At 38.9% G+C, this 144,179-nt stretch overlaps 1 protein-coding gene across 11 annotated transcripts; it reads left to right on the top strand.

Moving 5' to 3' along the window:
* The first annotated feature begins 29,561 nt into the window (after positions 1–29,561).
* MPDZ (multiple PDZ domain crumbs cell polarity complex component) lies at positions 29,562–136,763 on the top strand. 11 transcript variants are annotated; one of them, XM_048930970.1, is made up of 48 exons: positions 29,563–29,684; positions 32,789–32,905; positions 37,527–37,612; positions 38,239–38,405; positions 50,094–50,315; positions 51,177–51,316; positions 52,451–52,664; positions 54,702–54,830; positions 55,851–56,054; positions 61,694–61,808; positions 64,103–64,191; positions 65,563–65,758; positions 67,299–67,388; positions 69,399–69,478; positions 71,198–71,344; positions 72,086–72,253; positions 73,194–73,376; positions 77,708–77,917; positions 79,167–79,325; positions 82,407–82,586; positions 83,576–83,699; positions 92,006–92,204; positions 95,616–95,657; positions 98,523–98,624; positions 99,488–99,580; positions 100,043–100,220; positions 102,264–102,374; positions 102,904–102,987; positions 108,515–108,677; positions 109,261–109,457; positions 111,379–111,470; positions 111,732–111,822; positions 112,141–112,218; positions 113,461–113,553; positions 113,643–113,717; positions 115,110–115,287; positions 118,574–118,719; positions 119,110–119,193; positions 119,302–119,495; positions 119,727–119,874; positions 123,565–123,651; positions 125,195–125,291; positions 127,164–127,207; positions 128,095–128,217; positions 133,167–133,271; positions 133,406–133,518; positions 135,086–135,209; positions 136,011–136,763. In XM_048930970.1, the coding sequence occupies exons 3-48, from the start codon at positions 37,597–37,599 to the stop codon at positions 136,155–136,157; spliced, it is 6,021 nt and encodes a 2,006-aa protein (XP_048786927.1). In that variant the 5' UTR covers positions 29,563–29,684; positions 32,789–32,905; positions 37,527–37,596; the 3' UTR covers positions 136,158–136,763. The 11 variants fall into 11 exon arrangements, with proteins under 11 accessions (XP_048786933.1, XP_048786932.1, XP_048786929.1 ...); XM_048930976.1 differs by lacking the exon at positions 32,789–32,905 and having other exon boundaries at positions 29,562–29,684; positions 50,259–50,315; XM_048930975.1 differs by lacking the exon at positions 32,789–32,905 and having other exon boundaries at positions 29,562–29,684; positions 50,205–50,315.
* Positions 136,764–144,179: the final 7,416 nt, after the last annotated feature.

Genomic DNA, 144,179 nt, shown 5'->3' with positions numbered 1-144,179 from the left:
ATTAAATCCTTAATTTTCTCTTGGCCTTGACTGTTCCATTTCTATAGAACTACATCCAGTTCAGAGAAGAAATTATGCAGTTGTTTGTTGTCGTTGTTGCTGTTTATTCCCAAAAATTCATTGCTTTTATTGTCATTGTATAAAGTTTCTTCCTGTGCAATAAGCTTGTGCGGAACCCAGTCATACCTTACATGCCATGTAATATTCCTGGGTGGAGAGAGGAAATAGAACAAAATTTTTCAGCAATACTCTGAGAATTCTCAAATGGTCTTAAAGAGATCTTGCTGGAATCAGGAAGTGAAGTGACTCCAGTATTCATCTTCATTAGAGCTTTATCTCACAATTCTGAGATACTAAAACACACTTAAAGAACAAGTGCTGAATCATTCTGGTGCCAACATTTCTTTGTAATATCCATAGGCTTCTAATACTAATTTGTTTTTGATTCTTTTACCAGCTTTCAGTGTTTGCTCAATCTTCCACAGATTACTGCAGGAAGCTATAAGTTTTAAGCCAGTACTTTAAAAAAAAATAAAAATAGAAAAGACTGAACTTCCAAATGTGTGGTCAACAGTGACTGTGGGGTGAAACATGGGGGATCTGAATGCAACATAAAAATACACTGCCATTCCTTTAGCAATGTATAGGTCACTCTGAGGAGTGCTTTGCCATCTGTGCTGTTTGATGGCCACTAGCATGTGCACTGACAGTGAGGTGGGGTGCACCTTTCCATTACCTATTCAAAATCCAGCTAGAAATCAACACTCATGCAGCATGACTATTGAGGCAAGTGATAGTGAGCAACAAGGTATGCACCATGACACATAGGCTCAAGGCTATGAGCTAGATAACAAATCCTAGTTTTCAGTCCTAAAGTAATATATTTAAACGGGGAAGTTAGAGGATGGGTGGAGCTGACTTTAACTTTCCTTGGGGCAACACGCGTTTAACTGACAAAGGCTTAACAGTATGAGTTGAACTTCATATTGTTAAAAGTTAAAATTCAGTTGGGTGAGTGGGAAACAAGAATTTAGAAGAATTTAGAAGAATTGCAAAGGAAAAACTTTGCAAGGAAGACATATTTGCAGGATTTTTAGGAATGGACAAAAAAAAATCAAAAATTGCTGGTCAAGTATTCATCTATAAAGTACCTGCTTGTTCCTTTTTATGGTTATAAATCTGTTCAGTCCAAAAGCACTTGCCCTTCAAATTTGTATTGTGCTATGGATCTGCTAAGAGACTGCAAATTATCAGTTAGTTAGAGAGGCAGGTGGAGCACAGGACTTTTTTTTCTTTTTTCTATAAGAAGAAGGGTAAACGAAATTAAGTATTCAGATTTACAGAATCATAGAATTGTTTGAGTTGGAAAGGACACTTAAAGGTCATTTAGTCCAATTCCCCTGCGATGAACAGGGGCAGCTAAGGCTAGATTTGCTCAGAGCTCCATCCAGCCTGAATGTCTCCAGTGATGGGGCAACCACCATCTCTCTGGGCAACCTGTTCCAAGCTCCACTATCCTTATCATAAAAAACTTTTCCCTTATATCCAGTTACCATGTCCAACTTATGTAACTATTTGTATGATTTGCTCAGCCTTTCACATGTTTCAAGAAATGCTCATACCTTTTAAAACTGAGGCTGTAGTGTTCAAATGAAGTATCTACCCTTCAACTCAGTAGGTGCTTGATAGAGCAGAACAGCTGCATTGGCTTGAGAAGAGTTTCTATTGTGGATTGCTAATTATGGTCCTGAGAGCAAGGACCGACTGCTGCCAGCCAGCATGGCTCTCCATGTTCAGTGCTGGTAAGTACCTGCAAGTTAAGAAACTGATGCTGCTGAGGATTTTCCCCTGACTTTTTTTTCCCCCAGGGCTGTTATGTCTCTACGAAGAAACCTCTCCTGTGTTTATCAACCTGGATACAGGTGCACTGTAAGCAACGCTGTTATGAGTGATAGAGATGAAAAATGAAGCACTGACTTCTGTTACTACATCACTAGCTGTACCTTTTCCTTGACTGTAATCCCTTGATGACACTCCTGGCCAGACAGCATTAAGTAAATACTTGCTATTTTGTTCACACTGTGAACACTAATCAAGAAAGAGGATGTTGTTTTTCAAGTGCTGACTCATTCTGGGTGCTAAGTACAAAAGTGCTAACCACAAAAAAAAAAAAAAAAGAAAAAGAAAAAAAAGTTATATTCAAATGTACACTTCATTCTCGTGATGTGCTCTTTAAAGTGCTGTATTCCAGCTAAGCAGGAGGCTTGTGCCTGATGATGACCAGCCCTGGATTCTTGCTCAGCTGGCTGGCAGGTGTGAGTAGTCTTGCAGAGGCTGCACAATCAGCCCCTGTGGAGCAGAGTTCTTCACACCACTCAGTGGCAATCTCTCCTGCCAGTTAAGGAGATGCGTGGATGAAATCCAAGTGAAATTGCAACCCCTTCACCTTGGCTGGAAGAATGAAGGCTCTGGCTTATTCAAGTAAGACTGCAAGCAGGATGAAAAGGAAAGATCTCTTTGCAAACAGTGGGAGAGACATAAATGAACTGGAGGCTATTTTAAGATTAAAACAGAACCAGTATTTCAAAAGCAACAGGGAAAACTTTTAACTGTTCATCTCTTGCTCAGCTTGGACCTCAGTACAACATAGTATTTTTAAATGTTCATGCTCCCTTTGCAGTCTGTCAGTCACATCACCACCGAGAATTCACATGTTATTTATTCACCCTTGCCTGAAATGACATGGCTTTGATCAGAACAGAGTCTGGAACAAATGCAGCACCAAGAGGATCTGTCAAAAAGTGAAGTGGATGTCTTCTGTTGCAGTAGTTGAAGACCGAAGAAAACCCTGAAAGGCTGTAGGGCCTGCTCATTATGCTTTCCACTGCCAGCTGGGACCAAGCGTAATATTATTCAGTGATTTTACTTGTGTGGGGAACATCAGCTGGAAAAGCTGCTAAAATCTTGACTTTCTCACAATCCACAGTCCATGGCACAGATTTATTATGGTTTTGAGGATATTTGGAGGTAATTTTCTCAAATGAGGGTTGCTTTTTTTTTGTTTGTTTTTTGCTTTTTGAATTTTCTTTTTGTTTTGTTTTGCTTGTTTGTTTGTTTGCTGTTCAGAGAAAGCTGTACTGTACTGTGGTTATCTGGTCAGGTCTGGGCCTGAGCTAAGACTCATCAGAAATAGGAAGAGGCCTGTCCTTATCCAAAATCAGAATGTGCTGATGTACCCTGTCACATCAGGAAGGTCATTAATTTTCTCATATCTTCATTGACCCCAGGCACCAACAGAATTATCTTTTACTCATCTTTTCTGCAACAGCATCTCTTGGCTTCCAAGTTAAGTATCCCATGAGTTTCAGTATTTAAGAACCAAGATGTCCTCATGTATAACACCTAGAAATGCTGTGGGCTGCTTGCGGGTGTGCCTGTGCACAGAAATACTGCATTGTGAACAGTGTGGAGTCATTTCCTTGAGAACTGCTAACAGTGGCCTCTATGTTCTGCTTGTTGCCCTCTTCTTCTGCACCTACATCTCCAGGTATGAGATGACCAGCAGCACTTTTTCACCACTGTGATGAAAATTTTAATTACAGGATTATCCTCATCTCTCCATATGTAGCCAGCTGAGCTCACTTCACTGTATGGGTAATAAATACTATGCACATTTCCTGTTTCCTGAGCTCACACTGGGTATTTATATGTGCATAGATTTGATGGTTGATTTCAGCATTTATCACTGTTTCCCAGCTCATTTCCGTCTTTCCTTCTCCCAAAAGCACACTCTTTCCTGAATTATATCAAAGTAAAGTACATTTCTGGGTGGTGAACATTTGTTTCCGGACAGGTAACACCCAGCAGAAGCAGATAACTCAGATAACCAATGTCTCAGCATGGACTTATTTTTGTAGATCCACTAAATCCCAGCACAGCTCCGTGCTTGTCCTAGTAAAGGTGGCAAAACAAAACCAAACAAAACCTGCCAGCAGATGTAGATCTAAGTTTTTCTCACTATTCATTTTATATTCAACTATGTACCATATGGCAGCTGATGGTGTACCTGCATGCAAGTGAAGAACAGGGCTGAATTCAAACAATATTACATCCAGACCTTCATTTTTGTCCATGCACTGTATTTCCACCACTTCATACAACCATATTTCACCTCTACCACGTACATGATGTCCTGCCTCTCTCTTGAGAGAGTCTATCCTCATTATCTTGAAAAGTCATAACAGTCAGATGGATTTTCTGAGGACTGGAAGACAGCAAAAATCATTCCTTTATTCAAGACAGGCAAAAAAGAGGATATGAGGAAGTACAGGCCAGCAATCTTCACCTCAGTGCCTAGGAAGGTTACAGAGCAAACAATCCTGACAAATTTCCAAACAAACTGAGGACAAAAATGTGATTGGAAGTAGTCAGTGAGTTTATGAAGGGAAGATCATGCTGGAACACCCTCATGTTCTTCTTCAATTAGATGATGGGCTTGGTAGACAAAGAGGCAAGCAGTGGATGTTATTTATTTCAAATTCATCAAGGCTTTTGTCAGTGTCTTCCATAGCACCACAGACAAGCTGATGAGATAAGGGCTATGTAAGTGGAAAGTAAGATGAATTGGAAGTTGAGCAGCTGGGCTTGAGGAGTTGCATATAGAATCAAAAGGTCTAGCTGAAGGCCAGTCACTACTGATCTACTGCAGAAGTCAATACTGGATGCTGTTTTACTTATCATCTTCTTTAATGACCTTACTTGCGTGACGGTACATCCTTAACAAGCTGAAGAGGGTACCAAACCAGGAGGAGTAGTTATTACATTGCTTGACTATGTTGTTGTCCAGAGGGACCTCAGCTGTCTGGAGAATTGGGCTGACATGATTCTTGTGAAGCTCAGCAAAGGGAAATTCAAGTCTTTCACCCAGGCTGGAGCAACTTTGTGCATGAGCACAAGCTGGGGACCTCTGAATAGCTGCCGTGAAAACAGCTATTCAGAAAATTGCTGGTGAGGGTCCTGGTGGGCACCAAATTGGCCATGAGTCAGCAGTGCGTTTTTGTGGCAAAGAAGGCAAATGGTTTTCTGGTTTGCATTAGGCAAAGTGTTGCCAGCAAGCTGAATGTGGTGATCCTTTCCTTGAACTCAACACAGTTGAGGCCTCACCTGGAGTGCTAATTTTGCCCAGTTCTAGGCTTTTCTAGAACAAGAGAGGCATGAACATACTGGAGATAATCCACCAATGGACTGTACTGTGATTCAGTGACTGAGTCAGTCAAGCCCAATGAAAAAGGAGATCTGTTTATGTTTCAAGAAAATAAAAGGAAATTGAGCTAGAGATGTGTAGCAGATGAGCAAAAACAAAAGTTACACAGAGGATGACACTAATTTTTTTTTTGGCAGCTGTTCTATAAGAAGTTACTTTCACTGAGAGACAAGGAGGAGTGAATAAATTCTAAAATCACCCACAAAAGTTGATAGTCAGCCCTTTACTGCATTTGTGAAAAACTGTTTATTTCATGAAGGAATTCCTTCTTAAGGCTTTGAAGTTCTTCATTTGAGACCAAAAGATATAATAATACCTACATGACAGAAAAGATACTGCATGACTTTTCAGTGACTCTTCCCAACATTTTCAGTGAACATTTTTAGAAGCTTGATTATATGATTCTGTTAGATTACACCGGGGTTAATGCCAACGAGTTACACACTCCAAGAAAGGTAAAAATCTCCCCAAACTACGGTGAAATTAATGCTGCCAGAACTGGATTGGATACTCTCCAGAAGTATTTCCAAATAAAACTCCATTACTCAGCCGGGGTGCCAATATACAGGTCAACTTTAAACCCTGGAACTTTAAATGCAGAGAAAGCCAAGAGCTCATTTGCCACACTTTCATGACAAGCAGATATTTCCTTCCTTCCTTCCTTCCTTCCTTCCTTCCTTCCTTCCTTCCTTCCTTCCTTCCTTCCTTCCTTCCTTCCTTCCTTCCTTCCTTCCTTCCTTCCTTCCTTCCTTCCTTCCTTCCTTCCTTCCTTCCTTCCTTCCTTCCTTCCTTCCTTCCTTCCTTCCTTCCTTCCTTCCTTCCTTCCTTCCTTCCTTCCTTCCTTCCTTCCTTCCTTCCTTCCTTCCTTCCTTCCTTCCTTCCTTCCTTCCTTCCTTCCTTCCTTCCTTCCTTCCTTCCTTCCTTCCTTCCTTCCTTCCTTCCTTCCTTCCTTCCTTCCTTCCTTCCTTCCTTCCTTCCTTCCTTCCTTCCTTCCTTCCTTCCTTCCTTCCTTCCTTCCTTCCTTCCTTCCTTCCTTCCTTCCTTCCTTCCTTCCTTCCTTCCTTCCTTCCTTCCTTCCTTCCTTCCTTCCTTCCTTCCTTCCTTCCTTCCTTCCTTCCTTCCTTCCTTCCTTCCTTCCTTCCTTCCTTTTTTAACTTGAACTTTCTATATTAAAACAGTTTGCCTCTTTTGGCTCTACTTTAGTAAATATAAAAAAAGTACAGAAAGAAAAGTTCAAAATTAAATTGTTTCTTGATAACATTGTTGAAAGCAATGGGTTGTCATTTTGGTGTATGCAATTGTAACTGGGCAGCTGGTGCAGTTTGTTTTTTGGGTTTGGTTTTTTGTTTTTTTTGAGAAATTAGCTGAGAGTTCCTAGCAATCTACCAGTCCTCTTACACTTAAAAAAAAAGATAGATATATATATATATATATATATGAAAGTTGATCGACTGAAAATTTTTTAGTTAGCTAACTCATGATTCTGCCTGCATCCAATCCAGCTGCCAGGCAGTGCATGTATTATAGAAATGTAACTGAAGGATTCTGCTGAGTAAATGTAGAAATAAAATATAATAGCATAAATATACATTCAATTATTGCAAAAAAGTATCCAGCTATGCATGTGATTATTTTTGCGCTTTTAACATTCATTATAATCAATTTATAAATTGATTTTTTAATGGGTCTTTGATCTCTAACAGAATGTTAAGAGTCAAATTTAGCTTTTTTTGTTACTGTAGGGAGTGCCATGTAATACACCATCAGTGTATGTGGTCCCATCTGTTGTTTTGTCTTGTACTTTCCTTTCAAAGCCCTTCTGAGGTATGTCTTCTAGGAGTCATGCTAAGAACTGGATTTTGACCAGCTATCATCTATAGCCTGTTTGGGCTTTCAAAGAAATCCACATAACAGAGCACTCCCTCAGGATGAGTGATGAGAGCTGCACAGTGTGTAACTAAGTCACAGAGACTTTCTAATGCAATGTGATGTTAAAATTATCCTCAGAGGAAAACCAAGGAAAATGTCTTGCTGATTAGTGCCTACTGAAGAAAGAGAATACTCTCTATGTAATTCTGCAGAGCACCTTTCAGGGATGTGGGTACCTGAATTTATTTTCCCTTTACTATTGTGAGTATTTTGGAAGTGAGAAGAGTGATTGACTTCATAAAAGCATGCATATTTAGCAGTCAAATTTTCAGGTGTGCAACACTATGGCACATTATAAAATGGCACGTTTATGAGTACATGGTACCTATGGGTGTTTATGGTATCTGTTGCAGACCATTAGGCTCTTTACTGGCAGTTCTGCATGGAGGGACTGATTTTAACTTTTCGTTTTGCTTATGTGTATTGTTCTAGTAGTGTCTAGCAAAGTGTTTAATGGTAAGATTTTGAAGACGTAACAGAAGAGACAGAACTGATTTGATTTCAAAAAATGGAACAGAAATGGTAAAAAGCCTTTCACAGAAAAAAAAAAAAAAAAAAAAAAAAAAAAAAAAAAGCCCACAACAGTTCTGCTCTCAAAAGACTTCTGAGAAAATACTGATGAAAGACTGGGAAGAAAAATGATTCACCACTATTTGGGAAAGAGAAAAATGAACTAGACAACAAATATTTGGAACAGAAAAGTAAAATGAAGAAGAATATTATTAATAAAATTAATTGTAAATAGAAATTGGAGAAAAATTTCAAACAGATAGCTGGAGAAATGAAAATAAATTGAAAGAATTCGCTTATTATGGCATACATATTTGGTCTGTTATTTATTTACAAAATGACCACAGAGAAAAAGCTCCATTTTTTGTAATCCACAAGCACAGCCAATCTGCTGGAGAGATCCAAGAACTGTATCTCATCTATGATATTAAATACAGCAAGATTTTATACATTTTCACTTCTACCTATCGTTTCATTATTATACCTTTAGACAAAGTGGGCTCACAGATAATTTCAGTGCAAAGGAGAAAGAAGTCCTGAAGAGTTCCTTTGCTTTCTTGCCTCTTACCTGTAGAAAGTGCTGGTATAGAGCTTTGAAGGTCACTGATGATACCATGTGAGAGTGTGCACTGATTCTACATACGCCACATAAGAAAGCTCTCTGTTTGGTGAAGGGAGAAAAGAAAATGTGAATAAATGTACTTTGCAGTGCTGTGCAAAGAGAAGCTTTGAATGTCCCGAGCAGCATTTGTAGAGGCTATCTCCAGCAATATCAACCCACTGCACAGTCAACCATACAAACTGCTGCTTCCCTTCCTCTACACACATTTGGTTGGACATGCCACCACTCTCCTTTTGGTTTTCCAGGCTTGACCCAGTAAACCCCATCCTGAGAGTAGAAAAGGATCAGTCCTCGCAGTGTTAACACCCACCACTTGCCCTCCCTTGCAACATGTGGAAATCTGCTCCATGCAGCCCAAATAGGTAATACCAAATGAACAGCAAGTTCCCAACCTGCAGTGAAATGTCTGATGGCAGAAATGCTATTAAACACTCATGAATGCATCTGGAGTATTAAGGAGCATAGCTGTATGAAAATGTGATAAGAAGTTGCATAAACGTGGGGTAGGTGATGTGGTCAGCCATACAAGGTGGGCCAGGCACAGCATAACTCTGTACACCAAGTGTACCTTGTCTCACTATGTATACCAATTTCATTTGACAGATAAGTTTTTACATACATTTCCTGCAACAGTCATTTCTCATGTTTATAGGTATGTTTTTGTTTACAGTGAGTTAAACATACACCAGCATGGTAAGGGCCCTCTGGCCATGCCCATCAATGATTATAGCTGACTAAGATTCAGTAGTGTTTGAAATAAATTTTGTTCAATATCATAAAAGTCTTCTTAAAATAACTGATGCTATTACTTCAAAATATACTACTGGAGTAACTTACTATTCATGCAAATACAGTTCTGACTTTCCTTCCCGTGATATTCTCTGTATTGGGTATATCCAAATGTCCTACATAAATAGTGTTGTATACAACTCATGCCTGTGGAATACTGTGGGATATGGAGGTAGTTTTTCAGCTTTCTGTCTTCTTTGCCTTGAGAACTTTTATTCACAGCCCCAGCCCAAGAAAGGGGAAAAAATATCTTTGTTCATGCATTGTTCATGGAAAAAACTCTGAAGTAAAACAATTAATCTGAAAAAAATATATATATATATTATTAGTGCTCTCACAGACAAGTTATAACTATCACACAGCTTCAGTGGAAAGATTATCCAGTTATGCCATAAATTTTCACAAACAGACAAGCACTATAAATGGAAAGCCAAGATTAAAAAAAAAAAAAAAAAAAAAAAAAAAAGTAGAAGAAAAGAAGAGTTGTCCTTGCAACCCCTTTGTTTTGGTCTATCATCTGTCCTTGGTATATCAGCCAGCAGAGACCTCTAGAGGCTGCTCATGGCTTCAACCTCCTGAACATTGGCATCCATCATACAAGAGATGCGTCTAAGTACTCCACCATCTGTGGGACAGCCATTTGTTCCCATGGTGTGTACATGAAAGCCCCACAGCTTTCCCATTTCAGGACCATATGCCGCTCTCATTTATATCCCATGGATTTGGAACTGAAGCATAATGTAAATGGGAAAGCCTAGTTATCAGGATCTGCTGTTTAATTTATGCAAAACTGGGGCACTGTCATCCTGCAAATCATATGGTGCACATTTTAGGAATTCATCATTTACATAAAGATGGGGGTGTCCTAAATATGATTGGGAACGTATGGAGGCACACATCTGAATCACAGAAATCATACTCAGTTTTCTATTACTACCTCATCTACTGACTCTGTGATATTCTGATTCTAACATTTAGGTCAGATCTTTGCAGTCACAAAGATGAAATCTGCATCTGCCTAGGTTTCCAAATGCCTTCTATATTTAGTTGCATCTGCACTTTTCAGTCAACCACTCTTTATTAGAAAAAAAAAACAACAAACAACTTATTTTCCTCAAAGTTTTATGAAGAATCTTCTTTATGGTTTTAAGAAGTGCATTTATGATTGCTTGGTTAAGGAAACACATGGCTGCCCATTCCAACTTGAGGTTAGCAATGCTGCATATCTCATAAAGCTCCATTGTTGCTTCACTGTAGAAACTGGGAGTCCAATAGCATGTTGCTGTCTCATGACAGTGCAGAATTTAGTGTTAGGGCACAACTGGTTGTCATGGTTTTATGATTTTTAGTTTTCGGTATTCCACATCATAACATCATGTGGGGCACTGGGAGTTTAACTGTCAGTGCTCAAGTCCTGGGTACCTGCCCAGAAGAGAAGAGGAGCTAAGTTCCCCAGGGGACTTTGCAGTCACAGAGAGGAGATAGAACTCCTGACAAGGTCACCTGATGTGCTCTTTTTCGTCTGCTTTTCTTTGTCACTCTCCCCCATCTCCCTGCTGCTCAACTGGACTGCACATCTCACCTCAGCTTTACGGTGAGGCCCATCCACCTTTTGGACATTCTCTCTCTCATTATATTTGATTTATTAGTTTCAATTCTAATTATATTGCATTATGGTGTGTTATCTTGCATTCCGATACTATACTTAGTAAATTAATTTGTTTCTCCTCAGATTGTTGTCGCTGTTTTTAATTATTCTGAGGTCCACTGTTTCCCTTTTTTTCTGGAGGCGCGGATTTTGTGAAATCCCTCCGCCCCGCTGGTCACGGAACTGGGCCGAACAAGCCCGTAAACCATTGACACTGGTGCTTGCTGAGTTTCTGGAAAGAAGTAAACAGAATGAAGGATGATCTAGGCAGGTTTCATTTGTTGTTTAGTGATGCCACCATCTGGTGAGCTATCATTTTTCACAGCAGATTGTCATGAGATTCTCCAATAGCTAAGCAACCACTTCAGTGGCTATGTATGTCTGGAGCCCAGCTCAACCATGCCCCTCTGGTCAGGACAGATGTTGTAGGGTCTGCAAAGGTGTGTGAAGGAAAGGAGGTACCTCAGAGGCAAGCAGAAGAGCTGCATGCCAATTAGGCTCTGTCTAGGAGTGTTCAGTGCTTCTTTTCAGTTTTATCTTAACCTGATGGGGTCAATTTTGTGAGAGTGGATAGCCACCCAAGACTTAATACTGTATTGAAAGTTCTTGCATAGCATGAAGATCTTACTTATATGGAAAAAGGAATACAAAGGGAACACTCTGACAAATATTAGCCCAAATTATTATACAGCTATCTGAAGTACAAGTAAAATTCAGTGGCACTTAATGAAATATGACTCCCTCCCCCAGAAAGTCTGTACTTGCTCTGTTTGTACTTGTTTCACACTTGCTGTGTGAAATTAACCTTCTGTACTGTGGTTGTATCTCTTTATCTCTCCCTCTAATAAGAGCTTGAGACCAAATTTTCCCTTCTATTTTGTTAAAATATCAAGGACTAATTTTTAAGCAATTTGATCTTCAGAGAGGAACAAACAGAAAGATTATCTTTTTTTTAACAGACAAGACCAGTCTCATACAGTACCTATTGCTGTATGATAGATCAAAGAACTAGAGAAATGTTACAAAGCTTTTCCAGTGATACACATCATAGCCAATTTGCTTCTTGAGTCTTGTTGATTTTAAGAGGCTAGTACTTCCCTAATACCAAATATCTATTATTTTTTATTCTAATCACATTTCCCAGGCTGTATGTTATGCAGGACCTCCTAAATGCCTGATTTCTATTCTCTTCTTCTTCGTTCACATACTTGGTCAGAGAACTTAACGTCACTAGGCATATTCAAGCTCTGTAATCATCCACCTGCACTGTGTGTTACGAACTTTGCATATCTAAATGCCAGCTGTCAGGTAATGATCAACAATGTGGGACTGATCATTGACTTTCATGAGAACTGTGAAGATTGTAGATGATAAAATCTGTTAAATTTAATGATGAATGTTAGTCAAGAATAGACTTGATGCTGATTACAGTGGCCTTTTTGGAGTAATATGAAATGTTTAGAGTAAAATGAACCTCATTCTTTAAATATTTCAGGAGTGCACAGAAAAGATACAGGTAGCAGGAATAAGTAGAAGGAGGCAAGACCTTGTGCCATGGTGAAATTCTTCAGTATCTGTGTGCTCCAATCCGTATTCCACCATGAAAATTCTCACATGAGTTTCTAAATCCTAAGGGAGTAATTTGCTCATAATGGCTTAACTTGATAACAAAATACTTGAGTTTCTTAAAACGATGTTGCTTAATAGTCATCTTTTCTTCTATTTACTTTTGTTCTGTTGGTTTCAGTTGCCGATATCAACTGCTTTCATCCTGAATGATGGTTGTCGACTTTATTTCTGGGAGTGAGTTTTGTGGTTCTCTGTCAGTAGCTAGTGACATCACTAACATTTAAATCATCATGAACAATCTAACCTCATTCTCTGCTATAGATATTAGGACTAACACCAGCTACTGCAGGAAATAATAAAGAATCACAATCCTGGCATATGAAAATGTAAAATAAGGAAGAACAGCATCATGAGCTATTTAACTCTTTAATGTGATTACACTTGCTAATGTGATTATATATTATTTACCTGTTCAACATACTGGCTTCTGGCAATGTCACTGACTATATACACTTTTTGTTGTTGTTTTTGTTGTTGTTTTTGAGGTTGTGTGTGTGTAAAAGTGAGTGAGAGGTGCACAGAAGCATAACAGGAATGTGAAGTATGTGGGGGTCAAACTAAAGCAAATTCTTTCTGCTTAGCTTGGACCTCATCGTTAACATGAATTCCTCCCTGAGAGAAAAGAAGGGCTTAGCCAGGCCTCCTGCAGCATTTGTTGTTTTTACCTCCAGTTTGTAAAACACTGCTTTTCTCACATGACAAAGTATTGTGAGAGTAGATAGCTGGCAGAAACAGTTCAAATCCAGAGACAGAATTCAAATATTTTTATTTTCAATCTCACATTTTCAAATGGATCTTGTGGATCTGTTTGTCACCTGTATTAGGAGGGCTGAAAAGACAAAGTGTATTTGCAGGATTTGGAGGAATAGAGTGAGAAACCAGCCACTGCCGTACTTTAAGTGCTCTTTTCAACAGCTATTTCAAAATGTCACAAGGCAAACAGACATCTTAATAATCTAGAAGTCCCTTGGCAGGGAAGCTGCAAGCATGTAAATCCAAAAGTCCACACCAGCATGAGAAGCCTATCACAATGTTGCTTGATTAATATTTACCACTGGGAGAAAGAATGACACTATGTGAAAACAAGATCCTGTGCTCCCTCCTTGGCTTTCTTGCCCTTACTCTAGTCTATGGGCTGAGGCCTGACTCTGGGCTGGGTGCTGCCTGGGGATGCCCAGACACACACCATGCTCTCCTGTATTCCTCCCTGCCCCTCTGCTCCATGCCTTCCATAGAAGAAAAGCACAGACTGCAGCTGGAAGCCAGCTTAACCACAGCTTCCATTTCTTTGGAATTCCGTGTGTGTCTCTTTGGAATGCAGTGAGGATAAGTGCGTCAACTGTGATAGGGCAATGTAATGGACATGAATGTAAGCTGCAATATGATACTCCGTAAAATAATATCTGGCTGTTTCAGATCAGTAATTGATTTGTCTAGGTATCTCTTGAAGGTTCCAACAAACATAAGGAAGAACTTCCTTATGGTAAGGGTGACAGAATACTGGAACAGGCTGCCAGAGAGTTTGTGGAGACTCCTGTGGAGATATTCAAGACCCGTCTGGATGCCTTTCAGTTTGACCTATTGTAGGGAACCTGCCTTGACAGAGGCACTGGATTCAGTGATCTCCTGAGATCCATTCCGACACCTGCAACTCTGTGATTTTGTGATTAGCAAGGATTTCATCTCAAGGGCCAAGACATTAAAATGGGAATGAAGAGAGGTAAAATAATATGAGAATATGCAGAAAAACAACCTTCCTAGACCAAAGATGACTATGTCAAGTTTTATTCAAACATTCCCGTCCCCTTGAAAAGGAAAGTCTTGCAATACAAGCTTGATGAAACATGAGTTATCGTCCTCTCGAGTCTGGCCTTGTGCTGCAAAAATTATTTTTTGATGAGGTGTAGCCAAGCCTCTGACTGGATTTCTAGTATCAAGTTTTGTTTGGAAAAAGTCTACGCCCAAAACTTATTTATTTAAATGCTACAAACTTGGAATGAAAATGGGAAATTACAGTTGCTGTTGAGCAAGTAAGTAAGATGGCTGCAAAATGCCACTTAAATTCTGTATCATTGAAAATCTCTTCAAACACTTGCTACTATGAATCAATCTATTTTATAACACAGATTTTGTATGTTTTAAGAATGTAGAATTGTTTTATTATACAGTAAGTATCATCAGTATACCTTCACTTGGCTGCAGCAGTGAACATGAAGAATATCCTCTACTATCCTTGTAGAGTTTAATGATTGTACTGACATCTACTGGTATGACAGTATTTATAACTAATATCTGTCATACATGTGGTAAGAAATAACAAACCCGTTAGTTGAGGTATAATACTTTCAGTCTCTGCAAGTCCCAGCTCACCCCTCCATCCCCTGCCTCTCCCTCCCTCCACACACACACACACACACACACACACACACTTTTTTTGCACTAAAGAACTGTGCTAGTATGCAGGCTTCCTGCTAACAGTGAGGTGTGTTTTCAAGAGCTGCATTTTCACCGTAATGAAGTATACTACCATCAAGTTGCAGTTTGGGTATTTTCATTGTTATTTGGGTTGGTTGAAGAGACTGAGGATTTCGCAGGATAACTCATTACTAAACAGAAGTCACTGTAATGGCATAAAAAGGATAGACTACGAAATTAAAGACAGACAAAAGTTTTCTGTGTCAGGATTTAAATAACCCTACTATTATGTCAGAACTGCTGTGTTATCACTCTGACAGCACAGACATCCTGCAATACATCATTTGCATAAGCATAGAAAGACATCCATCTGTCATGCGTAGTCACCTCCCACTAAATCTATTTTGACAATTCTTGGAGGAATTTTTCATTTATAATGGGCCAAGAACATCATGAAATGAAGTAGAATCCTATCAGAAATTAATTTCTGTGTAAAATTGCTGATGGGCAGGGACTATACACATGAATTACTGCCCTTCACAAATCGTGTATTTAAAAAAGAAAAGAAAAGAACAAGCTGGAACTTTTAAATGTAATAAAAGTTCAACTTAAATGTATTCTTAGCAATTTAACACCCTGGGTGGAGACTACATCAGTCTTTTTTTGAAACTTTGGACTGAAAGTTTATAATAGATGTCTTTTATGTTTTTCCTTAAAACAGGAGGAAGAGAAAATAGGCAAAGTACTGCCTTAAAATATTGTTTCATCTTTACATAATGCTTTGTTGCTAGTTTTCAAGTCACATTTCACAAAAGATTCTATCCTAGAAATGTTCTCTCCAAATTTGACTAGGAGTGCACTGACTGCAGAATAAAGACATTTTTAATCTTGACAAACTAGAGAGATACAATGGGCAACGGGCATTATGCCAGGACTGGTGAAAAAAAGAAAAAAGAAAAAAGAAAAACAAAAAGACTGAGAAATTAGATTGTCTAAGATTTAATATGAAATTTGCATATTTTCTCTTTCAAAGGGTATTTGAAATGCTTTGTAGAACAGTCCATTTAAAAATTTTGTTGCAAGGTATGCATAGCAGCTGTTCCTTTATTCTGGGCTATGATCATCATTAAATCTACTTCATTAACTTGTTGTGCAAAACATCAACACTACACACTAATGTTAAGATTTAACTGTGCAAACCTTGAAGATGATTCATTTTTGTTTACCTGCAGTCAGACAGGAAACACAGTGTTATATACTTCTTAAATGCGATTGTATTTTTTATATCAGTTTTGGGACTTTTCAAAACAGTGAAAAAATATGAAATTTGTATTGGAGGAGCATCAGTCATGATAAGTGATTAGTAAGTTAATGTGGAGGGTGAGAATACTGATGTGTATCTTGATTAGCAGTAGCTTTAGACACAAAGATATCTTGCAGATCTCTGATTTTTGTAAATTCAACATAAAAATTACATTATGTTAATCACTGTATCTATAAGGCATTATACAGAACTCACTATAGTTTGCTAAGAAAAACTACTGAACAGTAGCTATGTTAAGTTCCTTTGCTTTACTGTTGTGATAAAAGCTTTCTAAAATACAAAATATCACAAGCATTTTGGCTCATGCTAACCACCTTGACGCGACATGTTCTCAGTGTGGCCTTACAGCAATTCATTTTAAATAAATGGTTTTTATTAAAAAATAATAAAGAGAATAATTAAAATAGTTTTTAAGGGCTATTTACTACAGAGAGTAACTATGAAAAGCAGATTTTAATTGAAGCCCTCCAACCACATACTCCACATAAGTTACTTACAAAATATGGCTAGTTTGCAGTATTAATATTTGAGAAATAAATTATTTTTGCAACACAAAATAATCTTTGCTTATCATCTAATAAACACTAAGGTTGCAGTAATGGAAAATCTAAAGTGACACTGCAAGTAATGACTTCGTTTAAGATAGTATGGAAATGCTGCTGTAACTTGTAAACCTAAATATTTGAAACAAGTACTTAAAAATATCCCTAAACAGGCTTAAAGCTTACCTTTTATTTTCAAACTGTCAGAACACTACAATAAACTTTTCTTTTTGTAAAATGAGACAAAAGTGAGTGTGGGAATACAAAAAAAACTGTTCAGAGCAGAAGCTGTGGAGCAAGATAAACAGCATGAGAACCAAGGACGCCTCTAGAAGAAGAAAGAACGTCTCACGGGTCTGATAGGATAAGTGCCCGTGTGAACGGTTGAAGAGTGTTTTGTAGAATGCTCTGTTGATATGTAAAGGTGGATGGGAAAGTTGTGGAGGTGGATGGGAAAGTTGTAGGGGTGGATGGGAAAGCTAGAAAAAGAAAACTTGTGAAGGTAGAGAAGTGATGTGAGAACTTGTAATAAACAATTTCTATCGTTCACATCCGAGCCCATGCACCAGACGCTGCAGATGAGGATACTGATAAAGTTGTTGCAGATGTTTTCAGAAACTTCTCATGTAATGTGACATTATACTTAAATATCTGTATGACTGAATTTTCAAGCTTCTGACTTACTGTAAAATTTTGCCACCTATGATATCTTGTTAAACTTGCTACATACTTCCTGGCAATAAACGTGGCATCTACCTCAGAATGACTTGCCTAAACTAAACAAGTATTCCAGAATGAACTTGTCAATTCACTGATGTTCTGATCATGAAGATAACCTCAGACAAGCCTGCTTACTTCCTCTGCAGTGTGGGTCATGAGGTTTTGCTTGCTTTTATCTTTAGCTAAGCTCATAGATATTGTAATGCTAGTCCACCTTCTACTTAGCTACTACACTTCTTCCAGGAAGGCATCCAAACTTTGACTGTTCCTAATGAAGATTATGAGAAAATTATGATTTTTTTATTTAATGAATAATAGATAATAATAAGACTCTCTGTACTAATAGATAATAATAAGACTCTCTGTCTTATTGTTTCTCATATCTTCATATTTAAGTCTTAATTAGATTTTCTATATATTTTTATAATATGATCATCTTTACATGATTCCATGTAAATTTCTATTATATAGATAAGAGTTCCACATGTTCTGAAAGATTTATCCCCTTCTGTTCTGATTAATACATTTTCATTTAATTTGGGGTCTCTTAATACTTATTTACTTAGGAGAAACTCTGAATATTTTTTTCCATTTTCCTTCCTCTTTATATTTTCTGCTCTATGGTGTGTCCCATGATCACTGCTGACCTACTGCAAGCAAACAATGGGGCAGGTATTACTTCATCTATTGAAAGATAATGTTTGGTGCTGCACAAGTGAACTAATTTCTGTCTTCTTGTCTAAAATGCTTGACTTCACTTTACCATATTGTAAGATAGTAGTGGCATATTAATTGTCTGCATGCAATATATTGGTTATTCATTACAAGGATATGGTTATTCCTTGTAATGCACTTTCAAAGTAATGTCTCCTATTACATTATGTTGACCCATGACATCACAAGCAGATGTTGGTGGTACAGCAGTAGAGGTTGAACCTTCCCATCACTACTCCGTTATATGTTGTTGCTGAGTGGCAGATGGCAACAGAGAGGCAGTCTGACAAAATGGCATCTGACACAGGAGTGTGTATTGCTCATTGTTGGTGAAAATGCACAGCTTGTAGAGGTGACTGTGTTGAAACATAGCATTTTCTGGCTGACAGTTTGCTCTTTCAGGTACTGTTATTGTGCTCTTTGCATCTGTTGTAGTTTCCATAGAAACTACACTTTTGGAGTGACCTATAATAATTCTGTGTGTCCACATGATGCAGTCACATGGGTTTCAAAAGCAGCATGGTCACACTAGCATAGTCCACCTGGGCTAATATGCTCTGCTTCCCATAACAAAAATCTGGATCATGCTATTTCACCAGTGCAGACTTTGTGTTTCTAGTATCCAAAATGTTTCTGATCACCTGCGAGGTATGTTGTCAATCTCTGCACAGCAGTGTATAATGCCACCGTGGCATACCTGAAGTAGCAATGACTGACAAGAAGTCAAGACTGGATCCACAGGCAGCTGCAGTCACCCTGGGGATCAGTTCTGCAGAGTAGCTACCAAAGACTAGCTGCCTTTCTTGATTTAAAAGCTAATAATAGGTTCAGCAAGTTGCAGTGATGAGGTACTGAGTTACACTATATGCTTCTCTTCATCTAGCATTTGATAAAAATAGTCCTTAAATTTTTTACTTTCTCTAGGGTCTTCACCTGACTTATTTACAATGCTGAAGAAAAATTAAGAAATTATTTTTAATCTATATACTAAATTAATTTGAATTATAAATCTCCTTAGTTGATTCTCTCCAAGCTTCTACACAGGGTGTCTACCAGATTTAGCATTTTAATCTTTGGAGAAACACTTCTCGAATTTTAGCATGTGTTCTAATTCTTTAATCTCTAGTTTGCAATTCCTCTTCGGCCTTAATGTTTCCAGTACCTCTAGGTTACAAAACATTTATGTTCTCAAAATATTTGATTTCTCAAATCTCACATCAGGGATGAACAATCATTTACCGCCTGCCAACTTTTAGGGAAAAGAACCTTGTAAGAAATGTGTGACTGTTACTGCTGTATCTGGTACATATTCTCTTCTCTGACTGCTGATCAATGCTTTTGGCCTATTGGAAGCATGAGACAGCTGAAAGTTTTCAAGGTGAAATCGGTGTGTATATAGATATTTATATTTGTTTTTTTTTTTCCCTCAAAATCTATTCATAGCTCAGTATAAACTTACTGTCCCTCAACCAGATTGCAGAGGCAAAGTAAGGCTTATTACACTGTTCTGAAAAGGAATTTGCCTGTTTTATGTATTTCAAGATTTTCTTATAATTCATACAAAAGGATTAAAATCAAGATGTTCCCAAATTCTAAGATTTAGGTTAATAAGAGACCTGTTTGGATCTTTTCTTGAGATAAAAACTAGAAGATAAGGAGTCTAAATCTCAGCTCAAAAACAGTGCGATTAGTCCAGCTTGGTACAGGCATGCAAACGTATTTTCATGCCCAATCCTTTTCATCGCTTTCAAGGCCTTGATGGAAGTACTGAGATAAGAGCAGAAAGTATTTGGAGTCTTACTGAAGGATGCTAGGCCAACAGCTGCCTTATCTATGAAGAATATAGACACGAGTATTTAAATTTTTCATCTTCTGGGATTGAGGTACTTTCTATCTTGTAAGATTTACAAATCATGAAGTACTCTGGATAGCTAACAGAAAAGCCTACTCAGTTTCATGTGTAACAGAGATGCCATTTATGCATAGGACAATTCAGTGGGCAGACATTATAACCATTGTATAGCAGGCTTTAATCCATTTTTCATTCCTCGAGTGTGTACTGAGCATTCTGGAGAAGAGAAAGCTCCAGGAAGACCTCACTGTGGCCTTTCAGTACTTGAAGGGAGCACATAAACAAGTGGAGGAATGGCTGTTTATGAGGGTGATAGTGATAGGACAAGGGAGAATGGTGTTAAACTGAGACAGGGGAGGTTTAGGTTAGGTATTAGGAGGAAGTTTTTCACTCAGAGGGTGGTGACACACTGGAACAGGTTGCCCAAGCAGGCTGTGGAAGCCCCTTCCCTGGATGCCTTCAATGCCAGTCTGCATGTGTCTCTGGGCAGCCTGGTCTAGTGGTTGGTAACCCTGCTTGTGGCAGGGGGGTTGAAACTAGATGATCATTATGCTCCTTTTCAACCCAGGACATTCTATGATTCTATGTTGATCTGCTTTCTTGATCAAAGACATTAGCGTGACATTGCTGGAGTGAGATAGATTAAAGACTACTGTTTCTAAATTTAAATAGTACTGTGTATGCAGACTGAAAATTGGAACAGTCTTAGTGTCAAAAGTCAGAATACACCTAACTCAGAATACTAATAGTTAGTACAGTCTAGGTTACTTCTCTTTTGCAAGAAATGTGAGTTTAAATGCTTTCCAAGAGGAAAGCATTGACTGTTTTGACTAAATGTCTGATTCTCACTTTAAAATAGCTAAGGAGAAGCAGGATAATCCTTCGTCCACTCATACATCTGGGAAAGAAGGTACATACTGATTGAAAGTTCAGGATACTGTCCTCAAAGTTGGATAAAAATATGTTTGGTCTATGAATCCTAGCATGCCTTCCCAAGAGTGTACTATGAAACAGAAATATGTCTGTAAATGCAATGTCAAAACATAATGATGATGGATCTCAAGGTGTGAATCTCAAGAAAGAGACTTTGGAGAGACTGAGAGTTGGTTGTAAAATACCAGTACTCTTCTTCAAGTATTTGCATGAGTCTAGAGAAGAACATTTTGAACTCTCCAACTCCAGTACATTCTTTCGGTACTGATTCTCTCTAGTTTTCCTAGGATAGTTTCAATATCTAGTTCATAACAAAAGAATGAACAGTGGCATTATCAGAAAAAGCATTATGTTGATAAGATTTCTGCAGTGAAGGGTGATTTTGTAAGAAAAGCTGTCTGAAGGCACCAGCAGGGCTTCTACAGTCTACAGTTTCAGGTCCCAGAGAGGAAGAAAAATGCAGTGACTTGGAGAGGGGAAGGAGAAAGACTTCTTGAAGCCACCTGAACTGGATGAAAGACTCTATATCTTTTGTTGGGAGGATTATATGACAGCTCATGGTCTAAGGAGAGACCCAGCTGATTTATGCAGAATGACACTTAAAACTACATGGGCTATTATGTTTCTATTGGTTTCCCTAAAGCTTTTCCTGTTGAAAAACATTCAAGGGGGAGAGGGAGAAATAGAAATGTCTCTCTTGTTATCTGCAATTGTTCCTTTCTGCTGTTAGAGTAGCTTTGTATAAGGTAGATATTTTGGACCTTCAAGAATGTCTGTGTATGTTAAAGTAATACAGAGCTATGAGATATAGCAGATTCAGTATTTTCATGCCCTTTGCCTCTCCGTGTTACTGGTGATACCTGGGCATTTATATTTGAAGCTTGAGCTCTCAAATGATGTGAGTATGAAAAGAAGGCGGGAGGGAAAGGGTGATTTTTGTTTGGTTGTATTTTGTTTATTTTTTGAAATGATATTGTTATTTTTCATTCTTCCTGCATATAAATTAGATTCAAAGTTCAAATATTAGTAACAGCAGCTTTAAAATTCATTATTTTACAGTTGTTAAATCCATTTCCTCTTGGTTTGTCCCCTTGGCAACAAAAATTAAAAGGCAGCCATGTGATGAAAAAAAAAAGGCAGTTCATCAGAGCCTGTCTTTGCATAACACACTGAGATTCTGACTGATTGCAGACTTGATGTTGGCTCATGCCAGAAGGGAGGAGGGAAGTTTATGAGTGCTTTGAGGTCTTACTCTGTGGTATGGACAATATATTAATTCTTAAATTTGGAGGAAATGGAGGTATAGCTAATGGCAGTGTCAACACCATCTAGTTAGAAAATAAACAATTTCCTGCATGCAAAATTGAGAGTACTGAACGGCATTTTACTGCTGGAAGTGACGGTTTCAGCTTGCTACAGTTGTGTATTTCCACACCGAACATTCATTCTTATTGTTAATTATGATGTAGGTTCCTGGCACTTACTGAACAGCTAAGGGCAAAATTTCACATGCTACATATCAAAGTCTTGAGATCTCCTCTTAGCCATACCACTATGAGAAGGAACCCTTACATATGAGAAGCAGATGACCAAACCAGAGAGGTGCACTTTAACGGAAGAAAAGGATTTATGGAGTCAGCTTCATACAGTAACACAGCTTTTTTAACGCTACTGAGAGCACAGTTGGGCTAAATTCATATCCGCTTCATTTGCTAAAATGATTTTCACTTAACACTAAATTCCTACTTAAGAATGATGTAAAATTTACCTTCCAGTTCTCAGATACTTATATAGATGAGGCTATTCCAGAAACACCAACCTTTTAAAGTCTTTTAGTCAGTTAAAGTATCTTTCCATGTGGTGTTCTTTTTCAGTTTTTCTTAGTACTTTTTTGGTAGTGTGCAGGAACCATGAACTTCCCTGCACTGAGTGTCCACGGGAAAGCAAGTCTGGTAAAAATCAAAGAAAACTCTACGAATTCTTACATCAACAAACCTGCCTCAGATCTTGAAAACTCACCCAGTAACAAACATGCTCTTTTATATGAGAGCAAAGTCTGCAACAATAGTTTCTTTTTCTCATCCTACTCACTGAATATGAGGTGCTTTCAACATGGGAAAGGTTCCCCACTCTGGTTGTCTTACAGGTGCTGATCTTGCTAGATAAATTAGCACAGGTATGTGATGACATGATAAGTGCTTTTGAACCCTTTGTCCAGGATATCCTCTTCAACAGATTATAACAATTTCCTTTGGAGATGTCAGCTGTCATCCTTAAACAATTGGGCTGATGTGAATGAGCAATATGCAGTTTTAAATTCCTAGGCAAGGGCATGTGAACTTAAAGTGTCTCAATTTTAAACTCTCCAAATCTCCATATCAACATCAACACTATTTTGGTATTTCCTGGTCTGTACTAGTCAGATATTCCATCCAACTAAGTATTAACAGCATTAGCTGCAGTTAATAATACCAGTAAAGATATTTTGGGTTAAACCAAAGTACAGCTACACTGAAAGCAAAATGAAAGAACATCAATGTATCTTTTGGCTTCTTCTCTGCATGTAACTTAAAATTGAGAAATTGTGCAGAACCATGTGGAAAAATCCCTTTTGGAAAAGCACCCTCTGGAAGGACAGTTGTTTGCCAAGTTCCTCTGGCTTGGCTAGATGCAGAACTACTTGGCAAGCCTATCCACAAGTTCTATGGTCATTCATTGCCCGCCCTCATGCAAAGACTACAACACCAATGTTGGTTCTTGTCTCAGACCAGAAGATCTCTTTTTGACAGTCCAGTAAGTAGAGAGCTCTTTATCCAAAATGAGTCATCATTGTTTCTGAGAACATAAGGCTCATGACTGAAAACGCAGACTTTCCTTGTGCCTTCAACTCTGAAAAATATTGAATTAAATCCAAACAGGAACACCTCCCCAGGTTCGCAGTTTGGATCAGAAGCAAAGAACTGCAGAAGACAAGTGCTAAAGTAGAATCTGAGACACTGATTATCTCAGCAGTCCATACAGAAGAGTATAGAAGCTGCTTGGGCAGTACCACATACAGGATGATCTTTCTGCATAGTAAACTGCAAGGGCATGTGATAAATCAATGTATTGCAATTGGTCTGCTTATATTAGTTCCACCTGTTCATCTTCAAGAGGATTTATTCCAAAAATAAACTAGCCACCAGGAGAAGTATTTTGTTATCTTCCTATAATAAGGATTTCCTCCCATCTAATATGCTGCAGTTTAGCTACCTGTAAAACTGGTTAATTTTGAAGCATTTTTTCAAAGAAATATACTTTGTTGTTCTGATGCCCCAATACTTAGTGAAGACAAACTACGATATTAGAGAATAATGTTAACATGATTAACTGAATACAAACTTATAAACTGGTTAGATCAGTTCTTCCCATTCTGATTTTAAAGCTCAAAGTATTCTCATATAATACATACCTATTTTTCTAATACATTTTTTTCAAAGATGTATCATCGTTTGTTTTCAAATACTGCATCAACTCTTGCATTAATGAGTACCGCTAGTGACAAGGTGCTCTGGAATTACAGAATCACAGAATTGTAGGGGTTGGAAGGGACCTCTAGAGATCATCAAGCCCAATCCCCTTGCCAAAGCAAGCTCCCTAGACCAGGTTGCACAGATGGTTGTCCAGATGAGCCCTGAACATCTCCAGAGAAGGAGACTACAAATTCTCTGGGCAGCCTGTTCCAGTGCTCTGTCACTTACTGTGCCCTTACTGTGAAGAAGTTCTCATGCACATTTGTGTGGAACTTCCTATGCTCCAGTTTGTAGCCATTTCCCCTGGTCCTATCACCACGTACCACTGAAAAGAGTCTGGCCTCATCCTTTTGCCCCCCACACTTAGATATTTATTGTATTTGATCAGATCCCCTCTGAGTCTTCAATTCCCAAGGCCGAACAGACCCAGGTTGCTCAGACTTTCCTCACATGAGAGGTGCTCCATGCCCTGGTAGCCATCTTTGTAGCTCTCCGCTGGACTCTTTCCAGCAGATCCTTGTCTTTTTTCTACCAGGGACCCCAGAACTGGACACAATACTCCAGGTGAGGTCTCACCAGAGCAGAGGAGGAGGATTACCTCCATAGACTTGCTGGCTATTCTTTTTAATGCACCCCAGGATACCATTGGCCCTCCAGGGCACACTGCTGGCTCATGGACAACCCATCATCCACCAGGACCCCCAGGTCCCTCTTCACAGAGCTCCTTTCCAGCAGTTCATCCCCCAACTTGTACTGGTGCATGCGGTTATTCTTCCCTAGAGGCAAGACTCTACACTTGCTCTTGTCAAAACTTATCTGGTTTCTCTCCACGCAACTGTCCAGTCTGTCCAGGTTTCACTGAATAGCAGGCAGCACAGCCTTCTGGTGTGTCAGCCATTCCTCCCAGCTTCATGCCATGAGCAAACCTGCAGAAGGTGGACACCATTCCCTCATTAAGATCATTGATGAAGATGTTGAACACAAGACCAGGCCCAGCACTGACCCCCAAGAAACACCATAAACCTCCAACTGGACTCTGTGTAGCTGATCACAGCCCTCTGAGCTCTGCTAGTCAGCCAGTACTCAATCCACCTCATCGACCACTCATTTATTCCACACTTTCTCAGCACTGTTATAAGGAGGCTGTGGGAGATAGTGCCAAATGCTTTGCTGAAATCAAGGTAGACTACATGCACTGCTCAAATTGTGCTCCTTCAAGCATTTCTGAAAAAAGAAACTTCTAAGAAGTTACATTTTCTGCAAGTGGGGTCTGTCAAATATACAGTTACCATCTGCAGAACACATTAAACGAAAAAAAAAACCCACAAAAAAAACCTTAATCTGAACAAACCAGACTCTCTTTATTGGTATTAAGTGTCTGAAAAATCTATGATAAGGCTAATATGCTTTGTCACTTACTTGGCTTAACTTCTCTGCTATGGGCAAGACCTGTGGTTTTAAACAATCCTGTTTGTGTGTAAATAAATGCTCTTTTAATTTGCCATAATTTCAAGTATTTTGTTTTGTAGTAATGAATAATTAGCATACCTTTTATGATTTTTTTTCACTCGGTGCTACCTTAAGGGGAATATTTTCTCTTCTATGCACATGTGTAACCTCCAATAGCAATAATAACAGTTATGAAGTATGGCCCCAAGGGAGACAATTTCCCTAAAACTTTTAAAATGTAAATCTATGCACCATTCTTGCCAGCATGCATGCTCCAGTAAGTGAAACTAATATTCTGTACTTGCCAGCATAATAATCCAAAAATTGAATAAATTCCAAGCACTAAACTTAAGAGAAAGTTCCTAATTTTAACTTTGCATAACAGCATGCTTGGTGTTACCTCCAACTGCTACTCACTTCTTGCTGTCTGGCTTCTGAAGTGGAAGTTTTATGTTGAGATGATGGAGGAGAAAAGTGTTAGGTTTAGTTCGATTGTGTACTTCTACCAATATAATTTCTGGAAAATGTATTGTATTCTAGTCACCTCCATGAAAAATAACATTTATTTGGACAGATAAAGTTAGAAAGCATAACCACACACTTAATACATTTAGACTAGAAATTACAGCAATTGGGAACACAGTTACCTTTGATCTCATGATGGTTTTCTGCAGTCTAATTCTGTTTAATGCTACTGACTACTCTTGGTGTGCACATTTGGAAATAAGATTTGATCTATAATAATCCTTAACATTTTCTGACAAGAATGATTTTGAGTGGTGTTTAACCTAAATTTCGTGTAAGTGCTGTGTTCAGAAGTGTAATATTGTGCCTGTGAATGAGTAAGTACATGTGCATAACCATTAACAAAAATATGCTGTAAGTACTGAAGACTAAGCATAAAAGCAGAATGCATTCAACTCTTAATTAGGTTAGTGCTTATGAGAAAGATTTATCAGACTCTTGTCTATGTTTTAAGTTCAGAGTTGGAATTTTTCAAGCATAAGCAATTATAAATACATATAGGCCCCTAAAATACGTGTTCTATGAATTCTGTAGGTAGGACATCCAATTGAAACTTCCATACAAAAATGCTGTGCAGTAAAAAAAAATACCCACATAGTATTCATACACAATTCAGTGTGATAAAACTATACAGTTGCTTTCATGAATACATCTTTTTTTTTTTTTTTTTTTTTTGTGCTAGGAAATACATGAGTTGTGCCAAAAATGTTGTCAAAGAGGTTTTGTAGGAAATACCATTTTGCAGTGAAGTCAGTGTTTATGACTGAGGTACAACAGGATCAGGAGCTTACTCTCATTTCATTTTTTAAATCCTCTATCCATTGCAGATTGGATTCTCAACAGTCCCCTAATGAGTGATTTAATGGACACAAAAAATGTCTTAGTTTTCTGTGAGGACTTTTCTTCTGAGTTTACTTCTCCTTTGTGTCTTCTAATAAATCTAAGCAGAGTCCTCTTAATTGTGCTAAAAGAATTCAGAGAGTAGACATCTCATGGAGTATTCACAATTCTACCAGCAGTATATTTTAGATTATCCTGAGAAATGAAGCACAGAATCGTAGGGGTTGTGTAGAACTGGAGGGAGCTCGAGATCACCAAGTCCAACCTCCTCCCTGATACAGCTGGTTCCCCACAGCAGGTCACAGGAAAGTGTCCAGAAAGGTTTTGAGTATCTCCAAAGAAGGAGACTCCACAACCTCCTTGGGCTGCCTGTTCCAGTACTCTTTCATTCTCATAATAAATAAGTTAATATTACTGGAGACAATAATAGCAAGTGCTTGGCTGTGTTGTCACTGTTTTAAGGTCCCCTAAATCGTCTTTTTAGTAAGTCTTCCTAACGGAATACAACATAATGGATTTTGTAGTAATGGTCTCTTGAGGAAGGCTTGCATTTTAAAAAGCTGTTTGCACTTTTATTTTAAAATCACGTGACAAATGTATGTAGATGTATGTAGATGTATGCATTCATTCAATAGCTCGCAAACTCATTTAAGCTTAAAATACGAGAGAGATTCTCTTCCTCCAGATTCTGAGGACAGCATCCTTCAAAACTGCAAATATTAATGTTCTACTTATACTAACACAGCTACAACGCAATTTTAATGTTGTGCACTAGTCGCACAACATCAAGCCCATCCTGGGTACTTGTTAATAGCATAAGACCTCCTGTTTGCAGAAAAGTTCCAGAGAGGTAACATGGTTTCCTTACTGTGGAACCAGTAAAATTTATTTCTGGTAAAAACAGGAAACAAGTGAGTAATTCTTGTTGCAATCTATCTAAACCTGTTAGCATGAATACGCTCCAGATCAGTAGTGTACTCCAAACCCAAACCCAGTTTTCTATGCTATTTGCTTGATCTGTTACTGGACAACTTGACTTCAATCATCAGCTATTGTAAGTGAAAACATTATTTTGCTGCAATGTATGTTTAAGGTATAGATGTGTTGTATGTTTACTGAGAAATCCACCTTTGCAAGTACAAGTATGTGAATACAACTAAGCCCACACTAATACTTTCAGTACTGCCTATGGTAACGGTCTGGAAGGTATATCCCACACAAACACAGGTTGTCCTGGGAGGGACTGTTACACAAGGGATATTGAGCATTAGGTGTAAAACACTATTACACCCAATTTTGACTTTTTAAACTCCAAATAAACTTCCTGACATCACCACATTTTATTTCAGTAAGCAATAGTTTAGAAAACAATTATATATTTATATTGTTTCATAAACAACAATTGTTTTATATATATACATATATGAATAAACAAAAAGAATAGCTGTCTGACTTTGCATTTAGTGAATTCACTGTTGAATAATGACACACGCTGACAAATTTCTATTGAAGACTTTATTCTAGAGTCACTGAAGTCTGATGTAACACGGAATGCAGGTGACACAATTCATACAGTGTTCACAGCTCCAGATAAATCAAACACAACCTTAGTATTTGATCTGATGGGCCAGTGCTCATCAAAAGACATTGGATGGAATAGTGCAAACTGTGAGTTAAATGCTGAAAATTATTAATTTTTTCAAAGTCATGAACTGGAAGAATGACTTTTAAACACTTGATTACACACAGGTTTTAAAATGCAGCACTTGGAGTTCTGCTGGCTGTAATGAGAAATACTGCCTGGAGAGCCAGCTTTCTGCAAAGGGCGATCTATCAGATGGAATAACAAAAACACTAAATGTACAAAGAGGGGCGTTCCTTTAAATTTGCATGAAAAGTACTCGGCTTGTGAACGTGCAAGTACCCGGATCATTTTCACTGCAGGACAGCATTTCACCTCCAGCAGACATAGAATGGATCGGAAGAGGAAGACCGCAACCGCCCCCTCCCCGGGAGCCCCCCCACCGTCGCCTTGGGCAGGGCTCCCGCCCCCCAGCTCAGCTGCCAGCCGGGGCCCAGTCCAACACGGACCTGAGCGCCTGCAGGGATGGGGCACCCAGAGATTCTCTGGGCACAGAGAAACACATCAAACCTAAATCTCCCCTTCCTCAGTTTAAAACCGCTCCCTCTTGTCCTATCGCTGACTCTTTAACCGTGCTGTTGTTTTCGTCTGAGGAACAGCTCTTTCCGAACGCATCCGCGCAAAGGGCGAGCAAAGCAGAACAGCTCAGCCCACCCCGCCCCCCGAGATGCGCCGGGTGGTGCTGCAGGGCCGGCCCGGGGGGGCGGCGGGCAGGATTAGATTTCAGGCCGTCGGGGCGTGCCCGAGCGTGCTTCCCCGCGGCGCGGCGCCGTTACTCGGGGACGGGGAGGGCGACGGCGGAGAGCGGGGCCCGCGGAGCCGCCGGGTAAGCGGGACGTAAGGGGCTGCGGGGAGAAGAGCTTAGAAAAGCGGCGCGCCGGCCGTGCGGAGTTGCGAGTCAGCTCTTTAAGTGTATTTATTCGCGAAGTTTTGTCGTCATGTTGTGGCTCGGCGGGCGGGGCGTTCTGGAGGAGGAGGAGAAAGGCCGCGGGGGGGCGAGCCTGTTGCTCCCCGCTCCGGGGCCGCGGCACGGCCTGCGGCGGGCGGGCGGCTGCGGGCCTGGTCGAGGCAGCCGTCCGCGCGTCACCGGCGGCCGCGGGAGGAAAAGTCCCTGAGCGCCTCCTTCTCTCGCTCTCCTTCCCCCCTTCCGGCGGGCAGTTCCCATCCCTGGAGGATGTCTCCTCCCCGCGGCCGCTCGCAGCCGCTGTGTTTCCCTTGAGTGGCCTCGTTCGAGGGGCTCGGTAGGCGCTGATGGGCTTCTCGGGGTCCTGCGCTTCCACTGCGGATACCGCTATCCGCGGGTGCCAGGCGCTTCTTGCAGCGCCGGATCCCGCTGCTGTTGGTCCCTGAGTGTGCGTTCGGGCACGGTCCTTTCAGCAGAGTGAGTGCGAGGCCTTAGTCTTGCCTTCTGATGTGTGAGGCTGTGTGAAGAAAAGGGTTTGCTGTATGGGATGCTTTCTGTCTAGGGTGGTTTTCCCTTCCGCTTCCAGTACGTTCCTGTGTTACTGGAAGGAATAATAGGCAAGAAAAGCTCTCGCAGAGCTGACCCTGTGAACTCTGTGTACTGCGTTTCATAAGATTGATTTGCAGCCTGGCTGAGCAGAGCTGCATTCTTTTTTCCCTTTCAGCTTCTAAAAACAGAATCTCATCATCCCTTTTGCTTCTTAGTACACGCAAGAGATTTTGTTAGCATAAGTTGCTGAAAAGAAAACGTTATTCCTAGCCATGGTACTGGAGGGGATAGGCGGAGTTCTTTGCCCAGCAGAGCAGCGGATGGGCCAAGTGAAAGGGCCTGGTTTCAGCTATTGTGACAGCCTGTTGTGTAATGCCTTGTGGTTTCCATATCAGCAGGGCATTTTCCAAGGTAACAACTTTTAAGGAGCGAAGAGTCTAAACAAATACACGGAAAAGTAGTAAAATGTGTCTGGGAAACGTCATTTCCCTACAAAAGTGGAAAGTAACAGAGCATTAAGAGAACAAGAATGCAGAACAAAAACGCCTCAGGGCATATTAATGTAGGTGTTCAGTAGCAGTGCTTTAATGGCAGAGAACATCAGAGAAGCATTGTAGTTTTCAGTGTTCTACCCCAACAATGGGTAACAATTATTTCGTATCTCCATATTGCACTAGCAGAGCACGCGTGTAACATTTACTGATTACAGCCAATGTTTCTGATACAGCAGTGTTTCTGCTGGCTTCCTTTATGCTCTCAAGAAGCTTTTCTCTGGGAACTGGATACATCCTCTCTTCACGTAACAGTGCACTGGGAAAGCTAGATCAATTTCAGCAGGGGAGAAAAAAAGAGCTGCGCTACTTACATACTAATTGATGTTCTTTATTTTCAGTATGGCAGTGTCTGTGAATTCTGTGAAGCAATGAGTGCATTGAAAACCAAAATTAAAAATGTTTGAAATTATATGGTCTATATCTCATGCAAGAAAATTTTAAATTCTAAAGATGATATGCATTACACTCTGTAATTGGCTTTCCTGTGAACCACCCTACTGAAGCAGTTTCAGCAAATACGATTCCAAGCTGATAATGTAGTCTCTCATCATTGGTAAGGACATTTGTTTTGCCGTAGGCATTCTCAACGAGTCAGTGCATAAATATGTCATTTTGTTTTCAGTGCCCTCTTTTCACACAGAAATTGGTTTGGAGTATGGTTGGTTGGTGCTTGTGGAATAATTGGCCTATATGGTTGCAGAGTGTTTCTTCAACTTTCTTTAACTGAGGCTTTTCAGACTCAGTTCTGGTATCCAAGCCACCTTGTATCATATTCTGGTTATGTGCTGTAATGACTTCCCGTGTGATTCTTCCATTATTTTCACACTATATGATAGGAGTTCTTGCAGCATTTTTGGTTTGTAAGAAAAATGATGACTCCTCATTGGCTTTACAGTGAGGCTTTTTTTCTTTCTTTCTTTTCTTTTCTTTTCTTTTCTTTTCTTTTTTTTTTTTTTTTCTTTTTTACCATTTACATATCCTGTTTTTACCTCTATGAGGAATCCAATATGTGTTAAGAGATGCAACTTCTGTGATGTAGAAGCTGTGTTTAATTAAGTTCGTCTAAATTTAATGAATTTGGTAATCAACTCTTTATATTGGAAAACTGAGTAGGCAATATGAACCATGCCTAAGTTATTTAGTATGGCTTGGGATGTATAGTGTCACATATATTTTGTGTATGCTGAAAAGCTGCTTTTCAGTTTCTGAAGCTAATCCTGCATTTCTAATGTTTGAAGAAAATTATTTCAATTAATCTCAATTTATTTACTGCAATATTTTTTTTTTTGTGAACGGATCATCTGTTTATTATTTTCCCTAGTACACCAAAAAAAAATTCCTCTGCCTTGTTGGCTTGTTTGTTTGTTTTTGTTTTGTTATGTTTGCAAAACTCTTTACCAGTCACTTGTAAATACTTTGCATCGTGTATGTTTATCTGCAAATGAAAGTAATAGGTGTTGTTTAGGCCCACTTCTGGGTTACAGTTGTAACCTGCACATCAGCTAGCATAAAACATTCATGTAGAACTCTTGACTATTACAGAATATTATTAATTAAAGAGAAACAAAGAGATTGTACATTTATCTGAAAGCTTTGCAAGTTTTCTTAAAATGTTAGTGTGATGTGTGCAGAAGATAAAATAGTTGAATGTTCACAATCTGGTTTTCATAGTTGGTTAGCTTTACTGCTATACTTTCCTCTAAGATACAGAGCTGCTGCTGTCACCTTTTACAAGTTTTTTATACATTCAGTGTTTTTCTGAGTTTCAGGAGGCTAGCATTGTCAGTTTACAAACTGCTTATAGTCTCCATACAGCCTTTGTGTCAGTTTTGTGAACTGGCTTTTTGTTTCTGCCTTGAATGTTTCGGAACAGTTTTCCTTTAATACAGCTTTTACTAATCCTGTATTTCTAATGTTTTTCAGTGTATTTCAGACTTCTCATGCTTTCCTGTTACATTCCTGACAGTCAGTGGAGATCTTCTTTGCTCTTTGTGGCACTTAATTTTGTTTATACGAAGCCCTCTCCAATTGATTTTACAGGTATTGTGTCAGTTAGTTCTCTTCTGTCATAGACAAGTGTGCAGTCCTTCTGCTGATGAAACAGGTGGTTGATGTTAATTCTGCTATTCGTGTCTTGTGGAAACAGGCTAGCCTTTTTTTGTTATCTTAATTCTTTTCCACTGCTTGCTTCTTATTCCTCTTATTTTTCCCTTTTTTGTTTTCCTCCTCTATGCTCAAGTATGTTTATCACTGTCACTGTGAGTAGTGAAGGCTGTACTTGTCAGAATACAGTTGTTGAGCCTGTCTAATACTTCTGGGAGTCCTTGGAAGTGCTGTATGAACAGCAGAATTGCCTTTTGTAGCAGTGGAAAAATAGGAAGCATGAGATCTTTCAGATGAGCTTGAATGGTTTCAGATGTCTTTGTATTGCCAAGACGTTTTCCAGAAGTCCGAGGATCACTGTAATTTTCTTCAGGGATGTTATCCAGGGTGAGAGAGGTAGCTGGGTGAAACAGAAAAGCAGTGAAATTGAAAGCAATACAGAAGGTCTCCTGGTAATCAGTGTCTTCTGTTTCCTATGTGGTTTGGTTTTCATTCTTCTGCCACGCAGAGCTAACACAGTATGCTGTTTGAGTGACAGCCAGAAAGCAGGGGAATAGAAAAGCATGGGATAAAAATAAAGTAAGAAAGGATACCTCTTTCCCAGCCAAATTCAGTCCTGGGTGCTGAAATTTAATTAGAATTTTTCAAATACTCTTCTTAGCATCTGCAGAGTATAAGCTTTGATTACCATGTTGCTATACTGAGTCAGATTTGATTTTAATCTCATGCAGCTCCTTGCCAAGGTTTGGACCTGGAGATTGCTTTTAGGATAGGCATTTCCTTTGTATTTTGAGCGCATATAAAGTAGTGCAAGAGCTACAAGGCAAAGCCTATTACTCTGTTTTCTATCTTTGGAATCACATGTTTGCTAATCCAGTGCTGTGAGCATGAGTTTCCAAGGTATTATCTGAAATGGATTTGTGAAATTGTACATGGAGCATGTGTAAATACAAAGGAGGAAGTTTCCTTGTGTAGGAATTACATGATCAGGTGTGAAAGAGCCATAACTAGAAGGAACTCATCTTTTCCTTTTTCACGAGTCTTCTGGGTGTTCCGTTTAATAAGGTTTGCATGATTGCCATGAAAAGGAGGTATTGAGCATACATTTTGTGTCTATTTTTTAAATTCTTAAACCTATGGATTTGAGTGCTTTAGGCATGGGCACTACGAATCCAGGGCTGCAGCATTTATCTGGCAGCTGTTCTATGAGAAGAGCAGCTGCAGTTGGGGAGAGATGCATATGAAACACATTTTTGTGTGTTAGCACAGGAAGAGTCAAATTTTAGAAGTGCAAATGTATTAATGATTATATGATGAAGGGGATTATCTTTAGCTTTTGTGCAAGCTTAGCGGAAGATTAAGTTTCTCGTTGTGTATTTAGCTAAAACTACTTGTGTGTTTATTTTACTTTTTTTTACTGTAAAACAGGAGTAAAGGGGTAAGATGCCTATTTTTAAAAGTCACACCTGTGTCTTTGGAAACACTGAATTAACTTGCTGTTCATTTAGCAGTGCTTCTTCCAGTAGCGGATAAAAAAGTCTGTCAGTCAATGTTTTTATTACTGTGATGAGATTAGTGAACTTTAGCTCTAGAACACATAAATAGTTAAATCTGCTTTGAGCTCTTTGGATCAAGACTGGTGTTTGTGTCATGTATAGAAGGGCAGGTTTTGGCTTTGGACTCCTGTGATACAGGCAGCCAGGAGTATAGAAAACGACGTGATCAGAAACCGCCTCTCATTCATTCATGCGTCTAGAATTTGTGATGGTATTATAATAATATTCACTATAGCAAATGAAAGATTTACTTATTCCAACGCAGAGTTGTCTCCATATTTCTCTCTTGCTCGGTGCATTATTACTGAAATTCCTAGAAGTGTGCTGTGTTAAAGACCAGGAGTTGTTGCTGTGGTGGGTGGGAGTGGTGACTATGGACACAGCTTGGGCAGCTGCATGCTTGCTTCCCTTGTACTGTGGCTAGGTTGACGTGCCACTAAACTGGTGCTGACAGATCCCAATTGTTAGCATGGATGTGGTGCAGCAGAAACAGAGTTGAGTGGATTTTCACCATGCCAGAGTGTGCACAGAGCAAAGGGTATCATTTTGAACTATGATATATGAATACTGGTGTGCCTCAAGGCACTGCTGCTTCAGTGGAAGTGTCCTGAAGGAAAGCATTCTGACAGCAGTTCCTCTCTTGATCCTTCCTTGAGCTGTGGTCGACAAAAGCATTAGATGGATCAGCTAAGGAGTCAATCCCTTCCAGTACAAAAACGAAACAAGGAGAGTTAAGGAGAAGTAAAATAAAGTGAGAGTTAAAAACTGAGTTACTGGCACTAAGATGGCTCTGGGGCAGTTTTCCTGCCTCTAATGCACGAGGTAAGTGAAAAGTGTATCGTGAGAGTCTTAGCAGTGCTCAGCAATTTTTTCATTGCAGATTAAGTAGGATCATCTCTATCTCTAGAATTATATACTTAGTGACTTCTGTTAATAAGTGTCTGTGTTGAGAATGCTTCAATTTCAGATCATGAGTGATGATTATTCTGGGGTTGCACCAACACAGTGGTGACCATGTCCATTTTATTGCTTGTAAACATGCCTTTCACAGCACATTAGAAATAGGCAAGTTGAATCATGATGTAACGTAATATCCACCAGCTCTAAAAGATATCTCTTCTTCTTGAGATTCTTAGAGGTCTGAAGCAGAAGGCCTGAGGTACAAATAACTTTGTTTTTGCTAGTTAGTTCCTCAGCATTTGAGAGTTGAAGATATGATGGCTGTGTGCATGTACATGTGCAGGGTGATGGGACTGAAATGACTGAGTAGTAGTCTCTGTATTTGTATCATGCATTTTTCTGATTGGATCTAAAATGCAGCTGTATAAACATTTGTACAGATAGAAGTAGAAGGGTGAAACAGGAAAGAACTTCTTTAATTGGCACTGCCACTGAGAAAAAGACCTGTGAATACTACTTGTAAATGTCTCTACTTGTAAATAGGGGCTGTGAACTTACTGTGTGATAATAGTTTTTTCATTTGAGAGTAAAAGCTATTGGTGTTTAAGGTTAGGGGAAAACCACCTTATTTCATTAATTTTTTAGTAACTTCATACAGCCCTTCCTGTTAAATAGACAGTCTTACTTTGAAGGGTGAACAGGTGAAAACGCAAGATATTCTTTGGTTTTGTTTTCAGATCTGGTAGTTGTGTGCTGGGATTTACCTTGTTAAGTAAGAAAACAAACTCGTGAAGTATTATTTTATTAATTATTGATGTGCGTGTTTGTGTAACTTGTATAATGGAAAAGGATTGAAAGGATTCGAATTTTATGCCTACTTCTAAGTGATATGTTGTCCTGAAAGTGATAATCAGTGTTTCTGTAGCACTGTATTCGTAAATCCATATGCCATAAATGTAAACTGATATGGAGCTTAAGGCATACTGAAACTAGGGAAATCTGGCAGTAGAACTTGAAAGCATTTAAAAACCACTTGATTTGTTTTTTCTTTTCAGACTGCAAGCAAGTTTATGTTGACAACTTTTTTTCTTACTTTTCTTGTGGGGATTGATTATGCTTATCATGCTCAGCTTCTATGGCTAATGGCCCTTTTGAATTTTAGTTACTCTCTCGTACCCAGAGATCTGTCAACAGATCTGTCAACCTTTCTTTATTGTCCTCTTCAAGGAAGAAAGTAATTTTTCCTGGGTGCTTAGCTCTTTCTGAGTGCTGTTTTCTTTACCAGATTCAAGTTGATTTACTATCTTAAACTACTTTCCTGTTACCAAGAAAACAAAAGTACTGTTGGGAAGGGTAAATAAATAAAAAGCACATGTTGGTTCATGCACCTACAATGGTATTTGGATTTCTCACTTCATTTACCTCCATCACAGTCTCCATCACAGCTGTGGATGGGCAGACTCTCCCGCTCATACAAAATCACAAATTTCTGAGCAACATTACAAAAACACCAAACAAGCAAAAGAAAACCACTCAAATTCCCCAAACTCACAAAATACTAATCAGTTTCAAATTCTTTGTAAGGTAGAGTTTCCTGCCTGTAAATTTGTGTTGGCAAAGATCATTCATCAACCATATCTGACTCTTAATACTGGCATATGTAAGTAGTGGAGGTTGTAGCATGAGTTCTGGACGTAGTAGTGTGACAGTTCTGCAAATCTGATAGCAGTAATGCTTTGTGACTCATGGATTTCTACTTAGGTTCATGCACCTGATATTGTCAACACAGAGCTTGAAAACTGAACCTGCAGGGAATGTTTTTATGAATCGCTGAAAGGGAAAGCAATAAAATGCTGTGAAGTCTCAGTGGCAGCTGTGATTCATACCTTCTGATTAAAGAATTGCAGGGCATGTTGTGCAACATTATGCAGACAGGATCTTTGATATGGAAATGCAGAAATAAATTACCTGAAGGAGATGTAGTTTTAGTGGGCTGTTGTTTTGAGGGCATGGCAGTTGGTTTCAGAAGTTAATTTTTTTTCATTCTGAGCTCTCTACTTTGTATTCTACATCTGACAGTTTCCCTGTGTTTCCTTTTTCAGGAAAAACCAGGACAATATTTGTATGTGCTTTCTGTGTTGGAATAGGAACTGAGAAGCAGAAATAGAGAACATGTTGGAAACAATTGGTAATTTTTTTATTTTTTTTTTCTTAATTATAATTTCTCACTGTATTTGTCAGATGTATTGTGTGTAATAGTTACAGGTTATTGGTGTATACAAATGAGGTGGGTTTTATGATAAATGCTTGGCAATTGTTTGTTTGTTTGTTTTAGAATTAGGAAACAAAAAGCTGTCATTTATTTAATTTATTTATTTTTTTTCCCAGTTGTCTTTTTTTTTTTTTTTTTTTTTTTTTCTAGTCTTTCTTAAAAGACTAGAAAAAAAGACCTTTTAAAAGGTCTGTGTGGAAGAAGACATCTTTTTAGGGGTATTTTTGTTTGATTTTATTTGCAGTTGCCTATAGCCACAATTCCTGTACTGAATTTTAATGCAAAATTTTTACTTTCTTGCAACCTAGTAATTAATGGAAGAAAGAAAAAAGCCAACAAAAGTAACAGCCATCTTATTATTTGCCTTCTGCTTTGTGCTCTTCTCTGACTTCGTAATTCATTAAGACATGTTTGGTTCAGTTCTGAACAAAAACCCTTATAGACCTCTGTGTTTTGAAAAAAAAGAGGTATTTAATAAAATTTATGTGCTTTCAGTATGGCTGTTTCTAAACTGCCACTGACTTGAGTGAATGTTGCTACAGATACACATCGGGCCCTCCAGGCTGTGGAACGCTTACAGGCAAAGCTTCGGGATCGAGGTGACATCGCAAATGAGGAAAAACTGAACTTACTGAAATCAGTGCTGCAGAGTCCGCTTTTTAATCAAATTCTCAGCCTTCAAACTTCCGTTCAACAGCTGAGAGATCAGGTAGGAAAATTAGCCTCCCAGACACAAGAGAAAAGTATAAAAACTGTATGTCCTTTTGCATGGTGAATATTGAAGTCAAGTAGCCTTAATTAAAGATCTGATTCAAAGCTTTGGAGAACAAAGGAGAACACAACCAGTTACATTTCTGGGCTTTTGTTATGTCCCATCAAACATAGAGTATGCATACGTTTTTTTACGTACATGCTTGTAAGTTACTTTGTGTACTGGGGGGAAATGATGATATTGGGTAATAAGTTAATGTATTGCCTACTGTCACTGTCTTTGAAAAGGAAGTAATGTGTTTTGTTTGTCCTTTCATTCATTCTTATGGAATACTGGCTTCAGAAGATGAATATATATTTTTCTTTCTATAAGAGATTGAAAAGAAACAAGATGTCCTACCTCCTTTCCAATTGCTCAAGAATTTAAGTATCACTTTTCTGCCTTTCTTCAGAGGGGACATCTTATTTTTATTGGCATAATTATGTATTGTAGAATCAGTAAGATTGGAAAAGACCTCTAGAATCATGAAATCCAACCATAAGCTGATGATTATTTGTTATTGTTATAACCCTATAACTTGCTAACCTGATTTTCACATACAGCCAATTCCCACGGAGCTATTCCTTATTCTTTAAGTATAGCCAGAAATGCTTCTTACAGGCTTCAGGTCAGTTTAGATGCTTTCAACAGCGTGAGGCAGGTGGAAAAAGAAATCTGTTTTTCTTTGCATATTGTATATTCTCATCACTCACTGGTCTGAAGTGCCGTGTTCTGTAACAGTGGAATGTGCAACATTCGAGCTCCTAAAACATACCTCATGAAGGCACACGTAGCACATGTGGCTAGTAGGGAGAAATGGTGAAGCAGAAGGAGGGATACTCTGCATGTTGACCTTATTGAATAGTGGAGCTGCATCTTGTCTCTTGCTAGTGTATCTGGTGAGAGGAGCCTTTGTGCTCCTGAGGTTGCGACAGGTGCATGGCACTTTACTGTTCCCTGTAGATTATCTTGAATATCTATTTTACACTAACAAATATGGTATTTGTTATATAAATGGTAGAGTGGTGTCTGCAGTGCCATACATGACTATGTGTAGGGTTGGTTGTTTTTATTTTTTTAATTTTGCAGGTTTTTTTGTATGTGATGGCATTAAATTTGGAGTGATTAAAAGGTCTTGGTGAAAAGCTCTTCTAAGAGGTTCTTTGAGGCTCTGTAGTTTGGGAACTGACATCCAAAAACACACAGTTAATTCTGTGGTAATGTTTGTGGGTTTGTACAGTCCAAAAACAAGATGTCCCTGAAGCGCTAGCATGTGTTTGCTGAAAAGGCAGATCACTTACCGACACTGTTTTTGTTGTTAAAAAATACTTGTTTTTCTAAATTCAACCACCTAAATGAGCCACTACCAATATTCCATAGTTAATTTCAGAAATGTATTTAAAAAAAAAAAAAAAAAAAATCAACTGCAGCTCTAAACCCACAGGTTTTTTATCTGTGCAGTAAACTCAGTGGACTGCACACATACCCAGTCTAGCTGATAGAACTAGTTGTATGTGAATTTCTTTATGCTTGTATAAACATCTGAATATGCAATTACAAGTTTCCATTCTCAAATTTTTGTTATCTCTTTAGAAAGTGCCCTTTTTTTTTCCTGTTTTTTTTTTTTTTTCCCTACTGTATAACATGAAATTGTCTGTTTCTTCTCTGCTTTATATAAATGCCTACAAATAATCTTGAAACAAGACAAAGAATAGAATAATGAAATAGTTATTGTAGAAGACCAACTTTGTTAGTGTTTTCAAAGTTGCAATTTGCTAAAGTTCAGGGCCACTCTTCAGTTTTCTTTTCATGGCTATAAAGGCATTGTGCTCTTGGAACTCTTAAGTTAGTGAAAACAGCAAGGCTTGTGAAATGGTGCTGAGTAGTGCAGTGGATGGTTGTTACAGTCTCTATCTGCTGCAGACTGAGGTCACTAAATTTCTTGCATGTGCAACAGGCTATTCTAAAAGTTGAGCCAGGGTCTGTCTGTTAAGGTATATTGTAAGTGACAGTCTGTTAAATTGTTAATGTGCTTTTAATAATTGTATGAGTTCTTAAAGAGCTGCAAGACTACTGCAAAATTCTCAGGAGAAAACCCTCTGTCAAGAAAGTATAGGTGTGAAAAAGAAGATGGGAGCAGAGAAGAAATGATGGCAATTAATTTTCTTAATTGAACTGATTAATTGTGAGTGTTCCAGCAGAGATTTGTGGGCTGATGGTGGTTTCATAAAATTGAGGGAAAGACATATTTCTGTCTTGAGGCACAGCATCTGGAATCAGAATCATTATGGTAAAAGACCACTAAGATGATGTAGTCCAACCATCGACCCATCACCACCAAGGTCACTAAGCCATATCTCTAGGTGCCACATGTAAATTTTTCTTAAACACCTCCAGACATGTCCACTTCTCTGGACAACCTATTTCAATGCCTTACAACACTTTCTAAGAAGAAATTTTTCCTAATATCCAGCCTGGAAGGCATAAAGATAACTGTGAGATCATCTTCTGTTTGTTCAGATCTGTAAAATGACCTGGCAATTTTGTAAACATCTGTTATATTTTCCTAAGATGTAAGTACAGAGTTCTAGCATTCAGATACAATGGTTTCTACTGCCATTTTTATAGTCTAAAGTGCTCAGTTTCCTCCTTGTTTGTTTTTTTTTTTTTCCCCTAGATAAGGGATCTTTTAAACATCTAGAGGGTATCTGAGAAATGACTATCTCTGTACAGACACTTCTTCAGATTTGCTCTCTTGTTTTTCCTTAAAGCTTCTGTGTGTTAATTGGGAACTGATTCCCTTAAGTATTGATGTGTGCTTAACAACAGCCTTTTGAGTTTGCGTTTTTGTTCAGTGGGGGAGTGTAGGCTGAGTGGTATGTTGCTTCATCTGTATGTTGCTGAGGCAGAATGCAGAAGTCAGCAAATCTGATGCTTTGCTGCCTATTGGCAGGTGTTTTAACAATATGGTGTTTTTTTTTTCCTTAGATGAGCAAACAGGATTTGTTTACTCTGCAGATTTATCTCTGCAGATTTAGAAACTTGAGTGGGAAAAATCTAGGAATGTTTAAAGAATATTTGATAGAGAATTGCTCTCCTGACTTCACCTGTCACTTGAGTTGAAGAGCACTGAAGCAGGGAGATTTTTTTCCTCTTTCTTAGTAACCATACTCTTCTGTGAATGTTTTCAGCTTTTGAAGAGCAGTCTTGCTGTTGGGAGTTGAGAGACTGACAAAGAGTAGCAGAAATGGTGTTATTTTGAATTTTCTAGGTCTTTCAACAGTATTTTCTATATAAAAGATACTAAAGAAAACAGTGCTGGCAAACGTTGTCTACCACCTCTTTTCCTTTCTGTCTCTTGCTCATCCACTGCCTCCTTTTCTCCTTCTCTCTCTACCAGAACAAAAAATCCTTTGGCTTGGCTACACTCCTCACATGCTTATTTTTTTAAAAAATTTATTGTTGTTGTTTGCTTTATACCCCTGTGAGGACAGAGCTCTGGGGGGTGAAGACACAGTTACCAGGAGTGCTTCGAAGCGCTGCTGAGGTGTAGGGTTCTGCATGTATTACTGCTGCTTGTTTTGCAGGAAACTTAAAGGAGGTTTTGGTGCTGCTTTCACAGTGTTTTTGTGCATACTGCCCTCTCCTTTGGAGAAGAATTTGGGGCACTTCAGGAGCCTCATTCAAGGAGCCTGCCAGCAGGTCCTCACCCGCCACTTCCCACACAGGGTTGCTGCGGGGCTAACTTGTGCTCTGATGCTTCTGATATTGCTTTTGCTCTCACTGACTTTCATGATGCTCAGCACACAGATGTATTCAGTGAAATGTATCCTCATCGTGTATATAGTGACGCTAAAATGCAGATAAAGGAAGAATTTGTTCTTTTTTTTTTTTAGCAATGATGATTACATAGCTTTGAATGCTGATAAGGTAACAGGCATGACTGGAATAGTTTCATTTTTATTAAAAGCGTTTTGAACGGCCAAATGTAAGTGCTGTTTGATTACATTCAGCATTTATCTGCAGGATTATGATATGGACTTCATCGTGCTTAAAAATTTTATCCTTGTCATCTTTTTGCTTATGCCAAATTATGCCCATATATTGCAGATGTTATGCACAGCAAGGAGGAAACCAATCAGACAATTATCATTGGCCAAATTATAAAACAAAGCAATGTTCTTTCATACAGTACTTACATGATTGCATTTCCATAAAGCTATTTCTCCAGGGTAATATGGTGACTTTATTATTGCAAAGCAGTGCAGCTTACATTTTTTGAAAATTCTTTCTTGAAACTACAATAGCATCATCCTGAGATTTCAATGTGTGGCTTATTGCTCCTCTAGAAATGACCTATGCTTCAATGATTAGCAATAATATACACCAGTTCTTCCTAGCTGCTACAAGCTATAAGCCTATATCTGAAGGGAGAGGAGGGAGGAAAGTTTTTAATTTGTCTGAGGATTCTAATATTTTACCTCTTGAAGTCATTATAAATGTCATTTTATAATGGTAGTGATTTTAGAGCTTGTGTATGTATATTTTAGAAGAGAAGATGAATCTGAAGTTTTTTTTCATGCATGCATACATGCACAAAACTTCACTCTGTTAATGGCTTGGTAATTTTCTTAAAGTTTTCATCACAGTTCAGAAGCTTCCCTTGTTAACCCATCCTCCACTGACTGCATACTTCTTTAAAGGAAAAACAAGGTGAAAAAATGAAATGTTACTGATAATTATTATAGAACAGGTGGGGTTTGATACTACATTGAAGTTTGCTATAGTCATAGTTTTACTTGAATGTTTGAGATTAACTTTTTTGAATTTGTATTGAAATTGGTATTAAAGGTGTTCAGTATGTCAGCTGTCATGCAAATAGAAGCTATCCAGTGTCTTCAGAATCATCGAGTTAATAATTACTAATGGAAAAACGTCTGAAAAAAAAACATGAACAACTTCCATCTCAGCACTTGTTGGAAGGCAGAAGGAATACAGAAGTTCATTTAGTTCTCACACCTTTGCAGTAGTTTACTAGCTGGCTCATAAAAGTGTACAGAAGAGACTGTGTGTCAGGCTGACAAAGTGAGCACTGTTTTGGTGATTTGAATGGGATTTTGTCTATGGAAACAAATGATGTGGCTCTAAAATATGAATATTTGATCTGTTGCTACTTCTGTTCTAGCAACAGGATGTGAAAGTTTTCTACCAGAGAGAAAAAAAATTAATATATATCTGTGGAAAATGATGTGTTTTAATGAACACTGCACATGTAAGAACTCTTCAAAATTACTTAAAGTAGAAAACGGTGATACTAGTCATGTGTTTTAATGTAAGATAACATGGTCATCTTGACTGTTCTGCTGTTTGAACATTAGAAACAGAGAAGCTATCTACCTAAAGTGATACCCTGCTAAGCAGTTCTAGCAAAACCTTCAAGCAAGAACTTTGTGTGGGATGCACATGGAGTTCCTCTCTGTACTGAAGACTGTGTAGTACTGGATGCTGAATGGATGAGAAGGATTTCAGATTGAAAGAGAATACGTATTACAAATGGTAGTGAGGGGTACATATTTTACTTAATTTTTGAGGTGCAGCTCTATTTTTCTTTGCTGTTTATGCATGTAAGCAGGTAAGTGCTGTATTCTATATCTGAGCAAGCAAATACCATAGTATCTTTTCATCATTCATATCTTGTTAAACTGTTTTATTTTAGGGTTGGGATAGAATTACTGAAGCTTTCTTGATTTATATGTTTATTTTGTACATGACATGATTTTTCCAGAATTGTGTATTTCTCACTACACTTGTATGTGTAAAGGAGCCTTCCAGAAACACAAAGGACATTACCATTCTATCCAGAGAGGGCTTTAACAGATTGGGATTGCTTTTATGCTAGTAGTGTGCAAATCATGGTAAAATGGAAAAGTTCTGAGAGAAATTAATGGAAAAATCTGGACTTACAGACAGTAAGGTTGGCATGGAATCACAGAATTGAAGGGTTGGAAGTTACCTCAAGAGGTTGTGTCCAACCCCTCTGCTAAAGCAGGCACCTTACAATAGGTCACAAAGATAGGCATCCAGACAGATCTTGAGTATCTTTGGAGCAGGAGACTCCATGACCTTTCTGGCAACCTGTTCCAGTGCTCTGTCACCCTTACTTTAAAGGTGTTCTTCCATGTGTTTGTATGGAACTTTCTGTGTTCAGTTTTTAGGCCACTATTGTGTCCTATTGCTGGACACCACCAAGAAGAGCCTCCCACCTCCCTATAGATATTTATAAAGATTAATCAGATCTGCCCACAGTCTGCTTTTCCTCAAGCTAAAGAGACCTGGACCTTTTCTGGCCTTTTCTTATACAAGAGATGCTCCAGGACCTTTATCATCTTTATAGCCCTCCATTGGATTCCTTCTAGGAAATGCCTGTCTTTTTTTGAACTGGGGAGTCCAAAGCTGAACCTAAATGAGTCCTAAATGGGGCAGAGTAGAGAAGGAGGATCACCTCCCTTGACTTGTTGGCCGTGCTCTCTTTAATGCACTCCAGGATACCATTTTCCTACTTGGCCACAAGGACACACTGCTGGCTCATGGTGTCTCGTTTCGATTATCAATGAGAGAAGGTTCTATGATATATGTATACCCAATGTGAGATTAAGAAACAACAGGTCAAATCGTAGCCCAATCAGTTTATTACAAGTCCTAGTCATTAAGGGAGATGGGGAAGGGAAAGCAATAGGAGGCAATGGGGCAATAGGAGAGATGGGCAATAAAAGCAAAGTCTACTGTCTCTGTAGGAAGCAAGGGGGAGATAGTTACCGTGATAGTCATTCTCTTCCAAATGCAAACAGCCCCAAAGAAATGCTTTGTCCACAAATGATGTTGACTGCCACGAAGCAACATCCACCTCTCATCTCCTAGATAAGTCAGGGTCTTGTCGCAAGAAATGCCTCAGATGGCAAACTTTGAGCCAAAAACAAAGAAGGATTCTCACATGTGGTCAACCTGTTGTCCCCCAGAACCTGAATCACAGAATCACAGAACTGTAGGGGTTGGAAGGGACCTCCAGAGATCATTGAGTCCAACCCTTAAATATCTTAATCTTAAAAATCTTAAATATCTCCAGAGAAGGAAATTCCACAACCTCCCTGGGCAGCCTGTTCCAGTGCTGCAGGCTCTTCTTCACAGAGCTCCTTTCCAATAGGTTGTCCTCTAGCTTGTCCAAGTGTGTGTGATTATTCTTGTTTATTCTTCCCCAAGTGCATGACTTTATACTTCCCAGAGCTGTGCATCCCTAAACCTCTAGGTGGGGACCGGGGTGGTCTGCCCCCCCCACTGCGAGGACAGAGCAGGTCCAAGACCGCCTCATGAGACTGAATGTGCACAAGTCTGTGGGGCCAGATGGCGTGCATCCCAGGGTCCTGAAGGAGCTGGCTGAGGTGGTTGCTGAGCCTCTCTCCATTGTATTTGAAAAGTCGTGGCTGTCAGGTGAGGTTCCAGAAAACTGGAGGAAGGGTCACGTCACTCCCATTTACAAGAAAGGGAGCAAGGAGCATCCGGTGAACTACAAGCCAGTGAGCCTCACCTCTGTGCCTGGGAAGATCGTGGAACAGATCCTCCTGGACGACATCCTTGATCACATGAGGAATGAGCGTGTGATCCGAGACAGCCAGCATGGCTTCACCAGGGGAAGTCACGCTTGACCAATCTGGTGGCCTTGTATTATGGAGTGACAGCATTGGTGGACAAGGGAAAGGCGACCGATGTCATTTACCTGGACTTGAGCAAGGCCTTTGACATGGTCCCCCACCACATCCTTATCTCCAAATTGGAGGGATGTGGATTTGATGGGTGGACCACTTGATGGATAAGAAATTGGTTGAAAGGCTGCAGACAGAAGGTGGTCATCAATGGCTCTGTGTCCAGCTGGAGACCAGTAACAAGTGGTATTCCCAGGGGTCTGTCTTGGGACCGGTGCTCTTTAACATCTTTATCGATGACATTGATGATGGAATTGAGTGCACCTTCAGCAAGTTTGCTGATGACACCAAGCTGAGTGGTGCGGTTGACACGGTGGAAGGAAGGGATGCCATTCAGAGGGATCTCAACAGGCTGGAAAGGTGGGCCTGGGTGAACCTGGTGAGGTTTGACACGGCAAAGTGCAGAGTTTTGCATTTGGGCTGGAGGAATCCCAGGCATTTATACAGACTGGAAGGAGCAGTCCTTGAGAGCAGCCCTGCAGAGAAGAACATGGGGGTCCTGGTGGATAAAAAACTTAACGTGAGCCAGCAGTGTGCTCATGTAGCTCGAAAAGCAAATAGTATCCTGGGCTATATCATTAGAGGGGTGGCCACTGCTGGCTCACGTTCAGCTGAGTGTTGACCAACGCTCCCAAGTCTGTTTCCTCTACATGGTCTTCCAGCCACCCTGCCCCAAGCCAGTAGTGTTGCCTGGGGTTGTTGTGGCCAAAATGCAGGAGCCAGCATTTGGTCTAGTTGAACTTTGTCCCATTGGTCTACCGCAGCTATCCAGCCTGTCCAGATCACTCTGCTGGGCCTTCCTTCCCCCGGGCAGATCGACACTTTGTGCAAATTTGGTGCTATCTGCAAACTTGCTGAGGGTGCATCCAGGTTATCAGAGAAATTGAAGAAGACAGGCCTTAGGCGCACCATTTGTGACTGTTTGCCAGCTGCATTTAATTTTCTTCACCACCCTTCTAGCCAGTTCTTTACCCATCAGAGTGTATCTGTCCAGGCCATGGGCTGCCAGCTGGAGAATACTGTGGGAGACGGTGTGAAAGACTTTGCTGAAATCAGGCAGATTCATCCACCAGGCAGGTCACTCACAGTGGAGATCAGGTTGGCCAGGTAAGACCTGTCTTTTATGAACCCATGCTGGCTAGGCCTGATCCTCTGGTTGTCCTGCACTTGCCATGTGATCTCCCTAAAGATGGTCTGTTCCATAACCTTACCTGGTACTGAGGTCAGGCTGACAGGCCTGTAGTTCCCTGAATCCTTCTGGTAGATTGAAGTCACTTTGGCAAGCATCTAATCCTCTGGGACTTTTCCAGATGACCAGGAATGCTGATACATGATGGAAAGATGATAGGTGATTGTCATATTTAACTTTTTATTTATTTGTTTGTTTGTTTGTTTGTTTACTTCTGGAGTCTATTTACTTCTAGAGTCAAATTTTGCTCTTAGAAGTCATTAAAAAAAAAATCTTTCTTCTGCCTCTTTTGTCTGGGAAGATGACTATGCGCTCTGTTCAAAGCTGGTTTTCATGCACACATGGGTTTCACAGAACTGATGGCAATATCAGTGACCCTTCTTGCTGTTCTGGCAGGTGAAACTTCAAGTTTCTGCCACATTAAATGGGTGTCAAGACAGACTACTGTTGTGTTTAGAATTGTACTAAATGAAATCTATGTATTTAATGTATTTTTCTGAAGGTTTAAACATGCCTACTGAAGCATGCATAATACGAAATCACCACTCCAAAGTCTTCAAAGGGTTCATGGAGAGGTTTTATGAGCTGTCGCCTCTTCATGGAGAAGAATCATTTTGTTCGCACAGTGCTGTTGCCTTGTTTAGACTAATGTTGCTTGCTTTCCTGATGAAGATGATGATTTCTCTTCTTACTCTTTCCACCAAGCAAAATTTGATATTTGAGATTTGAAAATTTGATAATTTTCAGCAGGATTGGTAGTTAAGTGCTTTTTTTTTTTTTTTTTTTTTTTTTTTTTTTTCCTGCAATGAGCACAGAAATTTGGAAAATAAACACATACCTGACTGATCAAAAATGATACCATATCTCTGGGGTGTGGCCCTTGAGTTTACAGGAAGCGGTTTGAATTTGTATCTCATTCACTCTAATTGCTGTGACAATTTGAAAATGTTTTTAAACAGAAATAGTATGAGGCATGCTAATTACAATGGTATAAAATGTTTTTATAAGTAATGATTGTACCCATGACAACTGTATAGGAAGGAATATGGCAGGAGAATGTGTTAGCAGATTTGAAGGTGGAGGAGAGCAAAAACTAAGCATGTTAATTGGCCAAGTTCAGTGCAAACCTTTATACATGGAAGTCACTGACACTGGGAATATGAAAGTGAATTAATGGAGCGTGGGCTCCAGCTGATGAGAAAACACAGTAAAGCACGGGCTTTCTTAGTTTTATATCCACACGTACAACCTAAGGGAGATCAGACTGTTCTTGAATGCACTTACTGTGGAACAAAATTTACCAGTCTGTTCTTTACAGGTTTGCAAAAATGACTGTATGCTTTTAAAGAAAGTTTATGTGTTTTAAGTATTCTGATTTGTCTGAAATGTAACAAGTAGTTCTTCCTGAACTTGGCCAACAGAACATAGTCACTGCAGTGAAAGTCACTTGAGTTCAAAAGTACACTATTTTTCCATTTTGTTATGGCCAAGAAGGCTTGATGCTGTTGAGAGCTTTTCTTTCCAATGTTACCTTTTATTATTCTGTATCTTGATACTTATATCCAGACAGATAGGATATTGAACAAATGATCTTTGTTCTGATACATTTTCCTGAATCGCCTAGGTGAGAGGGAGTTTTGTGGTGAAGAGTTATACTGATAGCTTCTGACCAGGCCTTTAGGAGAATAGTGTGATAAATTTAAAGGCAGTAGCCTAAACAGTTGAAACTGGTTTAGTGGCTATCTTAGATTACGTTCTCAAATTGAGATTATTTTTCTTGATCTTTGAAATTTAGAAAGAAGGCTTTGAGGACAGAGAATCAATTTTCTCTCTGTTGTACAGATTGCTAGTGTTTTTGCACTGTGAGTCTGTTAAAAGTACTTGAGGCCAAAGTAAAGTGGCCCTGAAGTGAGGTTAGTATGTCACGCATGCATGAAACTGATGTAAAGTAAAACAGTCCCTGTTGATAGTAAACAAGAAAGTGAAACAATGGGTAACTGAGGGTTTCTTCTCCTGAGCTTTATGTATTTGTATAAAGTAGTATCTCTGTTCCCTCATTCCCAGACATGCATTGGATTGGCCATTTGAGAGCTGCATGAAATTAGGTTATTTACTAGGTCTGTGCAAGGTAGGTACTTCTCTTATTTTCTGCTGTAACAGAAAGGTATTGTCAGATCTGTGTGTATATGACTGGTTTTCAGATCAGCCTGGTGACACTGGAGTTGCATGGTAATTTTGTTTGTAATTCTAAAGTGTGGAATGTCACGGAGACCGCCTTAGTATGTAATGGTGGAGAAACCCAGACTGGTGAAATCTCATTCAGATCATTGTTTCCTACATCATAGATTAGGTTTCTTTTCATTCATCAAAATGTGCGTGCTTTTTTTTTTTCTTGTAATGTAATTGAACAATTTGCTTTCCAAAAGCTTTGCAGCATAGAAAAAGCTTGTTCAGTTGTTTACCACCAGTGCAGCGTTAGTGTACTTCAGGCTGCTATTTTCACCTTCTGTCATGTTTTAGCTAATGATTTACAACAGTCATCAACTACAAATACATATTTTTTTAATTTTGAAATAATATTTCTAAAGTCAGAAAATGGGATTTATAATATTTTTTAAAAGCTATTAACCAATGATGCTTTATGGTAAGTAGGAAGAACTCTGGTGTATCCTTAAATGTGTTGTTATTAATCTTTTTCAGGTAAATATTACTCCTTCTGTACATTCCACTAGTGAATTCCCTCAGCTTCTCCACCATGGTGTGAATGCAGGGTCCTTACCGCATAATGAGTCATATTTGTTGGCTCAGCAGAATGGCAGCCCAGCTAATGTGTTAGAAGCATCAATCAGATCCATTACTCCACAGATTAATGGGAAATCCACTAGTGATGACTTTGAGCAACTGATCAGAAGTATGTCCCAGGTAACCATATTTTCTGCTAATCCTGAAATGTGGCAAAAGAGTAACATACTTCCTATAAAAAACAAAACAAAGGTAACCTTTTAATGTGAAAAGCAGTTGGTACATGAGAAAACATTATTGGAAAAGTAGCCTTGATGTTGTTTCTGCTGATACTGTCTTTAACTGGGCAGTATGATACTCATAGATCTGAATGCTGTTGTCTTTCTGTGGTCACTGATGCACATATGTAGGATATGCTTTGATATAGCATGCTCTTGTGTACATAACTAATTAAAGCTAATTATGTCATTGAAAATAAGATGAGAAATTTCTTTTTCCTTTCTGACCTTGCTGTGTGGTGTTCTGTAATCTTACTATGATTCTGTGGTAGGCAGAAGTTGTATGTGAATCAGGTTGTGGCTGAGAATGGCCATGCATCTGTTGTGGAATTTTTCTAATTAACCTTTGAAAGAGCTGGATATGGGAAGTCTTCTGATGTTCTAGAAAGCCTTTTGCACACTTATACTTTTTCCTTGCATTCCATCCTTTTCTTTCTTGTCCTGCATCAAATTTGTTCTATACCCTCTGAGATTGTACAGATCTGAATATCCTAGTTTTGTCACTCTTGAACCTGAGCTCTATACTGAACTGATTTTTCCTGTTTTTTTCTCTTCTCTCTCAAATCCTTAGTAATAATTACCACGCTGATATGATAGTTACATTTCAGAACTGAATAACTGTTTCAGTTACTAACTTTATGTAACCTTGCCCAGTTGTAGAGGTCAGATTGAAAATTTGTTTAACAAATTGTTTACCACATTCAGTAATTCTGCTCTTTGACACTTTTAATATCTGTACCCTTTTATTTCTTCTGCTTAACAGGGTCGTCCTGTTGAGACAATTGAGCTTATTAAGCCTTTGAGTGGTGGCCTGGGGTTCAGTGTTGTGGGGCTCAAGAGTGAAAACAGAGGAGAATTAGGAATATTTGTGCAAGAAATCCAGGAGGGAAGTGTGGCACATAGGTAAGATGACAACTGAAATATTGTACTGTGCCAGGTGTTAATGTCACACTACAATTGAGTTTATATATTTGTGGTATGAGCATGTGCTTCACTTGGCACCCTGAGCCATGCAGCCTAGCATTACTCACTATTACAGTTCTTGCAGTCATGATCAGAAAGATCAGAAAGGTCCCGGTAGTAATAAATATTTCAGAGCCCTCTGGCAAATAGTTCAAGTTCACAAGTAAAATATTATATGTTAAAGCCAAATAGCGTTTTTTTGTGAATGTTGTTGACTACTTGTAATATAGAAGCTGGTGTAATATGGATTCTTATGCGCAGTACTGCCCTTTGTTTTGTAAAGCACTGCCACTTTGGGATGCTGAAGACGTGGCCAGTGTCCCTGCTTGGGACACTGTGTTGTGAAACAGATAGAAGCAGTGAAGGAGGCAGAGGACAACTTGTCTGTGTAGGCTTTATAAAGTTAATTTGAAGTGGGTCTAGGGAAGGGCTTGGTATGTAGTTTTACAGTAGTGCTTCCTTTGTCAGAAAGTGAAGAATTATTGTATAATTTATTCATGCCTTTTTTTCTCACTTAAAAGGGATCTATTTTATGATTTTTTTTTTTCTGTTTTTTCTCGGTGCACCTCCTTCCCCCTTTTTTTTTTTTTTTTTTTTTTTGTTTGTATGAAACAAAACTAGGTACCATAACATCTTGATGGAAATGTGTTCCAGTCAATGGTTTGATGAATATTCAGAATGGGTGCACTGAACAAAGTAGAGCAGTTGGTCTGTTAGGCAGGAGGCTCAAAGTTGGGAATATACATAAGTTCCCAGGCAATGGTTGGGAGTGACTTGAGATCTAATATGCTTAGTCTCGGATGGAGGTACAAGGAGAAGAAAGGTAGCTAGGGGGTAGGAGCCAGGGGAGAGTGGCAGAAGGATTAGCTTCAAAGGAAGCAATCACCAGGGTGCTGCATCAGCTCCTTTCAGCAGAACTGCAGGGAAAGATTAAAAAGTAGTTGAAATAGAGAAGAGGATATTGAAAGTACTGGAAAACTGTCAAAATATTATAATTGCTGTGGCAACACTTTTTTGATTTTTCTTGTTTGGTTGGTTTGTCACCCCCCTTCCCTGTTGATGCATATGTGACAGAGATGGAAAGCTGAAGGAAGCAGATCAAATCCTTGCTATTAATGGACAAGCCCTTGATCAGACAATTACACATCAACAGGCTATCAGCATCCTACAGAAAGCAAAAGATAATGTCCAGCTAGTTGTGGCCAGAGGCAATTTTCCTCAGCTCATCAGTCCTGTAGTTTCTCGGTCTCCATCTGCTGCTAGCACAGTTTCAGCCCATTCCAACCCGGTGAGTATAACCCAGGTGTCTGTGTATTCACTTCTGGGTGTGTATTGCTTAGATCATCTAATATTTGGGGATTTTTTATTGTAACTTGCATGTATATTTTTTTCATCTGCAGATTTTTCTTCCAGGTATCTTTGTTGCGCTTTGTCCCATGCAAAGAGTAGAAAATGCTTAGTCTTGCTGTGGGGATCTCAGTGTTGGCCATACTCCTTCCATCTGCCAAACTGTATCTTCAACATTGCAAATACAGCAGATTTACATTCCTGTATGAAGTTCTGTTTTAACGTAGCAGTGAACAAGAGCTCTTTTTTCCTTTTGTGGGCAAAAAGAAATTTCTGTGGAACTGCATACTAATCCGCACAACCAGCTCAGTGGATATTTCTCTGCTCCTTTGTTCTGTTATAAGAGTAGGTCTCAAATAAAGCAATAGAGGAAGCTATCAAAATGCTGTAGGTAGGGGCACACTTTAGGACGCACAGAAGTCAGCTCTTCTGCTTTTGAAAGCTTTTACACATCTAGATGAAGAGAAGATAAATCAGAAGAACAGTAATGCTATGCTTCTCTCTTCCTAGTATCTTCCTCATGTAATGGCTGATACATTTTTGCTTCCCCCCAGGGTTGTATCTTTGGATCTTACTGTTCATTTATCTGTGAGTCTTCTTCAGGGTAGTCTGTAACTAGAGGTATATGGAACGTTCTATCAACTATTTTAGTGTATTTTAGCTACTAGCATAAAACATTTGGTAACAGAATTTCAGAAGCCTTGCCTTATTGTTTCCTTATGTGTGCAGAAATATTGCAGATCAGATAACCCTTTCCTGTCAATGCACAGGATAGGCCTGCTTTCTTGCAGTGTTTGTGTTGTGTACTTCTTTCTTTTTGTGATTACCTCTGTATTTTCCAAACATCTTTTTGAAAAATGTTCCTTTAAAACATGCCATAGCTCATTCATTTTTTTTCTTATGCATGTTTTTTCTAGTCATTTCTAGTCATTTCCCTTAGTTTTCAGTTGCTTCTGAAAAGTGGTTTTTTCTTGAAGCCCTCCTTTTTTGTTTGGGATTTGTTTTGTTGTCTTTGGCTTATGTTAAGGCTGTGGATACCAAGAAGTATCATGTGGCTTATATTTGCAGTATCTTGATTTATTCCAAAATAACACTTTATTTTTGAGGTCCTTCCTGATCAAACACCAGCTCTGGTTTTAAATTTTAGATGGGTTAATGATGTGATTTTTTTCTTGAACAAAACAATACCATGAACGTTACAGTCATCTGTTCAGTACTGTACTGTGTGAACTACTGTTTGTCTTTCAGAGCAGTTACACTTCTGCTGCAAAATGAAGCCTACAGTCAGAGTCATTTCCGTGCAATGCTGCAGACAACTCCGAAAGCTTTGTTCACTGCACAGGGAGAAATTCTGTTAATATATAACTTGCAATTTCTACTGCTGCATTTAGTCTTAGTCTTTGAATGGGGTTTATACTTTCTGATGTGTTTCGTGTGCCAGTGTGAATGTTCACATATTTGAAGGTTTTGTTTTCCAATTCTGTGAGGTTTCCTAGAAGCAGCAGTATTATTTTCTCACCGACAAGGAGGTGGACAGTCATAGATAGTTGCATAAACTCTTCCAGCAATCATTTTCAGGAGTGGCTAGACCTTCTTAACTGATGACAGCCCACTTAACTGATGACAGGATATGTGGCCAAGGCACAAAGCTATGCTGTGGGATGTTCACATTGGACATTAGAAACAATTCTTTACTGTGGAAGTGGTCAAACACTGGGGCAAACTTCTTAGCAAGATACTTGATTCCTTGTGATCATTAGTGTTTATGACACGGTGGATGATGCCCACATTAACATGTTTTAACTTTTGCTTCGTAGGTCCCTTCCAACTGAACTGAACTTTTGGTTCTGTTGACTACCCTTCCTCCTACCTTCCTTCGTTTGAAACCATACTTGAGGAATAAGAGAAAATATTTATAAGTGTTAATATATAAATCCTTATTTTTATCGTTTGCAAATTTAATGTTTTTTCCTTTGAGGTGCACTGGCAGCATGTGGAGACCATAGAGCTGGTGAATGATGGCTCAGGTTTGGGATTTGGGATAGTTGGTGGAAAGTCAACAGGAGTGATTGTTAAGACCATCCTCCCAGGAGGGGTAGCTGATCAGGTAAATTCAACCAACCTTTCTATTTATCATTCAGTACAGTGTGAAGTTTCTCTTTACTTTTATACTCATGCTAACTAGTGCTAGCTTTTTACTTTGAAGTGTAGGAAAGAGAGTATATGGTGAATCTTTTCCTTAGTAAAGGTTTATTTGGTGCTGGGAATCTTGTGTATTTGAATATAAAAGTTGAAGTAGTTTCCACATCGCTTTTTTACATCTACTGTAGGTTTGGTACTGATGCATTTAGACCTCTAATTCTTTCATGAATATACGAGTTGTAATTCAAGAAGGCAGTAATCATTTTGCCCCCTCTGCCCATGCAGGTAAAAAGAATGGTGATTATACATCTCTCCGTTAGGCTTTCTTAAAGTTAGTGCAAGCGTCAGCCTTCATAGGTCTGCTTTAGAACACAGGCTGTGTAGCTACCTATGTGAAAGTGGTCATCAGAACCCATTTTGAGCTCGACCCTGAGCAAACAGACAAATTCATTTAGAGACACTTTAATACTTTCCTATGGGCTAAATTCTTATGAACACTGTTATTATTTAAACAGGAGAATAAACCTAAATAAATAGAAGTGTGAAACAGTATAACTAACTGAATCACACTAAGAGAGAAGTGTATTTTAAGTTTTGCTTAATTCTGAGAGCTGTTTTTTAAATAGAATCATAATGCTGAGTATACCTTTTTATGCTGTGTTTGGAAATGAAATCTGGAATTCTCTAAACAACTGTAACATATTAGCAGGTGGTAGTCATAACTATGTGCATTTTTTTCGTGCTTAGGTGACTGTGTAAATAAAGAATGTCCAAGATATTTTTTGAGAAATATCTAGCAAAATTAGTGTGCTGTTAGGTAACACACTTGTCTTCTACCATGCTATGAGGATGTTGATTTGGTATTCAAATAGTCTCTAGTTCATATGCGTTACAGGTTACTAAAGTTGTGTAGTCATTCCCTAATTTTATTATTTATGGGAGAAATTGCAGGGTGGTTACTTCACTGTTTATTTTTCCCATCCAGCATGGGAGATTATGTAGTGGAGACCACATTTTGAAGATTGGTGATACTGACTTGACTGGAATGAGCAGTGAACAGGTGGCACAAGTTCTGAGGCAGTGTGGAAATCGAGTGAAACTGGTAATTGCAAGAGGTCCTGTTGAGGAACCACCTCCACCAGCAGTCCCACCAGGTACTCCAGTACCCATCCCGACACCAGAGAAACAAGTAAGCAACAGTAAATATACTTGTAGCATACCTATACTTCAAACATAATTTTATTTTAACTTCTATTTGAATGTCTCTCATGCTTATGTTCTCAAAAGTCAGCATTTTTATTCTCAGTAGCAGTGTTTTTATCTTACTCTCTGGGAGATTTTAAATGTCATCAGTCCACGTTGCAAGGAACTGCATGCTTAAATCTTTCCAAGATGCAGGGTTGGAAATAAAGATATAACCTGGATAACTTCTGGATTAATAAACCCTTGGACTTGCTTGTGATTTTGCAGTAATACTTTGGAAAGTATCCATGTAATTTTTTCTTCAGAGCATGCTGTTTCTGTAACATTTCACAGTTCACTTATAATTTTTCTCTTCATAATCATTTTTATTTCCATATCATCAGTTGACAGGCTGGAGAAGTGGGCACATGAGAACCTGATGAGGTTCAACAAGGCCAAGTAGAAGGTGCTGCACTTGGGTTGGGGCAATTCCAGGTATTTATGCAAACCAGGAGAAGAAACCAGGAGATCTTGAGAGCAGCGCTGTGGAGAAGGACTTGGTGTCCTGGTAGACGAGAAGCTGGACATGAGCCAGCAGTGTGCGCTTGCAGCACGGAAGGCCAACTGTGTTTTGGGCTGCGTTAAGCCTGGGGACCCCAGTGCAGGAAGGATGTGTAACTCTTGAAATGGGTCCAGAGGAGGGCCAGTAATATGATCAGAGGGCTGGAGCACCTCTCCCATGAAGAAAGGTTGAGGGAAATGGGTTTGTTTCACTTGGAGCAGAGAAGGCTCTGGAGTGACCTCTATGTGGCCGCTTGATATTTGAAAGGACCATATAAATAGAAAGGAGAATGACTGTTTATTTTACAAGAGTGGATAGTGATAGAGAGGACAAGGAGGAATGGTTTTAAACCAAGTCAGGGGAGGTTTAGGTTAGATATTAGGAGGAATTTTTTCCACTCAGAGAGTGGTGACACACTGGAACAGGTTGCTCAAGGAGGTTGTGGATGCTTAAGCCATTCCTCGTAAGTCTTCCCCTCTAGACCATTTGCCATCTTTGTAGCCCTCCTTTGGACTCTAATAGTTTTATGTGTTTTTTGTACAGTGGTGCCCAAAACTGCACATAGTTGCCAATGTGAGGTTGCACCAGTGCAGTGTAGAGCAGAACAGTCACTTCCTTTGACTGGCTAGAAATCCCATGCTTGGTGCACCTCAGGGTACAGTTGACCTCCCTGACTGCTTGAGCACACTGTGGACTCAGATTCAATTTGCTGTCAACCAGGACCCCTGAGCCTCTTTCAGCAGGGCGGCTTTCCATTGTCTTATTCCCCAGTCTTTGTGTGTAGCCAGGGTTGCCCTTTCTGAGGTTCTCTTGTCAAACTTCAACCAGTTGGTGATTGCCCAGCTCTCTGATTCATCTAGGTCTCTCTGCAAGGCCTCTCCACCCTTGATGGAGTCAGTGGTTCCTCTTAGTTTAGTATCATCAGCAAACTTGATAAAAGCGCCTTTTAGTCCTACCTCAAAGTCATTTATGAAGATGTTAAAGAGAATTGGCCTTTAAATGGAGCACTGGGGAACCCTGCTAGAGAGTGGATGCCAGCCTGATGTAACTCTCTTTACTATAATTCTTTGGGCCCAACCTCTCAGCCAGTTGCTCACGCACCACATTAGGTTTTTGGCTAGCTATGTGCGGGGCATTTTGTTCAGTAGAATACTGTGAGAAACAGTATCAAAAGCTTTACTGAAATCCAAAAAGATACCAACTGGCTTCCCTTGGTCAGCTTGTCATAAAAGGAAATTAAGTTAGTTAAACAGAGCCTTCCCCTCATGAAACTGTGTTGGTTGTGACCAATGACCACGTTGTCATTTGGGTGTTCTTCAATAACTCCCAGCATACTTTTCTCCATAATTTCACCAGGCACTGAAGTGACAGGCTTGTAGTTACTGGGGTCTTCTTTCTTGCCGTTCTTGAAAACTGGAACAGCGTTTGCCACTTCCACTCAACCTCTTCCGTTTCCCAAGACCAGTGAAAAATAATTGAGAGAGGTCTTGTGATGACATTTGGCCTGCTCTCTGGGAATCCTGGTATGAATCCCATTGGGCTCTGTGGATTTATATGCATCCGATTCAAAATGGTCTGGGAGTATTGTTACCACAGTCACAGTCCTCCAAAATGGGGCATCTGCGGTCCCAGAGCCCACTATCGGTGTTACAGAGGCAGAGAAGGCATCAAATATCTGTGCTTCATCTTCATCTCTCCCTTTTTTAAGGTGACAATTCTCATCAAGAAATGAACCAATGTTCTCTCTGCTCCTCCTTTTGTTGTTAACATATTTTAAAAACCCCTTTGTATTGTCCACTACAGTATTGGCCAGCTTCAATTCAAACTGAGCTTTAGCTGCACAAATTTTCTCCCTGCAAAGGCAAACAGCATCTCTGTAGTCTTCTCATGTGGCCATACACTTTCTGCCTAAGCTCTAGAAGAAGCCCCCTGTTTCAGGCCTTCTGCCCTGCCTCCTTAACTTCTGATGTTTTGAAATTGCCTATTTCTTAGCTCTCAGGAGGTGGTACTTAAAAAGTGACCAGCACTGATGGGCTCCAGTGCCTTCAAAATGAATATCCCAGGGTAGCTTCCTAACTAGTTCCCAGAGCAGTCTGGAATCTGCTCTCCACAAGTCTGGGGTTGAGGTTTTTGTGGCAGTTTTCCTCCTATCACCAAAAAATTTAAATTTGACTACATCATGGTCACTTGGTCAAGATAGCCAGCAGTGAGGTCTTCTGTGTTCACAAGCAACAAATCTAGGAGGGCACCTTTCTTCACTGGCTCCCTTAGTACCTGTACTAGAAAGGTGTTTTAGAAATCTCCTGGACTTGCTTGTATGAGATGTGTGGTGTCCCAGTTAATGTCTATCAAATTGAAGCCCTCCATAAGGACAAGGGCAGAGGGCTCTCTTAGTTTCTTAGAAGAAATTCATCAGTATTACCTTCCTGCCTGGGTGGTCTATAGAGGATTCTCACAGAAATATCGTCTTTATTTGCTTATCTCTTAGTCCTTACCAGGTACTTTAATTATTTGTGAAAAGATAACTATGAAATTAATATTTGACTTGAAAAAGTCATTACCAAAGGCTCTCGACTGTATGTAATCACTAGCTGACAGCTCTATACAGTCCAGCCTCTGCATTACATACGCAGCACCACTCTGCTTCTCCTCCTCTGCCTGTCTCTTCTGAGAAGCCTGTAATTGTTCAGAGCACACCGGTCACAGGACTTTTCCCACTAGATTTCACTTACAGCAGTGACATCATAGCTCTGGACTGACCCAAGGCTTCTCTCTCTTCTTAACTGTTCCATAGGTTGCATTCACTGGTGTAGAAGCATTTCGAACGTGCTTCATTGTATCCAGTGCCCTGTGTATTAGACTGAAGCATCTCACTAGAATGCAGCCCTTCTGATTGTGGCGTGCCATCTGATAGGTTATCACCAACATTGTAGGTGGACTTCAGCTGCTCTACTGGTCTCACACACAACTCCAGCCTGTAGGCTCATCTCTCAACAGCTGGGTTTTATCCTCTTCCTACTTCAAATCTAGTTTAAAGCCCTTATTGTTTTGTCACATAATTATATGTAATTATAATCAGATACAATTAAATGTGAATATGTGGAATATATGAGACAAAAAGGTGCTTCTGAGCCTACATATAGATAAAATTTATGCTTTGAAAAGAATTTTCCATTTTACTTTTTCCTGTTGTTCTTTAGATATATTCTCGCTAGCTACAAATTGCTTTTCAGATACATCAAAATTAAAAAGCCTTCTTTAATAAATCCTTACATAACTGCCATTGTTTTACATTCTGTTTGTTGTAATGGGATCTGTGGAAAAAAACAGATATAACCACAACAGTCTGGATGAGTATAAGGTTAACTAAGATAGTTAATCTTAACATGCACACTTTCAGTCATTCTGGAGTCTCTTAAGAGGAGAGAGTGATGTCTCTGCTGCTGTCTCTGAAGCACTGAGGCATTAGACCATGGCTTTCCTGTAGATAAAATGAATAATATATGACCTATTAGTGATCTGTAAAGTGACAATTTGAGAAAGGAAGCTGAATTCTATAATTCATCTGTATATATTTTTGAGCATTTGCTTTTCTGTGGTTACAGAATGAGGCCATTTGCAGGATATGTAGAATTTGATACACTGAAAAAAAAGCTGTGAGCCTCCAAGAGGCCTCATTTGTTTGCTTCCTTCGTTTCCTTTGCTTTTAATACCTAGTACACCATTCCTGTCAGGAGCAGACTGTTTTAAAACTGCTTTTGCCTGCACAGAGGCTTCTTGGAGGAGGGAACACTCAATGATGCTGCAATCCTCAGCAAATTGAATCTGGGTATTAAACGTCAGTGAAGTGAAGGTGATGATGAGACACCTTTTCTTGGTTTGTCTGCTTCCTTACAAAAACATAGTGGCCTAAGTCTGTGTGATGCTCTTGTGAGAGCATATTGTTCTTCCAAAACTGTAAAGGGTAGTTAAAGCACTAGAATGTTATTTTTCCTCTGATTGTGTTTTTAGATGGCGTTTTTCAGATAAATAGCTGAAATCAGAAGTCAGATTCTCTTTTAGCAAATAGTATCATAGCTCTCCTGAAGTGTCTTTTTCTTTTTAGAGAGGTGAGGGGTGGGAAGGAAGAGAGAAGCAGGACAGCCTGTCTTACCATGCAAGAGGCAACATGAAATAGGAGTACAGCGGGTTCATTATAGATTTTTACTGTACTTACACATATATTTGAAATAGCTATTCGTAAGTACTGATGTCTGTATAAACACGTAGCCATGCACTGACACTTGTCAGCTATGGAAGTGGATAGTAAATACACACTTCAGACAGCTGAAAGACTGAAGTTTCTGAAAAAAAGTGTTTTTTAATGTTGACATTAAGATTTTTAAATGGTATTTTTTTTCTGTTAATACTAAAGCATTACTACTGAAATGTGAATTTAATATACATTCTCCTGTAATGGATACTGTTATTAACAAAAAGTAAATGAATTATTTGCCATGATATTCTTTGTTGTGGACGTCTGGAAGGATGCAGTAGGTCTTAGTGGAGGTTGTCATTATTTAGCTAAGTGGAACTTCAATTGCTACTGTCTAAAAAAAAATTTTTTAAGTCTTCCAAAGAACAAGAAAAATAATTGCCTCAGTTAAATAGCTTTAATTCTGTTTTAAACTTGTATGCATAGGAAAAAATAGTTGTAGCTATTGAACAGGAATTTATACAAATAGAAGAAGAATGTATTTTTAAGATAAGAGTCTAAGATTGATTTTTAGGAAGTTCCAGAAAATCTGTAAGCTACATCATATGGTATTTAAAAACAGTTTCTGTAACTTAGTGTAGAAGAGGTTTGTTGTTCAGTTTTTAAAATTCTAGTCATTTTTACTCATCAAATGATTTTATAGCCTGAAGAGTAATATCCTAGAGGCAAGAGTTGGAGAAGGCATGATTTGTGTTGCTTTATGGTTAAACATGTTACCTATGCTGCACTTCTCTGTTTTTATGAGCAAAAATAAAGTTTGTACCTTTTCTTTTTTTCTCTTCATGTCTATGTTTAATATTGCATGCTTTCTTAATATTTTTCTTATTAGACAGACGCTTCTGTTGATAGTTGTGAAGAAGGAGAGAAGTTTAATGTGGAACTCACTAAAAATATCCAAGGATTAGGAATAACTATTGCTGGTTACATTGGAGACAAAACATCAGGTAATTATAGATTCCTACAGTCTTACAACTTACCATGTAGTAAGATGTAGCTGCATTAAATTTTGATGCATCTATCTTTACTCTGTGGATAACATTTCTTAAAAATCCTTAATCATCTAATACCTTTTTAAAGAAAATGGAATTATTTTCCTTTTGTAAGAGATTCAGTTTAGAAGTAATCAGTTTTTGTTATAAAAACCCAAATTGTTTTTTGTATTTTTATAGTTAGGTTTTAAATTCACTCTCAGCTTAAGCTTGTGCTGATTGTGTTGTCAAAAAATATTACTGAGATGGATCGAGTCACTTTTACAAGTGCTGGTTGGACTTTTAAAATCAGATTTTCAGTTTTAAAGACAAGCTAACACATTAACATTCTGATGAGTTTCAGGAAGTGTTACTATATATATATATATTTTTTTTAAGCAGCATGTATAATATTAACTAGCAGATCCAAAATTCCTTTCAGTGACCTCTGACTATACTCAGAGTTTGTTGATCCCTTGGATTGTTACAGATTTAGGTTAACTTACTCATTGGCTCCCAAATTCACACTGTGAATAAGTAAGTGCATCAGTGTTCGTGTACAGTTGTGTATTTTTTCTATGTAATTTCAATTACAATTTTCAGAGTAATGATTCAGAACTCTCTGGTGCCTCCCTAGAAGGATATGGCAAATAAAACACAGTTAAGAAGGCACAGTTTTCAAATATTCCTTAAACCTTCTCAAAATACTGTGCTTATGACTCTTACTCGTATACATGTTAGGAAACCTTATGGGTAGATATATTGCATATTATTGGCATAATTAACTGTCTTTGAGAAGCTGAAGCAATTTAAGCAAACTGTTCTGTAAGTTAGAATAGTCATGGTTGATTTAAGTGTGCTCTTTAGTATCTTCCAGTAAAACCTTCAAAAGGCAAATAAAATCATAGAACGTGTGATAGATGTCACAGCATGTTTTCGCTGAATGGATTTCAAATTATTATGCTATGTGTGACTGCATTACAGTATCTTCATGCCTTAGGTGCTAATTGAGCATCCTTAATTTTATGACATAACAATTAGGTAAAGAACAATTTCATCTGACAAATAAATCAGCAATAAAACTGTTGGACAATGAGGACTCTACTTAAATCTTTCTTTAACCTGACAAATAACATCTTACTATGCAGTTGTTACAGGATATAAAAATACTTGGAAACTAGGAAGATGAGCCATTTAAATATTCTCAAAACCTAGGAAAAAAAAACTAATAAAAACCAGAAAACAGTTGTCATTCTCATAATTTAAATATACTTGTCTTTTCGTAAGTTGAGTGTAGTAATTAGAGCAAACCAGAAATCTGACCATCCTCTTTGCTAAATTTTGTCATACTGAGGTTAAATAAGACAAGTCTTTTGCTCTTTGAAGGCACTGGTATATCTTGACAGCTGTTAAAACCCTTTTACAGGGCTGTGACCATGATTTCGTACCCGTTCATGCTAATGTTATTTTGTATATAATACTGCAGTCATCCATGTAGGACTTCTAGATATTCTCTCTTCACTGAGATGAAGTTGTTTTGCATTTTTCTGAGTTTTTTTTTTCTGAAACTGATTCTTTTTTCAAAATTGCTGTTGGGATTTCTTTTTTTTATTAGACTTTCCATAGTTTGTGTATCTTACTTTTTCTTCTGATTCAAAGTGATTAATTGTCTAAGCTGGATTTATTTTGAGGTTTGGATTTTTTTCTGCTTTTCTCTCATCTTTTTTTTTTTTTTTTTTTTAATTGGATCAAATAGTGCTTTACTGGAAAGCTGGTTCGAGCAAACATTTTAGTCCTTGTTTGTAACATTCTGCATTTGTTTACCCAAGCACACAGTTTTTTAAGCATACTGAGCATACAGAAAATACAGATTTCACCAGATTAGTGTACCCAAACCAAATTTTCTGCTTTTCAATTCTAAATCTAACCAAGAAAAATAGAAAAATAGATGCTTTTTAAAATTTATTTATTTATTTTTTTGGCCAGTGTTGATTTTTTGTTGAAACCAGTGGGAATTTGGAGTTGCAAAATCTTGAGTAAAATCGCGTCCAATGCAAGCATATGAGACTCATCTTTTAGAAAAATAATATTATATATGTTTTATTTAAAACATATACGTTCTTGATTTTTTTTTTTGCTTATCTTACTTGTAGATTGTAATTTCTTTCTTGTCTCTCTTCGCTGATGATATTAGTGGTAATTATTTACATTATTTAAACTGTTTCGTTAATTTATTAGTTAATGTAAATTGCTCTGTTTTTTCATACCAGAGCCTTCTGGCATCTTTGTGAAAAGCATTACAAAAGGCAGCGCTGTTGAACAAGATGGCAGAATCCATGTGGGAGATCAAATTATAGTTGTAAGTAAGCAAAGAGATGAAAATGCTTGCAAAGCTTTATTCTTATATGAGTTGTTAAAACACGCTTGTAAAATACTTGCTTAAAACATTTAAGATTGTCACTGAAGTGGTCAATCCTTTTTAACTGAGCCTTTAATTACATTAGCTTTCTGATTATGCTACATGTAACTCACGTGTAACTTAATTTCTTAAGGAAATCTGCTCCTGTGCACTTATCAGTAGGACCGTTGAAACTGGTTCATAAAGGCAGAGTTTCAAAGTTTGATACAAATTATGGAACTATTTTCAAAATGATTTTTAACGTATGTTATTAAAATTTTATTAGGAATTTTGACTTTCTGAAAAAATATTTTCATACCTTACATCTGGACTTGCAGATAGAGAAGGGGAAAAATGTGGTTTACTTAGATGTAGGGAACATTAAATAGTCACAGGTTATTTTTCATTACCTAACATCTAGAAGGATGCCAGAGTTGGAAGTAGTTCAGAAAAGCAAGAAAATGATTAAAGGTGAAAGTGGAACTGTTCTTTTTTCAGGAGCAGTTACAATAATGGAGTGTATATGTCAGATAGTCCCAAACAGTTACTGGAGTAAGGAGTTGTTATGCTCCTGGAAGGTAGTTCAGAAATTACTGGTTTGGAAGTGTGAGATTTGAGTTTACAGTAAGAAGAACAAAAAATTGTGTATGCTGGGGACAGTGGGATGAAATTGAGCAACTCCGGAGTATTCAGAAAACAAAACTGAATTAATGAGGTAAAATATCTAAAACTGTAGTCATTAAAATACTGGACTATAAATAACAACTGGGCAGCTGGTACAGTGCTTGATAGGGAAATTAAACTTCATTGTGTTCAGTAGCAGACTTCCCTGTGTCTGAGATTATTTGAGCCTAGAGCTGTGCTCTGTACTTCTTCCTGTTACAGTGAATGACTGCGTTCCTCCTCACCCCACTCTAGCTAGTTGTCCTGACCATGGCTCTATTTGTTTTGTTTATGTATTACTTATTTGTTCATAAAACTTTTTTTTTTTTTTTCCCCCAAGTAGTTCCTACTTGAAGGTGGGGGTGTTGGAGTAATCAGGCAGGCTGTATGGGGCACCTTGAACAGTGCTTCCTGACTCTTTTCAGCTCTTCATGGCCTTGTTGTGACGGGCACCCAGAATACTCCCCACTTTGCTATAGTGTTGACTCGTAGCTAGCTAATGTAGCTACCTAATGAGTGTTCAAGTGAAAGTGGTTAGTGTATTTAACCTTTGTTATGTCTTGCAGGTTTTTGTTCTGCTTGCTTTGTATTCTGATGCTGAGCGCTGGAAGTATTGCTTTACTCTGGACACTTTATATCTTTCTGCTAATAAGCTATTTCATTCTGCAGGTGGATGGAACAAATCTTCAGGGTTTTACTAACCAACAAGCAGTAGATGTTTTGCGACACACCGGACAAACAGTTCAGCTCACTTTGGTCAGAAGAGGGCTTAAGCAGGAGAATTGTATTCAACCCCAGGAGGACTTCAATTCTGCTGTTGAAAGGGACTTAATGTTACAAACAGTGGACAGTAGCACAGCCAAAGGTAATTAAAATTGGCTTTACTTTAAATTTGGCTTGGAATATTTTTCTTCTTAATTACAGACTGGGAATAAAGTTGACTAAATTAATTCTTGGTTGTGGGAAGACAAGAAAGACTGTCCAGAGCAGAAGCTGTGGAGCAAGATAAACAGCATGAGAACCAAGGACACCTCTAGGAGAAGAAAGAACGTCTCACGGGTCTGATAGGATAAGCGCCTGTGTGAAGTTGAAGAGCTGTGTCGAGGTTGAAAAGTGTTTTGTAGAATGTCCTGTTGATATGTAAAGATGGATGGGAAAGTTGTAGGGGTGGATGGGAAAGCTAGAAAAGGAAAACTTGTGAAGGTAGAGAAGTGATATGAGAACTTGTAATAAACAATTTCGATCGTTCACATCCGAGTCTGTGCATGAGACGCTGCACTCGGTTGCTGTTCCTGGTGCTCTAAATGAGTGAAAATTTGATCTGTTGCAGATTCATTAATCCTTTAGAAACAGTGATATTATTTGTTACATTTTCAAAGTAAATATTGAAAGCTCTGCACTTCGCTATGAGCTGAAGTTCTTTAAGGCTTAGATCCTGTAAATCTTCGAATAGTAAGTAGGAAGGTAGTGTTTTATTCATGTGAAAAGGTGGTAGCAGTGTTGGAAAGAAAGCAGATATACTCTCCACATTGGGAAAAATGAGTCTTGTTTCCTTTTACTCTTCCATGTCTGTGTAAGAATCTTAGTTATGACAGGAGTGGCTTAAAAGTTATTAGTAATCTGATAGGTCATTAATTATGTTTGTGTACAAAGTTCAGAAGACATGGCAAATACTATTTTTGCTCATGATGAGATGTAATTTGTGAAGCTTAATCTTACACTGTGTGTATCTTGAAGTACAGGTGCCAGATCATGAAAGTCCATGTGTTTGAATAGAGTATCTACATGGAGGCTGGATAATAAATGGATTCTTTTCAGCTACTTACGCTGTGGGATGATATCAGTAGATATATACTACAACTCATAATCTGAAGCACAATACACAACTTGCATAAGGTTTTGAAAGATCTATTAATGTATTCTCTGTATGGCATCTGCTCATTCCTACCTTTAGCAGAATTTAGAGAGGAAATGCTTAGAAAGTGCTGTTTCTCCAGTCCAGAAGTTGTTCAAGACAGCTGACAGACAGCAGCATACCTAACAGAATTCTATAGCAGGAGAGATTTTTTAAAAGTGAGAACATTGTCAGCTGTGAAGTATTACATTCCTCAAGTCTATACCATTTTAATTTTTCAGTATCAGCTTCCTGTGCTTCATGAGAGAAAGGAGAGAAACAAACAAAAAACAACATAAGGTGGTAGGGGTGGTAGAAAGGGACACAAAGAGAAGGCAAAAGATGAACAAAAGATAAAATACCTTTAAAATACAGTGTTCCTTCTGGGCCCTTCATGCCATGTACTATTTGCAGACAGTGGATTCTCTGGTCCGGAGTCACTGCCCTGGGCATATCCATGAAAGTGATGAATGCATAAAATAGCTCAAAATTCCTTCTCTTCTTTTTCCAGATAACAGTGAAACAGAGCAGGGATCTCCATCGCAGCCGTGCAGTGGCAGTGCAGTAAACATCAAAGAGGACATAAAAGAGCAAGAAACAGGTTCCCAGTGTTTGGTATTTTGTTCTGTAAAAATGCACTTGACTATACTTATATTAAGACCCAGTGTTTTGTGTGCATGCATGCTATGAAACTGAGCGTGTACATCTAGAAATTAACCACACATGAAAGTGTGTACTGCTTGTGTGCTCTTGAGTGTCGTAAGTCAAATGCTTTGACAACTGCTACTACATATGTCTGAAAACAATGACATTTATCAAAAATTGTCACCTGAAACATTCTGCTTTTGCTACATATTTATCTCTTGTTTTAGTCTATTTGTACATTTCTACTTGAACTTCTTCATTCATCTTTTTCACTTATTCCCTAAAATGCCTTTTGGAGACTTTATCCTCTTCTGTTAAGTTTGCATCTCACAGAGTCCCAAGCTTGTATTCATTTCAATCTATGTTCAGTGATAGCATTTAAATTCAGTCAGTTCTGAAGTACTGATAAGCTTTTTCCCATACCTTTTGTGGAAGTTCTTATTTTGTAGTGCTACTTTCTTTTCACAGTTAAGGCACTTTGCTGCATTTCACTTGGGGGCATATGTTTTTCAGATTGAGACAGCTGTGATGTACCTTCTAACATTTTCTTATATCCAGAACTTTGAGAGAAGCTGAAAAACATCCACCCATATGCTTTTTTTAGTAGATATTTTTTGTGTATCTTCCCACAACTTCTGCTTTCCGTTTTTCTAGGTAGCTGAAGAATTTGTTTTTAAGGCCTTTTCTTAGATACTTCAAGGTCTCTGCTTTGGAGGAAGCACTGTCATACGTAGCACCTATGCAGCTGGCTTTATTTTTATTAATATTCCTGAGTTCTGTTTAGATTTATGACACTGAGGCTGTTAATCACTTCAAATTCCTACTGAAAAGTCACTGTGACTTCAGACCTTAATCTTTTAATGAAGATTCTAGTCTTTGTTTCCAGTGAGCATTCAGCCCTAAAGAGTTTGACTGCTTGACTGTATGCACAGCATGGGCTGAGGACCATGAGTGTGTAGAGTTCCATTGAATCTGCTGTACTGCTTAATCTAAATACTGGCTCTTGTTTGTCTGTTTCTTTGCTTATTTCCTGCCGTAGAATATAAGCAGTTTGAATGAGGAAAAAATAAGCAGGAGAAAATAATTTCCCTGTTTTTTCAGCTTGCAGATAAACTTTCATTCAGTTTAAGAGCTGCTGCATTGTTCTGTTTAGCCTGTCACTGTATTTTTGGTAGCATGGTGATTCTTCTCTCCTCCTTCCATTCCAGTAGTGATTTCATTGTTGCTCTTTAGTGAATACTTAGCTAGTTACTTATTTTCACATGGGTGGTCCTAAGTGAATGTAATGAAAAAGATAATAATAAAAGCTGCCACATCTTCTTTCACTGCACTCTAAGGCCTACATGTTTAAAAGATCTTTAAGAGTCATGCTTACACTTCTGAAAATAACAGATTTTGTTTGAAAACTTCTTCCTTGGTTACTCTGTATAAAACATAGGGTCTGTCCGAAAGGAACAGGATTTAGTATCACATGTAAATATTGTATTGTACATGTGTAGTATCACATCTGTAAATATTTCAGCCATCCCACTGAATCGGTCTGATCAGCCCACATAAAGTCTGACTGAACAAATGTTTGAGGCATGTGTGTAACTTTCATTTACTTTGTGTCTGCTTGTCTTTCTGAACACTGGGGTTAATTTCAATGTTTCCTTTCTTCCCAGCCATTTAAGACAAATGTTTTGGTTGAATTTCCTCTTTCAAATTACATTCAGTTTTGGGGGCTGGGATGTTGCAAGTTGTGCATGTTGCAAATTATTTGCCACAGTTCTGCAAGTTTTCCCACTGGCAAGCCTAAACTCGATGAGACAAAGCATGTCAAGATTTTAGTGATATTTAGGAGAGTGCTGGCATCATGGATTGATTGTGCAGTCTTGCATGGTGCTTTATCTGTCTGCCTTAGCAGTGATTGAAATAAACAGAACATTTTAGTTTTTGTCTTAGTAATCTGAAATATAACTTACAGATTTCCAGCTGAGTGCTACAGAAGAAGCAGCTATGAAGGCAAAATGGCAGAGGATAATGGGGTCAAATTATGAAATAGTGGTAAGTAAACTGTAATTGTTATTAACTGTCCTTGTTAATATGTGTATAATGTATTCCTTTTAAAAAAATTATACACATGTCCCTTAATCTGTAAAGATGCTTTTATTTTCCATATATATATATTTTTTTTCTATGGTGATGTTAGTAATGTTTTGGTTTAACAGGTGACTGAGCACCACACAGTTGTTTACTTGTACCCCTCTACCCCCTTTCCAGTATAATGTGGGAGATAACTGAAAAAGCAAAGTAGAACTCATGGATTGAGAAAAATAAACTATTTGCTAAGATAGAGAAAAGGAAAAGGATAATAATTGTGACAATTATATAAATGTATATAACAAGTGATACGCAAGCAATTGCTCACACTCCCTGACCAATGCCCAGCTAGCCCCAAAGCAGCAGAAGAGAGATGAATTCCCACTCCCTTCAAAACTTCTTCTGCATGAAATCATGTGGTACAGAATACCCCTTTGACCAGATTAAGTCAGCAGTCCTAATTCTGTTCCCTTCCAGCTCCTTTGGCTGTTTCCTCAGGATGGCCTTGGCTCTGTACAGTGCTGCTTAGCAAATTATAAGCATTGGTGTGTTATCAACATTGTTTTTCTCCTAGAACCAAAAGATAGCATCGTATCAGACACTGAAGAAAACAATTCTGCCCCAGCTGAAACTAAGACAAATAATCACAAGTATCTTAGGTTACAATGGATATTGTTTCACACACTTCCTGCCTTCGTGAGGGTAATGTGTATTAGACAAAAAACAGTATTGGAGGTAAATTTCAATGCTTCCTTGATCAGCCAAAATTCAAACTAGATCTTGAAATCTCCTAGCCAGTTCTTCATCGTGAATGAGTTGTTCAGTATAATGATATAAATAATGCCTAGGATATTTGTTGCACGTACAGCTGGAACACAGTATCTGAGTTTAGAACTTAATCACGTCAGCGTATAATTTTGAAGTAGTCTCTGCAAAAATATGTACAATTAGATACTTTGTTGTTGCATACACTTGCATGTGCTGAAGTAATGTATGTGATTAAAGCTGCAGTTTTTACTGCAGGACTCTCATTTGATCCAAGCGTTTTTCCTATTATTATATAAATGCAAATTTGAGTATGCAGAGCCTCTTCCTGTTTTTCATGAATCACATTGAATTGGACTCTCTTTCAATTTGTATTCTTTTGTTTTTTTCTTGTAATTTTTGCCTCAGAATCTAAATCACCACCTAAAGGCAGGTTAAAGAATGGGTCTGTGGTGCTCACTTCTTATCCACACATTAGGCAATATAGTTATTTTATGCCAAATAGGTTTTTATTTGTCATGATTCCTGGATTACACTCTGTGAATGTATAATGATAGTTTGCTTACCACAGTAGTCTAGTAGCTTGTGACTGCATAAACATTCACTGAATGTGGCCTATAGATTTTAATTTTAATCTTGTGGATTTTTTTTGCCCTCTCAGTGCTTTTATTGTATTGGAAAGTATAATTTGGATTCTTTCTTTTAATCTGTTTCTGCTGTTTTTCAACAGTGTTGTTGAAAGACCTAAGCTAAGAAGCATACATGTTCTTGCAGTCTAAAAGTCTGCATTAAAAATTGCAATATTTCTAGTTTCTCTTTTCTGAAGTAATGATTTCCCTGTATGTAAACGGCATCTGAAAGTTATGGATATAGCTGCAAATTTGTCCAAAGCAACCTTTTCTTTTTTTTTAATCTTAGGTTGCTGTGGTTAGCAAATTCAGTGAAAGCAGTGGACTAGGAATAAGCCTTGAAGCTACAGTGGGACATCATTTCATTAGATCAATCTTACCAGAGGGGCCAGTTGGACGAAGTGGCAAACTGTTCAGTGGTGATGAGCTTCTGGAAGTAAGAAAAAATTCTACTTTTTCTTGGTCTGCTTTTAGTAGGATTTTTGAGAAATTATTTGCTTCTCACTGGTTACAAGTTTGGGAATGTAGCACATTTACACTTCATACCAGCCATAACCAGAGTTGTTTCAGCAGTTACTTCACATGTTCTTATGCATTTTATTTTACATGTGCTTAGTTGCATATCTCAGCTCACAGCTGATTTTTTTCAGATTAAATTGAAGGCCAAGAAAGGAGAATATCTAGCAAAAACATTTAAGCTTACTAGAAATATCCCTTTACAGTGAAGAGAGTAAAACAGTGGTTTGTTTCCTTTTCTAAATTATTTTCTTAGAATGAAGATGTGAGTTTGCGTTGCGTGACTGGGAGAAATCAACATGATCCGTATGTTTTCGTGGTTAATATACCTGTTTTCATGCAAGTCAGCTAGTGTTGTTTGTTTTCATGTGTGTATGTTACATGCTTTACTCAGGTTCTATGAAGTGACAGAGTATGTGGTGTTTGTAAGATGGCATCCCACAATTTATAAGCCTCTCCAGCTCAAAACGTGTCTTGGTGGCTTGTTCTGAACTCCAAACTGAGTAGACGCTGAGGGTTGAAAATGTCCATTTGAGCTTTTTGTAAAAAATGTGTATGAATAATTTTAAAATAATCAGGTCATTGGTTTATGTTTTTCTGTTTTTTTTCATGTTTGTTCTCTGTACTTCTACTAAACACTGTGCATTCTTCATTTCTTGAGGTGAATGAGATCTCTTTGCTTGGAGAAAACCACAAGGATGTAGTCAATATCTTGAAAGAACTGCCAATTAAGGTGACAATGGTGTGCTGCCGGCCAGTGGCTCCCTCTGTCAGTCCCACAGAAGTACTGGAGAGTCTAAGTCTATCTGAGGTTCAGCTTGCAGAAAAGGTATTTAAAAAAAAAAAAAAAAAAAAAAAAAAAATCCTAAGAGAAAGACTGCTTCCTTGAAGAAAAGCATGAGGAGGTCTTTTATAAGATTAGAAATACCTCTTTAATATTTTAGGTCTTGGAACCAAATAAATAGAAAAAAGCAAACTGTATGTTTGGTCAGCCAGAATATGTACATACTGGTAGGCCATGTGCAGAAGCCATTAAGGACACAGAGCTATCTACCCAGGTTACTTGGATTTCTTTCTATAGATGGGCTTTTTTAGAGTCTGATTATATTTCATCTGGTTTTGAACTCAACACAAGTTCTGAGTTGTGTTGAGTAGAAATGAATGTGCACTTCATGGCTGGCAAGCTTCTGTCACTCGTAAGTTAAAAGCTCTACACAATTTGATGTGATAAACATGTAGAAACAGCTTTCAGTATAACAAAACAACAAAACTGATGTGAAGGAAAGGCAGAAATTCTGACTTCTGGACAAGTCAAAACATTCAGTTGGTTTTTGCAGAGCTTTGTTATGAAATCAAAGGAAGATGTATATACATATGTGTATGTATATACATGTGTTTCCGTGTATGTCCTTTTTTTTTGCAAATGTTCTCACTCAGTGCTACTGCGTTTTGGTTGAAGCCTGTTTATAGGCATATCATTTAATAACAGATATTTTCTTTGTATTTGAGCCCGTATATACTAACAAGATTTTCTGAATTTATTTGACAGAAATTCCATTTTGTAAATAATTTTACTGGGGAGTCCTTTCATATATTTGCAGCATCGATAATTTGTTTCAGAAGTATTAATTCTGTACTAGACATAATCAGGCTTGTTTTCTTACTCTTCAGAATGTTTGTACTTTCTCATTGTTTTGAGAAAAGTTATCTTTCTCTGTGAATGTTTTCAGCAAGTTCACAGTTGTGTAACGTTCACTGTACTTTAACAGGCTCATATAAATCTTGAATTCACTGGCTCTTCGAACACAGAAGAAACAGCTTTGGAAACTTCTACAGCTCAGAGTATAGAAGAAATGCAGAACTCTTCTTTCACAATGTGGGAAGCAGAAGTACAGCATACTGAGCTGGAGAAAGGAAGCACGGGACTTGGATTTAGCATATTGGACTACCAGGTAACTTTTATACCTTTTTCTTTGAGTATGAAACAAAATTATTACTTGCATCTCACAGTATGATGTAAACAAGTGTTTTAGTGGTAAATGTTAATGGAAATCAATACAGTAAAGCTAAATTGCTGTCCCTACTGGCAAGCATCTTACTAGCTACATTGCTTATTTCTTTTATTGTATTACAACTAATGATGGAGTTCATCTGACTAAGTCTGGAAAAACTTTTCCAACAAGCTGGCCAAAGTTATAAGGAGAGCTTTGAATTTGAAAAATAGTGAGAGTTTTGAGTAACAGGGAGTTGCCAGGGGCTGCTGAGGAATTAGGAATCAGCAGAGTAATGTGTAAAGTGACTCAAATGAGTTAGGAAAAAAAAGGAAACAGTCAGTAGTGCAGATGAAGTGCCTCCATACCAATGCATGTAGTATAGGTGAAGAGCAGGAGGAATTTGAAGCTGCTGTGCAGTTAGAAAGCTATCATCTAATCGTGATCACTGGAAGTTGGTGGAGTGGGTCACACGATGGCAGCATTGTTTTCAATGTCTATAAACTGTTCAGGATAGGCAAGGAAAGAAGGAGAGGTGGGGGTTTTGCCCTCTGCGTTAAAAATGGATTGACTGCACAGAGTTGTCTTTGAAGAACAGATATGAGCTGCTTGAGAAGCTGTGAATAAATATTACGGGCAAATCCAAACAAGGAGACTGCATAGTTGGAGTTTGCTACACACTGCCTGATCAAGTGGAGTCTGCTGGTGAAGCTTAGTTAATCAGCTGCAGGAGGCATTGTGCTTGCAGGCTCTGATCCTGCGATAGTACCTCGGTCACTCTGATATCTGCTGGAAAAGCAGTACAGCCAGCTGTTGAGCAGTCTAGGAGACTCTCGGATAGCTTCTTAAGCCAAGTGATATATGGCCCCATCAGGGGAGCAGCTCTACTAGACCTGAAGCTTACCAGATGAAATAAAGTGGTGAGGATAGGTGGCTGCTTAGGCTGCAGTGATCATGCCCTTGTGGAATTCATGATCCTGAGAGATACGGGCCAGGTGAAGAGTAAAATGAAGACCTTGAATTTTAGGAGTGAATTTCCATCTGTCTAAAAAATCAGTTTATAGGAGTCCCTGGGAAATGAATTGCCCTCAGGGATAAAGGAGAGCAGGACAGGCAGCTCCCTAAGAAAAAGAGGTCTTAATCCCCATGTGTAGGAAATGCACAGAACACCAACATAGCTAAGTCTTCCTGGCTTCTTCACAGTCTCTGGCGAATCTTTATTGTGGCTTCACCACAATACAGAGACTTTTTAGCAGGATATACACTGAAAGTGTCTACTGTTTCAGTGTGAAAGAAGGTGGAACTAGATTGACTGTAAGGGAAGAAATTTTTCATGAGAGTGCTATGACTCTGGAACAGGTTGACTAAAGAAGTTGTGGATACTTCATCATTGCAAGTGTAAAAAATCAGATTTGATGAGTCTTTGGGCAACTGAAGTGTCCATTTTTCCAGTGGAAAAAGTCCCTGCTGGGGAATAGAACTAGGTGGTTTTTAAGAGTTCCTTCCAACCCAAACCAGTGTATGACTTCATGATTTTACAGGTTCAAATGGTAATGATTTATCCTGAAAAATAAATGAGTAAAATACTAGTATCTTGAGCAAGTTGACCCTCTGATGTGCTTCAGTTGTGATGATGTCTTAGAATATTCAGGCATCTTGCCATGAATTTTGCATCTGCAGTGAGGGTGCCCTTGCTTAGAGTAAGATCCAATAAAGGACTTAAATGCTTAAAGCAGGATTTACTAAAATATAGGACTGTAATTCTGAAATCCCACGCTTAGCTGCTGTCTATCTAGGATGTGCCTAGGTGTCCTCATTAATTTTGTGTTTGACTTCAAAATTCCTAGTCATCTCAAGCTGTGATTCTTATATCCCTGTATCAGAACAGCTGCATGTCTGTCTCCTGTTTGCATTTGGTCAGGTTCCAACAAATGTCTCACCTCTGTTTCCGTTGTCACTGTGAATATTTTTTAATTTCTCAGCAGAGTTAAGTAACTTTTCTTCTGGCCAGGGTAGGCTTTTGCCAGGGTGTTTTATGTTCTAACAGGTCTCTGCTGGGTCTTGTAATTGATGAAAAGCACAATGTGAGATCACTAGTAGGTAGAAGTTATCCCTATGCTGCACTCCTTAGAAAACTATAGTTTAAACATAGCTTAAACTATGCCTCATCAATATTTTGCATTTGCATGCAGGTAAATGTGAAGAACGGGAGTTTTCTTAATTTGAAATATGTAGGAATTGTCACGTATCTAAGTATATGGAGGTTATGGTTTAGTGTGTTATTCTTAATGCTCTGCAGCGAGTCTCCATAGCTGAGCTTGAGTATTTGGAATGTGTATCAGCACAAAGCAAAACATGCTTTTGCTTCAGACTCTTCTGAAGTATAGGCACAAACTGTCATTGCCTATGTGGTTATTATAAAGGTTGTTGGATATACCTTAAGTTGTACCTATTTTGCATGTTTGAGTTTCATTATATCATACAGGACTCCATGGCTTTCTGAAACATACTTACCTTCATTTTTTGTCTATTTATAATAGCTGTGATTTATCCTGTGTTCTCACCTGTGAGATGTAGTTTCATCTTTCATTTCAGTTTGTCAGTGAAAGTTCTGTTTCCATCTAATAGTGTGAACAATAAGCTAAATTAGCAGTAAGGTTTCTGTTTATTTTTTGCTTTATCCATCACATATTTTTAATAAATTTTCAATGAATGTTGACTTTAATCAGGGCTATATTTATGCTCATATATTTATCATGTCTTATACAACGACAGGCCTTTGGGAAAGTTTACATTCTTTATACCAGGAAGAACTTGAGGGGTGTAAGAATCAGAAAAGAAACAATGGAAATTTTTCTTGTTTGGTTTTTTCAAAAAATATGATGTGCAATGTCATCTCAAATTGCATTAGAGGTAGTCTTTAAAGTGTAGATGAATCTATCAGTGTTCAAGTCCAAACATAATATCTACTTGTATATCAACTTATAAAGCATTTCATTACGCCATGGTATTTTCCTTACTGCATTAATTGCCCCACATTATCAGGGGTGGTCTTAGCTTCCTTCCCTCCAGGCCAACCTTGCTTCCATCCTTCACTTTCTCTTTCACTTTTGCTTTCAGCAGTTTCTAAATTCTGCAGTTTGGGATGCTGCTTTTATGGTGTGTGTCCTTTTTGGAATTGGCATTTTGGCGTGGAAAATTACTGCAGTTGCTTCCCAGTTTGTGGGTGTTTGCTTTTCTCTTTCCTTTGCTATCAGTAAAGCTTGTACAGTATTACATTTCTCATGGCTTTTCTGTGCCTGCAACTGAATTGTTTGAAGCAGTGGATGTTATCTGCATACCAGTGGATGTTGCCTGCTTTGACTTCAGCAAGGCTTTGGATACTGTTCTACAACATTCTGGTGTCAAAGCTGAGAAAGTGTGGGATAGATGAGTGGGCAGTGAGATGGGCTGAGAACTGGATTCTATGATCTCTAGAGGTCCCTTCCAACCCCTACAATTCTGTGGTTCTGTGAAGTTTTAACAGCTACTGGTTTTCCTTGTCAATGTAATTCTATAAGAATTACACACGTTTCTGCACCTGTTATAATTGTTATATCAGAATCATACCTTCACGTTATTAGAGCTCAGTGTTAGTTTGTTTGTAAAAAAAACGTGCATTGGAGGATGGGAATTTTAATAAAGTTTGTGGGTTTTTGTTTTGGTTTGGTTTTTGCTATGTTTTTTGGATAGAGAGCTTCACTTTGTTTTAGGCGTGCACAAGCACTTTAGTCTTTAGAAGTGCTTTTCCAGCAGATTGAGATCTGGTGCAGTGAAATACAAGGTGATTTTTTAAATGAGCCCTTTGTTCCACTAAAGAGCATATGTGAACATTTCCCCAGTTTGCACTGTATTGCTGTATTTACAGACAGCTGAGTATAAGAGAGGATGAAATCTGCAGTGTCATTGCAATAGGAATTATTTGCATTTTTAGGTTTGATTACTCGTTGCAGTGCAGGCTGCACTCTGTGATGAAACAGCACCTAGGAAAAAGTAATAGCTTTCATAATTACATAATTTCATAATTAAGAATTTGATTATAAAATAATCAAATAATTTCATAATTAAGAATGGTAAGTAAGAGGAGGCATGAATGTATAGGTAGCATGGACTGAGGTCTGTACTTCTGCAGAGGGTTAATCTAGAGCAGAGATGTGCTGGCAGTCATTAAGAATACATGCATAGGAATTGTCTTACCAAGACAAAAAGGATTAAATAAAATGAAATGTCTTTCTTCCTTTTTACTTCATTAGGATCCTGCTGACCCTTCAAAAACTGTAATTCTAATTCGCTCATTAGTTCCTGGTGGTGTGGCTGAGCAAGATGGCAGACTTTCTCCTGGTGATCGACTTATGTTTGTCAATGATGTCAGCTTGGAAAATGGCAGCCTAGAAGAAGCAGTACAAGCGCTGAAAGGAGCCCCAGCAGGAACAGTTAAAATAGGAGTTGCCAAACCTCTGCCTGTAAGAATTTGGGAATTTTATGGGTACTTTTCCTGTCATTTAAGCTGGTATATAATGATCCTGTTTCCTGTATACACTTGGTGTGCTTTGGAATACAGCTGGGTGACGCAGAAAAATGCAGATTCTTTTTTTTTTCCTGCAGTTAGGACTGGCCTGTGTAGTTTATGGATGGTATGGTGAAGCAGGACCTAGTATGTGGGGTCTTCTAGCTAATAAAACTGTGAAGCATCTTATGATCAGTCTTTTAGGGCTGCTATTTGCTAGGCATAATTTTGTGTTCTTTACTGGGTTTTCTAAATGTGTGATGATACAAAGTCACTTCTGTTGTTTTCCGGAATTTGGTTCCTGTACTACATCACAAGTTTTGGCCTGCTACAGACATACAGGCTGTACACTTTGTATACAAAGAAAGATGAATACTTTTCAGATGCTTCAGAGCCTACTGGATAGCTTGGTACAGGTATAAATAATTCTGGTATGGGCTTTGAAAAGTTGTCTCTAGCAGTTTGAAGAGTGAGATTGAGTAACTGCTTTCCTTCAGCCATTCTGAGGCAAAAATACCTAATGAGTTTTAAGAGGAGATGATTAACCTTAAGATTTGGATTGTGTGTTGTTTTTTCAGTGGTAAAAAGGATTATATCTAGAGACCTATGCTTACTAAGGCAGCATGTCAGTAAGAATGCTGTGCAATTATACATCCAGGCATTTTGATAATTCAGCTTTTAGTTTCTGTCCAGCCTAGAGACCTCATTTTTCCTCCATACATAAGTCTTCATATCCTTTCAGATCTGGAGGTGTCACATTTTATAAATGAACAAATGAACAAATTTATAAATGAAGGAGAATGTGGAGGATTGCTGGGATAGTAAACATCTAGTTCTAGATTATATAGGGACGCCTGGTACTTACTAAACTCTGTAACAGTGAAATCTCAGGTCATTAAATTAAAAATCTACTGTGCTACCATCTTATCTTCCTGAATTATCTATAGTAAACTCAACTGAAGTTGACTAGCGTCTCTGCTGTACTGAATTCAAATCAGTAGAATGGCATTGATTATAACTGATTATTACCAGAAGCAAAAATTTTTCTTACTGTGATGTGCAAATGTAACTTCATTGTAAAAGCAGAGAGGGAAAAAAAGGGCTAACAGTGAGTCAATAGGTAGTTACTGAGGTGCATGTGTTTGGGGCTTACGTGGTGTGAAGGTTACAGATAGCCTGGCTGATTAAATTGCTTCTGTTGTTAGGTGGACTCCAGCGGAGCTGGTCTGGCTGTTGAACCCATCTTTGAATCTCAGTTTGCTGCGGAGAATTTAATGTTTCTGCCTTCATCACCAGTTACGTCTGGCAGCTTCTGTAGTGAGGATTTCAACTTCAGGTTCCCCTTTTCAACGTCAACTCCCAAGGTAAAAAGGAATATGGTTTTATCTTGCTTACAAATGTAGAAAGGCTCAGTGTTCCTCTGTGCCAATGTATTACTAAACATTAATGCTTCGTGTTGTTCCACTTCCATCTGCACCAACATTTGTTATAAGTTTAAAGTCTAGCTTTCTTCAAAATAGTATTTGAGTCTTTTGGTGTTGTCTGTATGGGAGAGAAGCAGTGGAAGGTTGAAAACTGGGGCTGAGCTTTGTATAACCAGATAAAGTACTGTGAGATATTTGTAATGTTAAAGCTGCAGTGATCAGTCTTCTGCGGAAACATAATTGGTATTTTTTCAAAGCATATTAAAGAATGATAAAATAAAACACTTGCATAATTCTGCAGTATTTTAGATATAAAAAGATTAAATTTTTGTCCTAAACTTTGCTTTTTTACTGCCCAATAATTAGATATTTACTAATTAATTTACCGTGTTCTTGAATGAATTATTATTTTACTGTATTTAAATAAAATTAAAGCCATATCAAAATTCTGACTGCTGATCATTTATATTTCAACTTAATAAATGAAGTTAAAGTTCTTAAGACTATTACTATCTTTATTCCTGTTGGTCACATACCCATGTGATTGTTTGTATCAGAATTGGCTTTATTTCTCTTAGTAGCTTTTCATTCTCCTTTCTCTTTTCAATCTGTAGATTTACTTCTGTAATCCAGAGTCTTCTGAGTCATTTTTCTTAGCACTGATGGTCTTTGAAAGCAACGCTGTAGGAATTTCTTCTAGGTTTTGCAGTCAGTGGTCTTGAACAGAGTGGTTTCTGCTTTTACCTTCATGCCTCTGCTACAGTATCTTCCTTTATCCCTTACCCTGAGTATATTCATCCCTTGCAACGCTCTGATTGAAAAGCTAAATTCATCTTCTAATAGCTTCTTCCAATCTACAGAAGAGCACATCTCTGCTGTGCCAGTGAGGCAGATTGTGCTGTTAACCCTGTAATTGTTACTTAAATGGATTATGCATTTTTCATGCTGAGAAGCATTTAATAACGTAGGCGCTCAGTTTACATAATATATCGTGTTGAGACTCTACCAAGTCTGAATTAATTTTTGATATTGACTTAAAGAAGGATTTGGTTTCCATTTCTTTCTTCTTCTTCTTTTTTTTTTTTTTTTTTTTTTTTTTTTTTAAGATTAGAGTCCTGAATTTCCACAGTTCTTCTCTTTGCACCAGTAAGAAGAGTTTGTTCTCTTCAAGTAAGATTTAATAGTGTGCAATTATGAAGTGCTTCAGAAAGTGAACACAGTAAGGAAATCAATTTGTAAAAGAACAGTTTGGAAGCAGTAAAATGTAGTTTAAAAAAAAAAAAAAAAAAAAGGTGCCATTGGATGCTATGATGAATACTGAGATTTACTGAGATTTTGAGCTATTTCTAACTTGAGAGGCAGTTGAAGTACGGATTATGAATGCCTTTACCATCAATTTAAAGATAGCTGACAAGAAACAATTTTAGGTCAAAGTAATGCTCTTATGGGGTCATGTGCAGCTGTTGCTACAAATTCTTGACATTTTGTTTGTCTTCAAAATTAAAAGCACTGGCTTTTCTTTAAATAAAATAAATTTTAAAAGGTTATATGTTGCTACTTTAATATGCACGTATGACATAAGGAAAAAATGTTGAAAACTGTCTGAGTCTTTGCAGTGAATATACTCTCAGTGATCTAAAAACAGATCTGAAACAGAGTTAAAGGTGTATGTCCTTGGCTGTCTTTGAAGCCTTATGAGTTCATTTAAATAGATATAGTTCTGATGTTCTGATTATCAAAAAGTAGGAAACTTCATTGATTACATCGTGCAGATTAGTAGTATTTAGGCCTTGCTCAGTTATTTTTTCAGATGTTACTTAAACCAGTTGTGTTATTTACAAATGGTCCATTTTTGGTCTGGTCTAGGGACAGTATAAGCATGTAGGTATTCTGTCAAAGAAAAAAATTCCAGGGCTGTGGGAGAAAAACAATACAAAATATCCCCAAATCCTGTGAATTTTGATTTAATGTATTCTGGAAAACAAACTGGAGAACCATGTTTTTCTCACTTTATGGAAATGTAATAAAGGACTTAAATGGATCAGTGGATAAAATAGTTAGATAAAGGTAGAGATTCTTGTGACTACATTTGCTGTATTTCTGAGAAGAATATGTAACAGTAACGTAGAGCCTTTGCATATAACCTCCTTAATGCATCTTCTTAATATGTAATGGCCTATGTGTTTTTAAAATTAATTACTTTGGAAACTAAGGAGGATTTGAGTATTTTTTCAGAAGCTTGTGATTATTGAAATCCTTTAAAAATACTTGAAATGGGAGATCAAGTAATCTTGAAAGTCTAAGCAAGTTTGATGTAGAGAACTTAGTCTTGGTATGACTGTTTTGGATAATGACACTAGCAATATGTACTGACTGCTAAACTTCTGTAACTATGTCATTTCATTTCAGAGCTGTCATACTTCAAAACTTCAAAACTTCAAAACTTAAGTGTTCGTTCATTTGCTGAGATTTAACTGAGTTTTTACTATTCCCTCCTTGTACAGAAGGGATATTAAAAAAAAACAAACAAACAAACATAAAAACATTTCTTCTCAGTTACATGGATAATCAGACTGTATGATTGTTCTATAAATTGTTTGAAGTTACTTTTAATTGGAAAGTGATTTGAGAATAAAAACTTTGGTCTTGCAAATTTTTTCTACCTGAGAAAAGACAGCTGTACTCTAATTTTAGATTGCTGAAGCTTGTTAAGTCTCATTTGAGAGTAAGTTGACATTTCTTTGCTGAGTTAGTGAAGATTTACTGACTGATACATCAATAGAATTTCAGCAGTAACTTCGTCTTCATTGATTCGTGGTATTATAAAATGGAATAATTTGTCTCAGAAATCAGATAAATTCTGTAGTAAACTGTGTTTAGAAATCTGCTGAGAGTACTCATGTTAGAACTAATGTGTTTAAATTGTGAGATTAGGTTCTGTGAGATTAGTTTCTATTTAAGATTCACATTTTAGTTTACTCAAAATAATGTTGATCATTTATTGCCTCCTGTTTTCAACAGATTAGTGGAGAGGAATATTTGAGTTCTGCAGATGATAGTCATATGTCTACCGAGAGTACGTACAATATGGATGTGACTGAGAGAGAACAAAATACTACAGGGACAGACAGAAGCACGGAAACTACAGCTACTTTTGCTGATGAGACTTTTCCGGCTGGGTGTACTTTTGAGGTCAAACGTGTGAGTGTTCATTTTCAAAATATAAGTGAGAACATAACAGTTTGAACCGAATCTCTGACAACAGAAGAATTTGCGAAAATACTAACACACAGCTTGATGCCACTGGAAAAGTAAAGATTTCTTTTTTTTTTTTTTTAAACCCAGAAAAACTGGGTTTTGGAAAGGCATTATGAAACCATTGAATGTCCTTCTGAAATTGACACTGATCAGCAACAACTTGTGGCTCTTTGACTGTAAATGTGGAAGCTCGCATCCAAAACTTAGGAATTTAGTAGGCTTAGCCAAAGAGATAATTTATAGTTTCAAAAAAGTAATCTCCCAGAGACTGGAGATAATGCGTGTATTTAAGTCTGCTCATACCTTGCAGCACTAGTCAGTGCTGAAGCATAGTGTACTTGTTGGGCAGACTGGGGATCCAGGGCAGGGCTTTCTGTTAAGTTCCACAAAGAAATGGGCATATAGAGGAGGTTCATAGCTGAAAACCAGGTGTGGAAAACCAGTGGGAAGTGGTGTGAAAGTCTTACATCCAGGTGCTCATGCAGAGTTGCGCAGTTCATCTCATACACGGTCTAAGGCTGTGCAAGTAGTGTTCCCTTATAAGACAGTCACTATTCAATTCTATTTCAATTCTTTCCCTTCAGTGTTTAAAGCAGTCTTAAAAGAGTTATAGTTTTGTATTAACTTCATTACTTTAGTATTAGCGAATTCTCAGGCATCTCAAGTGTATGAGTCAGAAAGCCACTGAATTCATCCCACTAATTTTAAGAGAGTAAATTGTGTCCCTAAATGAGCAATGTACTTTGCAATAGATTTGCTTTATCCCACAGTGAAAACACATACGTCAGTTTGATCTTTAATGGAGTGACCATATAGGAAATCTGTATTAATTATATTCATAGCTTTGGTAAAAGGTAAGATGAACTGAAGTCTGTGTCCATGCATACTCTTATGTCTGTATTACGAACTGACGTTATTTTCCTTTGTGTTAGGATGAAAGAACGTTCGAGGAATCTAGCCTTTTACTGCCTGTGGAAAAAGTTTTCAGAATGGTAAATCCAGTGAAAAACATGTATGAGGAGACCATCACTATTGCAAAAGGCAATTCAAGTCTAGGTAAAATAACTGTCATGTTTTTTAACCTTTTAAGAAACATGGGATCCTTCCTTTCTCTTTCCTTCTCTTATATTTCCCATTCTAGTAGTAAAGACTAAACATTTTCATTTTAAACGGAAAGCATAACATAGTATTTCTCTTTGCTGCTTTTGTTCTCTTTGGCTATGATGGCAGTGAATCCACTTGCTGTCATCTTTAACAGAAAATAGAGTGCTGTTCTCACTGATAATTTTCTTTTTTCCATGAAGGAATTTGGTTGATCCTAAATATTAATAATACAGTTTTAATACATTGTTTTTGTGTCTGTATATGATACGCTGATATGACTCCCATCTACAAGAATGGCAAGGAGGATCTGGAGAACTACAGGCTTGTCAGCCTGACAAATCATCTTGGGTGAAGTCACACGGCACGTGCGCGGTGTCCAGGGGATCAGGCCCAGCCAGCAGATTCACGAAAGGCAGGTCGTGCTTGACCAACCTCATCTCCTTCTATGACTGAGTGACCAGACTGGTAGATGAGGGGAAGGCTGTTGATGTAGTCTACCTGGACTTCAGCAAAGCCTTTGACACGGTCTCTCACAGTATTCCCCATTATTCTCCTGGGGAAACTGGCTGCCCATGGTCTGGGCAGGTATACCCTTCTTTACATAAGGAACTGGCTAGAGGGCTGTGCCCAGCGGGTAGTGGTGAATGGAGCTAAGTCCAGCTGGTGTCCTGTTATGAGTGGTGTCCACCAGGGTTTGGTAGTGGGGCCCATCTTGTTTAATATCTTTACTGATGACCTAGATGAAAGGGATTGAGTGTACCTTCAGTGTGTTTGCAGATGACACCAAGTTGGGTGGTGGTGCCTGAGGGTACGAAAGCCCTTCAGAGGGATCTAGATAAGCTGGACTGCTGGGCTGAAGTGAATGGGATGAGGTTCAGCAAAGCCAAGTGCCAGTCCTGCACTTTGGCCACAACAACCCTATGCAGTGCTATAGGCTTATATATATATATATATAGTGCTAGGGCTGAGTGGCTGGATGACTGTGAAGAGGAAAGGGACCTGGGGGTGTTGGTTGATGCTCGGCTGAACATGAGCCGACAGTGTGCCCAGGTGGCCAAGAGGGCCAACGGCATCCTGGCCTGCATTAGAAATTTTGTGGCCAGCAGGAGCAGGGAGGTGATCATTCCTCTGTACTCAGCACTGGTGAGGCTGCACCTCAAGTACTGTGTTCAGTTTTGGGCTCCTCACTACAAGAAAGACATTGAGGCCTTGGTATGTGTTCAGAGAAGGGCAATAAAACTGGTGAGGGGTCTGGAACATAAATCTTAGAAGGAGCGGCTGAGGGAGCTGGGATTGTTCAGTCTGGAGAAGAGGAGGCTCACAGGTGACCTCACTGTACTCTACAACTGCCTGAAGGGAGGTTCTGATGAGGAGAGTGTCATGGTTTTATGATTTTTGGTTTTCAGTATTCCACATCATAACATCATGTAGGGCACTGGGAGTTTAACTGTCAATGCTCAAGTCCTGGGTACCTGCCCAGAAGAAAAGAAGAACTACATCCCCTGGGGGACTTTGCGGTCACAGAGAGGAGACAGAACTCCTGTCAAGGTCACTTGATGCGCTCTTTTTCGCCTGCCCTTCGTCGTGGGCGCTGCTCCCATCTCCCTGCTGCTCAACTGCACTGATAGGCCAGGCAAAACAGACAACTGCTTAACACCTTCTGTGTCTACAGCAGCTATTCCGAAAGCCCATCGATATGCTTTGGGATCCTTAAAGTATCCCTGTCTGAGGTAATCAATACCAAGTATACTTGGAGCCCCCGGGCCAGTCGCAATAGGGTGCTTTTGCCAGTCTTTACCAGTGAGGCTGATTTCAGCCTCCAACATAGTCAGCTCTTGGGAACCCCCAGTCACTCCATGAATATACATTGATTCTGTCCCTGGGTGACTCGAGGGCATTGGAGTGCACTGTGCACCAGTGTCCACTCTGTTACCACCATGGATCCATCAGCATCAGGCACGGTAGACAGTTTGTCTATCATTATATCTTCTTGTTTGCTCTCCATTCTGTTCAGCTTTTCAGCTACCTTTGCAATGACTGAAACACAAGCTCATAGAGGGCTTAAATGTAACTCAAAGTCTTGAAGTTTATTAATCAGTTCAATTATAAGGGGTCTTCTTTCCCCTCTGCCATACATTGCTGCAAATGTACCGGTGCACCTTTCTGGTGCAGTCTTGTGAATGTATGCCACATGTTTGGTGTATACCTGACTCTCTCAGGATCATGCTCTTGGTCTGGCTCATCAGGAATGAAATCGGGGCTATGCAGTGTTTCCACCACAGCATGTTCTCTCAAATAACAGACGCCTTTTTCTATATCAGCCCATTTCTTTTTCTCAGGCATCAGATCGTCTTTCAAGGGGTAACTTTCTTTTACAGCTAACAACATCCTCTTCCAGAGGGTGAAGGCCTGGTTCTGGCATGTACCAATGCCTCTGTCAATGGCTGAGTCCCTAGCAATGCCACCCAGTTGGCGAGCTTCTCTACTATCTAGCCACACACTGTTGGCCCCATTGTCCCAACATCGAAGTAACCAAGTGGCAATAGGCTCATTTGGGTGACGTGAGAAGTCTTTTCTCAGACTTCAGATTTCATTCATTTTCAGAGATCGATCAGCAATGATAACGATATCTTGTTCACCTCTTACTCTTTCAGGACTTCTTGTTACCCTTGTAGGCATTGGTGACCATGGTCTTACTGAGGTCCCTTCCCCTGGACTCCGGGGTGCTTCTCCTGGATCTCGGAGCCACTCCTCTGGACCTATTTCCTCCTTTTTCTTCTGTTCTGAGTTGAGATTCATTTCATTTTCCGTCCTCTTACAGGAGCAACTGACATCACTTGTGGTGCCTCCTGTGGTTGGTCAGGTTGGTCAGTTCTGATGCTCTCACCCTCTAGCTCCGCTTGGAGTCTGTGTTCAATTATGAGAGTATTAAGTTCAGATTGGAGGGTGTCTTGCTCAGTTTGGAGGGTGTCGAGTTTGGATTGGAGAGAGTCTCACTCGGATTTGAAGGCACCTCATCGAGATTGCAGATTCCTTCTCTCAGCTTGGAGATTCTCTCCTTCTGCTTGGAGTCTTTCTTTCTCAGCTCAGAGACACTCTTGCCAGGTTTTGAGATTCTCTCTCCTGGCTAGGAGACTCTCTTTCTTAACCCGGATATTTTCTGTCGCCTTGGAGACTCTTTCTTTGGATTTGGAGACTGTTTCTCAACTAGGAGACTCTCTGGACGTGGAGATTCTTCCTCTCGGCTTGGAGTCTCTGCTGGAAACTCTCCTTTTCAGCCTGGACACTCTCTCTTTGGGATTGCAGGGAGTCTGTCTCGATTTGGAGGGCATCTCTCTCAGATTGAGGATATCCCTCTCAGATTGGAGGTCTTTTCTCTCAACCAGGAGACTCCCTCTCTCAGCCTGGAGATTCTCCCTCTCAGCTCTCAGACATTCTTTTTCAGTTTCACAAACTCTCTCCCTCTCTGGGATACTATTGAATAAGGCCCAACAAGCATTAGCCAAGCCCCAAATCATTGTGCCTCCTCAGATCTGCTTGAGCCGCAACATCCCTGTCTCAAATAAATGTTTAAGCTCTCAGGGTCTTTCAGGTGTTCAGGAGTAAAATTCCATGACACCAAAGATGTCCATCTCTCTAAAGTCTCTCCCAAGCCTTTCCACACTCCCTGCCACTCAATATCCTCTGGTTTTGGGAAAGACTTCCTCAGAATACAATAAATGCAAATACTGACTGAAATGATGTAGATTCAGGGAGATTAACAAGGCGATCAGGTGAGCATTCAGAACCTGCATAAAGGATTTAAAGGAGAGACTGGGAGCCCACTTAAAAATCCCAAGTTCTGTGAAATTAGCAGCTCCCTCTGCAAACAGGTTTAAAAGAGAAAGCGGAATCTTTTTTTCTCTCTTTATAGAAGCAAGATAGCAGTGCTCAAAGTTTACAAATATCCCAGAATATTGGCAGTCCACCTGGACTTTCATGGTCAAGCTTCCAGTGAGCACCGGTGAAAAAGATAAACTTTCCCAACGAAGCTCTCTGAGAGCAGACAGAGATTCTAAAAAGCTAAAGCAGCTGTTGCCTGCATTCTCCACCAAGAATGTAAAAGGTTTACGGGCTGGTTCAGCCCAGTTCCACGATCAGCGAGGCAGAGGGATCCGCAGATCCGTGCCTCTGGAAAAATGGAAACAGTGGACCCCAAAATAATTAAAAAAACAGCAGCAACAATCACAGAATCACAGAATCACCCGGGTTGGAAGGGACCTCAAGGATCATGTAGTTCCAACCCCCCTGCCTAGCAGGGCCACCAAACATACACATTCAGATCAGGTTGCCCAGGACCCCGTCCAACCTGGCCTTAAACACGTCCAAGGACGGGGCATCCACAACCTCCCTGGGCAGCCCATTCCAGGGCCTAACCACTCTCCTAGTAAAGAACTTCCCCCTAACATCCAACCTAAATCTTCCCTCCTTCAACTTGGATCCATTTCCCCTAGTCCTGCTGTTGTCAGCCCTTTTGAAGAGTTTACTCCCCTCCTGGGTGCAGGTTCCCTTCAGGTATTGATAGGCTGCAATGAGGTCACCCCGCAGCCTTCACTTCTCCAGGCTGAACAAGCCCAACTCCCTCAGCCTGTCCTGATAGGGGAGGTGCTCCAGCCCCCTGATCATCTTAGTCGCCCTCCTCTGGACCCTTTCCAAAATCTCAATGTCTTTCTTGTACTGAGGGCTCCACACCTGGACACAGTACTCCAGATGGGGCCTCACAAGAGCCGAGTAGAGAGGGACAATCACCTCCCTGTCCCTGCTGGCCACCCCTCTCCTGATGGAGCCCAGGATCCCATTTGCCTTTCGAGCTGCCAGAGCGCACTGCTGGCTCATGTTCAGTCTCTCGTCCATCAGGACCCCCAGGTCCTTCTGTGCCGAGCTGCTCTCAAGGACCGCTCCTCCCAGCCTGTACAGGTGCCTGAGGTTCTTCCGGCCCAAATGCAAAACCTTGCACTTTGCCGTGTTGAACCTCATTAGGTTCACTCAAGCGGCAGAACATTTAAGCATTGGGAGAAGCATTTGGCAGAAGCCACCTGATTGGTCAGTACTAGAGGGTCGATCAATTGAGGTGGTCCTGGTAGCTCTCTACATACTGTCAGGGGAGATAAAGTCCCTGTAGTACATGTAAAGAACATGTTGGGAAAAGCGGTTTGGGTCTTTCCAGCTTGTGGGAAGGGCAAACCTCTTTGTGGAACTGTTTTTGCCCAGGGACCTGGGTCCACTTGGTGAGTGATGCAGAGAGACAGGGATCTTCAATGTGTACCCCAAGGGAATTTGACGTTGGGGGAGTGCAGTCAGGCTCTGCAGATCCCTCCACCCCCCTGGTCGTGGAACCGGGCTGAACCAGCCTGTAAACCTTTAATATTCTCCGGAGTTGTATACCACGTTGTATGCAGGTACCAAGTACATATTTCTATCAGTGTTTTCAATCGATTGTATATATCTATTGGTCCAGAGAGGTTTGGCCTCTTCTCCCAGGCAACAAACAGGACCCAAGGAAATGGCCACAAGTTGTGCCACAGGAGGTTTAGATTAGACATAAGGAAAAGCTTTTTCTCTCAGTGAGTGGTCAGGCACTGGAATGGCTGCCCAGGGAAGTGGTGGAGTCGCTGTCCCTGGCAGTGTTCAAGAGGTGCCTGGATGAGGAGCTACAAGATATGGTTCAGTTTGTGGTAGCGATGGTGATGGGAGGACAGTTGGACTAGATGACCTTGTAGGTCCTTTCCAACCTTGTGATTCTGTGGTTCTGTGATTCTGTGATCTACAGTGGAAAGGCACAAGATGGGGCCAGTAAATGCTGTATTTTGAGATGAAAAAGCTTTGATCAAAGAGCTTTATATTCATACGTAAACATGAAATCATCTTGTTTTCTGAGTATGGTCAAAACTAAGCAAGCTGTTCAATTTCTTTCCACTGATTTTCACTTTATCTTAAGTTTCAGTATTTCTGAAGAGATCCAATAATGAATATATTTATCTATAGTGTTTTTAATTCAAAAATACCATTTTGTGGAGAATCTGCCATTTTTAAAGATTTGCAATCTGCATCTCCCTGAACATACTGATCAAAGGTGTATTGTGGTATTGATAGGTTCAGTAGGTTGAAGCAGTTTTTGCTGTCCTCTTCAGGTTCCTGTAGTGGCTGTGGAGGCAGCGAGGGTTGGGTGGGCATAAGCACAGGAATCTCATAGCCAGTCAGTGGAAGGTTTGAGGCAGGAGACAATGCTTCTCCCCTCCTGACTTAGGCCAGAGTGTTTGTTTTGTTTCAGAGTACAGGTGCTTTTCCTTCTCGGAAGACTTTCTGGCATTGTCAGAGTGAAACATAGTTTAAGTGTTGGCTATTTGCAGTGGCTTTAAATATACTCAGAGATGTACTGTCTGCAGAAAGCACCCTGACAGAAGCCCTTGAGCCCTTTTCCATAAATTGCCATGGCTCTGAATTTCCTTACCATGCTGAGGTGGATGACATGTCATGGTACTGTAACACTGCGAGCACTTTTGCATAGAACTTGTCACAGTTGACAGTCCCTGGCAAATCATAAATTTTAAACTCCAGTCATTTGAAACACCATGTTCTTGCATCTGTTTAATAAAGTCCCATAATGAAAGTGGTTTTGTAGTTTTTCAGTTTTTCCAAAAGATAAAATGTGATTCTACATACCGAAATAGAGAGACATGTATATTCCTTTGTCTAAGAAGCTTTTGGGGTAGTTTTTTGATAGCGGGGCCACCTTCTTCTAGCTTGGATAACAATGTTGATCTCAACTGTAAGTGAACATAAGGAACCAGCACTATTCAGAGAGTTTATATTTATGGAAATCCAAAAAGCATAAGTGAAAATCTTGTTTAGTTTCGTTCTTTAAAAGCTAGCAGTACTTTTATTATTTTTTTTTTTTTTTCCTCTGAGACAGTTGTGTAGGCAGATGTTTACTTGGTTTGCTGAGACTGGATAGCCTATAGGTTGCAGTTGTTTTCTAAACTTTTCAGCCAGTTCCTGTTCTGCAGTCTGTCTCCTAAGATCTACATTCCTGGAGTCAAGTGGTCAGTCTTCTGTAGCCATGTTTGTATATAAATGATCAAAATTTTCTCATATCAGTATCTTTGGAAGGTTTGCTGTGGTTAACTGTTGCTTTGGAGATGATCTTCCTTCCAGTCAATCTGGACAAGATGGTAAGGAATTGCAAAAATAGAATTGCCCTCCCATTACTTACTAACTTGTGGTTTACATCAAAAGCCAGGAGAACCCAAGAGGAGTGCTCACTGCATCTTCCTTCAGCAAATTCTGCTCTAAAAGGCACTTTTCCTGCGGTATCTTTTTCTCGTAAGGAAAGGCTTTCAACATTCATCAATGCACACGAAAGAATAAGAAAAGCTTCTTAGTGTTAAGAGTGGTAAGCCCACAGTAATATAAAGGGAGAGAAATCTGTTTTGGGTCTTAAGGTGCCTTTTGCCTTTGTGAAGAGCAGTTGTTTGGTTTTGTTTTTTTTTTTTAGAAGTGTCATCATGAGTACCAGCTGCCCTGTAGGCAGTTTTTGTCTTACTTCCCCTTAGTGAAAAGAATGCAGAGTTCAATGATGCATGTAAATCAAGAGACATAACATCTTGCTGCACCACAGGCAGGGTTGTCATGTATACAGAATAAAGGACTGTATCTATTAATAGTAAACAGGCTATTGCAGAAGTTAGGATGCTCTTCTGGGCCTAAGCAACTGGCTGCTTAAATTTTTGAAGAAAATTAAGAATTGTATTGCCCCATGCTTATAATTAAGTTTTTTTTCCTTTTTTTTCTTTCTTTTTTTTCTGAAAAGAGCCATCAGAAAACTGAGATGTGGCAAATGAACTTGAGGAACCACCCAGAGGGGTTACAAGCTTAACTGTTTTAGGAGCGATTTTATTGCTTGAATGAGATCTATTTGAATTTTTGTTTATTTTCTGCTTAAATATTCCACTGCTTTTTACTTTTTTATATTCAACTTGATATATGAAATTACATAAGGTAAAGTGAAGATATTGTGAATGTGATTTTTAACTCATCTCCCTTTGGAAAGATGGGAACACAAGGAGAATAAGGACAGTGTTGGGCTTGTTGAGGTTGGCAGGTCATGTGGCTGTCTTATGCCTTCCCAGTCTGCTATCACTTCACTTTCCCTTGTCACCCAGAGTTAGGGCTGGAAGAAGATACTAACGCTCACCTGTCTCACGCCTTTCTCACTCTAGGGATGACAGTAAGCTCTGACAAAGATGGCACAGGAATGATAGTTCGTAGTGTCATCCATGGAGGATCAATAAGTCGTGATGGACGGATTAACGTGGGAGACTGCATCTTATCCATTAATGAAGAATCAAGCACTAACTTAACCAATGCAGAAGCCCGAGCTATGCTAAGGAGACATTCACTCGTTGGACATGAAATGAAGTAGGTACAGCCAGAATATTGAGTCTAGTAGGAAAAGGCTAATAATCAAAATTTGTCTAGATTCATGCATATTTTCTAAATCCTTTTTTTTGTTGTTGTTTTTACAGTGTGCATTTAAGTTACCATTTCAGCAAATTATTTGCTATGAAATTACAGCTTCATGAATTTGAAAGTTAAAATCACTTGTATAGGAGATTTTGGGTGTTCTTTAAAAAATTAATTCTGTAATTAATTAACCATCTTCATTACTACCTTTGCGTGGCTTTATTGAAGTAGTAGGATTTGTTAGAGTTTTGCATTTACAATATGGCACTGCTAAACAAATCAAGCATTTCCTCAGATATATTTTTGCTTCTGAAATGTCAGCTATCTTGGCCATTGCACAGATGTCTCCATCTGATGGAAATGATGTTTGTAGTCGATTTTGGTTTTGGCTGCCAAACAGAAACTATAAAACCCAATCTTAATGTGGAAAAGCAATATTAAAAAAAACATTAGTACATCTGTGATTAAAAAGTGTGTTTTGTGAAGTCTCTTCCAAGTTCTCATTAGTACATATGAAGGAACTGTTTCTTGAATGCTTCAATTTTTTTCTCTGGAGTGCTGCTGCTTAAAATTTGAAATATTTAATAGGCTTAAAAATCCACTTGCTTAATATGAAAGAACTACACTTAACTTTCCAGTAAAAAAATGAACTTTGCAAGAAAGTTTTTTTACTGGAAAGTTAAGTGTAGTTCTTCGTAGATGTCACAACTGCCCAACATCTAAATATGAAGTGTTCCTGGGCTTATGGGTGGTACTCCAGACCAATGAGTGCTGAGTTTACAGCTCAAATAAACAAACTAACAGTTGTTTTTCTGAAATCCATGATAACGTGGGCTGGGTCAGATCTGCTAATAAAATTCTTTGAGCTTTTGTTAATAGAAGTCTCTAATTATTTAAGGAGGCAGCTCTGAAAGTGGTCGGTACAATCCCAGTCTGGTGGCAGGTAACTAGTTTCTACCCATTCAGAAAGGGCTGCACACTAAAAGATAGGGCTTTTCTTTCTTCTTGGGAAGTATGTGCTGGCTTTAAATAGTGGTGTCATTCCGAGAGCAAGTACATAAAGCATGGAGTGGTACGTTCAATTGTCTGCATGTAGTACTAGGGTTTTATACTAGCTTGCTTAAATACTAAGTCCTGCTTATATAATTCATTACCTTTACTGACAGTGCTGTTGCGAAGATGAGGGAATCAGCATTGATAGAACATGATATTGCTTATTTTTATAAGATTTCAACCATTATAATTCCAACTTCCATGACCAAAATCAGTTAGCATGTGTGTGTCTGTATGTCTGCTTGAATATCCAAGTTCTACAGCATGATTTTTTCTGTGGAGTCTTTTGTTAATGCCATAGTTATGTGAGGAAACAAAGATATGTTCATGTTTTGTGTTTATCCTTTTAAAATTGCTCCATTTTTGCTGTGTGATTTTAATTTTTCCTTTATAGTCTTAGTCATTTTCCAGATACATTTGTAATATCAAGTCTCATACTAGATGTGAACATTCAGATGTCACAGAGAAAAGTGCTTCACCTCCTTCTGTAGGAACTCCTGAGCCATTCATGTTCTGACTTGACATTTTTGGCTTTCATTTTATGTTTGTGTTCTTCCTATGACAAGAGTTTAAAGTGAAGCCAATGTTTGCACTTCAAGCAAGTAAAAGACCAAGTGCTTTCACAGCTTCCAAAGAGCTCTTGCAGGAGGAAGGACAGGGCTACATAATTATGATACAAATCTACTCTGTAAGCATAATTAAGCTTTTCAGTAATTTACTCTTAAGGGAGAAGATCTTGGAAAAACATTATGATACAAATGGGTGAAAATGCCCTGAAACAGGAATTTAGACATAGGAGAGCACTGTATCATGGTAATTCTTCCTGTTTTCTTAGAGAAGTTCAAAGCTAAACAAACTTCAGGGCTTTTCAGGGCTTTTTTTTCAGGGATTTTCAGGGCTTTTCATTATTTCAGGGCTGATGTGGTACACCGTCATGCAGGTTTTGTGATCTGTGCCAGCCTTTCAATTAAGCAAGCGCTGAATCTTTTTTATCAGCCTTGGAAAAAAAAGATGTACAGCCCCTCAGTTGTGCTTGTATGATTGTTTTTTCTACACAGGACTGCAAAGTGAATACCTAAATTATTAGGCAGAACTATTTTTGAGTACCAGAGTGGCCCCTAAAAGTGATTTGTGCAGGAATGTTTTCATTTCAAAGCTATCTTTCAAAGACAAAAAGTATTTCTCCTTCTACCCTGTGGTGGTGAAACCTTTCGTGGTGGAATACTGCATCTGGATATGGAGTCCTCAATACAGGAGAGACATGGATTAGAGCACATCCAGAGGAGGGCCACACAAATGATGCAAGGGATGAAACACCTCCCCTGTGAGGACAGGCTGAGAGAGCTGGGGTTGTTTTGTCTGGAGAAGGCTCCAGGGAGAGGGGAGAGATAGCGGCCTTTCCATAGCTAAGGAAGGGCTATAAGAAAGTATGGGACAGAATCTTCAGCAGGGTCTGTTGTGATAGGACAAGAGGAAATGGCTTCACACTAGAAGATAGGAGGTTCAAACTGGATATAAGGAATGAGTTTTTTACAATAAGGGTAGTGAAACACTGGTGCAGGTTGCCCAGAGATGTGGTGGGTGCACCATCCCTGGAGGCATTCACGGTCAGGCTTGACCAGGCTCTGAGCAACCTGATCTAGCTGTGCATATCCCTGTTCATTACCAGGAGCTTGGACTGGATAATCTTTATGGGTCCTTTCCAACTCAAACAGTTCTGAGCTTTCTGTGATAATACATGAAACCATTCTTATGTGCTATGTTTTGTTTCATTCAAGAATGTTCGGGAATAAGCAATCTGAGTTCCATATTAAGATATTCTTTTTCCTTTTATTTGTGAAAAAACAGATGTGTGGCCTTACCATGATACATTCCTTTTCACTTCTCACTCCACCTTGCTAGGAGCTCTTATATTTCTGGAATAATAATGGTTTTTTTTCCAGCAGCAGCTGCTTGTAACATCTGTCAGATGATTCAAATGATTACGAATCTGAATCAGAGTTTGCCTGTCTTAACCTAAAGCATGGGGATGAATTCCTGGTCAAGGAATAGAAGATAATTACAATTCCACTTTCCATGTTTGTTAGTAATCACTGCTATAGACTCCAATAAAGATGAAATGATTTCTGAAGCAGGTATAAATGATGTGGAGGTCTAATAATACAAAAGAAAATGGGAGAGACAAAAAAGAAAGAAAAAATAAGCAGCTCATACTTTTAACTACTTAAGTATACATCTCACATTCAGCATGAGACATTGACATTTGTTAACACCGTTGTAAAACAATGCTGCATCATATGCTTCGCATTCTAGATCTTCTCCAGCACCTTCTGATGATCAGGCCCTCTTTTATGTGTGAGTATTGGTGATTCAGAAACTCATCATGATTCTGTGTTGCACCTTGTCTCTAAAATCATTCCATGCTTTTATTACATCCATAGTAATGTCAGGGATATATCAGTGCATATTCTGTCTCTCTTTGTGTGTGCATGTGCACTTGTGCCTGCATGTGTGGGTGTATATATATATATATATATGAAAGTGTATGTGTGTCCTTCAATTTTTATACGTATTTTTATCCTGTAGCTTGAAGATTGGAGCATACTTCCTAAGACTAGAATGAAAACACCTGTATTCTAAAAGATGACTGCTAATGCAGCCACGTGTGTGGTTTGTGTACTTGTGTGTTTGTACAGGGTCCACTGCTAGATACAGTGTACAGATATCTGGATTAATCTCCGTGTCATATTTTCTGTGGCACTTCTTTCTCCATGTGTAAAAAGATTCAAATTAGACCTTAATTCTTAATGCCAATAATTTGTTGTGACTATTGTTCGTACATTGTTATTTGGTTTGTTGGTGTTTCAAGGTTTTGTGAGGTTGTTCAGTCAAGCATGTGATAAATGGTCCTCTGTTCTGCATGCATTGTTGTGTTTACACGTTTTCATTTGTACACCATTTGGTGTTTCCATTGTCACTGCTGTCATTGCTAGTGCATATCTTGGTGTTGGGGGTGGTATCTCAAGAAGGGAAGCCAGAACGTGTTCTCCTAAAAGCTGTACAGCTATGAAAGCAAGGAAATTATTAATCCCCACATATACTTTTTCTTGAAATTGTTGAACCTCAACTTGTCTTGCAGATAGTAATGCATTTAATCATTTCCCATCTTCTATATCTTCATACCTGTTTCATAGCACTTGTGAAGCTATGAAGAAATAGAAGCTTACCTACCTAAGAGATTTTTTTACGAGATGTTTGTAAGTAGCATGTAAGGATGTTTGAGAGCATCCTTTAAGCTGCACCTTCAGAATGACCCAGGATAAGTTAGTTAGTTATTCAAGTAATTAAAATCTACAAGGTATCCTGGAAGTTGTAGCACATCTGGTTTGCTGACCTGTAATGCTGATGTTGCATCAAAATAGAAAGTAACAACCTTTACTACCTTTTGACTTTAGGAACTTGCACAGTTTTGCTTTGTGCTCCCTGTGGACAAGAGATGTAAAATTTCAGACTGTGTGTAATTGATGATCACTCCCTGCTGTCTGCATTGCACTTAATCTGGACATTTATATTTCCTTTTTAGGAACTCTCCATTCTCCTGTTTGTACAGTGAACAACAGCTTCTTACTGCGTTTTAGTGTCAAAAAGATTGCACAGATGTTCTAAATAGTACAAACACTGCTTGCAATTCTAGTTTCTTTAATGCAGCTGCCTTTCAAGGCAAAGTACATTATTTCCTACTTATTTTTGTAGAGTAAAATTCGTTGAATTTGATTGGGTTGAAATTGATGAATGTAACTGGATTAGTGACGCATTTTCTTTCACTGAAACACATCTTCCATATGTTTTGGCTTTTATAGTGGCAGAGGATTCTTACGGGCTTACTAAGATAGAGCTTCCACAGCAGCATTTGCCCTGTGGGAGTTTTGTGACTATAGTATTTGTATGTTGCTGTAACTTATCACATCTAGAGTTGGAGATGGCTGAGAAGTAGTTGTGATTATTTGCAGAAATCAAAGAACTTCTGAAATAGTAATTCCTATTCTTTTCCCCCTTTCCTCTCCATTTCACTGCTAGACTTCACGGAATAACTGTTCTATGTCTTGCTTCTTTCTTTCTGCTCAGGGAGCTCAGATAATCAGTAATCTTCCACTGAATGCTTGTTTTCCACTGAATGTACGCTCCTCAGCATTTCAGAATGAAAACACACTTTCTGTCAAGTGCATATCACTTGGAAAAAAAAAAAGCCAAGGCAGATAAATTAATCAATTAATAGAAGGAGAAAAGGAGCAAGTGATAGTACAGACAATTTAGAAATTTCATTCAGAAGAACTAGAGAGTTGTTCCTTTTAAGCGTCCATATTGTGGACGGTAGGACATCCTTTTGTGAATGTATTCTTTTTCCATCAGACTTAGGTCTTGTCATACTTTGATCTGATAGCTAAGCTGCTTATGGGACAGCAGCTTAGTGGGACATGACAAAACCTGGTTATAGCAGGGCTATGTCCTTTGTTTGAATAGGCCTGTTTAGATCATAGTGTCCTGTTTCTCTTTCTGGCATTCAAACCTGGCTGAGTTATAGCAGGGCTTCAGAAGTCTGCATGTCATTTGGCTGATAGAACACGACTGACTGTCAAGCTGACTGGATGTGCATGGTGATGTGGAGGAAGGAGTTAGGCAGAGGATTACACCCTGCAGGTTACCTGATGTATTATAGCACATTTATATGTCCAAACCCATGCAGTATTTTTAACTAAAAGTATGGAAACCTAAAACACCTAGAGAACCTCTTTTGAAAGCAAAAAACCTTCTGCAAACTAGCTTCCAGAAGCATATTCAAACAGCATATTCAAATAATGGCAATGATACTTCATTCTTCACAAATCTTTTATTATTTATCTTTGCACGAGGCATCTGTTTCGACTGAAACAGAATTATCTCTGTTACATACCTATTGCTCTTAAAACACCATTTACTTAAATGTAGTAACTCTCGATAGAATCAAGAGAGTTCAGCTGTCTAATTTGATCACATATGCTTATTTTTCACAAGGCACAAAAACTAGTAATTCTTTATTTTCAACATAGCAGTTTTGGTGATTTTGAAATCAATGCATACATTGAGTCATCTTTAGTAATTTCCTCATATCCATTCTTCACACCCAGAAAAGATTTGACTGGAAGTCCTCATACTACTTTAATCATGTCTGTTTTATTGCAGTATTACATATGTGGTAGCAGAAAACTTATCGAAGTACAGAGCCTATTTGGAGCAAGAGTCAGAGGAAGATCTGACAGTATTTTCTTCCTCACAGTCTGCTTCGTGAGTTCAAAAGACCTTTTGTTTTCTCCTGTAGAAATCTCAGATCTAACTCTTTGTATACACTTTGCTTAATTCCAGATGCTAAATTTTATTTCATAATTTATATTTTATTTTATATTTAGAGCTGAAAGATAGTGATGTTCTTTCAGACTAGCCACCATTTAAATAAAAAGTTGCTCACAACAGAGTTTTGGCTTTGGCTAGCAAATTTTTCTGACTATTAAATAGAATGTTTTACCGGTATTTGTTTCCTCCTGTAAAGAGACTGTGTGCTGTCCAGTCCTAAATTTCTTTTAAATGCAGTGCAATTTGACTTAGGTATTGCCACAGGTACTCAGTGCTTCTGACCTGAGAATTTGACATTGATATTCTATCCAAAGTATATACTGCAGAGAACTAATTTTGCTGTTGTTTTTGTTGCTTTTAAAAATTCATTTGTTACAAGACAAAATATTCAGTGTCTAGTTATTATTTTTTTTAAATATCTAAAAGCAATAACAGCTTTTGAATTCTGGTCTTATTATTTTGTAAAAAGTAATAATAATAATTCATGATTAATTGTTGAGTATTAACAGTAAGTAATTTAGCTTTGATTTAGTTCTAGTTTCAACATACAGGTTCTGCAGTTGTTGGCTGGTTGGTAGAACTTCATAATAGAGATAAATGCTTTGGGAATCCCTGTGTACTATATGTTTTCTAACAGGTTTCTCATAAGGAAATTTTAGGTACTGATTGGAATTCTAGTAAAAGTAGATTTCTGGTAGAAGTACAGTGCTGACAGTGTCCAGTACCTGAATTTTTGCATAGGAATACAGTAATTTTTTGGATTTTTCAAAATGAATTTCATGTTCCTGTTAAATCAGGGGAGTCCCAGAGCTTCCAGAGCGTGAAGAGGGGGAAGGAGAAGAAAGTGAACTTCAAAATGCATCTTTCAGTAACTGGAACCAGCCCAGAAAGTAAGTATAGATCTTGCACAATAGATAATCTAATCTGTAATCCAAAAATTTTGAAACCTCTGATACAGTTTAAAAGAAAGAAGAAAATAGAAGTACTGCAGTTAGTGTGTATTGTGCATCACAGATGTAATTCACTGCTGATTTTCATACTGCCATTGGGCTAAATCTCTGCAATCTGATGGTTATTTGTTAAATTTATCTTTATAGGCTTACTGTTTGCAAGCCAATATGAGGAGTTGAAGAGAAGTTTTAATTAGAAGCCAAAGTAAATGGAAGTAATAGCAGTTACAACTTTCTGAGCAACCAAATAGATAAAATAGATAGTTATCACTGAAAGAAAAAAAAAAAGTGGAAGTTATTCCTGAATGTTTTTAAATGATCATGCCAATCTGGGGTTCTTCAGTGGTTGGCACTGTCATATTTTAGGCTTCATTTATTTTGCTCCTTTTTTTATCACAACAGGGTTGAACTTTGGAGAGAGCCTGGCAAGTCATTGGGGATCAGCATTGTTGGAGGACGAGGGATGGGGAGCCGCCTGAGCAGTGGGGAAGTGATGAGAGGGATCTTTATCAAACATATCCTGGAAGACAGCCCAGCTGGCAAAAATGGGACACTGAAAACTGGAGATCGGATTGTCGAGGTACCAACCAAGTGCCTTTCAGTTGCAGTACCCCCAGCGTCTCGAGAGTCGCTGAAATAGGTGTTTGCTCCTGGTCTGACCACTGCAGTTCATCCAGCTGGCGCTGCTTGAGCTTTACAAACACAGCAGCGCCATCTACTGATATTTATGTGCCGACAGTTTGAAGTTGTATTTACAACCTGAAGCATGAACGGCTGGCTGTGTGAGTAGGGGTACAAAGCTGGTAGTTCCACCGATATTTCATAGAACATGTAGGAAGAAGTTTGGTAAGCCAGAAAGTTTTACGTTTGCATACTGGATAGCAACAGATGTCCAAAGAACAAAATATCATTAAAATAAATGCTATAATTTATCTCCCTCTAAAGTCTTACACAGGCCTCATCCTTCTTGTGCTTTTCAGGAGTTAGGGAAGACACTGTTTTCTTCCTGATGACATGCAGGAAGATGAATTTGATACAGAGATATTGCAGGGAAGTTGAGAGTATTGTGTTTATGCGGTGTTGCAGAGAAGAGTTCATCTGGATTCATTTTCTCCTGCTTACATAGTCCCTGCTTATGCAGCGATTTCTGCATTCCTGCTCAATAATTTTGAAGAGTCTTTTCTGCAGTAGTTATCAGTAAATTAGACATTAACATGTGTCCAGTGTCATGCCTTTGGGAGCTACACTCCTTTTCACCATGATGGATGTCAGTTGACCATCTATCATAAAGAACGAGGGGGATAGAGACATTAACATTTCACCTGGACTGGACTGCATTTCTTACCCACTCATATTAAGACTAGTGATATGTGGCTGCTACTAGATCCAAACAAAAAGCATTGAAATAATACAGGAACACAGGACAAGATGGAAGATTTTTTTTTTAGTATGAAACAAGTTAGGAAGTGGTATTTTACTTGGTGGCCACAAAATTAATCATTATTCCTTGTAACTGACTATCTGGAATTTTATGAATGCAGTAATTGTCTCTGAGAGTGGTACTTGTAGAATGTGATGTGGGTGAGCAAAATTAGCACGTAGTGTATTCATGTAACTGTTTGTGAACGGATGGTTTCATTTTTTTGAGTTGAGGCATTTTTTAGGCTTTCCTTTCTACCAGTGCATGTACTATTTCAGACATGGAAAATTGCAGATCTGTAGTGATGCTTCTAATTACTCATGGGTTTAGAATATTTTCTCTTTCTTTTTTCTTTCTCTATGTTTTTAAGATGGTGTTAGTTAGAGGCAGGGGTAATTCTCATTGTGTAACATTTTTTGTGCAAAAATTGCCACTAACAAAAGACCTATATGCATTAGCTTCTAGCTAATGGTCATCATGAGAATGCTTTACTGATGCTTACTGTACCATAACATATTCTTAGCTGGATGGCAAAACTGTTATACACAACGATACATCTGAAAACAAGAAAAGAAAGACCAAACAAACATTTTAAAGAGAAATAGCTCTTTAGCTCTGACCTAAAAATTTAGCTTCTAGTGAAATGTCTTACAGCTGAACACATCTTTACATTAGTGGTGGTGTTAATGATCATTTAAAAAAATAAAATAAAAAAAAAAGGCTGAAAAGAAAAAAATATGCTATTATGATATTCTGACATAATGCCTCATAATGAAAGTTTCCAGCGCTTAAAACTTTCAGTTTGTAAATCTTATTAGGTACTGGGAAAATAGGTTGTTGTCAGATAGAATTTATTGAAAGTGGTATTTAACAAATACTGCCACTCTGTTCATAGTACTGTATGTCTTTTATTACCTTGCCTGAGGGAAAGCGTAACAAGCCTGAACCATGATTGCTGAAATTCTTCCCTTCTCCTCCCTTTTGTTTTAAACCATGGAGAACATATATTTGATGTCATTTCACTGATCTTGGAAACCTCAAGCCCATGTGTAAGGGACATGAGGTAAAGTTGTTAGAAAGCTTTCCATTAATAGCAGAGATTTGGGCTTAAGTTTTACTTAAAAGTTCTCTGATCGGAACCCAGAGCTGTTTCATGACTCTTGTAACTTCTTGTAATGCTAAGATGAGGCCTTCCAATTACAGGTGGATGGAATTGACCTCAGAGATGCCAGCCATGAACAAGCTGTGGAAGCCATACGGAAGGCAGGCAATCCTGTAGTCTTTATGGTACAGAGCATTATAAGCAGACCGAGGGTAAGCATAAAAAATATGAAAAGAGATATGATATGTAGTAATAGATGAATTGAATGTTCAAGGTGGTGGTGTTTGGGAGTGGGATATTTAATCCTGAAAGTTCCATCTTAGCTATTTCAGGAACAGAGATTTGATTTAAATATTATTTCCATTTAGAATGAAATCGATTTGGATTTGGAATTGCCCTCCAGCACGCCGCCCTCAAACTATTTTGAAAAGCCTCAAGAATGATAATTTGTTGGGGGGCAGAGTAGGAATCTTAACTAAAATCAACTCTTAGAGATTGACAGCATGTCAGAGGAGCGCATGCAGAAATACAACATCTGTTAAAATATTCATTGGACATTAATAAAAGGACATAGAAGTACACGGAAGGTTTCTGTCACTAAGCTGCATGGACATTGCAGACAAAAGCTAATAAACTTTAATATAGTTGATTTCATCACTAGAAACTAAAATTCCTCTTTGTAGAGAGTCTGTGTAAGTTGCATGTTTATTTACTAGTTGTCTCACAACTCTTGTTCCCCAGCCAGAGTCTCTTTATAGGCTTTCATCAGCTTCTGCTCTCTGTGAGCAGAAAACTACTAACCCATTTTATCGTCAGTCATCTAAGGTAAAGTTGCATGAAAAAGATCTGTTGAATGTTGACTACTGATACTCAAGATATTAAAGTAAGGCTTTTGCATTTGCTGTGATGTGAATGAAATGGCCATCACTGAATGTTTAGGCCATTGTTTGGGTTGGGAGCTATGCCATTACTTTATCACCACTTTTCGTGTTTAGAGAATGCTCTGTTTTTTATTGCAGTTATTTATTTTTTTCTTTGTTGGTTGTTTTCTTGAATGTTTATTAACAAACCTTTGTTTCTCTGTGAGCAGAAACATTGCAAACACTCTCTGCTGTACACAGGCTTTGCATTGTGATCTTTTGTTAAAAGCATTATACTTACTGTCTTCATCGCTGAAACGTGCATCTGTACTTCATAATAAGATCTTAAAAGAAATTTTCTGCCTTCATTCATGCGCAGTTACCCAGATAGCTAACTGCCTGCACACAGCAACTATATTTAATACAGTGCTATAAGGCAGTCTTTTCAAGTGATGTTGGTAGTGAGTCATATTTGTCCCTTTTTGTTTTTTCTTATTTCATTTAGGCTGCTGTAGAAGTTAAAGAGGTCTGAAGCAGACTGTAGAGTGTCTCAAATAGTGCAAGTGGATTGTGAGAAGCTGATTCAGTAATTTTGCTTGCAAGCAGTTATCTATGAAATCTGTTTCATATTTATCCTGCAGTGTGTACTTCTCAGTAAGAGTTAATCTGCCACCTTGATTATGGTCCCAGCCATTCTGTTAGGTTACAGCATTATGCTTTACAGTATTCACATCTGATATCTCAGCATCCTGGGTATATTAATAAACAGAACACTAATTAAAAAAAAAATAAATCATTTATCCTGTTATTTTTTGTCTTATTTTGAAAAAAAAAGAAAAGAAAAGGAAAAGTATTTGGTATTTTAGTATGTGTTTTACTTGCTGTAGACTGTGGAAGAAGACATGCTTTATGTGCATTATTTAAAATGTAACTGTGTAGACAAACTCAAGTGCTCCAAATTTTATCCTTGTGAGCAGTCAATACAGTTAATACAACACAGTATTAGAACACAGATTAGAATTAGAACTAGCAGTTATATTTTAGGTGCTCTGTCATCATGAAAAAGATATAAAAGGCATAATTTTGAATTATTGTGGCTAATCTGTTTCCTGTTTCACTAAGACTGGTGTTTGAAAACAAAGCCTTCATGATATTTATTTTAGCTGCATAAAATTAAAAAAGATACAGTTGATAATTCTTTGCAGTGGCTGATGTAATGTTGAAACTGTAATAGAACCATTGCACTGATAAATTATTCTTCCCAAACTTCTCTTTACAAAATATGACATTTAAGTGTGAGTTACACGTATAAACAGAAAATAATTTACTGTAGGGCAACTGCTTTTTTACTGTGAGGGGCTTGTCAATGAAGAGAGCTTGTTCATACAGATCTGTACCTTCTCTGTGCTGAAGACACTGTAGAACCAAGATGTGCTGTCTTATCAAATTACATTACATTTTGCTTTGCAAAGTAATATTTGAGGATAAATGCTTAGAAGAATGGTGAACAGATCTATGTACTTTAAGAAAATTTTGTAACTGCAACTTATATCTGGATTAAATTACCATGATGTTAAACTGTTAGTTGTTGCTGCAAGCCTTTCACATTCCCTTTAGTACATTTCTTTTTTCCAGCAACATGAAGCTTATAGCAACCAGTTATTTAGACCACAAACAGATGGATGCACCTATTATAGAAATTACTTTTAAGTACACATTGGACTGTTTTCTCTTTCTGATCTTAAAGTAGAATACAATACTAGAACTGCATAGGGAGTATAAGTGATGAAGTTACATCCTTTGATTTTATTGACATAGGAAATGATTTAGTTTGTTAAATAAGTAACTACCTTACCTTGTATTGTTTAACAAGAAGACCAACTTGTTACAGTACAAGTCAGTAAATCACACATACATCCGCACAGATGCAAAGTGAGGTGTAAAGTCAGAGATGTCTAATAGTACTAAGCCTTATATTTTGCAAAGGGCGCTGTGAATACATTACCTTGATACATAAATCAAATAGCGAGAATTTGCGTGGTTTGCAAAATAAAACTTGTCCTAGATTTATACTGTGTTATTAATACAAATTGCATTTATTCTCATCTAGGAATTCGCAACTCTATGATTAAGTAACTGAGGTTGAAGTTTATCCCATATACTGAGATACCTAGGCAAAATTGTACAAATGTCACAGCAAGTAAATGTTACATTGTTTATGCTACTGAATACTACACTTCATGGATTTTGTGGGCTAGAACACACTGGAGGATCAGTATTTTCCTCTGATCTCTGCTAATCATAGCTGATCATCTTGAGCATACAAGTTGAAAATACAGAGCAAATGCGGTTTATCTACCTTTATGTGTCTGTACAGCAGTATATTAGTAAGATCTTGCTTGGTTAGCACAAACTACAAAATAAATACATTTTGTTTAATGAGTCACAGAGGGTTCACTTAAAAATGTTTTTGTTCAGTTTCTGTTATGTTTTTCTTTTAGAACTCTTCCCTGCCTTTCCCGCAGAACTATCTTTTCTGTAGGCCAACTATCTTCAGCAGCACTAACCCATTTGCTGATTCTTCTCAGTTCATCGCTAACAAGGTTGGATGATGATTAACTATCTGCTTTTGACTCACCAAACATGATACGTGTGCTTTTTTTGCCATTAGTATGTCTCTGAATTTAAATTCTTCTGTACTGTATTTGTATAAAATACTGTGCTGATGAAGATGGAAATTCTGTGTAGTGAATTAAAATGGCCCAGACACATACATGCATGCATATACAAGTGGAGAAAAGTTTTTGGATAAGAAAAGCCAGGTCCATTAACTGTCATTACCAAATTTGAATTAATCAAAGCTATCAAAGGAGCAAGTTCTCAATTAGAAAATCAGTTCCTGTGATGTTTGTTTAAAAACTCTACCAGAGTGAAAATCTGTCATCAGTGTATAGTGTTTTGCTGCTATGTATTTTGCTATGGCATCTTTGCTGTCTCTTTTTTTTCCCCCGATAAAAGCCCAAGAAATATTGGCTGCTTTGTTTAATGGTGCTGAAAATACTTTCACTTTTCTTGTTGAAAATTCTTTTAGTGTACCATGGACAAGATAACTACATCTTTGAAAATCTGAAAAAAGTTGGATTTTTTTTTTTTTTTTTTTTTTTTTTTCAGATTAGTGCTTACAGCATGTTATTCATGTTGGAGACAGAATTAACCTAACACAGTAATAAATAAAGGTTTAATTCATTTGTGCATGCATTTCTGATTTAAAACAGTAAGTGACTGGGAGTGACACTATCCTCTTATTTTTCCACGTTGCAGTCTGTTGGCTCTCTCAAATGTAAAATGAATTTCTATGATATGTGATATATAATTGCATGTACGTTTTTGAAATCTCTATTTGTTCCAGTGGGAGTGGAATAATAAATGATGGCTTGTGTTTTCTGTATTTTCAAAAACATTTCTGAAAAACGTGTATGTATGTAGAGAAAAAACTGTTTTTGTAGTTTATGCACTGAGATAAGAATGCTTTTTTGTCATCTCTGTCAGCTGCTTACAGGTTTGTGTTCAGTAAGAAAGCTCGCAAAAGCAAGGCCCTTAACAACTCCTGGAATAGTTTGTTTTGTTGATTTAATACATTTGCAGCAGTTAGTAATGAAATTGAGTTGTTCGTTAGTAACACTACATGTTGCCAAAGGTACTGTAACATATGGGTTGCTGTTTTCTGTTGCTATAGGAGGTATCGAATCCAATTAGGGTTACCTTCCGTTGTTCCCCAACTAACCCTTTTGCTCCCACACCATTCAAGGTTTGTCTTGTTTCTAGTGAGCAGGTGATACTGTGTGTGCTGTGCATTTGTACATGTCCTGTGATACCTTCCAGAATCCTGCTTATTCCTCCACCTGTGCCTCCTCTGTTGAAAGTGGTACTGCTCCAACTGCCATTTTTAATATTTGCTTGGCTGTGATCAGTGACCCTGATAGCCAGATGGGTTTGTGTACCGTGTGATGCTTTGCATTTTGAATAACGTAATATGAAATACTGTGCTATGGCACATAACAAGTATTTCATGAGTTAAAGCATTTTAGTTTTTCGTGTGTATATGGCCTGATTCAGAGAGCAAAAGTCTTATGTGTGCTGAGGGGCCAGCTCCAGCTGTTAGAGACACATGTGTAACAGGCTGAGTTTAGAAGGCAGAAGGTGGTCCCCTGTGTCTGAATTGCATAGTAACATCCTTCTTAGCCTTTTCCTTCATCTCTTCACAAAGAAAAATTTGCAATGCATCTGAAACTCCTCTCTTTTTCATCTCTGGTTTTCAGCTGTGCTGAGGTAGAAGACTGTCACCAATTTTTCTCTATGTTGTTAATTCTGTCATTCTGATGGATAAAAAATTTCTTTGTTTTAATTTTGCTGCATCAGTTGAGGCTTATGTTTTAGAGTATAATTTGCAAAAATTGTAAATATTTCTGTAATGCATTGCCTTAGAATGCCTTGGCTTTCAAGCACAGGCATGGCATTTTTAATGAAATTTAAAGCTAAACTGTTGGCATGGGTGCCTTTGTAACATTCTTAAATCTTTCTTAAATCTCAGTGTCACAAAGTTGTTAACTTTCCAGTCTTTTCAACACCTTAATTTGAAAGTGTATTAAAGTTGTCTGAGGTTTATGTTGTTATTCTGTTTCTTTGAGCTCTGATAAAGTATTTCAGTGCTTCTGGCTTCTGTAGACATTATCTGTGATGTTATTTTCAGCTTTGTATTGGAGGACAGTGAAAACTGAAATTACAAGAATAGAGCTATGAAGCTAGTACTGAACACTTTCTTGAAAATACACTTGCCAACAGCTGATGGGCATGGATAACTTCAGAATAATTGTATAACTTCACTGCCCCTATGAGGATAGGCTGAAAGAGCTGGGGCTGTTCAGCCTGGAAAAGAGAATGCTCCAGGGAGACCTGATAGTGGTCTTTGAGTATCTAAGAGGCTACAAGAAAGAAGGGGACAAACTCTTTAGCAGGGTCTGTGGTGACAGCACAAGGAGAAATAAATGGTTTCCCACTAAAAGATGAGAGATTTAGATTGGATATAAGGAATAAGTTTTTTACAGTAAGGGTAGTGAAGCACTGAAACAGATTCCTCAGGGATGCAGTGGAGGCCTCATCTCTGGAGACACTCAAGGTCAAGCTGCACAGGCTACTTTTTTCTGACCTATAAAGTGGCACATAAAACTTTACTGAATTGGGCTTTAATTGTCTGTTCTTTTTGCTTCTGAATTCATTTTGGAGTGAGGTTATCTCTTACCTTGCCTAGTGCTTGTTTCCATCTTTGATCTCTTGCAGCTTTTCTGTGCTGTATTACACATTTAGAGTTCCAGCTACTTGGTATTTAAACTTCAAAGCCATAGTCATTGCCTTTTTGATGTTTTTGTATGCTGTCTTGCTGTACACATAAGTCTGCATTTGCTTAGCCATTACATTTTTCTTATTCTCCACAGGCTTTCAGTCAATCCGATTCAGAGCCAGAAAAGACTTCATCTTGTAACCTGCCTCTGCCTCCTCCTTCTGCGTTTTCAGGAATAAGCTGTGATGTTGCACAGTCATCATCCAGCCAAGTTGTAGAAGATGTAGAGAAGGATGACGAGTTTGGTTACAGCTGGAGTAAGCTTATCTTTCGTGATAATTTTTCAAATATTTATTGCTGAAATAGTATTGTCAGAAAAGATACGGGGTATCCAGTCTGAACTACTTCATTCTCATGAGTTTTTTTGAGTCTTAAGTGTTGCTGTCAGCTTTCACTTGTGGTTGTCAGAGGCACATAGTGAAACACAAAAATGATTCTTCTAAATTACATATCAATCGTGTTTCTCCATGGTCCAGAGTCACAATTTCGTACTCAGGACTACTTGTGGAATTTCAGTTACTGTAGGTAACTGATGGCTGTGATATGTAATGCTATGATTCCTGTTAGCTGAAAGTATTACTGGGGTAAAGATTATTGCTTTTATATGCTTTGTCTTTTTTTCTTTAAGTTTTAATGTTTTCCTAAGTTAGAAAGAAAACAAAGAACTAGAGATCACCAAAGACTTAGCTGGAATGAAAATGTGGAGTACAGTTGTGACTTTGTCATCCAGTTTACATTTTACTGTCAGATACTGTCCATTGGACAATAATCTTAACTCTCCAACTAGTTTATGAGCCTGTAATGCAAATTCAACTTTGTTTCCCATACCTTTACATTTAGAAAAGATTTCACAGCGCTATGGAAGTCTACCAGGCGAACTGCACGTGATTGAGCTAGAAAAAGGAAGGACAGGTCTGGGACTTAGTCTTGCTGGTAACAAAGACCGATCCAGGATGAGTGTCTTTATAGTGGGAATTGATCCGAATGGTGCAGCTGGCAAAGACGGCAGGTTACAGATTGCAGATGAGTTGCTAGAGGTGAGTTCTTGCAATTTTTATAGAAAATAAAACATATTGACTTAAAATGCACTAAATATTAGATCATTGCTGGTGTTCTTTAATCAACCTTGGAATAGAGGACACAGCAATTTCTGCATCATAGATTGTGAATTGTAGAAAACAAAAGGCCCTTAAGCAATCCATCTGTGGAGTGCTCTGGAGTTTCTCATTATTTCCCTGTCTCACACTAGAAGTGTGAGAATACCAAAAAGCTTATGTAACATAAAAGAGAAATCAAGGGGTATCAGGGGTAACAGAAACGGATTTGTTTGTATCATGGACTCTCTTGCCATATTTGGGCTCAATTCTAGTGGCTTTTTGAAGAGAACAAATGGCTTAATATGCAGGTAATATTCTCAGTATGTTTATGAATGTGCTGTTTATGTTACTGCAATTCAACTGATGTTGCTTGTGGATATATTTTCTGCTGTGGCTCTCCTCAGGTTAGCAGTGATAGTTAACATTACCCTCACAGAACCATTTTTTTGTAACATCGAAACTGCTATGTTGCAGCGTCTAACACTACAGTGAGGAAATGGTTCAGTTCCGCCATTCCTTCCCAGCACCAAGTGTGAGGATGACACTGCATATAGGCTGGTAGGGGAAGACCGGGAGAGAATGCAGAGGATTTGTGATACTGTGGATCTACTCTCATGCTTGTCATTTGCAATAAGTCCAGTGTTGTGTGCTAGACGGTTCTCTTGAATCCGTTAAAGTTTTTAAAGTTTTAAAACCTTAGTATTGCAAATGCATGGTATCCTTAAAACACATTGAAATACCTCTGTCTGAGTCAGCTCTCCTATAAAGTCAGAGACCAACACAGTTAATAAAACGTTAGCAAATTATGGCCTTATTCTGCAAGTTCACACTTAAATCTCGTGAATCTCAAGGACTTCGTGAGCTGTCAGTGAGTCTTTTCTGCCAAATGAAGATGGCAGTTATGAGGTCAAATCTGTATAGATTATAAATGCACCAACATTCAAATTTCTTTGTAGAAGGTACATTGCTCAGAGTTGAGATTCAATAAATAGTAGTAATCTTGTTGTTGGCTTTATGTATTTATTTACTTTGGTTAGAATTTCTCATGGCCTCACTGTATTGCTCCGTCAGTCACAAAGTGAAACTAGATAATGTGCTAAGACAACACAGTGTAATCCAGAGAATGACACTTTTAGCATTGTGACAGTGTTAGATCAAAATTAGAATCTTAGAATCACCAAGGTTGGAAAAGGCCCACGGGATCATCCAGTCCAACCATCCACCCATCACCAATAGTTCTCACTAAACCATGTCCCTCAACACAGCACCTAAAGGTTCTTCGAACACCTCCAGGGTCAGCGACTCCACCACCTCCCTGGGCAGCCCATTCCACTGCCTGACTTTTCTTTCAGAAAAGCAGTATTTCCTAACATCCAGCCTGAATCTCATCCGGTGCAACTTGAGGCCATTCCCTCCAGTCCTATCACCAGTTACATGAGAGAACAGGCTGACCCGCAGCTCACTACAACCTCCCTTGAGGTGGTTGTAGAGAGAGGTGAGGTCTCCCCTGAGCCTCTTCTTCTCCAGACTGAACATTCCCAGCTCCCTCAGCAGTTCCTCATAAGGCCTGTGCTCCAGACCCCTCACCAGCTTCATTGCCTTTCTCTGGACACACGCCAGGGCCTCAATGTCTTTCTTGCAGTCAGGGCACAAGATTGAACACAGTACTGAAGGTGTGGCCTCACCAATGCTGATTAAACTGAACTTAATTGAAATTAAATTGCAATAAATTTTTTATTGAAAAAGGAAGCGAGAGCAGGACGCAATATACTCCATAATTGTAACAAAATTGTTGCTTTAGCCATGATGTGGTATTTCAGATTTTTTATTTGAAAAATAATTACTGCTTTCTTCTATGTAGATAAATGGGCAAATACTCTATGGAAGGACTCACCAGAATGCTTCATTCATAATCAAATGTGCTCCGTCTAAAGTGAAAATAATCTTCATCAGGTAAGTTCTTATTTAAAAAAAAAATGCATTTTAATATACTCAGGTTCTTGCACCAATAGTACTTCTATTTTATTTTTAATTTTGGGAAGATTGGTATGCTTTTAAGCCCAGTTTGTACGAATTGTTAAATATACGTTGTATTTCTGTTTTGATATTTGCATTGATAATACCAAAAATAATGCAGAAGAAAGAGCTAGAGTTAAATGTGCTCCAATTAAGATGGTGTTATTTTACTATGTTTTATAACTGAATCTCTTGTAGAAATAAAGATGCAATAAATCAGATGGCTGTTTGCCCTGCAAAATCAGTAGAGGCTTTACCTGGTGCTTCAGAGAAACTTCAAAATCAAGAGGTTAAGTAACTTTTGTTTTTTTCTCATTTGACTGAGATTCTGACATTGTTCTGGGTAGATGGGTACCCTGTATACTCAGCAAATATTGCACTAAGTAAAGAAATCCAGTGAAAAAATAGAACAGATTTCTTACCAGTGCTACATTTACTGTACCTAGATCTGTTTTACTTTATGTTCATCTGAACTAAGAAGTAAATCTAGTGTTCCTGTGAAGAGAGTTATAGCAGTTTAAATGGATCCATAACATGATCAGATCCACTTTTTGTTAAAAATGTTAATGATGAAAGTAGCTGCTCACAGTTGTGTTTTCTTTATTAGGTTGATACTACTGCAGACTCAGGTATTTCACCTGACTTCAGTTCATATAAAAATATTCAGTATGTGGAACTTCCTAAGGTATGTGCTGAGAATTAAATTCACACCAGCCATGTTTGTATTCACCGGCTTGTTTTTTTATAGTGGAATCCCTCAAAGCAAACAAATGTTGTCCCTTACTTACTGGCCGTCAGACTGGGGATTTCTAGAGTCCTTTTATTCTTCCTTTCTGTTGAGTGAGCCAAAAACTTTCCTGATGTTATACCTTCCATGAAAACCTGAGGAAGTTTTTTAACATCATGTATATTTGCCAAATGCTCTTTGTGTCTGGAAGATGTCATTTTTGATCTAATTTTAAAATTTGCAGTAACTAGCTGTTTGGTTGAACACAGAGAGGTTTTATTATGCTGTATCAGTTAAATCATTGCCTGAGTAGTTTCCAAATGTTTTTGCTAAAAAGGCTAATGGTATGCCAGTCTGCATTAGGCAAAGTAGGTCAAGAGAGATTATCCTTCCCCTCTAGCTGGTTTTGATCAGGCTGCTCATGGAGTAATGTGTCAAGCTTTGGATTCTTTGATATGACAAAAAACATGGATATACTGGAAAGAATCCAACAGAGGACCACCAAAATGATCAAGGAAGTGGAGGAGAAGCTCAGAGACCTGACACTGCTCATCTGAAATGAGTCCAGGAGGGAACTTACCAATTTGTATAAATACCCATAAGGAGAGTAAAAAGAGTCAGGCCCTTTCAATGGTTCCCAGTCCCAGGACAAGACACAGTGGGCACAAACAGGAACCCAGGTGGTTCAATTTGAACATCAGGAAGCACTTTTGTACTGTGCAGATGAAAGAGCACTGGAACAGATTAGGTTGTTCAGAGTGGTAGTGGAGTCTCTTTTCTGGGGTATCTCTGAAAGCTACCTGGATATGTTCCTGGGCAGTCTGCTCTAGTTAGTCATACTTAAGCAAAAGGTTGGACAGGAGCCTCCAGAGGTCCCTTCCAATCTCAACCATTCTGTGATTCTGTAATTGTTCTTCCTATTTATGAATTCAGCAACTGAATCATAGCTGAACTTCAAGTTTCAGAAGAAAGGGGTTTGAATTTAAAATTCCTTCAGATTTATCTTGGTAAGCAATATACTATTAATAGACTGGGAAAATCTGCTATTTCAGACATAGTTTAGTTTGAAGTAAAACATTGATGCATTGGGAAGACCCAAACTTTTGTTATTTCTGCAATCTGCACTAGTCTTTTGTGAATGTATTGTAACATTTTGATAAATACAGTACCTAACCATTTGCGTATTTCTGTTCATCCCAGGATGAAGGAGGTTTGGGAATTGCCATTAGTGAAGAAGACACAGTCAATGGAGTAGTTATTAAGAGCTTAACAGATCATGGTGCAGCAGCAAAGGTGTGAAAATATTTTAAATCCATATGAAAAAATATATATACACTTTTACTAGCACCCAGTTTATATTTCTTTTTCTATTTTATTTCCAGGATGGAAGAATCAAAATTGGGAGTCAGATCCTGGCAGTGGATGACGAAATTGTTGTGGGCTATCCAATAGAAAAGGTGCTTCTGAATTGTCTGGAATACTGTAGAAATAACACCACTAAGTTTAGGAGATGATGTCTCAAACAAACTTGTGAGATTTTGGTGACTCTAACTGCATTTTCAAAGTTAGCCTAAGAACCAAAGATACACAAGTTTTGTCTGGATAAAAAAATTACTGCAGAGTAAGCTAAAGCCAACATAAATAAATAGTCTTTCACTTTACTACGGATATGATTTTTTTTTTCCTGTTTCGCATCTAATGAGTAAGAAGCACCTAGTGCTGGGATAAGAGGTATGAACTATAACTGAATCTTGTCTCTTCATAACTGCACCACTTTAAAAGTGTAAGAAACAATGAAATTGATATGTCTGTATTTCAAACTAGTAAGTTGCTTCAGTGCTAAATCAGGTCATGAACTGAGCTTATATACATGGGGAGTATGTGTAACAAACATCTAGTCTCCAGCCTGATATTTCAGCCCTCTGGCAAAAGCTATTTCTATTCCTAAATATCGATATTTATTGTTGATAGATAGATTTTACTAACTTCCAGCTCACCAAACTCAGTTAAGGGTTTGTAATGAATTAAGGAGGGAACATTTTTTAGTATCTGCCTTGTTACCCAGAAAAGTGATTCTTTTGGTGCAAGATCACTACTGATTTGTTGAAAAGCAATTAGCAGAGTATCCATCTTATTCTCTGAGAGCACTGTTGTGTTTCAAGCAGTAAATACTTAAGCAATAATGAAATTGTTTGCAGGGAAGTGGAAAAGGCTTGAAAAAAAGGAGGAACAGACTGAGTAAGGTTTCATTTCTAAAACAAAAAGTAATTATAATTATATTGAAATGCTTAGAAGGATTTGATGCCTGTGAGACAGTAGCAAACTTTGAAGTTTTTACACCATATCCTGAAACTACAGCATGAGTTTGATCCCATTTTGTGTTACATTTCAGTATTATCCTTTTCCTCCTGTAGTTCAGATAATATTTTCAATTTTTCCTTTCACCTGTGTTTCTGGTTAAGGAACTTGTATGGCACTACAGTGCTTTGATAGAAAACTTTAGATTTCCTGACATTGATTTTTTGTGAGATCATAACTGTGTTCCACATTAAGAGACAACACTAGTTTTCTGATCTTTCTACTGATTGCTATAAATATAATACTTTTTCCAGAGAAACTGCTCATAGGTAACAGTATTACCATGTTGTATATTTTGGCAGACTTCTATAGAAGGTAATGAATAACGTTATCCAGGTCAGGCCCTCAATGTCAATGTTTATGATTGTTAATTGACAATAAAATCTCCAGAATAGTGGCTTCAGTTTGGAGAGCAGTTCGTTTGCCTTATTTTTCTTTTACAATGGTAAGTCCAACTACGTTCCTCACCATCTTTTCTTTATACCATTCAGTTTATCAGTCTCCTGAAGTCATCCAAAAATTCAGTGAAGCTTACAATCAACTCAGCAGAGCCAGATAGCCAAACCATAGCACCAGTCCTTTCCAGCACCGCATCAGCAGAGAGGAGGAATATCCAGCCACCAACAGCTGTTTGCTCTTCGAACTCACCAGAACCAGAAGCAGTAAAAAGTAAGGTTCTTATGTATCTTGTTTCACAACAATTACAAGAGATAGGGGGAGAGCAGTGGATGTAGTCTACCTTGATTTCAGCAAGGCATTTGATACTGTCCCCCATGACGTCCTTATAACAAAGCTGAGGAAGTGTGGGATAGATGAGTGGACAGTGAGGTGGGTTGAGAACTGGCTGACTGGCAGAGCGCAGAGGGTCGTTGTTGGTGGTACAGAGTCCGGTTGGAGGCCTGTAACTAGCAGTGTTCCTCAGGGGTCTGTGCTGGGTCCGGTCTTGTTCAACATCTTCATCAATGACCTTGATGAGGGGATAATGGCCACCCTCAGCAAGTTTGCTGATGATACGAAGTTGGGAGGATTGGCTGACACGCCTGAAGGCTGTGCTGCCATTCAGCAAGACCTGGATAGGCTGGAGAGCTGGGCAGAAAAAAACCGGATGAGGTTTAACAAAAGCAAGTGTAGAGTCTTGCATCTGGGGAGGAATAATGCCATGCACCAGTACAGGTTGGGGGATGACCTGCTGGAGGGGAGCTCTGCGGAAAGGGACCTGGGTGTCCTGGTGGACGACAGGTTGGCCATGAGCCAGCAGTGTGCCCTTGTGGCCAAAAAGGCCAATGGCTTACTGGGGTGCATTAAAAAGAGCGTGGCCAGCAGGTCAAAGGAGGTGATCCTCCCCCTCTACTCTGCCCTGGTAAGACCTCATCTGGAGTACTGTGTCCAGTTCTGGGCTCCCCAGTACAAAAAAGACAGGGATCTCTTGGAAAGAGTCCAGCGGAGGGCCACAAAGATGGTGAAGGGCCTGGAGCATCTCTCCTATGAAGAAAGGCTGAGTGAACTGGGTCTGTTCAGCCTTGAGAAAAGGAGACTGAGAGGGGACCTGATCCAGGTCTATAAATATCTAAGGTGTGGGGGGCAGAATGGCGAGGCCGGACTCTTTTCAGTGGTGAGTGGAGACAGGACAAGGGGAAACGGCTGGAAACTGCAGCATAGGAAGTTCCGCACAAATGTGCACAAGAACTTCTTTACAGTGAGGTGACGGAGCACTGGAACAGGCTGCCCAGGGAGGTGGTGGAGTCTCCTTCTCTGGAGATGTTCAAGACCTGCCTGGATGCCGACCTGTGCGACCTGCTGTAGGGAACCTGCTTTGGCAGGGGGGTTGGACTCGATGATCTCTGGAGGTCCCTTCCAACCCCTACAATTCTGTGATTCTGTGATAAAGATGAGGACCCAGATAGTAAACAAGTTCTGGGTTTTTTTGTATGCATGTGACTGTCGGCTGAGCTTCTCTTCCTAGTACTTCCAGGTTGAAGAGCAATCTAAATAAAGCAGTGAGACTCCACAGTGAAGACTTACCTCTTGCCTTCCCATTTGCCTATCTGTAGAAGTGGAGTGATGGAGGGATTTCCTCTTTTGTCTCAAAGCCTGTGCATCAAATGCTCAGGTCATGGTTGTCTAGAATGAAGTGGGAGTATTCCTTTAAATCAGAGAGAAATTCACATAATCTTTCCTAGAACAGAGGAATGAGTGATGCTTTCCAAGTGCTAAGTACTAGCCAAGTTTGAATGTCTCCCTCTTGACGAGAGATGCCACTGATTGATGATGACACATCACTAAGAAGCTAGTAGAAGTTTAATTAAATTATGAACATATTGAAGGCAGTGTATATGTACATCACAAAGTATTACTGAGTCCTATTTCTGTTGTTTGTTACTAGCAGTAATACTGATACAGAGTTACATCACTGGTAAGGACACACTACACAGCTGAAGTCTTTCACTCTGTACAAGTCTATTCCCTCTTTCTCCAGTCTTCCACACCATATCTTATGGACAAACTACTGATGGAGGCGTTATCAGTGCCCCCTCCATTATCCTTGGGTTGCGATTGAAACTTGATTTCACCAGTCTGTAGGGATATACAGTACATCTCTTGAAAGATCTTTTTCCTCTTCATCCTCGAGCTGATTGTATAACTTACTTCCCAGTTTTCTTCCACCAAGTCTATCTTTTCCCTGCAGACAAGGGAGCACTGGTACAGATTGCCTAAAGAGTTTGTGGAGTCTCCCTCCTTGAAGATCTTCAAAAGCCACCTGAACACAGTCCTGGGTAGCTTTCTCTGGGTATTCCTTCCTGAACAGGGGTGTTGGACTAGGTGACCTCCAGAAGTCCCTTCCAATCTCAACCATTCTGTGCTTCTGTAACAGTTTCTTACCGTACAACAAACAGCTTGCATAACAGAACAGCTTGCATAGAAGCTTTAAACTTGAATAGTCAAGAGTGCTCTTCTACTTCCCTTCAGAGGCCAGACCTACTTGTTTTGAAGCTTAGTGTTCCTACTGAATTATTTGCTCATGCAATACCTAAATGTTTGTGTACTAGAAATGCTTATTTTTGAATGATCAAACCTTCTTCTAGTTTCAGTGGTACTTCTTTCAATCAGTCTTTAAAATGTGTAAAAAAGGACTTACATACTTGATTTTTAATTCTGAAAAACTCTGTTTTTGATGTCTCTTTAAAGCCCATGAGACATCAGTGATAGAGATGATGTTAACATCCCAGATGCTCTGATTGCGCTTCCTTCCCTTTAATTAAATTATTGCACAATATATCCTTGTAGCATACTTAGGTTGTTTGCTTGTTTTAACTTTAAAAGATACAGAACTGACCAAAAAAAAAAAAAACCAAACATGAAGCAAAGATCAATTTGTGTCATACTAGAGATGAACTTAGTTAATATCACAGATAATTGCCATTTCAGGTTATAAGTTGACCAAAGACTGCTGGACTACCACTGTAGTTGACTCATGCTTCATATTCTTTCTCACAGTACAAGTCTGAGTCTGATAGAATACTTAGATTAACCTTGACTTGACCCCTTGTAGAAGGATTGGGCTGACATCTTTGTATCCATATGTGTAGTAGATAGTATGCACTCCATCTATGACAGAGTTTAAGTTGAATTATCTTCTTTAACTATCCCAACTGTGAGAATGAAGTAGTACAAATACAGTACATTTTATATGATCCTATCTAAGTTAAGTCAAAACAGTGGTCCATGTACTTAATGGTGTAGAAATTGGACAACTGCTACTAAAACCATTGGACAGTGCTTGAGAAGAAGGGAGAATGGCATTATGTGGTCATTTTGAAATTAGGATGTTATCAGTAGATCAACTGTTGGGCTTTTACTGTTGAGCTATTGGTCAACTCTCAAAATGATATGGTAAATTCACTTTTCTGATATCTAGCCATCTTACTGTAACGAGGATGTTATGTTGTTGTTTTAGATACGAGCAGATCTTCAACTCCAGCCACACTAGCTTCTGACCCGGCTACTTGTCCCATTATTCCTGGATGTGAAACAACCATTGATATCTCCAAAGGACGGACTGGTCTTGGTCTAAGCATAGTTGGAGGAGCGGACACTTTGTTGGTGGGTTGGAAAAATATATGTAATTCACATGAATTAGTAATAATGAAATTAAAAGAGGTTTTATCTTCCTTTCTTTTTGTAGCATTTATAAAAAGATACTAAAGCTAGCCTTTTAGGGAAAATATATATATATATATTTTTTTTAATTATTATTATTATATATATATATTATATATATATATTATTATATATTTTTATTTATATATATATATGTTTGAGATTGGAAGTAAATTAACTTCTTAAATATTTTGGTAATTTTTTCATATTTCTTCTGGCTCTTCATCACTGTTCATCACTACTGAATTTTAGAAGAAATTTTCCATTGGTCTTGCTTCACAGTTTGGGGAATTTTCTTCCAGCATGCAGCATATTTTTGTTGTTTATCTGCAGGGAGCAATCATTATCCATGAAGTATATGATGAAGGAGCAGCTTCAAAAGATGGGAGACTCTGGGCTGGGGATCAGATATTAGAGGTACAGTGGTTGATTTTATCTCTGTTTATTGTCATTTGCTATCTAGATATATTTTATTTGTCTGTTGGACAGTCCTTCATAGTTTACCAATGTATGCTTTCATTGTAGGTGAATGGAATTGACCTCAGGAGTGCCACACATGATGAAGCAATTAATGTTCTCCGCCAGACTCCCCAGAAAGTTCGTCTGACTGTGTACAGAGATGAGGCACAGTACAAGGAGGATGACATGTATGATGTACTCACCATAGAGCTCCAAAAGAAGCCTGGCAAAGGCCTTGGGCTGAGTATAGTTGGGAAAAGGTATGAATGTACAAAGACAGTCAATGTCTGGAACTTGTTACGCATGCTTGGTTTTTTTTGGTGTGCATTGCTCAGATCCTTTGGGCTTTATTGGCAGTACATGTCATTTTTATGCTTTTCCTAGAGGAAGTAGCCTAAAAAAGTAAGATGATGTTCAATGCATTCCCAATTACAAGCCAATAAAATCACCCTTAAACAGTGTTGTAATACAGAACGTATGTGTTTTTACAGAAATGATACGGGGGTGTTCGTGTCAGACATCGTCAAAGGTGGAATAGCAGATACAGATGGGAGATTGATGCAAGGAGATCAAATATTAACAGTGAATGGAGAAGATGTTCGAAATGCTAACCAGGAAGCTGTTGCAGCTTTGCTAAAGGTATCAAGAAAACAGGAGGTGGTTAAAAGTGAAGAGCTGAAATCCAGATTTTTTGAAAGCTTGAATTTTATTCAGTCCATATTCAGACTCTTCCTGCAGTGTCAGTGGGAATGAACTTTGGATCTGAATTTAATTTCCTGAAGGCTAGAGCGGTCATATTTTCATAGTTTGTCTGATGAAAATGGGAATAGTGGCAGTAGAGATTCTTATACACTTACAAGGCAATAAAAGGCCATTAGTTAGATACAGCATTAAGTTTTAGTTTGCTCTCTTTTCTCAAAAAAAATCACATTTGTTTAGCTTTCTCACATTTTTAAAAACTTAGTCAGAATTGATTTTAAATGATAGAGAAGTCGTTGGAGTAGTTATATCAAAAGGTGATTACTTACAAAGTTAATGTTCTTTTATTTTTCCCTGCTTATGTCTATTGTCACCTTACATCAACTAAATGTTATAATGCCTTTCTCAGCAAGAAGGGCATCTAGCATAAGAAACTGCTTTCCCACCAAAATAGCTGAAGTAACCTCTTGTCTGCTGCTCTCAGAACCAGAATTTCTGTTCTCAGCAAATTCTTTTTATCTGATCTCCGCTCTCTACTTCGAAATCAGAATGAAGTCATATATGCAACATTTTCTGTGGTTTAGCTGGATGTTCAGCTGGTAGCCAACTTTTCTGTCTTCTGTTTAGAGTTTTGAGACATTCCTGCTTTATATCAAGATTCCATTGAGTCATCATTTTCCAATGAAAATGTTAACTTTAAAAATTTTAACAGCCACTATTCATAGCTAACTGTTTGGTACACAGACACGATTATGCTTGTTTACATTACATGCACAGCTACATTTTTCCAGATCTTTAACATTTCTCATCTTTTTTAAGTTGTTTTTTTTTTTTTTGTAGTCCTGTGAAATGTGACTTTCAAAATATTTCATGTATATAATTATTAACAGTTCTATTTATTTCACAAAGTACAAATGGAGTAAACTCACAGATAGGCAATCTTTTTTAGTTTAGGTATCCATTCTGCTTCCATTCACATGAGTTAGATCTACAGAGAACTGTCTTGTATTGCCTAATATATATTTTTGGTTAAGTTATTTACAATCTTTAAAAAACCTAAAAGTACTTCAGCTCATACAAAACCACCAGAAAGTGTCCTTAAGCTGAAAATGCATCCTGTTCTAACAGCATTGTTTAGTTTTGTTTTCTAAGTATCTCTAAAATGTGTGAAAATTTGATAGTTTTGCTTCCTCATTTAACTGAAGGGTTTGTCAGATAGAGGACTCCAGGAAAAAAGGCTAAGCCATAAAAGACTGTGAATTCACTTAATCACAAGTTCAGGTGGAAAGTGGTACCTCTTACCTTCACACATAATAATTTTTAAACCTCATTTGTAGGTTTGCATTTTATGTGAGGATGTGGCTATTGTAGGTATATAGGTTACTGGCTCAGTTTTCTGTGTGGTTTAATGTGAGCCAATTCAAGCAATCAGGAAAGACTGCTTTAGCCTACACACTGATCAAGTCTTTTCCAGGACATATAAATCACTGAATCATAGAATTGCCTGGGTTGAAAAGGATCATTGAGCTTCAGCCCCACTGCTATGTGCAGGGTGACCAACCACTAGACCAAACAGCATTATTTGGGAAAAAAAAAAAAAAAAAAAAAAAAAAAAAAAAAAAAAAAAAAAGACAATTTAGTAATAAATCTCTTTTAATGTCCCCTCTAAGAGAATGTTTATAAGATATGCTAGCTACAGTAATGTTGCAGAAGTGCTAAATCACAGCCTGAAACAGTGATTGAGCAGTTGTTGGGAAGGCAGGGCTAACCAGGGGAGCACAGGTGTGTGTTCAGGTGCACCTGAGTGACTGGAAGGCGTGAGTCAGGGTCCACATCTTCTCAGACCTCATGTGAGGGATGTCAGTGGAGGTGAGGGCATCTCTCACTGGAGATTCCTGCCTATCTGAGGTCCTCCAGAGATAGGCAGCTCCTTTCCTTCATTTCTTTGTCTGTAGCCAAAGACTTTGCCACCCCACTGTTAACGTGGTACTTTTCATCCCATTATAGCGTTACAAGTAGTTTGGAAATTCTGTTAGAATGGGTATGTTCTGTTGTTAATTTTCATATATTGACCTATTTATTGCTGTGAATTTTCTGACATATTTATAATCCTTTCATAGGGTAATACAACTAACCCATGTTAAATAAAGGCAGACTTCTGTGACAGAAAGTTATTTGGCTCCATAGATACAGGGATTCATAGTAAGAACTTCCCCACTAAAAGAAAGAGGGAAAAGCAAAATAGCAAAAATTTCTATATTTGATTATACTTCAAGTAGACAGTTTTTGATGATACTTGTACCATTTTGGAAGTCCAGTTTTCTGATGTTTTTTTGAGATACCCCTTTGCTTATGTGTTATCAAAGTCTTGGTTTCTAAATGGTTGTTTGCATAGTGAATTTTGTTCTGAGCTATGCATTCCATGCAGATGTATGAATACTCAGTTGTACATTTAAAAACTCAGTGCCTAACAGTAGGATTTTGCGATGTACAAACAATTTGTATCACTCTAGTTCCTGACAGGAGTCAGATGTAGAAAGTCACTTGAATTGCATGTGGGTATTTGAAAAACTGCCTGCCCGACCTGCTGGTCAAATTGAAGACCAAGAAGAAAATGCCTCAGTCTTCTCTGATAATTTCTCACCCCACAGCCCTTAAACATTTGCAGTGGTAGGAGAGGATCAGGGTAGCAACTGTCCCTCCCATTGTAAGTAGAAATCAAGTTCCTGACCAACTGAGGGGACCTAAATCAAGTCTATGGGTGCCAATGAGATTCATCCCAGAGTCTTAAGGAAGTTGACTGATGTAATTGCCCAGCCACTCTATGACATCTGAAAAGTCATGGCAATCAGGTGAAGTCCCTGGTGACTGCAAAAAAGGCCTTTCAGAATTTAAAGGAGAGATACAGAGAAGAAGGGGGCAGACTCTTTAGCAGGGTTTCTGGTGACAGAACAAGGGGAAACGGTTTCAGGTGTAAGAGGGTAAATTTAGGTTAGATAAAAGGAAAAAAATCTTTTATAGCGAGGGTAGTGAGACACTGGAATAGGTTGCCCAGTGGTGTATTTGATACCCCATCAACCCCTGGAGACCTTCAAGGCAAGGCTGGATAAGACGGTGGGCAACCTGATCCAGCTGTGAATGTCCCTGTTCATTACAGGGAAGATGGAATAAATGGCCTTCAGAGGTCTTTTCCAACTCTAGTCTTGTATAATTCTATGATTCTGTATCAACAGAAATATTAATCAATACTTTGAGGTTTTGTAATGATGCTGTACTTATTGTGAAAGTACTCCACTATTATAATTCTTTGAAAAACATCACCTTGAAGACGCTTTTTGATGTTACTACTTAGAAGCCAGAATTAATTATTAAGGAAAAGGTAACAGAAATGCACTTCTTGTATAGTCTTTGTGTCTATATTGGAATGGTATACTACCAGTAATACCATTCAATCACAGTTGGTATGATTCTGATTCTTCCATGATCTTTGTCTGTACAGTTCTCATTATATAGAGTTGTTAACCTTATATTTTACCCTCTGTCCCTATTTTTTCTTCTACCAAGTAAATATTGTCATAAGCTTTAATGTTTTGGGTACTAGGGATTAATCTTGACTTTTTTTTTTTTTAGTGTTCATTAGGTACAGTAAGACTAGAGGTTGGAAGAATAAAAGCTGGTCCATTCCACTCTGAGAGGAGAACATCCCAGAGCAGCCAGGTTTGTAACTGTGCAACCACTTCGTTTGGAAGAAATAAAATGTGGTGGAATAATGAAAGCAAATAAAAGGAACTGATTTTATGATGACAGTGATTTTCCACACACCAAATGAATAAAAGTAGTAAATTCAGGTTTAGATTAGATGCTGGAGGAAGATTTTTCTTTCAGAGGGTGGTGAGGTGCTGAAACAGGTTGACCAGGAAAGTTGTGGATCTCCCATCCCTGGAGACGTTCAAGGCTAGGCTGGATGGGGCCCTGGGCAGCCTGTTCTGCTGTATATTTAGAGGTTGGCACCCCTGCCCATAGCAAGGGGTTGGAAGTAGTTGACTAGTAGCTGACTGAGTAGGTCCTTTCCAACCCAAGCCATTTTATGGTTCTGCATACTTTGCAGATTTTTTTTTACCTCTTTTGTATGTTCATTTTAGTTTGTTATCTGTTAAGTACATTATCCAGCCTAGAGTTTACTCCAAAAATAACTCTTCTGTTTTTTCTAGTGTGACTTTTAGGACTCTTGTTTGTGAAGCAGAGTCAACTGTTAGTGTCATCAACACTAGAACAAATTTAAGTGGGCACTGAATCTGTTTGATACCTTAGTAGTAGAGTGGAGTGTTGTTCCAATAAACTGCACTCTTTTCATTAGACTTGTCCTATGTTTATTCATTTTTTCATTGGTTAACTGTAGAGCATTACAGCTCACATCAGTTTCTGCATCTGAGTGCATGTTTCATGGGATAGCAGGACACTGTGATTCTTTGCAGAACTTTCCATCAGGATTTCCAGTATGAGCAATTTCTGAAAACTCGCTAGTTACCTTGGAACTTTTTGTCATTATAAATTGAGTATGCAGATGAATGGCTGAATATGAATATAATTAAACAGGAACTTTTTTTTAAGTTTGAAGTGAGGAGGTTAACACTGGATAAGGACTGAAATGTCTTTCTTCAAAAAGGGATAATCCCAATCCACTTGAAAATATGCAGGTTCTGAGTGGTCTTAATTTAAGCTGTTGGGTAAGAGAAGGCTTACCATATTGAATGTTTTGAAGAGTCTGTAGGATTGAGGTATGTTGTTCCTTTATGTTATCCTGCAGGTGTAGTGAAAATCTTTCAGGAAATGCGTAGATGAACCTGAATGGAGAGCACAGTTTTAGCTGATGGAGTGTCTGGAAGAATGTGAGATAGGCATGCGGATGCATGAAGTTCTGTCTTATGCATTGTTTCCCAACCGTAATAATAGTGGCTATCTTTTTTTTGCCAGATGGTCTCCTGAACTGATAGAATAGGGTTACAGTCTAGTCCTTGAAAGTAGACTGTTATGTGGGGCTGCAGTCATGCAATCTATGTTGTCCTAATAGTATTTCAAACAAGGAGCTATCTATTGTTCAAGAGGTATATGGAGGTTTGGTGTGTCAGCTTTAGCTGTGCACAGAAAAAGTAGCAGTAAAATGCAGTAAAATACACTGAATGCAGTGGCATATAATTTTACTTTTATCAAACTGGGTGTCTGAGGCAACTCAATAATCCTAGTTTAACATTATATTTAGGTCAGTGAAGGAAGTGGCAGTCTCTCATCCTTCAGCATTCCAGCTTCTACTTCCAGCACACCTGAGGTCTTTGAAAGTGGTCTGAAGAAGAATACTGGTAAGTTTTCTTTGTTCCTTCCTCTAATTTATATCTGTGAATTGGTAAATGAGATGTTCTCTAACACTTTGTTGTTATATACTGCAGACTTGACAGTACCAGTCATTGAAGTGCCACAGGAGTTGTTATTATACTGTACATTGTATATCTCTTCAAATTACTTGTAAAAAAAAATTAAAGTTGTTACACCAGCAGTTTAGATGATGAGGGTCTAAATTTACCCAGAAATATTATTTAGTCTGAGAATATTGAATAATTACACTTTCTGTCTCATTTTTGGGAAATATGTGGTCAGTTCTGGACACTGTGTAGTTTAATTATTTAGGTCCCTCCAAAAATAATGCCTCCTATTTTTTCCATGGAAACTACAACAGATATAAGGAATATAGTAACACTATTTGATAGAGCAAATTCTGAGCTACAAAACATTATTTTTCAACATAGTTACCTACATTAATAGTCTAGTAAAGTAAAAATCTGCACCAGTGTAAGTGACCCACTATTTCACAGCAGCTATGACTGTGTTATCACTAGTTGCTCGTGCAGCCCATTTTCACTGGCCCAAACAGATGGAAATCAGAAGGCACCAAATTTGGATTATATGATGGAACAGTCCAGCCAAGACTGAAAACATTCTCTATAGTCTTCAAATTTGTGTCAGGCCTGGCATTGTCATGTTATAGGAGAAAATTTGTCTTCTCTGGCCTTACTGTGGAAGTTTGAGCTTTCAGGTTAATCAGCATTGTGGTGGAGCTGTCAGAGTCGATGATATGTCTGGATTGTAGGAAATTCAGAAGGATCACCCCTTTTCTATTCCAACAGAAAGTCCACATCACCTTACCCACCAAAGATTGTGTCTTAATTTTTTTTTTCCAGTGGAGAATATATGTGTTGCCATTCCATGGGCTGCCACCTCTTGTCACCTGTAATGTTGTGATCCAGGAAACTGTCACCTTCATTCTTGTATTGGTTCCATACATCCTGACAAATTTGCATACTGTGTTTTTTCTATTCCTGTAAGCATTTATGGGACCCTCCTGGTGTAAACTTTGTGATATTGCAGCACTGTCACCATACCTTCCAACACAGTGAAACTGATATTCAGCTCCATACACAGTTCCGTGGTTGTAATTGGCCCATTAGTGTGGATAAGCTGATCAACTTTTTCTGATGTGAAAACTGTGCGTGATTACCCGGAACATAGCTTATCTTTCACACTGCAGTCATGACTGCTGAAGTGCTCTACCCACTGCTTCACTGTGCTCACATCCACTGTTTGGTGTCCATAAACACTCAGCGAGCATCGATTTTGTCATTGGGTGCCTTTTTTTCTGCATTAGCTCCACGTTTTATTCTGGCGCAGTTTCATGTCAGACGCCATTTTGTCAACCGCCCCTTTGCTGCTGTCTGTCTAAGGACAAGAGAACATAATGGAATACTGACTTCCAGTTTGACCTCTATTTCCATACCACCACCATCTGCCTCTGATATCGTGAGCCAACATAATAAAATATTAGCAGCTCTTGTAGAATAGATGTGGAATAGATCTCCAGAGATCAGATTTACAGTAAAGTGATTCCTGAGCCAAGTATTACTATCAAATAATAATTTTTCTATTATATTTGGGAGTTACCTAGTTGATATTAATCTAAACATTTTTAGAACTGAGAGAAAGAACGGCTTTCTGAACTATTCTAGAAGTATTTCAATCTTATTAATAGTATTTAAATCCTATTAACAAGTAATTTCAAAAATTTTAAAAACATAAAATAAAATAGTAGAAAGCTGGAATCATTGTAGTGGTTTGGACAACTCATAGAAAAATTTTCTTAAGATGATAGTTCACCTCTTTTTTTTTAATCTATTTGACAGCAGCTTCTGAAATACAGGGACTAAGAACAGTTGAAATAAAAAAGGTAAGTTACAGGAGTTGGTGTGGTAATATTTAATTTTTTTACAGTGTGATTTCCAATGCTTTTATCTTTATGTAAAATAAGTTGTGACTTATGCCAACAAATTTAAAACAGAGGGAAAGAGAATTATGGTATGAGTTAATGGGACCTAGTTCTACTTTTATCAAATGGAGTTAAATCCAGACAGAGTTTTAGTGAAGACGTGGGAACTATACCAAATGTTCAAGTCTATTCTTTTGGATTTCACATTTGTCTTGATGCGTATTTTTAATGGGTAGGCTTTTACATGACAGCTTCTAGCTTTTCAACTGAAGTTCAGTTGACTTCTGTTATTTATAGGAGCATGAGTGCTAAGCTGCAGACTTTCTGATTGTCTGAAACACACATTTCATTTGATTTTGCCTGGTGTCTGTTTTTCTTGGTAGCAGGATTGTGTTTAGCAATTCTCTTCATACAGCATAATCTGTTAATTCATGATAGCATTTCTGGTGATCAGGTAGTCGAGTGTTCTGCAGTGGTGAATAGCTAGTTTTGTTCTGATCTGTAGGAGGCCAATAGAAGAAGATTAATGATAAAGGACAATCAGTCCTGTGTGTACAGTTTTCTTTGCCCAGATATGCCAATTTCTGTAAGTATTCAGTTTGGCAAGGAAAAGCTACAGATGAGACAGCAGATCATCAACTGCCACTAAATACTGTGTTCTTTGTGCTTTCCTCAAATGTATTAACTTCAAAAAATGGCTTGAGGTAAAGTCATTCTGATTTTCTTGAGATAGGATTTGTAAGACAAGCCTGCAATTCTGTATATATTCTTCCTTCCAGAAAAAAAAGTATTTATCTATCTGTCTATCTATCTATTTATTTATTTATTTATTTTCATGACAATAACAGGGCCCAGCAGATTCTCTAGGAGTGAGCATTGCTGGAGGTGTAGGAAGTCCTCTTGGAGATATTCCTATATTTATTGCCATGATGCATCCCAATGGAGTTGCGGCTCAGACTCAGAAACTCAGAGTAAGTTAATTATTAGTGTTGTGGTTTCAGTGCAGGAGGGATGATTCATGGTGTTGGATTATTGCATGCTGCAGCCATTTCTGGCTCCATCAGAATTCGTTCTTCTTTAAATGGTTCTTATTGTAGTACTGGTGATTAGGTATATAACAACCATAGTAATTACTACATGCAGTATTATGTAGCAGTTAGCATCATACAACTCAAATTATTGGCTGTTCTCACCCAGCATCAAATCTATTCGAGGTGCACAATGGATATCTCCATCCTTCTACGTTACCCACCAAATGCATCCAAGTCCTTGAGCAAAAGCAGTCCCACAAATGGGCATCCACTGCTTTCAGCATAGTCTTTAACAGTCCATTCTGCTGTTGGATTTTAGCAGGGCTGGTAGGGGATGCGATATACCCCATCAAAGCCATGCTCCTTGGTTCAAATGTTTACAAGGTTGTTTCAGAAATGAGTCCTGTTTTCTGATTCAGTTCTGTCTGGGATGCCTTATCTCCACAAGACTTTCTTTTCAAGATCCAGATTAGTATTTCAGATGGTGGAATGGGACATAGGATTCTTCCAGCCGTCCTGTGGTTGCTTCCATTATAAGCACACGGCATTTGCCGTTGTGAGTTTGTGAGGGTGTGATACAATCCACCTACCAGGCCTCCCTGGTATTTATATTTCAGCCATTGTTCTCCATACCAGAGAGGCTTTGTCTGCTTGGCTTCCTTAATTGCAGCAAGTTTTACATTCATAGATAATCTGTTCAGTAGTGTCCATTGTAAAATCTACCTCTTGATCTTGAGCCCATCTGTAGTTCCATCTCTTTCTTGATGGCTTGAGGTGTCATGGGCACACTGAACTAGAAATTAGTCACCCATATGTTGCCAGTCCAGATTTACCTGAGCCACTTCAATTCTAGCAGCCTTATCCTCCTGTTTTTCAGTGGCCTGGTTCTAGGCTACATGGACATCTACCTGACAAACTTTTACAACCATGTTGTCTACCAGGCAGCAAAATCTTTCCTTGATGCAGCAGCCCAGATGGGCTTGCCTCTATGCTGCCAGTTGTTATGCTTCGATTGCTGTAACCATCCTCAGGGCATTTGCCACCTCCCAGGAGCAACTGCCAATTCTTCTGCTTAGCAATATCTACAGCCTTCACTTCTGCAAATTGACTCAATTCACTTTTTCACTCACTGAGTAGGGCTCCAAAGGATAGCCTTCCACCTCTGATGCCTTTCCACGTTACGACAGGGCTCATAAGTGAACAAGGCATATTTCTCCTCATCTTCTGGCAATTTATAATGTAGTGGAATCTATTCAGCATGCATCACCTTCTCCTTTGGTGATATTCTGAAATCTTTGCTTTCACCCTGGTCCAAAATAATTTCTAAGATTCCTTGAATTCCTTATTTGAGCCGATTGTGTGACCAGTGTCAGACACGGCAGTTGTTTAATTGATCACATCCATACAGTCTGACGACATCCATCTTGCCATTTTATTCCTAAGAACTGGATCTCCTGTGCAGGCCCCTTGACTTTTGCTTTGTGGCAAAATTGGCTTTCAGTAGGATTTGAATTATTTTCTTCTCTTTCTTAAAAACTTCTGTGTTGCCCCACACTATTTGTCAGTGATTGGTGGTAACCAACATGGCTTCATCACAGACTGATCATGCCCTGACAAACTTTGTGGTGGAGTTGCAGTGTCAGTGGGTAAATGAAGGGCAGCTGATATAATCTATCTGGACTTGTGCAAAGTGTTTGGCACTGTCCTGCACAACATTCTGGTCACCACATTGGAGAAAAATGAATTTGATAGATGACCACTTGCTGGATGAGGAACTGGTTGTATAGTCACACACAGAGAGTTGCAGTCAAGAACTCAATGTCCAAGTGGAGGCTGGTGACAAGTGGAGTTCCTTAGGGATTGGTGCCGGGACTGGTGCTGTTTAACATCTTTGTAGGTAACATGGGCAGTGGGGTTGAGTAGCACCTTCAGCAGGTTTGCAGGTGATGCCAAGCTAAGTAGTGCAGTTGACACTAGAGGGAAGGGATGCCATACAAAGGAACTTGATCAGGCTTGAGAGGTGAACCCATGCCAACATCATGAAACTCAACAAGGCCAAGTGCAGTGTCCTGCACCTGGGTCATGGTAATCCCAAGCACAAATACAAGCTGGAGAATTGCTTGAGAACAGCCTTGAGGATAAGGATTTTTGAGGATGTCAGTTGATAAAAGACTCAGCATGAGCTGTCAGTGTGTGCTTACAGTCCAGAAGTCCAATTGTATCCTGAGTTGCATCAACAGAAGAGTGACCAGCAGGTCGAGGGAGGTGATTCTGCCCCTCTACTCTGCTCTCATGAGACCCCAGCTGGAATACTGCTTCCAGTTCCCCGCAATGCAAGAAGGACATTGAGCTGTTGGAGTGTGTCTAGAGAAGGGCCAGGAGGATGATTAGAGGGCTTAAGCACCTCGTTTGTGGGGACAGTCTGAGGGAGCCGGGGCTCTTCAGCATGGAGAAGAGAAAGCTCCAGGGGATCTTACAGTGGCCTTCCAGTCCCTGAAGGGAGCTGGAAAACAGGATAGCTGAGGGATGTTTTATAAGGGCATGTAGTGACAGGATGAAGGGGAATGGCTTTCAACTGAAAGAGGGTAGATTTGTACTAGATGTTAGGAAGAAATTATGTACTGTGAGGGTGGTGAGACACTGGAGCAGCTTGCCCAAAGAGGTTGTGAGAACCCCCTTCTTGGAGGTTTTCATGGCCAGGCTGGGGCTCTGAGCAGCCTGGTCCAGTGGAATGTGTCCCTGCCTATAGCGAGAGGATTGGAACTAGATGATTGCTTCTAATCCCAACTGTTCAATGTTTCTGTGATTATATCGTCAATGCACTGCAGACATTCAGTAGCTTTGCCTCTGGTCTAGTCAGTCTGGATCAGCCCATGGCAAATGACAAGGCTGTGTTTCCAGCTCTGGGGGAGTTGTTTACTGCTGCTCTGGATGCCCTCCCAGGTGAAAGTTAATTGTGGCCTGCACTCTACCACCAAAGGGATTGAGGAAAACACATCAGCAATTTCAGTTGTGCTATACCACTTGGCTGCCTTTGTCTCCCATTGATATTGAAGTTGTAGCATGTCTGGCACTGCAGCACATAGCAGTGATGTGACTTCATTCAGGCCACAGTACTCCATTGTGAAATTCTAATGAAGAGTGGAGGCTAGCACTGTCCTTATGGGACTATTGATGGGTGGCTGAATCTTGCTGGTGCTGAATCTTCTTGGTTCTCCAGCTGATGAATGGAAATCATGTGAAAAAATGTGTTTTAAAGCCAGAAGGCTCATTGTTAACCTCAGAAGTAAGGTCAGACCATCTACTCTGATTAGAGATCCGCCCATTGGAAACTAGAGCTGTCATTTTTGGGGAGAACCCTCTCATGTGTTTTCCTATGCAACTCATGTATCCATGCCTCCAGAATCGATGCAGGTTTTCCATCCCACTTCCTCTCTGTGATGATATAAGTAAAACCACAGAATAGCATGTGGTGTGTACCCACTATCCTTCTCCTGATTAGAGGAATACTTCTAATGGGTGAGATGTTGGTTTGTTTCACCACTGAACCAGTTTCTTTTCCCGAAGCTGTTGAATCAGTTGAACCATATCTGAGACACAGGTCCCTGGGGAGAAAAAGAGATTATCTTGATTTTGTAAAAGTAGGCAAGCCACTTCATCTATCCACCATTCTTTTGTTGTCTTTCCAGTTTGCTCCTGCCAGGATTCTGGCAGACAATGATGGTGCATTCCATGTAGCACTCCACCACATACATTATGTGCATGTGATGTCATCTGGATCTTGGAATAGAGCATTATCATCCAAGCTAATATCATACATCATCTTTACCACAGCACTTTCCGTCAAGTACTTTCATCATGGTGATCCTTTTGCCTGAGTAACGTACTGGGGCTTCCTTGAAGGGAATGTCTTTCTTTCCCAGCTGACAAGAGTCACTGCCGTAAAGTGAAAGACTGTATATCTTTTCCACCTGCTTTGTCTGTGCTACTTTTCCTAGAAGGAGATCCCAGCTACTGGCCTTTGCTGCTTGCTAAGTCCAGGCTGTTGACTCCACTGTCTCAGCACCAGAGCAGCTGTATAGGATCTGCCTGGCTGATGGCCATGATTTTTTCACATATAGAATCATAGACTATGAACTAAATCATGTTGGTAGCTTGGTAAAAGGTAACTGATGAAAAATACTAACTTCGGAAACGAGTCTTAAGGCAATCTTGGATCACAGAAGTGGTGAGCTTTTAAAAATTCATGATGGGGAAACTGATTCAGAATCCTGCAAGTAAACTACAGAGATGAGTTATTTGTGTAAGTGCATCTATGCAATTTTCTTCACACCTCATGTTTTCTGCTTATCTAAAAATAAGAGCAGTTTTTTTTTTTTTTGATGCTGGGTTAAAGCAGGAGGTTTCGACTCGCACAGTGCTTACATATGTAGAGTACTAGAAATTGTGGAATTAAACTAATGCTTTTTGGAGAATGTACAGTGTTGGTTCAGGATGAATTTAAACATATGTTCTCTTGTGATAATCTGTCACTTCAACCTATCTATATTCAGGTGATGTGCTATATGATTCTATATGATTCATCTATCCTGTAAATTACTTTTTACTCTGAACACACTACAACTAAGCAATAATTTGCAAGTTTTTATGTCAAATTTTCTACCTTTGTGTCACTTCATTATGTGACTCAATGATACTATGTCTGTGAGAGAGAATGTACCAAAAAGAGTTGCTGATTTCTTTCTTTCTGCTATGTGTCACTAGATACAGTGATAATTTCTAGCTAAATCCAGATACTCAAATCTGCTGTTATCAAAAGAAAATGCTAAATATATATATGCAGCTAAACCTCTTAGTGGTAGTTATATTATCAAGGTTTTCTTCTACAGGTTGGGGACAGGATTGTTAGCATCTGTGGAACATCTACTGAGGGCATGACTCACTCCCAAGCTGTTGGCATGTTAAAACATGCTTCAGGCACTATTGAGTTGCAGGTAAAAAAAATCTTTAGTATTATCTGGAATATTTTTAAATGTTATTTTGCCAGTTGTTATGGTGAATTATTTTAGTATCACCATTCTCATTTTACAGACTTTTTTAAATTCACTTTACTGAACTCTCTCCTTAGGTGGTTGCTGGAGGAGATGTGAGTGTCGTAACTGCTCAGCAGCAGGATCCACCTACATCCAGTCTTTCACTTGCAGGACTAACTGCAACAAGCATTTTTCAGGATGATCTAGGGTCAGTAACTATATAATACACAACCTTGGTAGCCTTTTACTTCAGGTGAAACTTGGCATGAAATGTGTACTAATTCCAGCAGATGACTGATGAATTGTTTGACTTAATCACCTTTGATATATTTGGCACCTTGTAGGTCCCATTCTGCATTTTTCCATGGTGCAATTCACGGCTGCTTTTTTTCTTGTCTATTTTGGAACTAAAATGTGACTTGATTTTTTTTCTCTTTAAATAAATTCTTTATTGAGTTTTGGCAGCTCAGATTAGTTGATTTGCCCAAAATGACTGTTCTCAGGCTTAAATAGCCAAGTCCTTTCTACAGTGGTACTTTCCTTCATGTGCTTTCTAACACTAGAATATCAAGAGACACTGAACTTTTCATGTGTACATGGTATACCACTACTGGTAGACTACAAAAGCCAGCAGTGTAAAGAAGAGTTGCCTCAATGTAGGTTATCAATTTGAGACATTTTTATTCTATAAGCACAGGAAGAGAGAACAAGATTCTTTAGCTCCACAGAAGTATGAAGGCTGCCCTAAAAGTAATGCCTCCTATTTTTTTTATTTTGGCCCAGAACATCAGGGGCAGATTTTGGTGGTATGGCAGTAGAAGTTGAATGTCCCTGCCAATATTGGTTACATTTTATCATTATGTGACTGATGGCAGCATTGGGTAATCTGGCAAAATGGTGTCTGACATAGAAGTCGGTATGAGAGAAAGGTGTCCTTGAATTCTTCCATGTGGAATAAATGGCACCCACTGACATTCAGTGATGCTGAATGTTTATGGAAGCCTAACAGTGATGTAAGCACAGTGAGACAGTGGGTGATGCATTTCAATAGTGGTGACAGTGGGTCATCTCTACTAGTGCAGATTTTTACATGTGCAGCATGCAGACTCACTGCTGGCAAAAATGCATGGTTAGTGGTAGTGACCATGTGGAAAAATAGTATTTAGTAGCTGAGAATTTGCTCTGTCAGATACTATTGTTGTGCTCCTTGCTGTAGTTTCCACAAGAAATAAGTAGGAGACATTACTTTTGGAGCAGCCTACACTCTTCAAAAGATAGAACTTCAGATGTTCATGTAGTCAGAGTGTATGTTTGGAGATGTACTATAAATTGTCTGTATGAACACATACACAAATGCACAATCAGGTATCAGAGAAGGAGAAAAGCAATTAAACCTTGCAACATAACTGTGAGTCAAATTTTGGGTTACAGGTTTTTTAAAGTATGTGATCATTATGAACATTTGAGATAATTGTATCAGATCTCTGTGTACCCGCTAAGCACCATTAGTGCAACACTGCAGCAGTAACCATCTTCTGAGCTGGGTGAAAACACTATGAAACAAGTATTTGAAATAACTCACTTAAATGGGGGCATTAGACTGAATTAGTGTTCTGCATTAACAAAAATAATCATAAAGTTCATATTTACAGCGGAAAAGAAGAAAAAGGAAGATATATTGCTTAGCTAGAAAGGTGAAATGCTTTTTGTTGACAACATTCTAATGTAAATAATTTATTTAGACAGCATAGCAATATTGTTTTCTGTTTCATTAGACCTCCTCAGTACAAGACCATCACTCTGGAGAGAGGACCAGATGGCCTAGGCTTTAGTATTGTGGGGGGATATGGCAGTCCCCATGGAGACTTACCCATTTATGTGAAGACAGTATTTGCAAAGGTAAGAGTATGTTTGTTCAGTTGATCCATTTATTAGTTCACAGTAAGTAGTTTCTTAAAATATGAGTTTGAGACTAAAGGATTACAAACAGTTTTTCTTCACAGCTTTTCTTGCCCAGTGCAAGTTCGGTTCAAAAAGATCTTGCAGCTTTTGAAGTTATAGGAAGATTCAAAATTTCCAAATGCATGTGACAGCATATGGCAGAAACTTTTTCAACTCTAAAAATAGGAAATGTTCAGATACTTTTTCTTCAAGTAATAAAAGGGACCAATGTATTTATTTTCAGTGAGAGTCTGAAAACTACACTAACATACAATAACTGAACTCATTCTGGGCCTTTGTAGAAGTTCAGGTACTGACTCAGCTTTGAACTTTGGCCTGCCATTTGGAAGAGCCCCAAGTCATCAAAAACTGTAGTCAGGAATCCCAAACATTTGTGGTTAGTCAAAGTACAGTACTGAGTTTTGACTATGAGATTTCCAATACCAGTTGCTTAAAGATTTTTCAGGTATTGTAATCTTACTGTGTTAGAGTTTTAAAGTTATATAGGTAGATTGTCAGGGTTAAAGAAATATAAAAAATCACATAGGTCAGCTTCTAAGTGTTGTGACAACTAGAGAATGCAGAACATACTGCAGTACTAGTAGGTTAATCTGGGATTGATTGTAGTTGAATAATTGACAACCGTAAAAGGTTTAAGGGGATTTGTACACTGAACTCATCTTATTCAGACCATATTGAATGTGTAGGAGGAAGAAAAATAAATGGATGAGTCTACAATTACATGTTGTATTGTTTCAGGGTGCAGCAGCAGAAGATGGACGCCTGAAGAGGGGGGATCAAATCATTGCTGTGAATGGGCAGAGTTTAGAAGGGGTGACTCATGAGGAAGCAGTTGCTATTTTGAAAAGAACAAAAGGAACGGTCACTTTGACTGTTCTTTCATGAGCTGGCTCCCCAAAGGTGTAGTGTCAACAAGACTATATTATTTTTATTCCACATAGCAAGGAAAACCGAAATGTTTATATAACCTTCTTGCTCTTCCAACTTGTCAGAACTGTGTTACGTCACTGAAGAGAAATAGCATTTAATGATATTTTTGTATGCAGTAGAAGTATTACTCATATTGTCGAACAACTGCGATGGAGTAAGTTATCTCTGGCAAAGACATGGATATTTTGCCTAGTAGCACTATAGTGAAAACTTGTAAGCAAAATGGGTGCTTTGAATGTTTGAAATACAGAACAAAAATTACAAAATCACTGAGTTGAAAGGGGGGCATGAAGAGAAGTAATCAGAAAACAATAAGCTTGGAGAAAAAAAGCATTAATAAAATACAGAATTTGAAAAAAGGATGAAAAGTGATTTATGTGAAGGTAGACAGTTGAATATAGGTGGTTATTTGTATTACTGATATAGAAGGAGTTGGGAATGGGGATTGCTGTTCTATTGTTTTTTTTCTTCTGTTTTCTATTTTCCTATTTCCTAAGCCTTGCTGTATCCATAAAGAACAAGAAAAAAACTCACTTTTTTTGTATGACTTACTGTTGAGAATTGGTTGTTCTGTTTTTGTGTTTGTCTGATGGTTTGTTTTTGAGGAGGGGGAAGTGTTCAATTTGGGTGAAGCGCGTTTGTGCTCAGGGCTCAGTGGAAAATCCACTGGCTAGTAGAAATTTATCCTCTTTAAGCAGAGTCCCCAGAAACTGTACTATGGGAAGGATTAGAGTTTTTTCTCCTAGCAATACTGATACCAAAAATCATAAAACCATGACATTCCACTCATTAGTCCACATCACTACATCATGCTTAATATATACAAACAAACCTAATTACCAAACATTAAACGCATGCACGCACATACATATACAAGAAATTACTGGTCAACATCACATTCCCTTGTGGTACACATTGAACATCCTCATTTTTCTGCATCACCCACCAAGTGGACCCAGATCCTTGAGCAAAAATAGTTTCACAGAGAGAAACACAGCCCTTTCCAGAAGCTGGAGGAACCCAAACCAGTTTCCCAACATGCACTTTACATGTACTAGAGGGACCTTATCTCCCTCTACAGTATGCATGGAGTTAGATTGGGCAGGACCATCACAATTGATAAATCCTTGAGTATTCACCAACCAGGTGGCTTCTGCCAAATTCTTCTCCCAGTATTTATTTAACTGTTCCACCACTCATTGCTTTCAACATAGTTCTTAATAACCCACTGTATCAATCGATTTTACCAGAAGCTAGTGCATGACAGGGGGTATAATAAATCCACTAAATGCTGTGATTTTTGGCCCAAGAATTTACAAGGAAATTCCTTAAATGAGTCCCATTATCAGCCCCAATTATCAATTCAATCTCAAAATGAGTGCCATGTCACCACAGGACTTGCTTCTCGAGACCCAGTATGGTGTTTTGGGTGGTAGCCTGGGGTACTGCATATGTTTCAAGCCACCCAGAGGTTGCTTCCACCATGGTAAGCACATAAAATCACTGCGAGATTATGGCAAGGTGATATAATCAACCTGCCATGCCTCCCCATATTTATACTTCTGCCATCGCCCTTCCCCCCAGAGAGTTTCATCCTCTTGGCTTGTTTAATTGTGGCGCATGTGTCACAGTCATGAATAAGCTGTGCAATAGTGTCCATCCCTCAGTCTCTAGTCCATTTGTATGTTGCCTCTCTTCCTTGATGGCCTGAGGTCTCATGGGCCCACCGAGCCAGAAATAATTCACCCTTGTTCTGCCAGTCCAGGTCTATTTGAGCCACCTCAATTCTGGCAGCTCGGTCTACCTGATGGTTATTTTGCTGTTCTTCAGTAGCCCGGCTCTTGGGCACATGAGCATCTACATGGTGCACCTTCACAACCATATTCTTTGTTCGGGCAGCAATGTCTTTCCACTGTTCAGCAGCCTGAATAGGTTTACCCCTTCTTTGCCAGTTATTTTGCTCCCACTGCTGTAACCACCCCCATAAAGCATTTGCCACCCATCCATGAGTCAGTGTAAAGATAGAGCATTGGCCACCTCTCCCGTTCAGCAACATCCAAGGCCAGTGGACAGCCTTCACCTCTACAAATTGGCTTGATTCACCTTTCCCTTCAGTGGCCTCTGCAACTTGTCGTGTGGGGCTCCACACAGCAGATTTCCATCTGTGATGCTTCCCCACAGCATTATATGATCCATCTATGAACAGGGCATATTTCTTCTCATTTTCTGGTAGTTCATTGTATGGTGGGGCTTCTAGCATGCAATATCTGTTCTGGTGATGTTCCAAACATTTTGCCTTCAGGCAGTCCATGATCATCTCTAGGATTCTTGGATGGCTGAGGTTCCTCATGCAAGCTCATTGCATAACCCACACAATTCAGGTGGCATCAGTTGCAGGATGGGTGGAGGGAACATTTCCCTCGAACATCCAGTTCAGCACTGGCTGGTGCCAGAAGGAGCTGTGTTTCAGTACTGACTACTTCAGAAGCAGCCCGAACCCCCTCATACGCAGATACGATCTCCTTCTCAGTTGGAGTGTAGCGCTCTTCAGAACTTCTGTACACCCGACTCCAAAATCCCAGGGGTCGGCCTTGGGTCTCTCCTGAGGCTCTTTGCACATTGGATCAGCCCATGGCAAATGGTCAGCCATTTACCCCTGGGGCAAATGATTCCAGGTATACTGAATGCCCCTCCAGGTAAAAGCAAACTGTGGCCTACATTCTTTGGCCAAAGGAATGGAAAAGAAGGCATTAGCAATGTCAATGGTGGCATACCAGTTGGCTGCTTTTGACTCCAGTTCATATTGGCGTTCTAACATGTCTGGCACAGCAGCACTCAGTGGGGGTGTGACTTCATTCAGGCCACGGTAGTCCACCGTCAGCCTCCATTCTCCACTGGCTTTACGCACTGGCCATATCGGGCTGTTAAAAGGTGAGTGAGTTTTGCTGATCACTCCCTGACTCTCTAGCAGACAAAACAGCTTATGAATGGGGAGCAAGGAATCCCTGTTGGTGTGGTACTGCCATCTGTGCACTGTTTTTGTAGCAATCAGTACCTGTTGCTCTTTTACTTGTAGCAACCCCACAACAGATGGATCTTCTGACAGTCCAGGCAAAACAGACAATTGCTTAACACCTTCTGTGTCTACAGCAGCTATTCCAAAGGCCCACTGATACCCCTTGGGATCCTTAAATATACCCTTCTGAGGTAATCAATACCAGGTATATATGGAGCCCCTGGGCTCCACAATAGGTTTCTTTTGCCAGTCTTTACTAGTGAGGCTTATTTCAGCCTTCAACATAGTCAACTCTTGGAAATCCCAGTCACACCAGAAACATAAATTTATTTTATCCCTTGGTGACTCGAGAGCATTAGAGTGCTTTATGCACCAGCATCCACCAATGCCTTATATTTCAGTAGTTCTGATGTGCCAGGCCATCTAATCCACACAGTACAATATGCTCTTTTGTCCCTTTCCCTCTGCTGGCTGGGGCAGGGCCCCTCTATTTGTTTCCTCTATCATTCCTCTTCCATGAGTCATGATCAGGGTCCTTACTGCTCTTGCCGTGTACCACAGAAACTGGAGCAGTCACCTTTTTGGAGAAGTTCATCTTGGTGGTTGATCTGTCTTGTAATTATTTTACTTGTGCCTGTAGTACAGAAGTGGTTTTTTTATACCACATCTTCACATCTTCTCCATGGTCACATAGGTAACGCCAAAAGGCAATATGCAGCACAGTCTTACTGTTGTCACTTGCTCGAGCAGGAGGACACCATCATTTAATAGCTGAGACATTGGATGGTGGAGGTTGGGAATAAGCCAATTTGATCAGCCCTTCCAGTAGGCTGTTTTGAGAATCCTGATCTCCATCAGGCGTCTCTGATATCACCAAGGATTTGTCCATTTCATCACAATAAAGCACAGTAGGCAGTTTGTCCATTATATCTTCTTGTTTGCTCTCCATTCTGTGAAATTTTTCAGTTATTTTTTCAGTGGCTGAAACAGCAGCTCACATAGGGGTTAAATGTAATTCAAAGTCATGAAGTCTATTGATTAGTTCATTTAAAAGAGGTATTGTTTCCCCTCTGCCTTACATTGCTGCAGATGTACTGGCGCACCTTTCTGGTGCAGTCTTTGTGAATATACGCCACATACTTGGTATACACCTGACTCTCTCAGGATCATGCTCTTTGTTTGGATTGTCAGGAATGAATGTACAATCATGCAGCATTTCCACTATCCCCTCATCAAGGTCATTGATGAAGATGTTGAGCAAGATCAGACCTAGCATCGGTTCCCTGAGGAACACCACTGGTTACAGGTCTCCAACTGGACTCTCCACCACCAACAGCGACCCTCTGCGCTCTGCCAGTCAGCCAGTTCTCAACCACCTCCCTGTTCACTCTTCTATCCCACACTTCCTCAGCTTTGTTATAAGGATGTCATGGGAGAAAGTATCAAATGCTTTTCTAAAATCAAGGTAGACTACATCCACTGCTCTTCCCCCATCCACCCAGCCAGTGACAACATTGTAGAAGGCTACCAGGTTGGTCAAGTATGACCATGGTGGACCATGCTGACTACTCCTGATAACCTCCTTTTCTTCCAGTTGTCTGGAGATGACATCCAGCAGAAGCTGTTCCATCGCCTTTCCAGGGACAGAGGTGAGGCTGACTGGCCTATAATTGTCTGAATCTTCCTTCTTGCCCTTTTTGAAGACTGGAGTGACATTGGCTAACCTCCATTTTTCAGGCACTTCCCCCATTCTCCAAGACTCTCAAAGATGATAGAGTGATTCAGCAATTACCTCTGCCAGCTCCCTCAGCACCTGTGGATGAATCCCATCGGGTCCCATGGATTTATGAACATTGATGTTGCCTAGGCACTCTCGGACTGCCTCTTCCCTGACTAAAGAGAAGTCTTCCATTCCCCAGACCCTCTCACTTAACTCCAGGGTCCGGGATTCCTGAGGGAGAGATTTTTCACTGAAGACAGAAGCAAAGAAGGCATTCAGTATCTCCACCTTCTCAGCATCCTCCATTACCAGAACAGCCCCCTCACTTAGCAGGGGAGCCACATTCTCCCTAGTCTTCCTTTTACTGTTAACATACTTTAAAAAGCCTTTTTAATTGTCTTTTATCACTTTTGCCAGATTCAATTCCAGGTGGGCTTTAGCCTTCCTCGTCGCATCCCTGCAGGCCCTGACAACATTCCTGTATTCTTCCCAAGTGGTCAGACCCTTTTTCCACATTTCTTGGGCGTTCTTCTTTCCTTTGAGTTTGTGCACGAGCTCCTTTCTCATCCACACAGGTCTCCTGCCACCCTTTCCCGATTTCTTCCTCACAGGGACGCACCGATCCTGAGCTTGGAAGAAGAGCTGCTTAAATGCCGACCAGCTCTCACAGGCCCCCTGACCTAACACCCTAGCCCACGGGATAGCTCCAAGTAGGTCCCAGAAGAGATCAAAATTGGCTCTCCTGATGTGCAGGGTAGCAATCCTACTTTTTGCTTTGCTTTTTCCATTCAGGATCTTGAACTCCACCATCTCATGATCACTACAACCCAAGCTGCCCCCAACCTTCACTTCCTTGACAAGCCCTTTTCTATTAGTGAGAATAAGGTCCAGTAACACCCCTCCCCTCATTGGTTCCTCCACCACCTGCATCAGAAAGTTGTCATCAACACATTGCAGGAACCGTCTGGACCGCGCATGCCTGGCCATGTTGCTTATCCAGCAAATATCTGGATAATCGAAGCACCAGCACCTGGGATCATGACACTACATCCAGTTGCTTATGGAAGGCCTCATCAACCTCCTCCTCCTGATGAGGGGGCCTTTAGTACACCCCCACAACAGTGTCAGCCATACCAGCCCGCCCCTTGATTCTCACCCACAAGCTCTCCACTGCTACACCACTCTCCCCCAGGTGGAGTTCAATACATTCTAGCTGCTCTCTCACATAAAGAGCAACTCCACCACCCTGTCTCACCAGGTGATGTTTCCTAAAAAGCACATAGCCCTCCATGACAACATTCCAGTCATGTGAGCTGTCCCACCACGTCTCTGTGATCGCAATGAGATCGTAGCCATGTGACCACAAGCAGATCTCCAACTCTTCCAGTTTATTTCCCATACTGTGCACATTAGTGTACAGACACTTTAGGGAAGAAGCATCCCCCTGCCACTCTCCATCCCTTCGAACTCCATCCTCATCACCCATCAAGCTCTGTTTTGAGCCTCAAACTACCTGCTCAACCCTGAGGCCCTCATTTTATCCCCTTCCCCCTTCCTACCTAGCTTAAAAACCTTTCAATCAGGCCCACCAGTTCCTGGTCTGGGATCCTTTTTATCCCTTGCAGACAGGTGAGTTCTATCTGCAGCCATCATACGAGGAGCCGAGTAAATTGCTCCATGGTCAAAAAACCCAAAATCCTTGTGCCTACACCAACCTCTAAGTCATTTATTTATGAGGAGGGTTTTTTTGATCCTCTCATTGTTCTTCCCTGCCACTGAAGGGATAGAAGAGAAGATGACCTTCAAAGATCCCTTCCAACTCTAAGGGTTCTATGATTCTCTGATTCTATTTTCAAATTCCTTTCTTAAAACATGGAAAGTATGACTGCATATTCATCTCTGTTCATAGCCTTGTGTTTAGCCAAGTATCAACATGCATACAGTTATTTGCCATAACTTCAGTCAGCACTGCTCAGTGCTGCCCTTCCAGTGCTCTGTCTTCAGTCAACACAGTGTTAATAGTGTGGACGTGTGCGCAGGGCTGCTTGCCACATTTAAATAGCAGGAAAAGGCTGGGCTGAATTGTGAGCTGTGGTAGGCTGCATGCACCCTGCAAGATACGGTTTGAACATGTCTAGAATCCAAGGAGGAATATGTGTTGCTTGTCATTTTAAATAGCATCAGAGTTAGAGTCTTTCTTGAACTGAGAAGGGCTACAATCAGTAGTTAGTTGAAGACTGGTAGAGAGCTAAGATTCCCTTGCAGTGGAAAAGATTGGAGCAGAAAATCAACAGTGAATATCTTTGCGTCAGCATCAAGGAGAAAAGGAGAACTGAGAGTTAGTAACATTATTTGGGGGTTGATAATTTAGAAGGCACAACTGCAAGATGATGTCTGATGAGATGTAGCCATGTGGCTGTTATTTGGACAGTAGTCGATATATCTGTCAGCATCTTCACTTTAATAAATTTAGTATCCTCCTTAAAACTTTCTCCCAAAACTGTGTTTTGTGAAACTATTTGCTGATTGGCTCTCCTCCTTCAAATTGGATCTTTCAATTCTAGCACATAAAGCAGACTTTGCCCATGATTTACCTTCCTGCATAAAAATTCCAGTAGATCTTTTGAAGGAGGAAGACACACAGCTATTTAGCAGGCTGCATACTTTCTGTAGCAGCAATACCGTTCATATTGTTTAGGGGAAAAAAAAATCACAGCAAGAGAGCCAGTATGTTACTTGTCCTCTCTTTAAAAGAGCTGTCTGAAATGCAGACAGTGGTCAGGCTGTTATCAAACGAAGATGAGAAAGAGTAGCATTTGTACTAGTGAGAAATAAGAACAGAAGCGCCTGTGAAATAGTATTAGTAACTTTATAGCTATCTAACTGAATTAACAAAACAAAGCAAAACAAAAAACCCACAGCTTTTTGCCTAATTAACTATTCTAGAAGTTACACCATGACAGGATAAGATGGAAGAATGCCGATAGTACCATCACAGGTTATTGTTGTTATTAAATCGTTCTGCTATTCTTACTCCTCAGAGTGAGAAATGCCTACATTAAAGCACACTAAGTTCTTTTAATTAGTTACGGTATTTGTTAAAGAAGTAGCATATATATATATTTCATTACTACTGTTGTGTCTAAATAAAAAAAAATAGTAGAACTTTGATGAAGAAATAAAGTTGTAGATGTGTTTCAGATGTGTGCTAGCATAATTCATTCTGCTTTGGAAGATTAAT

This window comes from Lagopus muta, chromosome Z (assembly GCF_023343835.1).
Source record: "Lagopus muta isolate bLagMut1 chromosome Z, bLagMut1 primary, whole genome shotgun sequence".
NCBI lineage: Eukaryota > Metazoa > Chordata > Aves > Galliformes > Phasianidae > Lagopus > Lagopus muta.
The sequence above is the reverse complement of the archived record's forward strand: the minus strand, read 5'-3'. Positions and strand labels throughout refer to the sequence as shown.

Coding starts and splice junctions, on each gene's coding strand:
- MPDZ (XM_048930981.1), top strand. Junction 64,192..65,562: donor TGGGAGATCAAATTATAGTT/GTAAGTAAGCAA, acceptor TTCATTCTGCAG/GTGGATGGAACAAATCTTCA. Junction 112,219..113,460: donor AGTATGTGGAACTTCCTAAG/GTATGTGCTGAG, acceptor TGTTCATCCCAG/GATGAAGGAGGTTTGGGAAT.